Source organism: Primulina tabacum, chromosome 14 (assembly GCF_025594145.1).
Source record: "Primulina tabacum isolate GXHZ01 chromosome 14, ASM2559414v2, whole genome shotgun sequence".
Lineage (NCBI taxonomy): Eukaryota > Viridiplantae > Streptophyta > Magnoliopsida > Lamiales > Gesneriaceae > Primulina > Primulina tabacum.
The window spans coordinates 28,775,695-28,919,873 of NC_134563.1; the positions used below are offsets into that span (position 1 = coordinate 28,775,695).

Genomic DNA, 144,179 nt, shown 5'->3' on the forward strand with positions numbered 1-144,179 from the left:
ACATAGAGTTGGAGTGCTTAGAAGACTTCGATCGGAGGAAAATCAAAAACTTACAAATCATTCGATGGCCGGAGATAACACTCGATCCGCTTCCGCATATTGTTTATCATGTTTATAGTTGTGTAGAAATATGATTTTGTTGAAAAACTCTAACATTCTGAACTTAAATAATTCCTTATTGTAATCTGAGACATCTTGGCCAATATTCATATCATCGATCAACGTCAGCGGAGAACTTGTATAAAATCTTTTTGGGTTTCGGATGATTTTCGTGCTGCACACTCGACAGAGATATACATTAATTATTTTATAATGTATTTATATATATTTGTATCCTCATCCCGTTTGGCAGTACCAGTCGAGGAACTTGGGGACAGTTGGAGAAAAGTCAGTCAGTTAGTCACGTAGGCTACCGAACAAGCTAGATTTCAGGTTTTTGTGTTTAGCCTCGAGATGTATTCAAACAACTCGGAGGACAGCAAACCGGCATGCATGTTTTTTTACATTTTGTATGTATCAACAAACTTTGTTACAGTTGATGGACAACATAACAAAACTATTAATATATATATAGTTGTAAGCATAAAAAACCTTGAACTTTACTTCCGTATTTTATCCATGGAAAGATCATATAATGAAAATATCACATCAGAATATATACCTCATGACAGCTTAGTGATTAAGTAATTGTTTCATTATTTATAACAAATTAACATAACAGTTGTAAAATCAAATGTTGTTCCGAGATAAGATGTTTCAGAAATATTTTGAAATTTGACAAAAGACAAGAATCATTTAAGCCTATTAATTGTCGATTCCTGTTCCAACAAATGATGAAATTGAAATCGATTAGAAAACAAAACAAATAAAAAAGATCGAAATTTTGTTAAACGGCTTGAATGAAATCATGGTGGAATATAGATTCATTCAAAAGGGGTGTAGGAAAAAAAGATGGGTAGGGAAAAAAGTTAACGTGACAGCAAAAAAGCCATGGCGGTGTAGATTGGAAAAAAGAAAAGATATTTCATTATTAAAGAAAAGATGGTCAAATTGAACCTCGAAGACTCACTTCTTTATCGAAATTCCACCATTTTCACTTTATTTTATTTTTGAATCGTCAGGCCTTAAATTGTGAACTAAGTATCCCCTTTATTATAGTATAATAATAATAATAATAATAAGACAAATTTAAATAAATATATATATATATATAATAGAATAATGTATATTTGATAAAAACGAGAATTCGAACTGAGAGATCGTTTTTGGGAGTTTCTGGCAATGCAATTCAGGATATAAGACTGACACACACGAATGCAAGCCTATATTATTATACGTACATACATACATTAATATATATACATATATAATATATACATATATAATCGATTCAATTTCTAGCTGTATTTATGTCTCAATATATATATATATATATGTCTCAAGTTTTGATGATTTTTGAGATTTCGTAGATTTGAGATTCCCCTCGAATAAAACTTAAAAGCATTTGACTTATTACAGTGCCTTAACGTTCAAACTTCAAGTACAAAACATGAATATTCAAAAGAAATCACATTTTTTCCAACCACATAGTGACTGGTGGAGGGGTACGTAGGGTATGTGGGATATTACTGAAACTGAGGCATACATATATATATATATATATAAGTTTGATATCATGTCCATCAATCGTGCTCATCGCTGAGATGCCACTCACATTGTAGTATACAATTTTAATATATTTCATCAAATACAAAGTTTCACTTTAATTTTGAACACATAAGTATATATATCTTGTTGGGAAAAACTCATAAACCACAGAATTCATCATGTTAAATAATTAAGAATTTGACTGAAAACTTAAGCGGAAGCGTACCTGAAGCCATAAATCTGAATTTTTTGGAACGTGTCTTGATTTTCCAGATCTACGCGCTCTTTCCTTGAGAGAATTATTTAGTTTTCTCTTCTAAACTATTTTCTTAATAAGGAAGAGAATAGAAAACATGATAGAGCATGATATGGGGATCATGACCCATATATATAGATAATGTGTATCATTATCTTCTGATGTTTTTGTTTTAACTCATCATAAAAACAGAAATTACACTTATGTCTCTACACATTAAAGGCACACAACCTATTAGATACATTAAAACCCAATAACCTGAAACCTTAGTTGATCACTTTATTTTGGACTTAACTTAATATACAACCAACAACGCATAATTATTTACATATAAGCCCATATAAATAAAATTGATCCAACAAATTTTCACTTGGGCTATATGTGCAACCTTATAATTATGTTTGTGAAAATAACCTTATGAGGTCAAAATAGTTGTCATTCCGATATGTATCTATAACCAATCCGATCGATCAATCACATCAACATAGGATCAAAGCAGCCTTCATTACATTGAAGGTAGTTGGATCCATCAATGATCACATATGCCAACGCAACTAAATGACATGGATCATGAAGTGGATGTGTAGCATGAAAATTTCATGCAATGTGACCGTAGCATCCTTTATTCCAACAGGTCCTCTCTTAACTTTACTGGGATCAAACTTTCAATCATAATCATAGTGTAACTTAACTTGAAATTTATTTTTGCAGAAAATAAATTTACATAACTATAACTGAAAATGTCTACAACTGAAAAACATTTAAAATAACAAGCTCCAACTAAAACTGAATTTCCTCAATTGACATAACACCCATACTAGCAGTGTGCTCTTGAAAATGTTCGGATAGTAGTCCTTTAGTAAGCGTATTTGCAATCACGAAGTTTGTACTGATATGCCTAATTTTTTTTAACAACAGAAACTTGATGTCAATATGTTTTGACTTCGTCGAGCTCCTGTTGTTATTGGAATACATAACTACTGATTTATTATCACAATGTATTCTTAGTGGCCTTTCAATGCCATCAACAACGAGTAGTCTTGTGACAAAATTTTGCGGCAATATTCCATGATTGAATGCCTCATAACACGCTACAAAATCAGCTGTCATGGTGGAAGAGGCTATAAGTGACTATTTAGCACTCTTCCAGGAAATGGCACCTCCAGCAAGGAGATTGATGTAGCCCGATGTAGATTTCATACTATCTTACATCCAACAAAATTGGAGTCAGTATACCCAATGATCTCAAACTGATCCAACCTCCGATATATGAGCATGTAAATTTTTGTTCTCTTTAGGTACTGTAAAATCCTTTTGACTGCTTTCCAATGTTCCACTCCTAGGTTACTTAAAAATCGTCCCAAAATTCATGTCACGTACGCAATATCTGGACGTATACAAATCTGAGCATACATCAGACTCCCTACTACATATGCATAGAGAATATTCTGCATTTTCTTTTCCTCAAAATCATTTTTTGAGCATTGTTTGATACTAAATTTGTCTCTCTTAGCCACAGGGGTATCTGTTGGTTTACAATCTTGCCCATATCTCTTGAGAACTTTCTCGATATAGCCTTTCTGAGAATCCAAGAATACCTCGAGAACGATTCTGATATATCTGAATACCCAGTACAAAAGATGCATCACCAAGATCTTTCATCTCAAAATTCTTAGATAGAAATTTCTTGGTGTCATGCATCAATTCTATATCATTGCTAGCGATCAAAATGTCATCAACATATAAAACCAGAAAAATATGCATACTACCACTGAACTTTTGGTACACACAATCATCGACCAAATTCATCTCAAAACCAAACAAGATGATCACTTGATGAAATTTGAAATACCATTGTCGAGATGCCTTTTTGAGCCCATAGATGGATTTTTTTAATTTTCAAACCATATTATTTGTGTCTTTGGACATAAAATTTTCTGACCACCATATAATTTGTTCATCAAGTTCACCATTTAGAAACGCAGTTTTTACATCCAATTGATGAAGCTCAAGATTGAAATGCACCACCAAAGTCATTATAATCCTTAAAGAGTCTTTCGAAGAAACCAGAGAGAAAGAGAGAAAGTCTCTTCATAGTCAATGCCTTCTTTCTGTGTAAACCCTTTAGCGACAAGACGAGCCTTATATATTTTCATATTGCCTTTCGAATCCCTCTTGGTTAAATATTCATTTGCAACCGATGAGTTTCATACCTTTAGGCAATAGTATAAGATCCGATACGTCATTGTCCTTCATGGACTTTATCCCCTCATTCATGACATCATTTCACTTTTGAGAGTTAGAACTTTCCATGTCTTGACGGAAGTTAATAGGATCATCCTCCATCAGGCCAATGTCTGCCTCATGTTCTTGAACAAATTCAATGTAATCATATAGCATTGCATTTCTCCGCTCTCTGGTGGATCTCCTTAATGGCATAGGTTCTAGAAGTGCTTGATTTTGTTTATCTGAATGGAAGGATTTCTAATATTGTCTTCCTGTATTGTGTCTTTGTCAAAGTGAAGAATGTGGTCCTGATCAGTGTCCAAGACACTTGGGGGAATATTTACATATTCATCTTCAAAGACAATATTCCTTACTTTATCTCTCCCTGGAAACTCTTCATCCTCAAAGAATGGGGCATTTCCTGACTCAAAAATCGACTTACGTGTGGGATCATAAAACTTGTACCGCCTGAATCTTTCAGAGTATCAAATAAAATAACAGCTGACCATCCTTGAATCCAGTTTCTTTTCATTAGGCCTATAAGGCCTTGTCTTAGCTGGACATCCCCAAACGTGCAGATGCTTAAGACTAGGCTTTTTACTCGTCCAAAGTTCATAAGGGGTTTTGATCGCTGCCTTAGTTGGAACTCTGTAAGGATATACATTGCGGTCTTTAGTACTTCTCCCCAGAATGATTCTGGTAAGGTAGAATGACTGATCATACTCCTCATCATGTCCTTAAATGTTCTCTTTTGTCTTCCGGCAACACCATTCATAGTGGGCGAACCCGGCATAGTATACTGTGGGACGATATCACATTCCTCTAGGAATTTAGCAAAAAGTCCTGGACGTTGTTCACCCGAACCGTCATATATACCATAGTATTCATCACCATGGTCAGATCTAATGCTTTTAATCTTTAAACCAAGTTGATTTTCAACTTCAACTTTATAGATTTTTAACACATTCAATGACCGTGCCTTTTCATGAATGAGATAAATAAATTCATATCTTAAAAAATCGTATGTGAACATTATAAAAAATTGTTGACCTTTCCAAGAAGCCGAAGGGAATGGTTCACAAATATCAGTATGTACAAGTTCTAAGATGCCTGAACACCTGTTGGCTTTAAATCTCTTTTTGTTGGTTTGTTTTCCCTTTGTACTATTAACACAATTATTAAAATCTATGTAATCTAAAGGTTTGAGAATTTCATCTGACACAAGTCTCCTTATTCTCTTTTCAGATATATGACCCAATCTCTTATGTCATAACGCAACTGAATTCTCATTGATTAATTTTCTTTTAGTGTCTCTACTTGTTTGTAGGGATTTATTAAATGATGCAATAACATCCAAAGAATAAAGATTATCGTATCCTGATAAAGAACAAGAACCAACCAATTCGGAATCGAGAAACAAACTGAATAGTCCATTTCCAAAAGAACAAGAATAACCAAATTTGTACAATACAGAAATGGAAATAAAATTCCGTCTAAAAGACGATACAACAAATGTTTCATAAAGATCAAAATATATTCTTGTCTTTAACAATAACCTAAATTTTCCTATTGCCTCAACTTCAACTTTGTTGTCATCGCCAACGTAGATGAATCTTTCAGCATCACTTGGTTTTGGGCAATCCAGGCAACCCTGCAGGGACACACTGATGTGAGTTGTTGCACCAAAATCTATCCACCACATGTGCCTAGGCATTAAAGTTAAATTAACCTCAGAACAAATTATATTTAGAAACATACCTTTCTTAGCACGCCAAACGTGATAATTACTGCATTGCTTCTTCATATGCCTATCACTGCCACACAAAAAAAAAACCAGAACTTTGAGAATCACTTGGATTCTTCTGTTGTTTCATCGGAGGCTGTGTATCCCTAGCTTCTTTGTCCTTCCGTTTCTTTTCTTTATCTCCTTCATTGATGAGTCTTGATGTACGGACATAAAGCCACTTTAAATACAAGATCAAGACCATTAACGAAAAAGTGTGTGAAGATCAGAAAAAGAAGAGAAAAATAGGGCATGCCAACTGCTTAGTCTAGAAGCAAAATTCTCAGTGTGTGAGAACACTTTCGTGTTGTATTCATAGATCAGTTCTCACACACTCACACACCATCACTCACACATACATAAAATTGAGCGTACTGATAAGTTGAGTGAGTTTTGCGCAAAGACGTTAAACTTGTGTATGTAGTCGTTAACACATAGACGTTAAACAAGTGTTGGCTGGAAGGTTCTGTCTTCAGTCTAGGCTAGGAGTTCAGTTAGGCAATAGTGTAAGTCCTAAGCTGAGTGAGTTTGTACAAGTTGTTGTATAAATCAAAATCTTCTAGTGGATCCTATCCGAGGTAGTAAAAGGGCTGACGTAGAGCAGTTGAAGTCTCCGTACATCTATAAACATATCTTGTGTTTTTAACTGTTTAACTATTTTTTTAAAATTTATTTGATCAGTTCAGCAGATATAAGTTCAATTCTCACCTGTTTGCACCGATACAAGCCCAAACTGACCCCCCTTTACATCAGTTAATCAGTTCACAAAATTTAAAAGGCTTTCAAACTAGTTAGCTTTATTAACGAAGGATTACTTCGAGTATTTTTCGCTTGGTTTAAAAATCAAATTCAATCTACTTCATTGTTGTTTACATTCTTAAAATACGAGCTATTGAAGCTCATGTAGAATATTGTGTTTGAAGCACCCTCGCAGGTGTCAAAAACGATCCTTCAAAATAAAATTAATTTTCATAAAAGATGTCACTTTGGCGACATTTTATTTCAATTAGTATTTTTAAAAATACATATAACCTTATCATTATATGAAAAATTGAATATTTAACCTTAAACTGAATAAACCTGAATCGAAAAAAATTGTTTTTTTTTTTAATTTTTGAAATTTCATTACGGGTCGACCCAAATCCGTACGGCCCAACCCGGATCCGCACGGGTCGACCTTATGTATTTTTTAAACCCAAATTTTCAATTTCCTCAAAAATATTTTTGTCGAACAAAACTGGACGGAAAAGCGAAATCTTATATCAAATCTTTAAGAAATTTCAACCAACATTTTTTTCAGATCTGAAACCATATCAAATTATTTTCCAGATCGAAACCATATCAAAAAGTTTTAAACAAAATTTTTTTTCCAGATCTAGATCCAAATAATATCCAAAACTTTAAACAAATCTTAATAATTCAAGCATGAGTGGCTCTGATACCACTTGTTGGGGAAAACCCATAAACTGCAGAATCCATCATGTTAAATCATTAAGAATTTGACTGAAAACTTAAACGGAAGCGTACCTAAAGTCATAATTCTGAATTTTTCAGAACATGTCTTGATCTTTCAGATCTACGCGCTCTTTTCTTGAGAGAATCACTTAGTTTTCTCTTCTAAGAAAACTAAATGATTCTCTTAATGATGAAGAGAATAGGAAACGTAATAGAGCGTGATCTGGGGATCATGACCCCTATATAGATAATGTGTATCATTATCTTGTTATATTTTTGTTTTAGCTCATCATAAAAATAGAAATTATACTTATATATCTACACATTAAAGGCACAAAACCTATTAGATATATTAAAGGCCAATAACCCGAAATTGTAATTGATCACTTTATTTTGAACTTAACTTAACAGACAATCCATAATATATATATAATTATTCACATATAAATTATATAAATAAAATTGATCTAACGTATCTATCACCCAAGTACAATTTTTAAAAGAAAATTGATAACAAGTGGGCTCACTTTGAATGATTTAAAAATTAATGGAATATTCAATTTGTCTGGCAAAAATAGAAATATTTGTTCTTACTTATCCAATCATGATTCAATCCTGTGGGCTTTGAATTTTTGCCAACTCGGAATTTAATGTATATGTTTATAGCGTGATTTATCTGGTTGACTTAATATCCAGACTACTGTGTTCAGTCTAAATATTTACTCAATACACATTTACAAATAGCAGTTTGTGGATTTCCAGTTACCAAAATAATAATAATAATAATAATAATAATAATAATAATAATAATAAAAATAAAAGGGCTCTCTTCTCTTTGAATGCAATTTCCACAGTGTTCAAGCAATTCCCAACTCCAAAAAAATCCCTTAAAAGCAACTATGGCTGCAACAACTTTATTAAATCTCACATTAATATTTCCTCTTTTTATAGAAAAAAAATTAATTGGATGTTTCTTTTTTGTATACAATCTTAATTACAATCCCACTGTCTTTTTTTTTAATCTTTAATTTAGTATTTTTATGTGATTCCCCTCTGTTCAACAAGAGAGGCGAGTCAGGACAGGAGAATATATTTGCTTAGGAAAAAGAACCCACCTACCTCCCTCGTTTCTCTCCATTTTCGAGGCAGCTTTATTAATATATAAACAACGTCACTCCACACCAACATTTCTTACCACAACTTATATTGAGCTTGTCTTCCGATCCCAGCCTCGTGTTGCCAGTTTTTTTGCGTTTCATTTCGTAGGGTAAGTGTATATATTATTCACACACACACACACACACACATATATATATATATATGTGTGAATATATTATGAGCATCCATGCATGGGAAGCTAGCCAGCCATAAAAACTTCGGCCATGCAGTTTTGATATTGCCAAAGAAAGCATAATTGTGAGAGAGCATCGTGTTGATTGGTCACATGCAACTTGAATTTTTTTAAAAAATAAAATAAAATGATTGCTCCAATTTTATCAAATTTAAATTTCACGTTTGAGATAGAAAGGTGCTTCACTTCTTGTTCAATGAATTGCAATTTAGTTTAACTCGAACAATTAGATGAAAATAAAATAATTATTTATTCTTATATATGTTTTTACAAATATACTTATAGTTTGACGCTTGGAATTTTATGCATGTTAATTCAATTTTGATTACTATAAAAAATTCTCGACTCTAAAATGTGATTTTTGTTTTAGTAGAATATAATGCAATTATGGAATGAAAGGGATTTTGTTTTTGAACCACGTGATTGATTCTAGGAATAATGAACCGGCCCGGAGATTGGAACTGCAGATCATGCCACCATCTCAACTTCCAAAGGAGGGACTCCTGCCAGCGCTGCGGAGACCCGAGGCCGGGAGAAAGAGGTGATTATGGCGGCTTTGGTGGGAGAGGCGGGCAGTCATACGGGTTCACGGGACCCGACGTGAGGCCCGGCGACTGGTACTGCTCCGTTGGCAACTGCGGAGCTCACAACTTCGCCAGCCGCTCCAGCTGCTTCAAGTGTGGCGCGGTCAAGGATGAAGCCTCCGGAGGCGGCTTCGCTTTTGATGGAGACTATCCACGGCGTGGCTTCGGCTTTGGCGGCGGCGGAGGCGGCAGCCGGTCTGGTTGGAAATCTGGCGATTGGATGTGCACCAGGTACACTTTTTTTTGTTTACTTGATTAAACCTGCGTGTACCAAAAAAATAACAAACAAACAAATTCGAAGTATAATTATCTTATACCAAAGTTTTACTTTAATCTTTAAAAATTAATTTTAAAATTCATTAGAAAAACAGTTATTGAAAAATCATAGAGTGAAATGTTGCTAAATAATAATTATTTATATAATTGGGAATATATATATATATATATATATATAGGTTGGGTTGCAACGAGCACAACTTTGCGAATAGGATGGAATGCTTCAAGTGCAATGCTCCGAAGGAAGCCAGTAGCAAATCTTCGTTCTAAATGCATGCAAGATTCTCTATTTTTTGGGTAAATTAATTAGTTAATTATTAAATTAAATTTTTTTATTTCATTTCTATTTTTCTATATATTGGATACAATTTTCAGGTCCACATATTAAAGTTGAAAAGAGAGAATCGAAAACAAAAGAAGCGCATGCACGTTTTCGGCCTCCACGACAAGCGATTTTCAATTTTCTTTAGAATTTATATTTTTGTCATGTTCATTTTAGGGATCATTAATCAGTTTAAAATATGTTACCTAGGTTTTAATCTTAATTCCATTTGTGAGCTTAAGAATGTTAGATAGCCTTGTATTTCTTGTTTTTGTTTTCATTTATATTAATGTGTGCTAATTTATTTTTATTTTATTTTATGAGTATTAAGATAAAACGTTTGCAAAAATATAAATCATTTATATATATATATATATATATATATATATATATTTATATTTATATATATATATATATATATAGTGATAAAAAAAAGTAAAGCAATTATCGACGTATTTCACACCTACTCTTAACGCAAACAAATCACTACAAAAAAATTGCAACCAGCGACAGTTTTGAATTTCGTTGCTACAACATAAATCATTAAAAAATAAGCAATGGTTTTAAATTGTCGATAATTTTGCGACGGTTTTGGAAAGAACACGGTCATCAAACCGATTTATGTTTGCTTAATGTCTGGTTGATTTGTGATTTATCCTTAGGAGATGAATCGATTATATTTTAAACCGATTTATGTTAGCCATATGTTTTTCATAGCTTCTCTTTATTACTTATTTGAATTATTATTATTATTTTAAAAATTAATTCATCCAATAATTTTCAATTTCGAACATAAAACTTACATTAACAAGTCGTGACCGCTTATCAATGAATGATCTTTCTGTGTGTCTATGTGCGTGCATATAGAGCTCCCATGATGTAGGATCTTGCCCACGCCTGCTGACACTATATTGAATATTGAATAGCAATAACAATAACAATAACGATAACGATAACAATAACGATAATAATATTACTTACCATTGTAAGTTTGATTGTAACAATTACATACGATAAAAACATTGCTAATAAATAAGTTAGCTACCATAGTAGCTATAATAGTACACATACTATCGATATTTGTAGGACCAAATGCTTGCCGTTTTACCAAAAGTTATAGACGATGGTAATAGTGCAACTTAAAAGTTTTATATCATACAACAACTCAAGCACCACGTTTCTATTGTTATACCCAACAGAGATAATTATTGCACTCAACAATTTTTTTCTCAATAATTTCACTCCTTGCAATCAATGAGAATTGAACACGTTACCTTAACTCTGATACCAATTATTAGGAGCGAACGCTTGCCACTTTACCAAAAGTTAATGAAACTCAAATCTTGTAAATCGTACAGTAGCTCAAGCACCACGTTTCGATTGCTCTACCTAAAAGAGAAATTAACAATATTTCTCTCAATAATTGCAATCTTTGTAATAAATGAGAATCGAACCCCGTGACATTAGCTCTGATATCGATTGTAGGACCAAGCGTTTGTCGCTTTACCAAAAGTTATAGGTGGTAGTAATAGTGCAACTTAAATATTTTAACTGTACAACATCTCAAGTATCACGTTTCAAATTTTTATACCCAACAAAGACAATTATTGCATTTAATGATAATAATTTATAATAAAATATCTAAGTAAATGAAACACGATAATATTAATGTTATATATTTATATTTAAAAATAAGTTTTTATAAAAAATTGTTCAAAATATTATAATACTTAATATTAATATATACAATACTTAAAATTTAAATTAATAAAAATATTTATATAAATAATTATACATAGTTTGCTACATAGTAAATGTATTTATATAATTATTATCAATTAACATACATAAATAAATATACTATAGCATATGCATCTGTTTATATATATTAGTTACATATAACATAAAATAAACTATAGTACAAAAAATTAAATAATATGACATACAACAATTTCATATCAAAATCTATTGGTTAAAAATAAGACTGTGTATATATAAGACATGCAATTTATGCACTACATGTGTGCATCTAATATATAATTACAAATATATAATGTGCGCACAATTCTATACAAAATCTACCTATAACAGTAAATTATATTTCTATATAAAAAAAAAAAACACACACACACACACATGGAAATATATGAGGAAAAAAACTTGGTTTAAATGTGAACTTATTAACTTGAAGTCGTGAACCAGATCTGCATCATTAAACAAAAACAAAAATTAAAATAATTAAAATGCATGAAATTCGACAAAAAAGACAAAAACTCATCTATACCAGATGAGAAAGATGAAAATCAATGAAAAAATTAAAGAGGATATATAGGCCACTAGGGATGATTTTTAAAAAAACCATCACAAACGAAAGTCAGTTTTCAAATTTCAAAATATCGAAGAAATTTATGTTTGAAATAGAGACAAAATTTATACATAAATCTTCACTATGTATTTAAGTGCGACGATTTTATAAATTTTATCGCTAATTGTGGCAATAGAAATGTTCGGATGACGATGGTATTATCTCTAAATTAGCGACGATTTACATTAATATGTTGCTAATAAGATAACCGTAGACAAATTACGTCGCTAAAACAAATTTTTTTTTTTTTTTGAATGTTGATACACCTGATTTATATGGAAATCAACAATCACACATTGCATGTTCACTAGTACTAAGCATTTTGAAGGTAATATTAGTCAATACTCCATTCCTAGCATGATAAGAAGCTCTTTCGATCTAATATAATTTCTAAATTTGAGATAATATAAAAACAAATGATTACAAATATCCAAGTTAACATTGGATTCCCGAGCTTTTGAGTTCTTTTCATTGACCTCTTTAATGGGGCATGCTTAGGCAAAAGGATAAGTGGTCAAAAAGTAAACGCAAATTGATTCATGTCTATTACTACACTCCATTATCTAGCTTTTATGGAGATTCTTGTCTCGCTTTAAGATGGCTTTACATTCCCTCATGTGGTTTCTTGATACAAGTCAATTGAGGCCTAGGGAATAATTAAAAATAAATATCATCTCACTTGGACGGTACAACATATTGATACATTAAATATGATTTATTCAATGAGTGGAATATATAGATAGATAGATAGATAGATAGACTATGTGCCCAAGTAGTGTTGCTTGAGATTTATTGAATCTTATGTAAAAAAAAAAACAATCTTTATTTTAATAATATTTTACGATTTCATCCAATTATGACATTTAATTTATTTGTATACTCGTGCAAGCTGCATAGATAAAGTCCTTGAATATATTATAGGCACCATGAGGTCTGCCTCGCAACATAACACCATGAAACTCATTAGGAAGTGCACCGTAAATTCTAAACATGTTCCTAATCGAATCGACCGCCTAAAATAATGATAAATGCCGTTTGAGCTTGAGACTAGCATCTATGATGTAAAAGTCATGTTTAATTAGTAAGGAAATGGATATGTCCATTCATACATATGAGTGATCAGATGATGATGCGCTGAACAACCCTCCCTCAGGCTGTCCAATTGGTTATCACTTATCGAGTGGAATAGTCTGCGGTTCTGATTGTACACTATTAGTCCTTAGATCCTGGACAACGTAGAAGCTCTATATACTAGCATGCACTTTGATCCGTTTGCCGACTCTATTAAGGGTCATCATGTAACGAGGTTGAGTGTAGTTTCGAAATACGTAGAGCAAATAGATTGTAGTCGGAGATTCACCAATTTCCTATGGGTTAGGATATCATATGTGATCTGATGAGTTAATAATGCAATGAGTCTCTAGCCAAAACAAAACATGTGCTTAAGGGAAAGGTGTATTTTCTAGTTGCACATACCATGAAACTATTGTTACTCAAATTTACATCACATCTTTATTGTATTCATTTGCAACTCTCGATATACCAATAGTTGCAGATTCAACCAGGATATATGTAAGGCCCGAGAATTTTATCCTATTAATCTGAAATGATTTGGGGATAATTGATATGATTATAGACGGAAAGGATCGGACCGGGAAAGACGAGATAATGCATGAAAATGTACGAGGAACAGTAGCCCTCGCGCATATGCGCGAGCCTGTACAAGCGAAGTCCAGAGGACCTCGCGCATATGCGCGGAGATGAGTCGCGCATATGCGCGAGCTGGCGAGAAGCCGAGCACCGAGACCAGTAGGTCTCGCGCATATGCGCCGATGATGTCGCGCATATGCGCGAGACGTGTAATAGGCGGAATGAGCCACTCGTCCTCTTGCATGTACGAGGATGTATATATATATATACACGAATCCTTTCCCCTTCAGAAGAGAAGAATGGAGAAAAAGGTTTCTGAAAAAGGGTTGAAAATCCCTACGCCTTTTGTGAGAAATTCGTCTATCTGATTTTGAATCCGACTTTGGTATTGAGTTCCTATCGACGTAGGATACAACTGGACGTAAGTTTTGCTACGTTTTGATATGTTTTGAAATTATGGTATTGCCAGAATCTGATAGGATTCATATATGATGTTTTTGACATGTTAGACATTGTATAATCGAAACCGGACTGAAGAATAGATACCATATGGAATTGTTATGATTTTCAGAGTTGAGTTGATTGAGATTTGATATCAGAATTGAATTGTTATCAAATATGAGATGTTAGAATTGATATCTGACTGAGATGATATTGCTGGGTATATTGAGACTATGACGTTATATTGTTGAAACAGAATTTGATTGAATTCTGATTATATCCAGTATTGTTTGAGTGGTGTATTGATACCGTACCCTCGATATTGTTATTGTCAGATTGAGTATTGACAGGCTTTGTGTTCGAGACTTCGACAGAGTCAGAGTATCAGAAAGAAATGTATAAATTAATGCTGAGTTGGGATTGCACAACTCGAGTGAGGTTTGACTCGAGTTTCCCTAAATCACATACTTAGTTTATTGCATTGATATTTGTAATTGATGAGATTGATGTTTGTAGTCTATTGATTTATAGCCACTGCATGTATTGACTACTGATTGTTTAGTCACCGGCTGATTCGCCTAGTCACCGGCTGATTCGTCTGGTTATTGGCTGATTCGTCTAGTTATCGACTGATTCGTCTAAACTTTGGCTGATTCGCTTAATTACTGGCTGATTCGTCTAGTTATTGGCTGATTCGCTTAATTCTTGACTGATTCGTCAATTCTGTGACTGTTTCGCCCAGACACTGGATATATGAATTATATCGATGCCGTTTAGGGTTGATTCATTCCTATCGACTGAGATTCGATATAATTATCAATATCCAGACATTGGGATCCCTAGGTCAGAGTTGAGTCGAGTTTGAGACGACGCGTTGTTTGAGTCGAGTCTGTAATGACTAGTTGATTTACAGTTGTGATATCATACATGTTGTTGATTGGCTGCATGTGAATAATATTTGTTATATGCTTTTGTATATGTTTTTATATGATTGCATGTTTACATTGTTTATACTGGGATTTATTCTCACCGGAGTTATCCGGCTGTTGTCTTGTTTTGTACGTGTGCATGACAACAGGTGGGACATGTTCAGGGTTGAGAAGATGAATAGAGATCGTGATTAGAGTGGAGGCTCCGGACTTGGATTAGAGATAGGGTTAGACCCATGATATTAGCTGTTAAACCTTAGTTGAATAAATGTATGTGGTACAGGACTTGTACTTTTATACTGAGATGTATATACGTTTTATTTCACTACGTTCCGCATTTAAAAAAAATTTTGACCCTGTTTTATAATTGATTAATTAGTCCCAATGATGATTAAGAACATGATTAGCGTCCGGGTCCCCACAACAGGTGATATCAGAGCGATAGATCCTTTAGACTGAGATAGAAGCTAGTGAGCGGGGTAGATTGAGTTTTCTTTCCTTGCTTGTGATTGCTAGCATGATTTACTGCTTTATATAATACATGTGACTTGACTTATCTGATTTGATTGTGTAATATGTATTATTGGGAACGAATTTGAACCGATTCTCGATCAGCAGTAAGATGATCGGAGGAGGGAACTGAGGTGAAACAGGTTTATTGGATTGGGGTACTAATCCATTTGATTATCAGATATGCCTCCTCGAAGAATACCAGAACAGGGTAGCACATCGAATCCTCCAATGGATGTTACAGCAACTCCGATGGAAACGTTATTGAAAAGATTTCAGTCGTTTAAACCACCGACACTGAAGGGTACTGAGACATCAATTGAGTGTGAAAGTTGGTTAGATAACATTGAGATGCTGTTTGATTGACTGGAGTACAGTGATGAGCGTCGAATTAAATTGATTGGACACCAGTTGCAGGACATTGCCAAGAACTGGTGGGTTACGATGAAGAGGGCCTTGGAGCATCGAGGCACGACTATTACTTGGGATGTATTTAAAACTGAGTTTTATCAAAGATTTTTCCCAGTGTCGTACAGGAAAGACAAGGGGGCGGAATTTGCCAATTTGAGACAGGGTCAGCTGAACATTGAAGAATATGTGACCAAGTTCTCTACCTTATTGAAGTTTGCTCCACATGTGGCTGGAAATGACGAAGCCGTTGCTGATCAGTTCATCAATGGCTTGAATCCCGATATCTTTACATTGGTGAACACAGGGCGACCGAATAACTTTGCTGATGCCATGAATAGAGCAAAGGGCGCTGAAGCGGGCCTGATAAGGCAGAGAGGAGCTGCATTTGTTCCTCCAGTATCGAGACCACAGCAACCACTTCCCCGATTCGAGAGTGATAGTAGCAGTGGTGGAAAGAAAGATTTTCTGAAGGCTAGAGGAAAGCAGTTTAAGAAGTTTGGCGGCAGTTCTTCTAGCTCCAGTGGTTCCAAACAGAGTTATACCGGAGCTTACTGCGGAGATTGTGGAGGGAGACATTCCACTGAGCAATGCCAAGGAGTACTTGGTAGTTGCCACTTCTGCAAACAACATGGACATTTTGCCAGAGTGTGTCCACAGAAGGGTTCTCAAAGATTCCAGGGAGCCGAATCATCTGGATCAGCGGCACAGTGGAGTAGACGATCAGCTGCTGTTCCTTCATTTCAGCCAACACCATCTCAGTCACAGCAGAGGCCAGGAGGAAGCCAGACAGTTGGCCAGCCTCCTAGACAGCAGGCCAGAGTATTTGCTTTGACCGAGGAGCAGGCTCAGGAAGCACCAGATGATGATGTTGCAGGTAACTGTTCTTGATGTAGTTATCCTGCTTTTGTATTGATGAATACGGATGCTTCCCATACGTTTACTTTTGAACGATTTGCATTGAGTCATGCATTACCTGTTGAGTTTTTATCTACTGTAGGGTATCTCTTTACCGGTTAGGGAGAGTTTTTATATCAGTAAATTCTGTAAAATATAGTATACTACAGTAGGATGAGAATGAGATTGAGTTAGATCGTGTGGTAGCTTGTATTGTACTAGTGTTGTCTGGTTTTGAGACTGCATTATTGATATTGATATGCTGACCAAGTACAGAGCTACCCGAGATTAGTTCCAGAAGATGGTGAGAATCAGACCTGAGATGGCCAAGGGATGAATAGTGTACGATAAGGATTCTAGATTGAGAATTCCTTTGATAATTCGTACTATCTATAACTCGATTATTACAAAAAGGAACAGAGGGACTCCTTATGTATTCAGTTGATTTACTGAAGTTGAGTCTATCATTGGCTGATTTACCAATGATAAGAAAGTTAATAATGTTTCCCGATAAGAATTCTGATTCGATTTCAATCAGAGAGATTGATTTTAGCCTTGAATTGATATCAGAAACAGATTGCATCCTGATTGAGACAGATTGCATTCAGGGTGTGTTATATCTGAAGATGATGTATCTGTTGAATTTAGCAGAATTAAACCGTAATTAGTTGGCCGAGGTGGATATCAGTGTCAAAACATTTGCGGTTTATGAGTTTAGCAGATCAGTACCGATGAGTGATGTTTTGAATCTGATTGAAGCTTGCTGTTGTTTTGAATCCATGTTTGAATCAGGTAAATAATACTGTATTGTATATGAATAACCAATCTGTTGTTCCAGATGTTCCGAATTTAAAATGATAAATATTGCCAGACAGTGTGCAATAATTTATGCAGTATGCATTTTGATAGCTGAAAAGGTGTTGATAGTATGCTTGAATCTGCATATATTAGATGTACAGGATGATGTACAGATAAGATCAGACGATCAAGAGTTATGTCAGAAGAGTGATTAGATTGCATTGAATGCCAAAATTGACTATATCATACCATGATTTTCGGTTGATTTTGTATTTTTGGCAGAATATATTATAAACTCTTTCACCTACTGTCTATAGATTGATGGATAGTCGGAGCAAACTATCCGGATACTGGAAAATATCCAAGAACTGTAGTGCTGGATTTTAGCACTAGTTGACATGATTTATTGTCATTTATGAATTATCGTACAACAACAGCTATCAGACGAGTATTGAAATGACTTCTTTCGAAGCGTTGTACGGAATGAAATGTTAATTCCCTCTTTATTGGGATGATATCTCAGAGGTTCCTGAGATCGGACCTGGCATGATCAGAGATATGACTGAAAAAGTGAAGCTGATTCAGAAGAAAATGAAGGCAGCCCAAGACAGACAAGCCAAATATGCCAATGTCCGACGACGACCGTTGGTATTTGAGGCTGGTAACCGATTATTTTTGAAAATTTCACCTTTCAGATGAATTTTCAGATTTGGCAAGAAAGGGGAGTTGTCTCCACGATAGATTGTGGGCCGTATGAAATTTTTGAGAAGATAGGAGATTGTGCCTATCGACTCGCTTTAATCGTCTTCATTATATGGGATACAGGACGGTTTCATGTTGTTCTTGCGAAAATACCTGTCTGATGCTTCACATGTCATCCAACCCAATGAGGCCGAGTTGGATGAGACATTGAGTTATTTCGAAAAGCCGATTCAGGTTCTTGATCGGAAGGAAAAATAGCTTAGAACGAAGACTATTCCACTTGTGAAAGTGCGGTGGAGTTAACATGGCATTGAAAAAGCTACTTGGAAAACTGAGTCTGATATGAGACAGAGGTTCCCAGTTTTATGTCACTAAGGTGAGTGGTTTACTTAACTTCTTCTATATACCTTCTTATGATATGATTGATTGCCTGTGATTTCGAGGACGAAATCATATCTTAGGGGGGGAGAAATGTAAAGCCCGAGAATTTTATCCTATTAATCTGAAATGATTTGGGGATAATTGATATGATTATAGACGGAAAGGATCGGACCGGGAAAGACGAGATAATGCATGAAAATGTGCGAGGAACAGTAGCCCTCGCGCATATGCGCGGCACAGATCCGCGCATATGCGCGACATGGGCAGAGGACCTCGCGCATATGCGCGAAGTGAGTCGCGCATATGCGCGAGCATGTACAAGCGAAGTCCAGAGGACCTCGCGCATATGCGCGGAGATGAGTCGCGCATATGCGCGAGCTGGCGAGAAGCCGAGCACCGAGACCAGTAGGTCTCGCGCATATGCGCCGATGATGTCGCGCATATGCGCGAGACGTGTAATAGGCGGAATGAGCCACTCGTCCTCTTGCATGTACGAGGATGTATATATATATATACACGAATCCTTTCCCCTTCAGAAGAGAAGAATGGAGAAAAAGGTTTCTGAAAAAGGGTTGAAAATCCCTACGCCTTTTGTGAGAAATCCGTCTATCTGATTTTGAATCCGACTTTGGTATTGAGTTCCTATCGACGTAGGATACAACTGGACGTAAGTTTTGCTACGTTTTGATATGTTTTGAAATTATGGTATTGCCAGAATCTGATAGGATTCATATATGATGTTCTTGACATGTTAGACATTGTATAATCGAAACCGGACTGAAGAATAGATACCATATGGAATTGTTATGATTTTCAGAGTTGAGTTGATTGAGATTTGATATCAGAATTGAATTGTTATCAAATATGAGATGTTAGAATTGATATCTGACTGAGATGATATTGCTGGGTATATTGAGACTATGACGTTATATTGTTGAAACAGAATTTGATTGAATTCTGATTATATCCAGTATTGTTTGAGTGGTGTATTGATACCGTACCCTCGATATTGTTATTGTCAGATTGAGTATTGACAGGCTTTGAGTTCGAGACTTCGACAGAGTCAGAGTATCAGAAAGAAATGTAAAAATTAATGCTGAGTTGGGATTGCACAAATCGAGTGAGGTTTGACTCGAGTTTCCCTAAATCACATACTTAGTTTATTGCATTGATATTTGTAATTGATGAGATTGATGTTTGTAGTCTATTGATTTATAGCCACTGCATGTATTGACTACTGATTGTTTAGCCACCGGCTGATTCGCCTAGTCACCGGCTGATTCGTCTGGTTATTGGCTGATTCGTCTAGTTATCGACTGATTCGTCTAAACTTTGGCTGATTCGCTTAATTACTGGCTGATTCGTCTAGTTATTGGCTGATTCGCTTAATTCTTGACTGATTCGTCAATTCTGTGACTGTTTCGCCCAGACACTGGATATATGAATTATATCGATGCCGTTTAGGGTTGATTCATTCCTACCGACTGAGATTCGATATAATTATCAATATCCAGACATTGGGATCCCTAGGTCAGAGTTGAGTCGAGTCTGAGACGACGCGTTGTTTGAGTCGAGTCTGTAATGACTAGTTGATTTACAGTTGTGATATCATACATGTTGTTGATTGGCTGCATGTGAATAATATTTGTTATATGCTTTTGTATATGTTTTTATATGATTGCATGTTTACATTGTTTATACTGTGATTTATTCTCACCGGAGTTATCTGGCTGTTGTCTTGTTTTGTATGTGTGCATGACAACAGGTGGGACAGGTTCAAGGTTGAGAAGATGAAGAGAGATCGTGATTAGAGTGGAGGCTCCGGACTTGGATTAGAGATAGGGTTAGACCCATGATATTAGCTGTTAAACCTTAGTTGAATAAATGTGTGTGGTACAAGACTTGTACTTTTATACTGAGATGTATATACGTTTTATTTCACTACGTTCCGCATTAAAAAAAAATTTAGACCATGTTTTATAATTGATTAATTAGTCCCAATGATGATTAAGAACATGATTAGCGCCCGGGTCCCCACAATATATGAGTTGAAGGTGTCATAATATATGCTAACTATAGCTTAAGGTTCTTGCTGGCACTATCAGTGAAACTTAGGGGATCATGGGGTGATGTTACTAGACGCTCCTACTATTATCCGTTGGGTGTAATCAGACTTGAGTTCTGACATTTCTGATCAAAGGATCGATTAAAAGAATGTGGCTAATTAGGGTAAGCCCGAATAAGAATAAATGTTATTTTGAATCACGTGAAATTATGAAACCACAACTAACTATATCCCTGAACTATTAAGGGTTACACAAGTTCTATGTTCCCGTTGAGATAGTCAGGTTCAAAATGTTGAATATGGCGATTGTAGTTTGATAGAGATCAAACATCTTAAAAAGATGTTTTTATGGTGATTTCATATGATAGAAGATGTGGTTGTTAGCTTAATTGTCAATTAATTGAAGAGAGTGGAAACGTCTATTTTGGTGAAATAGTTCAAAAAACTGTCACCTACCAAAAATGGATCAGTTAAAATTTTGATGTTCGAAATTTTCAATTTTCATTATATGAACAATATTATAAATATTGTTACATCGGCGCTGTCTGATCTTTGATTAGGGTTATAATGAGTTCACAATCTTTTATTTAATAAATTTAGAATCTACTAATTAAATAAAAAAATATTAGTAACTTTATGTACATGATTCTCATGAAGTATTCTATAAGGTCTAGAATTAGTTTATTAATTAACAATTAATTAATAAATTAAATAATGATCATTTAATTTTACATATATGTCTTTACATATATATATATGTATATAGATGTATAAATATAAATATATATATATATATACAACATGTGAATTTTAATTAATTAATGAAAATAGGAATTCTAGTGAGATTAAGATTATGAATTCTAATATGAGCTAGATTTTTGTTGTGATCAGGAATCAAAGCTTATAAATATTTCATTGAGAGTCACATGAAATAACACGCGTTTTACACACAGATTTTGGCTGACAAAACTTTGTCCACCATAATTTTTCTTCTTCTCTTCCCTCACAAAATTCGGCCACCCAATTTTCACAAAGAAAATTCCGGCCACTTCTACGGCTACATTGCCGCCTGATTTCTGGAATGCATCCGATCCAAACTTAACGTCAAATTCGTGTAAGATTTCTACTGCAATCTACATGAGGAACAAAGTCTCCGATTGTATACTTGATTAGGCGATTAAAGGAGGGGGATACATTCATAGGGATTTATAAATAAGGACCAACTCCGCTAATCTCGCACTGGTTTGGTGTCCGACGTTAAGTACACAAATATAAACAAATCTAAACGCCTGTGAATGTTTTTAAACATACAACGCCCAATGAATGTTTTGAACATGAAAGCTAAAAATTTTAAACTTCCGCTGAGATATGAGAAAACGGTGCTCCAACAATATATAGATTACCTTTAAGGTTCAAACGATAAATTTTATACTACCCTTAGGATAATATTACAATAATTCATCTAAAGGTGCATATTTGATCTTCTAACATGTGAGATCCAATGAAAAAGCATGAATCACACATATATTAATAAATAATCATCTTTTGATACACTTTTAAGACAATGTCTTGAGAGTAATATCTCATTTTTCAAGCCCAAACAATCTTCTTTTTTTTAAAAGTAAACTCGTAATTTTATTGATTAAAATCATCCATTACAAGATTAACCAATTAAAAATAAAATTCAGCATTCATCCAAACAAAAGGTGAAGGCGAAAAACAAGTAAAACGAGCAATATTATGAGCAACATTATTCAACGGTCGACACATAAATGCATTCAGAGATCGCAGGTATATTTAAGCGCTCCCTGATGTCCGTCGGACAAAATCCAATATAGCCCAAACAGTCATTTTAGACGTACTTATTTTGTGCGAGTGCATGCATGTTATTATTTAATTTATTCCGTTAGTGGATTGGACAAGTTGTTCCTTGATAAAATTATTAATGATTAATTAATTGTAAATCACTCATTTTTAGAAGAGAATCTTATGAACAGATCTTGTATTGTACAATAAGGGAATTGAGAAAAGCTTTTCTTTTCTTTTGATAGATTTTTTTCAACATGTTGATAGCAATTTTTACAGGGGTTTCATGTTAGTTTAAATATGATATATTTAGTGATATGAAATAGACACTGTTTTCTATTTTGCAACTCGATCGATTAGGCTGAGGTCATTTTTTGATTCCCCCAACATAATTGACGGAAAAAAAATTGTGGGAAAAGAATCAAAGAGGAGATGAATTTGGGCAGAGAGTAAATAGATGTCAATTTATATTTAGTTCATTTGTTGAAAAAAGGTTCACTAGGTTATTTCTTTTCATTGTAACGGACCGTTTTGAGTTTAATATATATTGCCAATTTTGTCCATCTCTGGGCAGAGAAAGTATAATTTTAAGATCATTCTAACTTGAAAAATGGTTTTTTTTTTTTTAATTCGATCATCTGATTTTCAGTCAAATACATAAACAACGCCAGACATATTAATATCAAACGTCAATTCAATAACGTGTAATATCATATCAGTTTCATGACGATTATAGAGATTCATCTTGATTTATTGTGCTAAAGCCAAGTTTGACAAATGAGATAATCAAAATCATATCTAGACCTACTTACATGAAGCTATTTGAAATGTTCTTCTATAATTTTGGGCAGCTTAATTATTTTGTTCCACTAAATAACTTCTTTTTAACTTTAATGTCCTCTGTTTATATATATATGTGTGTGAGAGAGAGAGAGCACTTGCGTTCTCTCTCAGATGCTTGTTCGATTGAGAGAGTATATTAATTGTGCTAAATTTTATTTCCACACATTTCACCAAGTTAGTTTGAGTCTAATTAAATGAAGTGCGTGCTAAGATTAGTAAAGGACAAATATTGAGCTATAATAGCTCGGTTCTTGAAACACTGAGTATTGATAAATTAAATTGAGTTTGATTTAAAAAACCAAGCGGAAAATATTCAAAATAAACATTTACAAGATATGCCAGTTGAATGTATAAAAATATTTTGGTTGGAACATTTTATCAAACACTTTGTGTGTGATATTTTGGTAGTTGAAGTATACATAAAATTCTTCAACTATAACAACCAAAATAGCAAGAATAATTAAATGAAATAAAATAAAGAGACACAAATTTGTTTATATGGATGTTAGGAGATTAACGACTCCTACGTCATCCATTCTTCCACCAATAAATGTATCACTAGAAAATTTTGATTTATATAAATTCTTGTAAAAAATCATTTCGGATTAGGATTTATCAATTGCTTAATCAAAACTCCTAGCACACTTTCGATTGTAGAACACAATCTCACAATCAGCATAATTTTTATTATCTCTTATTTCAACAGTGCAAATACAATCTTTTACGTCTTTGTGTAAAGATTATCACTCAAATATTCTATCAATATCATCTTTCTTTTGTGTGAGTGATTTGTGTGTATGAGGATTTAATCATTTACTGTGTGTGTGTGTGTATATATATATGTATGTATCCTCACACTTGGGCTTACTCTCATTCTAGCTAATTTTCTTCATATAAGCTGCTCATGCTTTGAATCTCCTTCAAAAGTGTGCATTTGATTCAAGATGTTATATTTATATGCTCCATGAATGATTTATACATTAGATACAATAATATGACCGTTTTGGAAGGTTTTGGAAATTTTTTGAGATTAAAATGGTCAAATCTGTCTTGTTAGACGTTTTTCCCGAGCCCTAATGATTTTAAGCCTTGTTGCTAGTTATTCTCGTCAGCTAGGCTCGTTTCAGTTAGGCTAAGCCTTGATGATTTGATGTCCAAGTCTTACTGATTTCATCATGTGCAGAACCAACAACATTTTAGCAGTTTATTAGCTTCTTAAACTCCGATTCAGACTTCGACTTGTGAAGATTATTTTCAAATCATCGTCTTAGATTCACAAATTATATCGAATCGTTCCATTCCGATAACCAATCTGATCAGGCTGACAAAAATACCATAACCGTTTATGTCCAACTGATTAATGTTTTCATTACAATCAATTTTGGTCTTCCAACCATCATTTCGTTCAGATAACATTCGATTTAGTATAACTGAACAAAAATAAGACATATCAAATTGAGTATTCTAATAAATTGTTTTGTCAGCTGGTTATTTGTATTATCGAGCTATGAGATATCATTGATACACTGCAGCTCACCATTTTAAATCGAGCTAATAACATCACACTTAGTAAATTGTTATTGTCTCTGCAATAAAGTGTGATACGATTTTAAATATATAGCTGTAATTCGTGGGTTAATCAATTTTAATTATCGCTAAACTTCAATTCACTGGTGTCACTATGTCATTGCTAATAATAATTTCGTAAAGGCTGATGATTTGACTCTTCATTCGTATGAAACAATAACTCGAGTATCTTTAGTGAAAGCAGACTGCGAGCCTATCGGGGTAATCATTGTCTATCAAATAAAGAATGTTCAATATTTTCATTTTTAACTAAATAATATTAGCAAAAAAATCATTTAAATATATATTATTTGATTTTTTACTAATATTATTTAGTTAAAAAAATGAAAATGTTTAATTAAAATTTTTGGACATTCTTTACTTGAGAGACGATGATAAACATATATTATCATAAAATTTTAAATTTAATTGACTGAAATATATGGAAATCGACATGCTTGTTTATTGGAATTTTTGATAACAAGTAGGATTAAGTTACCCCAGGTAAAATCATAATTTTAAATTTAATTACTCGTATTTTTCTAAATTATCACTATTAATATTGATATTACGAATTTACTATGTAGACAAAGCTGGGCCAAATTTGTTTATTATAAAGTTCAGCTCCTGATTTTAAAATTTTTCTTAATAAATTTTAATCTTTTCTTGCTTAATATTGTGGAACTAACCCAATTTTTTTAATACTTCAGCCCACAGTTTTTTTATGGTCCCAAATATATATTAAATTATTTGAGCCTAATATTAAGGAAACTAATCGATTTTCTCTTTTCTTACGAATATGCAATTTCTTCTTATGTACTAAATATTTTAGAAGAATGATTTCCATAAAAAATTAGTATTAATTATTAAAATAAAATTCAAGAAATCGGATGATACTGAGATGACACTCACATATTTTTATGTACATCAATAGTACATATTTATGTGATTATCGATCAAACAACATTCACCTATTTGATGTAAAATTTTCCATGTTTCATTACATCCATATATATAATACGTGAGTACCTCGTAAATATTTTTTTGTAAAAGACTTTCATAATTCAAAATATTAATCGGTTAATGAATAGTAATCATTTTAAAATAAATAGATATATTTTAAAATGATATAATATATATATATATATATATATTATATATATATATATATATATATATATATATATATATATATATATATATATATTAAAGTCAGCTTGGCCCGCCAACTCTTTAATGTTAGCTTTTTTGCCATGTAAAAAGAAGCAATAACAAAGCGATCTTTTAATCCCACTAAAAACCACATAAAAACCTTTCCTAGTTTTCGCCATCATTGACCTTCACAGTAATTGAAAGAATTTTGTTTTAACGTTATAGTAAGGATTGTGTGAATTTTGTTTAAGATTATAGTAAGGATTGTGCGTATCAGATATAATTGTTATCTCGAATGTTGTAACATCTCGTGACAACATTCAGCAAAATAATATAACACACAAATAAATAACTTAATTAAAAATAACATAAAAGATAATTATATACAATTATACCTAAAGACAAAATAATCACTAGAAAAAAAAATTAAGTTTACAAAATCAATATTAATGAAGAAACAAAAAACTGTCTTACTTAACAAGTTAAGAAAATAAATTGCATAATAAAATATCAATAACAAAATAATTAAAACACAAGAATAGAAATCTGTGTGGCCTAAATTTAGACCAACAAAAACATTCTTCAATCAACAATTTGTACGAGTATTGTCTTCAAGTATCTTCAACATATAACGACAACACGGTGAAACAGTGAGCTTCATCTTTGCGAGCTCTATAGAAAATTCTCCCAAAATTTATATATTCTCTCTTTCTTATCTTGTATCTGGTCCATACATTGTGCATCAACTATTATTAAATATATAGAGACTTGTGGTTATTTGGATATGATTCCTTGAATAGATTCCTGTAAGATAAGAAAAACAGTCTTTCATTAAGACACTCTTTTAAATATTAGGGAACAAATATAGAGTTTAAAAAACTCAATATTCTAGAAAGGTGATGCTCTTAATGTACTATCTCATTTAAAAAGATTTTTCAAAAAAAAGAATTATGTATTGCAATAGAAGTCATGATTTCTTTCAATTTTTTTTATTTTTTTTCTTTATGAACTAAATAAGTACAAACAAGTTTACTATGTTAATGAAACTCTAAGCAACTCCATTTATTCCCCCTTAATTTGATCATGTTAGTTTGAATGTTGTTATCAGTGTTGATAACACAGGTGCATGAACATTTATCACTTGATACTAAATCAGAGCATGACATTAAAAGCAGCTTAACACCTAATGAATAAACAAGAATTTAAGAAACATAGAAGTATCTTAAAACTAAACAAATTCAGAGAATATAAAATAATATCACTGATCGCTATCAATGTTAGTAGCTTCTTCTTCAGTGTTATCACTTTCTTTTGTTCCTGATGGTCATGTTTCCAAAGTTTGTGCATCACTTCTATCTCTTTTTTTTGTCTAGAATGGACAAACAGATTCAAAAATAAGCGATATTCTACCACTTGGGCTTCATAATGAACCCTTAACTCTTTGGTCTGAACAATTTGTTTGAGGGAAATCTTCAGTAGATCACTTATGTCAGACAACTCCTCGTCAATGTCTCTTAAGAATAATTGAGACTCAAGGATCCCATAACTCAGTGAGAGAAAAGAATTTTGGATGATTTGAAACCTCCTCTGCAAATTGGAAGACTGTTTGGAAACCATTTTTCCAAAATTGAAGGAACTGTCAGTACCAATGGAAAACATGTGGCCTCTCACCACTGTAGAATTGGTTGAAGCAGTCCAATTGCGTATAGCAGTTTTGTGAAGAACTTAAAATATGTCATGTTGGCTGCAGAAAGACGTCTTGTATGCACTGGAAATTGAGTGAACAAGCCCCCAGTCAATACTGAAGTAACCTCATGAGTTTCCAGTTGAAGGCCTTCTTCTGCATCGGCAGGAGTATGGTAGAGGTTGTTAACGATTGCGGGACTGGAATTGTACAATTTATCACGAAAAAAAACTTTTCCAAACTTACTTGACCTCTCATCACCTACAATGTTTGAGAGATTGATGTAGAACTCGATAACGGACTTGCCACATTATGGGGTCATAGCATAAACTGTAGAAAATATATCACGAATTTTGAGGAAAACCACCAGAGTCTGCCTTGCAAAAGCATCGATATCCAAGTTCTTCTCATCAATGAACTCTCTGTTGGAGACCACTGAGCCACCAGAGTTTTTCAGTGTAGAACTTCTTAGAAAAGGCTTTTCTCAATTCATAGTCCTCATGATCAATATTGTCACCCTCAACATCTTCACTATGAATAACAGCAAGATCATTGTTGCGACTTTGATTGTTGCACTCCCAAGAGCAGGTTGTCAACAAGTAGTATAATTCGGTGAGTCCGAATATCGTATCCACAGGGAAGCTAAGGTAATTACAAGTCCACTACAATGTCTTTTTGTTTTTGTTTTTGTTTTTTTTTCTTTTAATGGTTTGAATATTTAATTGTTCAAATTTTAATTTAAGTAGTTGAGATTAAAGGATCCACTTTTGGTATTTTAATAAAGTTAACATGAATGAACATTATTGAAATCCACTTAATAAAATGGTTCCAATATATATTAAATAATCATATTTTTATTATGTTATATATTATTATCTTATAAATATATAATATATACCAAAACTTGTAAATGTTGTCAAGTATTTATTGTGCTATATATATATTTGTAAACACTAAATCAAGGTTCCCACTTTAAATAGTTGGTAAAACCAAACAAACATTTAAATGGTACAAAGAAATTAATATTATGATATTAATATATAATAAATCAAGACATCCACTTTAAATGGTTGGTAAAACCAAACTAGCATTTAAATGGTTCCAAGAAATTAATATTATGATATAATCATATAATAAATCAAGGCATCCACTTTAAATGGTTGGTAAAACCAAACAAACATTTAAATGGTACCAATAAATTAATATTATAATATATTCATATATAATAAATCAAGGCATCCACTTTAAATGGTTGGTAACAACCAAACTAACATTTAAATGGTTCCAAAAATTTAGTGTAACATATAGCAACAATAAATCAAAACTCCCACTTATAAGTAGGGTATAATAATACGTAAAGAAATAAATATAACATAAACAATAAATAATGATTAAATAATATAAAACATAGATCCTTACCTTTTAATAACCTTATTATCATGCCAAGAGTTTCATATTTTCATCTCAACTTTGGGAAGTTAGCTATTCATTATTCAAAGTGTAAAACTTTGAATATGAATTTCACATGCTAATTATATTTAAATGAAGAAATAAAGGAAAAACAAAGAGAGAAATATTGTGAACTCAAAGATTTGTTCATAAAATGAGGGATATCTCAATACATTACAATGCACCCTATTTATAGCCAAATTTGGGGAGACAACCACAAATAAAATATTATTTTTTTACACATAAGTCTTCATTGGTGTTCCAAGAAATTAATATTTTAATACACATCACTTTTGAAAATCTTCCCATCTGAATTTTCTTCTCCACATAAAATAAAACATGTAGATATCTGAGTTGTTTGAATTGTGGTATTTTTTTTTAACCATTTGACCAAGTAATTTGAGATATATGGTCAAAATACTAGAGCATGGTAAAACTGCCACTTTTTTGGTAACTTTAATTGTTGCTTAATTTGATCCCACTTGTGAGAAGATTTTTATCTCATGCTTGCCACCAATATTGTAGATATTAACATCAACTTTCTACAAGTCCAAAATCACCTTAATCCCATTTGCAACGCCAAGTTTATTCTTGTTTTATCAAACCTGTAAAAAATAGTAAAAACTTATAATTACACAACAACTTATATTTTATACAATTTATTATAAAACATATAATATTTAAACATTTAATAAAACAAAAACTATATATTTATATTATAAAACATTTAATTAATATACAATTTTTTATCTTTATCACACTCTCCAACCAGCTTATTGCTAGTCCCTTGCAATTTAAGCGTTAATAGCAACACAAAACATATTGATTAATTTAAATAGAAATGTAATCATAACTATCCAAGTGTTTAAATTAAATTTGAAAACTGTCAAAGTAATATCAAGATCATTATTCAGAAATTCCTACTAAGAGTCTCAACTCCATATCCTCACAGGTTAATAAGTATTTCAATTTATGGGAATGATTTCTCTCATGGAGTTGGAATACAGATAAATGCTCAGGAAAATGGTTTACAGAATGCAGACAGACAAACGAGCCAAACTAATCAAAAGATAGGAAATCCATAGATTCAAAATCCAGTTGTTCTTATTATATATTTTTTTCCTGATTTTTTTTACATCATGGAATCAGACTAAGTTTATGCTTCTTGACCACATATTTATTTAATTTGTACAATGTATTTCTCTCTTTCTTTCTTTTTTTTCCTTTTTTTATTTGTATTTTTATGAGAGATAAATGGGTCGCAGCATAAAACTTAGAAATTACATAAATCTTCACCATCTTTTTTTTTCAGGAAATATCAATTTTTTTTTCAAAATAAGAACACAAGATCTAAACAATAGATAGTCTCTCTGATGATCAATAAAGGCTCGCAAGCTGTTTTCTCAGTCCTCTCCACTCACTCACAAAATATGTGTGAGTTTAAAAATTTTAGGCACTCTTATCAGGTACATCTTGGGCCATATACTTTAATAACTGATTTTATCACAATGATTAATCATTCAAAAAGATTTCATAAATCATATTTTTATAGTGATCAAAATATTAAAATTGACTTTTTTTTTTCAAATAAAAATTTAAACATCCTTAGATAGATTATTACAATTTCTAATCTAAATCTTTCAAACATGTAATGTATGATATTTTTGCAAAAATTACTAAGATACAAACAATAAACATGTTTTTATTTTAAAATAATTTTACATGTTTTTATTTTAAAATAATTTTTTTTAATTATTTTTTTTTAATTTTTAAGTTTGTTCTCCCCCCAATCAGAATATGACATTGTCCCTAATGTCAAAATAACTATTAATAAAGAGTACATAATGAAAGAGATATCACCTGTAATTTTATTGAAGATAACAAACTGAAACAAACGCAAACCAATCCACGATTTTTGAATCAATGATCCAACTTTCTTTTCTTACTGCTTGATTGCGACCAATTGATATTTGTTATCATCGGATCAGGATTATGAACAAAAGATTCCAAATCATTAATTAATTGGTCGGCAGTCGAAGCACAGATGAGCATCCGTCGTGAATTTTCTTAAATGAAATTCTGTTCCACAGCTTTATCAAGAAATGTCAACAAACTGTCATAATAATTATTGATATTCAACAAGCCCACAGATTTATTATGGATATTAAGTTGTGCCCAAGAAACAGTGTGAAAAATTTCTTCTAATGTACCAAAACCATCTGGTAGTGCGATAAAAGCATCAGAATTTTCAATCATTTTGGTGATTCTTTCATACATAAAAGAAACTTTTAATTCCTCCCTAATCGTAACACCTGTAATATTTCCTTCAGCTAAAGCTGTAGGAATAATACCTAAAACCCTACTACCTCCAAGATGAGCAGATGTTGAAACAGATCTCATTAACCCAATATTACCTCCCCCATATACCAAGTGAATTTTTCTCTCAGCCAATATCTTTCCAAAATTATTCGCTACTTCTACAAATACTTCATTTTTTCCAGAACTCGACCCACAAAATACACAAATATTTTTCAATGTTTGTGCAGAGGATCCAACCATGTTTTTACTTTCTTTTTGGTCTGCGAAAATAGAGAAAAAGATGACAGATTTTATAGGGGTAATATATTATCATGACAAAACTATGGGTCATAGCTGTAAGCAGAATAATCAGAATAAACAGTAAAAATAATAATGACACACATGCATATAAACAGTAGTGTGATTGTGGCTCGCAATTTTCCTCTGGTTTTACGTCCAGAAACGGCTTCAACGCCTTCTACGAGTCGAGAATATGCTTCCCATCCGATTTTCTTATAAATTGGCAAACATGGTCTTTTTTAGTCGGATTCCCAAGACTATGACGCTCATCTTGAAATTGTTTCCATAAATGGAGAAGTTCAATTTGCACATGTCCACTAGAATGCGTTTTAAGAGTCAATAAGATGTTATCTAAAGACTCCTTACTCAGCCCATTCTTAATGAAACCAATTTTATCTTCTATGTTATCGGAAACACATCCCAAAGATCTGCATCGTTTGTCACAAGTCCATCTTGCACACTTATGACGAACCCCTAACCTTTTGGCCCTTCGTTTTTTCGCATAAGTGCTTTTTCCTAATCCAGACAAATACCGAATGAGCAATGATTGTGAAATTTCTCCTCCTAATCGGACCTTAGCTTCTATTACAAGACGAATATCTTCTGGGATTCCTTTTTGCATTAACAATCTCAATCTTTTACACCTACCTGCACAAATTTTTCTTAGAACATTTTCAGAAACAGAAGGAAAATATTTACAAATTTTTGAGAGATTTTCATCCATTTTGAAAAGAAAAGAAATGATTTTTTTTTTTATTTTTGTATCAGCAATTGTGGGAAACTGATTTAACCGACTATGAGAGTCACGGAGTACCGTTATCCGCCATTTAACCCGAAAAATAAAAATATTAAGGAAACCTGAAATAAAAACAAACAAAATTAAATGCAACATAAAAATTTAAGGATCAGAAAGGAAAATAAACTCTTCCTGAAAGATTTCATTTTCCAAAAATGGTTTAAGCGTTTGTCCATTCACTTTTAAAACATCACCATTTTTAGGATTTTCAATATCCACAGCTCCATAAGGATACACATGCTTTACAACATATGAGCCTGTCCATCTTGATCGTAATTTTCCTGGGAATATGTGAAGTCGAGAATTACAAAGAAAAACTTTTTTTACCAATCTCAAAAGAATTTCTAAGAATTGTTTTATCATGAAATGATTTGATTTTTGCTTTATAAATCCTTGAATTCTCATACGCATCATTTCTGAGTTCATCAAGTTCATTAAGTTGCAATTTGCGCAATTTGTTGCAATCATCCATGCTTGAATTAAAAGTTTGATCGCCCAATAAGCTTTATGTCCAATTCCACAGGCAAATGGCAATGTTTTCCGTAAACCAACCTATAGAGAGACATATTCAATGATGTTTTAAAAGTTGTTCGATATGCCCAAAGTGCATCATTAAGTCGCAGAGACCAATCTTTTCTATTTGAGTTAACAGTTTTTTCCAAAATTTTCTTTATCTCCCTATTAGCTAATTCAACTTGTCCATTTGTTTGAGGATGATAAGGAGTAGTTACTTTGTGAGTAATACAATATTTTTTCATTAATGAAGCAAATGATTTATTCACAAAGTGAGTTCCCCCATCACTTATCATGGCTCGAGGAATTCCAAATCTACTAAAAATATTTTCTTTCAAAAATTTGATGACGATTTTATGATCATTTGTTCGACATGGAATTGCCTCTATCCATTTGGAAACATAATCAACTGCAACTAAAATATACAAGTATCCAAACGACGGTGAAGAAGGTCCCATAAAATCAATTCCCCAACAGTCAAAGATTTCAATTTCAATGATAGGATTCAAAGGCATCATGTTTTTTTTTTTGAAATCGCACCCAATTTTTGACAATTTTCACAGATCTTGCAGATTTCGTGGGTGTCTTTAAACAAAGTGGGCCAATAAAATCCACCCTGCAAGATTTTTGCAGCCGTTTTCTTTGAAGAAAAATGTCCTCCGCATGCTTCTGAATGACAAAATTTAATGACACTACTTACCTCATTGTCGGGTATGCAACGTCAAAAAATTTGATCTGGACAATACTTGAACAGATACGGATCATCCCAATAAAAGTTTTTTACCTCATTCAAAAATTTTCTTTTATCTTGGGAACTCCATTGCGGTGGCATTTTTCCCGTCACAAGAAAATTTACTATGTTAGCAAACCAAGGTGTAGTAGTAACTGAAAATAGATGTTCATCAGGAAAATTATCGTTAATTGGTGTCATTTCACAAGATGATCATGTTACTAGTCTCGATAAATGATCGGCTACGACATTCTCGGTTCCTTTTTTATCTTTGATCACAATGTCAAATTCTTGGAGGAACAAAATCCATCGTATCAGTCGCATCCTGTTTGGTCAACAAATATCTAATAGCAGAATGATCAGTAAATACAATAGTCGTTGATCCAATCAAATAAGAACGAAATTTATCTAATGCAAATATTACAGCAAGTAGTTCTTTTTCAGTTGTGGAGTAATTCATTTGAGCATTGTTTAAAGTTCTACTTGCATAATATATCACGTAAGGCTTATCGTTTCTTCTTTGACCCAGTACTGCACCTACTGCATAATCACTCGCATCGCACATGATTTCAAATGGTACAGACCAATCAGGAGGTTGCATGATAGGAGCTTATTTTAAATGTCGAATGATTTTATCAAAAGCATTTTGACAGTCTTGAGTCCACTCAAATGCAGTGTCTTTTGTTAAGAGGTCACAAATGAGTTTAGAGATTGAACTAAAGTCCTTTATAAACCTCCTATAAAATCCAGCATGTCCCAAAAATGAGCGAATTTCTTTAATGGTTTTTGGAGGGGGTAAATTGGCAATGACATCAACTTTGGCTTTATCAACTTCAATTCCATGAGATGACACGACATGTCCCAAAACAATCCCAGAAGTAATCATGTAATGACATTTTTCCCAATTTAAAATAAGACCTTTTTCCTCGCATCTTTTTAAAACTTTTTCCAAATTTTCAAGACATTTATCAAATGTATTCCCAAAAACAGTTAAATCATCCATGAAAATCTCCAAACAATTTTCAACCATGTCGCTAAAAATGCTTAGCATACATCTTTGAAATGTTGCTGGGCATTGCATAATCCAAACGACATCTTTCTAAATGCAAATGTTCCAAAAAGACATGTGAATGTAGTTTTATCTTGATCTTCGAGTGCAATGAGAATTTGATAATAACCTGAATATCCATCAAGAAAACAGTAGTATGGATGACCTGCTACTCTTTCTAAAATTTGATCCAAAAATGGTAATGGAAAATGATCTTTTCTAGTGGCGTCATTTAATTTTCTATAATCAATACACATCCACCAACTAGATGGGACTCGACTTGTTAACAATTCACATTTTTCATTTTTTATCACTGTGATGCCTGATTTTTTTGGAACTACATGTGTTGGGCTTACCCACTTACTATCAGAAATAGGGTAGATAATCCCAACATCAAGTAGTTTGAGAAATTCAGTTTTCACAACATCTTTCATGTGTGGATTTAATCACCTTTGGGGTTGTTGAGATGTTTTTGCATTTTCTTCTAAGTGAATTTTGTGAGTGCAAATTAGTGGATTAATGCCCTTGAGATCTTTTAGTGTCCAACCAATTGCATTTTTATGTCTTTTAAGCATATCAACTAATTTACCTTCTTGATCACTTGCTAGTTTGGAAGAAATTACCACCGGATATGTTTCATCTTCTCCAAGAAATGCATACTTCAATTCTTCTGGCAACGGTTTTAACTCCAATATGGGTGGTTCGTCTTTGTTCTCATATTTTGCCTCAAATTCTTTCTCTGATCCTGGTAACGAGTGATACCTGATAAAATCATCAAGATCAATTTCAATATTTTCTTTAACAGTTTCAATTGAACAAATATCTAATTGATCACGAGTACTCCTTTCTTGAATGTTTTCTTTCACAAGAGTTTCAATAAGATTTTCATCTTCACTTTCATCTCCTTTGTCACGTGGTTGCTTACAAAGATTAAAAACATTGAGCTCCAAGGTCATGTTACCAAATGACAACTTCATTATTTCATTCCTGCAATTTATAAGAGCATTAGAAGTTGCTAAAAATGGACGACCTAGAATTACAAGAATTGCATTACAAGCTTCGATAGGTTGTGTATCTAAGACTATGAAATCGACAGGATATACAAAGTTATCAACTTGGACCAACACGTCTTCTACCATACCTCTTGGCACTTTAACAGATCTATCGGCAAGTAAAAGTGTTACCGAAGTAGATTTTAACTCGCCTAGATTGAGTTCTTGATAAACTGAATATCCAAGTAAATTCACACTAGCTCCAAGATCAAGCAATACTTTTTTAATCTTTCGTTCTCCAATAATACATGAAATAGTAGGACAACCAGGGTCTTTGTATTTCAAAGTGTTATTATTTTTAATGATTGCATTTACTTGTTCGGCAAAAAATGATTTCTTTTTCACATTTAATTTTCTTTTCACAGTGCACAAGTCTTTCAAAAATTTGGCATATGATGGTACCTGTTTTATTGCATCTAATAAAGGAATATTAACTTTTACTTGTTTAAAAATCTCATATATATCAGAATTCAAATTTGATTTTTTTTGTATTTTTCAATGCATGAGGGAATGGTGGTGACACTGTCTGTTGAACCTCCTCTTCGCAAGTTATGGGTTCCACATCCTTACCTTTTGGAGTTGATTTATCATCATCTTCACAAGGTTCAGGAATGGATTTTTCCACAACCTTACCACTTCGAAGGGTAATAACAGATTTTACCTGATCCATCGGTTGAGTTCCAGAAGTTCCAGTTTGTGAATGATGATCCTTGGGATTAGGCTGTGGTTGTGAAGGAAATTTACCTTTTTCATGAACATTGAGTGCAGATGCAAATTTAGCAATAGTATCTTTCAAATCTGTCATGATTTGAGCAGTTTGAGTATTGATAGACTCTTGCTTTGCAATGAAAGAATTCACTAAATCTTCCAAATTTCTTTTAGGTGGAGGAACATATGGTGCATAATTTTGAAAATTTTGTTGAGTTTGAAAATGTGGTTGCGGAAATTGTGTACCATTATCATTCCTCCAACTAAAATTTGGATGATTTTGCCAACATGGATTGTAATTTTGAGAAAATTGTTCAAAATTTGGCCTTTTGAAATTGTTCAAAACATTGACTTGTTCATGGAGACATTCTTTAAAAGAGGACAAAGTGGGACAATCTTTTGTAGATTGATTACTTGTATCACAGATGTGACATGCAATTTCTTGAATAGCTTTTAATTGACCATTTTTTTTCAATTCAAGTGCCTCAACTTTTCTTGCCAAAGAGGTAAATCTAGCTTGGAGATCATGTTCATCTTTGAGGGTGTACATACCTCCACCAGATGTGGGAGATTGAATCTTGTTTGATGGTTCGATTGTACCTATAGTGTCCCAATTTTGAGCATTTTCAGCTAATGAATCGAGATACTCAATTGCCTCATTTGGATCTTTATCTTCAAATGTTCCATTACACATAAATTCAACCATTTGCCTATCTTCAGGTGTTAAGCCTTCATAAAATTGAGAAACAACTCTCAAAATTTCAAAATCATGATGTGGACAAAGATTAAGCAATTCTTTGTTTCTATCCCAACACTGATAAAAAGTTTCTCCTTGTTTTTGAGTGAAAGTGATGATTTGCCTTTTGAAAGAATTTGTTCTATGAGATGGAAAAAACTTTTTCAAAAATTGTTGTTGCAATTCATCCCAAGTTCGAATGGATCCCGATCTAAGATTTTGTAGCCAAGTTTTAGCTTTATCTTTTAAAGAAAAAGGAAAAAGCTTAAGTCGAATGATGTTCATGCTACAATTTAGATCATTATATGTGTTGCACACTTCTTCAAACTCTCGTAAATTCATGTATGGATTTTCAGAATCTAAGCCATGAAAATTGGGTAAAAGTTGGATAATACCAGGCTTAAAATTGAAATGAGATGCATCAGAGGGAAAAACTAGGCATGAAGGTACACTAGCACGTGTAGGATTCATGTGATCTCTAAGTGTTCTTCGTCTATCATGATCATGTTGAGATTGAATTTCATCTTCATTTTTTTGGATGGGTTCTTCCGCCATGTTTTGTAAAAATAAAGGGTTATTTCGAATGAGTCGACTACTAAGTGTACGTGACCAAATGCTCATGCAAATGCAAATGCAAAAGAATAAAAACACACAAAAGCAATAAAAATTCAAATAAAAAAAAATAAACTATAAACAAAATTAAATAGACTTGAAATTAAATTATACTTCCCCGGCAACGGCGCCAAAAACTTGTTGCGACTTTGATTGTTGCACTCCCAAGAGCAGGTTGTCAACAAGTAGTATAATTCGGTGAGTCCGAATATCGTATCCACAGGGAAGCTAAGGTAATTACAAGTTCACTACAATGTCTTTTTGTTTTTGTTTTTGTTTTTTTTTTCTTTTAATGGTTTGAATCTTTAATTGTTAATTTTTAATTGTTCAAATTTTAATTTAAGTAGTTGAGATTAAAGGATCCACTCTTGGTATTTTAATAAAGTTAACATTAATTAACATTATTGAAATCCACTTAATAAAATGGTTCCAATATATATTAAATAATCATATTTTTTATTATGTCATATATTATTATCTTATAAATATATAATATATACCAAAACTTGTAAATGTTATCAAGTATTTATTGTGGTATATATATATTTGTAAACACTAAATCAAGGTTCCCACTTTAAATGGTTGGTAAAATCAAACAAACATTTAAATGGTACCAAGAAATTAATATTATGATATTAATATATAATAAATCAAGGCATCCACTTTAAATGGTTGGTAAAACCAAACTAACATTTAAATGGTTCCAAAAAATTAATATTATGATATAATCATATAATAAATCAAGACATCCACTTTAAATGGTTGGTAAAACCAAACAAACATTTAAATGGTACCAAGAAATTAATATTATGATATATTCATATATAATAAATCAAGGCATCCACTTTAAATGGTTGGTAACACCAAACTAACATTTAAATGGTTCCAAAAATTTAGTGTAACATATAGCAACAATAAATCAAAACTCCCACTTATAAATATGATATAATAATATGTAAAGAAATAAATATAACATAAACAATAAATAATGATTAAATAATATAAAACATAGATTCTTACCTTTTAATAACCTTATTATCATGCCAAGAGTTTCACCTTTTCATCTCAACTTTGGGAAGTTAGCTACTCATTATTCAAAGTGTAAAACTTTGAATATGAATTTCACATGCTAATTATATTTAAATGAAGAAATAAAGGAAAAACAAAGAGATAAATATTATGAACTCAAAGATTTGTTCATAAAATGAGGGATATCTCAATACATTACAATGCACCCCTATTTATAGCCAAATTTGGGGAGACAACCACAAATAAAATATTATTTTTTTACACATAAGTCTTCATTGGTGTTCCAAGAAATTAATATTTTAATAAACATCACTTTTGAAAATCTTCCCATCTGAATTTTCTTCTCCACATAAAATAAAACATGTAGATATCTGAGTTGTTTGAATTGTGGTATTTTTTTTTAACCATTTGACCAAGTAATTTGAGATATATGGTTAAAATACTAGAGTATGGTAAAACTGCCACTTCTTTGGTAACTTTAATTGTTGCTTAATTTGATCCCACTTGTGAGAAGATTTTTATCTCATGCTTGCCACCAATATTGTAGATATTAACATCAACTTTCTACAGGTCCAAAATCATCTTAATCTCATTTGCAACGCCAAGTTTATTCTTGTTTTATCAAACCTGTAAAAAATAATAAAAACTTATAATTACACAACAACTTATATTTTATACAATTTATTATAAAACATATAATATTTAAACATTTAATAAAACAAAAACTATATATTTATATTATAAAACATTTAATTAATATACAATTTTTTATCTTTATCAATCATCGTCCTCACTGGATTGCTGAGAGTCAGAGTTGGCGGTGGATGATGAACTGTAGAAAGGCTCAACCCTATTGTCTGCGAATTCCTGCTGCTTTTCTGCATCTTATTCATATTTAGATTTTCAGGAGCATGCACAGTGGTAGTGCGATTGTCTTTCTTCAGGTTTACCAGAAATTGAGCAAAAAAGATCTCTTCCTCATCAGTAGTTGTGTATCCTTTAATGATCACAGTTTCATCTTCGGAACTAGAGCTTGAGTTCTTTTCAGTAAGGCTTTTTCTTTAGAAATTACATTGCATTTTATCTCGTGATCAATTCAAAATTTGCATCCTCGTAATCATCTCCCGAGGAGAAATGAAGGATAAAAGGAGTAGAGGAGGATTATACTTTACTCTTAAGCTTCTTAGATGGAACCAAGTCAAGATCATAACATGCTTATCTATTGGACCTGCATAGTGGAGGAGGAAAACGAAATCCTGATTTAGCATATTGAAACCGGGCAGATTTTCTAGGTCAATTGCATTTCATCGTTCACCAAGGGCTACTTACTCCAGGGGCACTGGATCTTTGTCCTCTATGCAATCAAGGAAAATGGCTGAGATGAGGTCGGCGAAGGGCTTTGTCAGATGGTGTTGGCACACCATGTGGAACACCTGTTCTCCCAGCCATTTCACTTCGAATATCATTAGGGTCAAAACTCTTTCCTGCCATTGTTAAAAGTATTAAGAGAGTTGGTAATATCAGAGAATATAGCAGAGAAAATCAAACGGATATAGGAAAACAATTCAAAGAGCATATACACTTAAAGATTATCATATCAAGGGAAGATATAGAGTAAACAAGGTATTCGTTGAAATGATACGAATTGGAAGATAAACAACAACCCTTCATTTCCTAATTGGTCGTGAAGAAATTACCAACGGTGACAAAAGTTAACGGGTATATTTATGAATTTTTAGGAAAAATATTGGCACAATAAAAGAAATAATCCAACGTAATTTATTTCCAAAATAAATTTTAGATTTAAAATTCACATCGTCTTAACTCAACTAAACCATCAGAAATCATAAATATTTGATTTTTTGTAAAATAGGATTTTGCACCATGTGTTGCGTGTTGAACATTTATAACCTCATGAGCAGAAAATATTCACAAACCTAGTGTGTGTGTGTGTGTGTGTGTGTCTATATATATATATATAAATATATGATCTAATTATGCCTAAAAACATATTGGAACACAATAAAATATGATAAATTGCATGTGATGTGTTCACTTGTGAGGTGTTTCGACCGATGTTGGCAACATCTCCTGACAACACACTCAATCATGAAATTTTTTAATTTTTTTCCTTTCATAAGTAGTAGCTTCCAGACTAGAAGAACGATCTTCATTGTACCTCTCTAGATAGTTTTTTTCTCTTTTCCTCCACATTTTGAAATAAATGAGATAGCTCACATACTAGAAGAAGATTTTCATTGGACCTCTAGATAGTTTTTTCCATTTTCTTTTATATACATTTTTTTCTTCTTATTCTAGTTTCTCCAAGTCACTTTTCCCTTGGGACAAGATCATGGAATATACAAACATCTCTCAACTACTTTGTGACCAAAACAGAGTATTCACCACAACCAAGTTCTTGATAGAAATTTTGAGAGCAACTGAAAGCACATCAAGAAATTAGTCGGCACAGTACAAACATCATATATGAAAAAATGAATGAAAAGTGCACAATCTATAATGTCCTAAAATGCACATTGATGTTAGGTGTTGTCCTAGATGTTATAACATCCAATCCAACATTCGCGAGTTGTCAGAATGCACACATGCTTAGAGATTTTCTGAGATCGAAAAATCTCTCGAAATCTAATGCTTTTGTGAATATTTCCCGCCAATGATTATTAGTCCCAACAAATTCCATACGGACCAATCATTTTTGTACTAAATATCGAATAAAATAATATATGATGTCAATATGTTTTGTGCGAGAATGTTGTACATTAATTTTTGAGATGTTAATTGCGCTTGAATTATCACACTACACAATGTGAGTCTCACTCTTATGGTCATAGTCTTCTACCATTTGATTCATCCATTGAAGTTGAGAGCAACAACTTCCAACTGGTCACATATTCAGATTCCGCAGTTGAGAATGATACACAATTTTGCTTCCTACTATACAAGAAAACTAAGTTATTTCCAATGTAGAAACACCCACTCGTAGTACTCTTTCTTAATCTAAATACTCAACCCAATTGGCATCACTAAATCCTAATATATTGATTGGTTTCTTATTGTACCACAATCTCACATCCAAAGTGTCTGTTATGTATCGTAACATACGTTTCATAGCTTTTAAGTACTTGATTTTGAGATTTGATTGGTACTTTGTACACAAACATACACTAAATATGACATCTGGACGACTTTCAATCAAATATAGGAGACTGTCAATGATGTTGCGATACAAGTTGTTGTCAACACCTTCAGCAACACGTCTTTGTATAGTTTATCACTAGACCTCATGTGAGTTTTCATGCGTTTAGTATTATGATTGCATAATTTTTTCACAAGATTCATTGTATACTTGCTTTGACATAAAAATATCATCATGAATTTGCTCGATTTTTAATCCAAGAAATAAACTTAAATCTCCTACCATATTCATTTCGAAAGTCGAAGTGAGGTATTCACAAAATTATTTACATGTTTTTGTGATGAAACACAAAACATAATGTCATCCACATAGATTTGACAAATAATTATATCACCTTTAGACCTATGAATAAAGATAGTTTGTCAACCTCACCTTTTTTGAAGACAATTTTGAGTAGGTATTCAGTTAACCTACCATACCATACATGTGGAACTTGCTTCAATCCATAGAGTGATTCCTTTAACTTGTAAACATGGTCCAAGTGTTGTGGATCTTCAAAGCCCTTTGGTTGTCTCACATTGAATTCCTCACTTAAGATAGCATATAGAAACACACTTTTCGCATCCTTTTGATAGAGTTTAATTTTCATATGACATGCAATAGCAAGCAACGATCGGACTGACTCAATGCGGAATACATGAGAAAAGGTCTAATTGAAATCAACATTTGTACCTATGTATATCATTGAGCAACGAATTATAAGGTAAGCTTTCAAGCCTTTTTACTAGAAAGTAAAAGGCGCAGTGAGCTGTAATTGTGAAAAGATTGGGATATCTGGCCAAATAAGATGATAGCTCTGTATATTTGTTCCCATGGTTTGATCATTTCCAGTAAAATGTGGCACGTTCGAATTCTGATTGCTTTTATGCGACATCAGGCTCGTAGAGAAAGCTGAATGAGATGTGGTAGATCGAGGCTTCCCTTGGCCACTAAGCGATAGATTTGAGATAAATAGCTTTAGCCGATCTGATCTGCAACTAACTTTTACTTTGAAACAGAGTAATCAACCGCCTTACCAGCGGGAAGAGTATTATGTTGACAAGAGAAAAGACGCTTTCTCAGGGCGGGGAGACAAGCTATTTTACGGAATAAAGGAAGGACTCGAGAGAGTGATAAGAAAGTAGAGACCCTTTCCTTATTCTTAACAATGTTTCTTGACTCATTCGTTTTGTTTTTAAAAATCCATTTGGTTCCAATGAAGTAACCGTGTTAATGAGGTGGAACTAAGTACCACATATCATTTCACACAAATTGTTCAAGCTTATCATGCTTTGCGTTGATCAAAAACTCATCTTTTAAATTTTCATTAATTTTTCGACTCAAGATTAGAAATGAAACAAGAGTGTATTACCCGAAAGTATACAAAACTCATACATACTAGTCCAATCATCTTTTGATAGTTAACTTTTTCCTCCTTCGAGTTTGTCCCCAGGTACATCTCCAATTATCTTTGATGATGGATGACTCTTTTTTTATTTTGCTACAAATATATTTTTCATCATTGTTCATACCATCATCACTTTGTTGATCCTACTTGAATTCTTTTGATCTCAGAGGTATTGTTGTGCTAGGTTGTAGGACCGAGCACTTGCCGCTTTACCAAAAGTTATAGCTAGTAGTAATAGTACAACTCAAATCTTTTAAACCGCACAGCAGCTCAAGCACCATGATTCGATCGCTCTACCAAGCAGGGATAATTATTGCACCCAACAATCTCCCTCCCAATAATTGCACTCCTTGCAATAAATGGGAATCGAACACGTGACATTGGCTCTGATACCAATTTTAGGACTGAGCGCTTTCCGCTTTACCAAAAGCTATAGCTAATAGTAATGGTGCAACTCAAATCTTTTAAACTGCACAGCAGCTCAAGCACCACGATTCGATCGCTCTACCAAGCAGGGACAATTATTGCGCCCAACATAAGTGTTAAAACATCTAGCACAACACCTACATTATCCGGTGGTATGGATACTTCCAGCAATTCTTTTGTATCATCTTGAACTATTTTCCTTTTGATATCTGCATAATCATCAAATACAACATTAATAGATTCCATAACTTTCCTAGTTCTTAAATTAAATATTTGATAAGCATGAATATTTATAGAGTATCCAAGTAAGAAGCACTTATTCTTATTGGAATCAAACTTGGCTAGTTGATCTCTATAATTTAAAACATAGCATATGCATTCAAAAACATAAAAAATTGAATATTTGGTCTCTTTCTCGTGATTATCTCATAGGATGTCATATTAGTAACATTTCTCAAATATACGTCATTTGAAATATGACATGCAGTGTTTAAGGCCTCAGTCCAAAATTGTTTTGAGATATTTTTTGAACTCACCATCACCCTAGCCATCTTTATCTTTTGCAAGGTATGATTTTTTCGTTCGAATAAACTATTTTGTTGGAGAGTCTTTGGGGCAGAGAACTCATAAGTTATACCCTTCTTATAATACAATGATGAAAACAGAGAGTTCTCGAAGTCCTTACCATGGTCGATTTTGATTTTGCTTACCTTCAAGTTCTGCAGGTTAGTAATCTTTACGAATAAACTTTTAAAAGAAAAAAATGTATTTTTTTCCCCAAGAAAGCTTACTCATTTGAACCATGGAAAATCATCGACAAAAATAAAAGAACACTTTTTACGTCCATATCTTACCACTTCCATTGGACCCATGAGATATGTAATAGCTCAAGGCAGCATGTTGTGCCGAAGTGTTGGAATGCGGGGTGTGACACCCGAGTTTGCTTCTTCTTTTGACAAGCTCGACAAACAAATGGTACTCCTGAGGATAAATTGAACATACCTCATACAACATCATGCTTACTAAGGTTCTTCAATGTAGTTTGCATGCTCCAACTTTTAATATCATAGATCAAGTTCACTTGTTTTTATATGTTCGCAGGTAAGTTCTTCTCCTTGCTATCATTACACAAGTGTTAGCCTTATCAAAAACTTCACAATTATTTTAATCAAACTTAACATTCAAATCATCATCACACAATTGATCAATGCTTATTACGTTTGAATTAAGTCCCTCGACATGAAGCACCTTGTCAAGTTTGGAAATCCTTATATATTCAGTGTTCTTTTTCTAATTATCCTTCTTTTCAACACCCCATAGGTCACTCTTCAACTCTTTCGTTCAACATAGTTTTTTAGATATTCTATTGAACCTATCATGTGACACGAGCTTTCATTATCAAAGTGCCAGAGACCTACAATGTTAGTTCTTATAGAAGTATAAATAACATGACATTTAATTTCAGCCTTATTTACCCAAATTTTATTCACTGAAGTTTGTTTGTTAGAGGTTGTTGCCGTAGATGTTGGGAAACTTTGGCAACATCCCGCCATTGTTTTAATCTATGGGTCAGGCTCCTTACCCAAGGATCCCTCCCTTGCCTTCCTTGCTCGATTGTCTTCCCAGTACATGTAGTCTTGTTTGAGCTTAAAATATTGTGGTTTGATATGACCAGGTTTGAGACTATAATAACAAATAAAATGGGGTCTCTTTTGCTTCGGCTTCTGAGTGGAGACTTGCTTCTTTGATGGGAAGACTTTGGCCATAGGAGTGACTGTAGTAGGTGTACTTGATGTGTTACTGCTTTTGATCACAAATACAGTTGGTTTTGATGATTCTCAAACTTAAAACGCATGATTGTTGAAAACTAGACTAGCCTTATCATCCTTTTCCATCATCAATATAGAGTCAAGCTTGGTTGTGCTTGTATTGAACTTAGTAAGAGTTTGAGTTGTTGTTTCAAGTTCGCCCTTGATCTTGCACAATTCCAAATATTTTTTTGCTTAGGATTATCTCAAGTTTGGCCACATCACCCTTTCTCTCAGTATTTTTCTTTGAGAGAGTCGTGTTCAATTTATTTTTTATGATCCAGTCAACATACAACTCCTCATACAATTTTTGTATGCTTTCTAGGGTGATTTCCTCATCATCAACTTCCATATCTTCCTAATCACTTGAATTTCCATCAAGTCCGTCGCTAAATTTAGCGATGGTTTTTCATAATGTCCGTCGCTATGTTTTTCATTAAATTAAAAAAAATTACTTTTAATAATTTAATAAATCTAAAAAAACTTACAATCAGACTATGCTAACAATATTTATGATCTTTACTAACATTTAAAAATTTACCAAAAATTGAAACGAAAAAATTTACCCTAAATCGAAACTAAAATAGTTTGAGAGAGAAAAATTTTAAGTGTTGTAAAGTGGTGTGGAGGAAAATAGACTGAAAACACGGATATTTACTGACAATTTGCGATGATTTTTGATGAAACTATCGCTAATGATAAACATTCGCTATTAGCGATGGTTTAAGCAGACACCGTCGCTATTAGCAACAGTTGTGTATTAATCCGTCGCAATTAGCGACCGTTAAGCAAAAAATGTCGTGATTAGCGACGGTTTAATAAAACACCGTCGCTAGTAACTTTAGCAAAACCGTCGCTAAATTTAGGAATTGCGACGGTGTTTTGTTGAAACCGTCGCTAATTTAGGAATTGCGACGGTTTTGAAACCGTGGCTAAATTTAGCGACAGTTTAGCAAAACTGTCGCTAAATATAACAAATCGTTGTTGTTTTTCCAAAAAACACGCTAATATAAAACCGTTGTCGATTGTCCAAAAAAACGCGGTAATAGACAACGGTATATAGAACCATTGTCTTTGACTCTAAAAAACCGCTCAAAGACAACAGTTTTTTAAAAACTGTTGTCTTTAACCCCAAAAAAGACAACAGTTTTCTAAAAACTGTTGTCTTTTGCTTAAAAAAATGCACATACGACAACGGTTTTCATTAAAATCGTTGTTAAAAAGTCTATGACAACGGTTTTAGTGAAAAATCATTATCGTAGGTGCGTTGTTGATTGTGTTTTTTCTTGTAGTGTTCCAAGAGCTATAACATTGAAGCAGACTGAATACTGAGTGATGTACCGGCCATGTTTTGCAACACAAGATACAACACCCAGTGGATTGACTTGCAACCAATATATTTTTTCCAAGAGTGTAGTCAGGAAAGTGTGACTTTATTCTTTATTGGATTCTTGCTCTTCATCTGATTTCTCATTGCTTAAGAAGACTTTCAATCCTTTATTTTTGTGAAATCCGTTCGCACATTCATTCGCATAATGTTCAAAATCAGTGCACTCTCTACATTGCACAGAATCAAACCTCTTAGGATTAGATTGATTCTTATCTTCATTCCTCTGTCGAAATTGTTCTTCGGTGGATGAAAAACTTTAAGATTTTTTGCGAGCTGTTAGACTTGGCAACTTAGATTGTTGTCCAATTTTATTTTTTTTAAATCTCTAATCATTTTCAAATAATCTCAAAACTTATTTTTGATTAATGAGATAGAGACTTCAAAAAGGTCCGACTCATTGACTTCTTGTGACAATTGAAGAATATTGTTGTAAGAATCATTAGAAACTTGGAAAACAATAGTCTTGATATTGAAGCACTCCGGAAGTGATCGTCATACTTTTCTGACCAATATTTCATTTGAAATTGGATCACCAAGGTTGAACGAATCATTGGCTATCTCTGTCAAGCGACGATCATACTCGGTGATTTTCTCAATTTCTTCTATCCTAGAACTTTCAAATTTAGATGTTAGCATTCTTAAATTCGTTTTTTGGACACTTTCAGATCTTTCACAATAGTTTTGAAGGATTTCTCATGCATCCTTAGCAAAAACGCAGTTAGTGATCAGAGTGAACATGTTTATATCAAATAATGTGAAGATGCCATTTAGTGCCTTTAAATTATAGTTCAAAATTCTAACTTCATCAGTTGTCCATTCACTTTTTGGTTTGATCATACTGTCACCATCTTCATCAACTCTTTTTGATGGAGTCTAACTCGTTACCATGCTCGGTCATCTATGGCCTTGATATATAATCTTATTTTGACTTCCCAAAAAAGCATAGTTAGATCCATCCAAGACAGGTGGTCGTAGTGCAGTGTTGGCAAGTGACACGTCCATTAAATTTTACCTGTTAAACAAAAATAACCATAATATTACATAGTAAAGTCTAGAACTGGCTATGATACCAAGTGAAAGAATTTTGTTTAACATTATAGTAAGTATTGTGTGTATCGGATATAAGAGTTGTCTCATATGTTGTAATGCTTGACAACATGCAAAAAAATAATATAACGCACAAATAAAAAACTTAATTAAAAATAGTACAATGATTAATAATGTCGCATGGCAAAATAATCACTAGAAAAGCAATTGAGTTTACAAAGTCAATTCTAGTGAAGAAATTAAAAAATATCTTCTTTAACAATTTAAGGAAATAAATTGCATCCTAAATATCAATAACAAAAATAATCAAAACACGAAAATGCAAATCTATGTGACCGAAATTCGGAGCAACAAAAAAATTCTTCAATCAACACTTTGTACGAGTGTTGTTTTCAGTTGTCTTCAACACATCATGACAACACAGTGAAACAACAATATTTCGTCTTTGCAAGTTCTTCAGAAAATTCTCACCAGATTTAAATATTCTCTCTTTTTTCCTCTTGTATCTCTCTCTTGCATTGTGCACCAACTATTCTTCAAAATATAGAGACTTGTGTTGATTATGAAACAAACTCTTTTTAATATTATAGATCAAATCTAGAATTTAAGAAACTCAATATTCTAGAAAGACAAATCTCTTAATATACAATCTCATTTAAAAAAATAATAATAATTTTAAGATATTGTATCTTGTAATGCAAGTCATGTATAAAAAATTTATAGTATATTTTACTCTAATGAAAGGACATGTTTCATAAATTTTAAAGCAATCTGACATTTAAATTCATAAATTAATTTTAAAAAAATGCAAAATTATTCAAATTTTTTATAGCAGTTTCAACATCGAATTCATTGCTCTTCAAGCTCTTGTATTTATAAGTCTATATTTCAACACATGTGTAATCAAGGACGTAGCCGTAAACTTTTTATCTTGTGGAATTATTTGTTTCAATTTTTTGTGACCAGAAAACACCCAAATAGGGCGTGAGGCATTGCTCATTATTTCATCATTATCTCGCCCTTTCCGACAAAGCAAATTATGTTAGAGCAGATGTCTTGCAAGCCAACGGTTGACCAAGAAATTTATTGACTCAAGTGAAATCTTTATTTTAATACAATTAAAATTTTTATGGTTTCATTTTACTTTATCTGTATACTCATGCAATCAGCATAGATAAAGTTCTTGATTATACTTGAATACAAATTAATCGTAATTCGATCTTGAAATTCATTTGCAAACACTGTATATTCTAAATTCGTTCCTAGTTGATCCAGTCATCTAAAATAAGGATAAATGCAGCTTGAGCTTGAGACTAGCATCTATGATGTTGTGTACTGTGTTTCATGGTAAAGACATAAAGATGTCCAATCATGCAGATGGGTAATCATACGATGATTGTACCGAACAACCCTCCTTCGGACTTTCCAAGTGGTCAGCATTCATCGAGAGAAAAAGTCTGTGGTTGTGATTGTACATGATTAGCCCTTACGACTCGGGACAACACTGAGTCTCTAGATACTAGGATTGTGCTTTGACTCGTTTACCGACTCCGCGGGGGTCACAAGGTGGCGAGGTAGGGTGCAATTGCGAAATATGTGGAAGCCAGTGTATTGTAGTCGGGGATTCACCGCTCACCTACGGGTATGAATATCCTATGTGATCTAACGAAATAGTAGTGCATGAAATCTCTGGACAGAGTGTGAGATGTACATTAGGGAAATAGTTCTCTAGTTGTGCATATGATAACACTATGAATATTTCATTATTGTATCACACAGCTATCGAATTAATATGCAACCCTCGATGAACCAATGATTGCAGATTCGATCGGGATATATGAGATGAAGGGACCGTGTTGTACGTTAATCATAACCGAATGGTTCTTGCAGGCACTATAAGTAATACCTAGGGAATCATGGGGAAATGCTACTAGACGCTCTTACCATGATTCGATGGGTTTGATCAGAAAATAGTTTCTGACATTCTCATGATCAAATGTTGGTGCATGAAATGTGGGCTAATTGGGGTAATTCCCAATAAAGGAAATTGTCCTGAATCACAAAGAGTTGTGAACCCACGGCTAGCTGTATCCCTGAATCATTGAGGATCACACAAGCACTGATTTACTTGTTCCCGTTGAGATAATGAATTCAATGAGTTGAATTTATAAGAAATAAGTTTGATCTGATCAATCGATAAGCTTATAAATAAATTTATAAAAGCTTCTAGAAATTTTGAGAGATTGACTGCTAAAGACAGTCAAAGGAAGTGCACTGCCTTATTTGGACATTGGTGATCTCGAAACTAAAGTTTACATCATAATAACGAACAATTTGAAATTTTCACATCGATGATATTTGATAACCGATCGGATTTATGATGAGATTAATGTAATGAGAGCATGGATCATGGGCTTGTAAGAGTATAAGCTCATTATGCTAATTTATTAAAGTTCAAATGAGCTTTAATAATCAAATTATATTTTAATTGAGTTAAAATATAGCTCATTAAGTTTCTATAATATATGATATTGATTTGTGTAATATGAAAATATTCATACCATAATTTTATAAAATTTGCACACAAAGCAAAATAATATTAATGCGTGATATTCTCAAATATATATGTATTAAAAATTAGATTGGCTATGATATGACATGAATTTAGAATCTTTAATTAAATTAATTAATTATATTAATTTAGTAAATTAAGGATTAGAAATAAATATAATGATTTTGATTCTTATTTGTATATAGGCATCCGAAAGGTTATTTTTTTAGAAAGAGATTTTCGGCTCTTCCCAAGATCAAAGTGTGCTGCTCTCGAAACCTTTTTTTTTTTTTTTCAAGAAAAATTAGGCTTGTCTTAATTAATAGTATTGAGTCGATTTTTTCTTTGTGTTCTATCTCTAAGCAAAATATCTTCTAATTTTCTAATGTAAGTTAGAAGATGAACAAGTAATCCGGTAGTGGAACTGATTCGGAGATCGAAGAAAGTTCGTGGAGATTTACAACAAGAACTACGTCCGTTAATACTGGATTAGTTGGAGCCGAGTGAATTATTCACTAAAGTATATCTTCTGAGATCCTATGTATGTTTATGTTTAATTTAAACCATACGAATGTCCAAAATAATATTTTGAATATCAAAATAAAATTTTAAAAATTCCGCTGCGCTTTGAACACGAGAAAAACGATTACCCAACAAATTATTTTCACAAAATATTATACCCAATATTTTAAAAAATAAATAAAAGAGTAGAAAATAATTAACAATCCAAATTAAAAACATAACACAACAAAAATACCCTTCAATCTTCATTTTATTTTAAACTCCACTCAAAATTATCTCCAATAATATCTCATCACTTGTATTGTTTTTTTTATATATCACCATATCTTTAATCAATATCGTCCTAGTTCTTGAATTTTTTATATAAAAATAAATTTAATGTAATTTTATAAAATTATAGAACAGTATAATAGATTTGGATATTTGGTGGAATTCTTTTGGTTTCGGATGATCTTAATTGAGAAGAAGAAGAAGAGCGGTTGTTGACTATTTGTCTGAGCTAAATGATTTGCGAATTGTGGCAAATTTAGGGTATGATCAAATGATTGAAATAGACTTCACCAAAAACGATTTTTATTTATTGTGTCCACCACTCAATATATGTAGTAATAGATATTATTAAAATAAAAAATGAATTATTGTTAATTATTTAACTGATACATGTTGAGTTAGAAATTAGAGGAGAAAACTGTTATGGCCTTGCACCAAATTGATATTTAGCACCCAACATCAAAAGAGGGGATTTATTTTTAGATGCCAACAGCAAATGTAACATTAAAAAGTCGGCCATATTATTTCAGGAGTAGGTCTCTCGTCTGACATTCTAACGGTTTTTATTTGTGAAACAAGTCAATTATGCTCATATTTATAATAAAAAGTAATATTTTTAACATAAAAAAAAATATTTTTCATGGACGACTTAAATAAGATCTCCGTCGTATAATACTGACCCGTTTCTCACTAGAGTTTTTGTGTTATTTCAAATATTCAGATCATGAACAATTTTGAAAATAAGTATCATTAATTTTTGCCGATGTTTATAGCTCATCTGTTGGTACCAAGATCTTAGTTTTTGGTATCGAGTTCGAAGTTCAATTATAACAATTTGTCCATATTAAAAAAAATAAGAAGCAGCTATACGCAAAATTATGCAAGGCACACAAGTACTAGGCCATGCCAGATAAGGAAAACTAGCAAATGCATGTATTTGGATATTCCGATTTCTCTCTTTAGATCAAATTCCTTTCTGTGATCTGTCATTAATAATATAACCCTGTTCGAATGAGTATATTATTACGATGAAAAACATCAGCATACAACGAAAATAATGATGAATACAGTGGATTCAAATCCACAAGTCACAAACACTGGAATCAAGATCTCACGACTCATTTCTACACGTACATGTATTCACCTCCACGTATGGCATTTGCAGCGCCTTTCCTCTCTTCTTCGGCTTCTTTTTCCCTCTCCTTCCAGCTTTCGTATGCATGATCATCTGTCTTCAGTTCATGCCGACATATTGGACAAGAATTATGTTCATCCTATCATGTCGAAAAATTTCAAGAGTAAGCTCGAAGTTAACTTCTTCAAAGTCAGATATTGAACAATTCCCTGAATTATGTTCATACTATCATGCAAAAAATTTCAACAAACTTGATTGAAATTTAGTCTCTTAGAGGTCGGGATATCAAGGATATAATTGAATACTTCATAGACAAGTTGTTCATTCTATAGAGTCGAAGGTTTCTAAGAAAACATTGAACCGTGGAGAAGCCAGATATTTAGTGGGACATTTAAGGGATGATGATATAATTTTAATTCATATAAAAATATATAAAAAAAAAATATAGTCTAAGAGGAAATTTAAAAGGAGGGGATGACTGCCCCTTTTAGCCCCTCTCATCTGGTACCACCAATACATGGATAAGTCAATCTCAAGTATACTTTCTTCAACTAAGACATCACACTGATAGATAATAGCAACGAGTGACAAAAGATACCAGCCATGGTTTGAGACAAGGAGGATGGAACATGTGCTTGCAGGGTAATTCTTGCATCTGATCTTCAACAACCAAATTTTCTTGGCAAATGGAACATGCAGCATCTTTACCAAGTTTGTTCAAGTTTTCTTCTGTAACTTTAGTAACTGGAAGCTTAGCCACAACTTCCTTGCTGGCAGGTGGGACTCTAGGGCCACCAGAATCGATGTCTAGGATCTTGAACCAAATGAAAATAAGTGAAAAATCATAAGATATGCTGAGTTAACCAAAGAACGTTGTTGTTTTTTTTTTTTTTGCAATTCTTAGTTGGTAACAGATTTTATACACCCTGCCTTGAAGAATCCAGCTTGAAATTGTTTAACAAGCAACAAATCTTTCATCTAGTCTAGACAAATTGTAGCGCAATTTGCTGAATGCTATAAATTCTCGTCTGCCCTAAGTCGCAACAACTAAAAAAACAAAGGATCGGTTGATATACAGAAGCTATTTCTATAAAAACAACTTATTAATCTTTCAATGGTTATTCTTAAAAAGAAAGAGGCAGTTTTAATATTTGAAAACAATAATGAAAAACAGCCATTTTATTCTAAAAATTGAAGCGCACGCAGATGCCCAGAAACGACAATTCTGAATTCTCGGAAACTGTTTTTAAGCACTTCATTTAAATAAGTTATCCATCAAAACGTCACCTTTTTTTCCCAAAAAAGGGCTTTTCTTCTGAGGGAAAAAAAGGAGATGTGAGTCAGAGTGTCAAGACTAATTCTCAATCCTAATGGAATCAAAGAAACTCATTGGGAACAAAAGATTAGCCTAAATGCGAAATACAAAATCTAACTAATTATGCCAAACTGGTATGGGTAACAGTTATTAGTCATAAGAAAAACAAAACAACGAACAATCTGATTCTTTTGCTGACATCTCCTTAAAATCTGATTTTTCGGTAGGAAAATATATTGGTAGACGAAAGATAAATGGCGAAAGATACCTCTGGGATAATATTATCCAGCCTATCGGCCAGCTCCTGGAGTATGTTGACAGCACCTTCTGTGGTGTTACTACTGCCCAATTGCCCAGAAGATTCACCATGCAACAAGGTAGTAGCTGCGGTAAGCAAATTCGATTGCACTAACCAATCAGGCTGTGGAGGCTCGGGATCTACAGTGAGATGCCCTTCAAAGAGATAACCTGAATCAAGCATTAAAAATTAAATTAACATTCCCTTGAAAAACAATGCACCATAAGAATAAAGCATTTAAAGAGTCTGAAATTTTATTGAATGACTGCACAAAACCACGGTCATAAAGATTATGTAGAACTGAGCCTTTCCAGTACGCAAAAAAAAAAAAAACTATAAATGATATTAATAATGCAGCTCAAATATTTTAAATCATGCACCCACACTCAATGTTTCAATCATTTTATTTTATAGGCAGCAGTCATATAAATCATTTATGCAATTTTCCCCACTCAACAAATTTCTACAATAATTTTCTCCAACTAGAAACACATGGTAATTGAAACCATGAAAACCAATTCCTAGGATCATTAGACGTTCAGTCTTATAAGTTATATGTAATAAATACTTATAACACACCACAACACATTTATAATTATCGGGAAAATGAGATCTTGAAACCTCTATTAATTCTATTTTGTGTATCTCTTAGTTCTTCAGATCCGTTCTGTATTTCACCCAATTGCTCTCGTGCCTGAGTGATGCAACTCTGCAAGTGTTTCTGCTTGGAGTCATCCTTGACCATCTGCTCAGCCTCCTGGAAAAGCCTAAGCCCAGCATTCCAAAATCCAGGGGACGTGTATCTCGCCTTCAAAATAGTCCCAACTCGGCATAGTACTGAATAGAACTGCAAATGAAAAATAAAACAAGTTGATTCCTAGAGAAATGGATACTAATGTTAACTATCAGCATCCAAAAAAGGAATCTAAATGGATAATACACATAAAAACAACTCTGCAAATGAAGGATTGAACGTTTGACACTTTATTAAATGCAATGTCTGATGAAGATAATTGTGTAATTCAAATCCCTTTAAATCATACAGCATCCCCCATAACCATATTATTTTTCACTTTTTCAGTGGGTACAATTGTTACTTCCAATAAGTTCCCACCTAAAACTGCACCAATTAAAAATTACTGAATCGAATAACTCGCGGCTTAGAAGCCAATAATAGGACCAAACACATGTAGTTTTAGTCATACCTTATGCAAATAAAATCCCTCGAATCTTTTTAAATGGCAAAGCAACCCCACAAACCATTGTTGCTCCCAAAAATAAAATTTTAATCTACAAATGAATCTCTTCTAAACGTATACATAAACATTACATTTTGAATAAGGAATTCCAAAGAAATTATGTAAATTATAAATTTAAACTCACGCCGCCACAACATTCATACATGTAAACGAAGATGAAGTCGTCTCATGTTAAACAGCGTGAATTCTTTCCCATCATATCATCAATACAAAAACGAGAATTATGTGACTAGTGAACCCAAACCAAAAATGGGCAAGGAGAAAAAAAAAAGACGAAAAATAAAAAAACAGTTCATCCCAATACAACCCAGATGAAGTCAATTCCATAGAACATCTCACAAACACTGGCATATTCAGGGAAACTTTTCATCAACCAGCCATCAAACTCACGAGAGAGAAAACCTTTAATTAATTTTTTTTTTAAAAAATCGAATTTAGGGAAGAAAAAAACATACCAATTCTTGCAGAGAAGGTGAAGCAGATGAATAACGCTGTTGAAGGAGAGATCTGATGTTGGAAACAGATTCCTCGAACATCTGCTTCTTGGCAAGCTGTTTCTGCAGCTCCTGCAGCCTCGATTTCACGCCTTCCTCTTGCTCCATATTCTGTCAAGTTTTTGAAATAAATTTGGATATGTTGGATTTATATGATACGGAAGTCATTGAATGAAGCTGGCTTCTTTAGCAAGTAAAATCATTATTCGGATGGAGAACTTAATTTCAAATAAAGTATTTAATATTTTTTAGCTAAATAATAAAGATTATACGTATATAAACCTTTAAAAACAATTAAAAATATTTTTTATGTTATGACTTGTATATTCAAAATCATCATCTTTACAAAAAAAATTAAATTTTTTTGTAATGTTATGACTTGTATACCCCAAATCATCATTTTATTCAAAGTTGAGTTCAATTGATTTATCATGCGGAGGCGGCAACCCAAATTTGCATGTAATCTTTGGTTTCGATTATAATGTCATTAAGTTCGTGTTTAGACTGATGGATTTAAAATTCATAGATTTCACACATATTTTTGTTGTTTAGATAAGTAAAACTATAAACTTCAAGTTCAATACTTACGTGTTTATATAGTATTTCATATTAGACAAAAAGTTGTGTGAGACGGTCTCATGGATCGTATTTTGTGAAACGAATATCTTATTTTGATCATTCAATGAAAAAGTATAATTTTTTATTGTGAATATCGATAGGATTGACCCGTCTCATATATAAAGTCTCGTGAGACCGTCTCACAAGAGACCTACTCTTCATATTAATCTAAATGGATAATCAATTACATCCAATAATTATGTTAATTGAAATTCATTATAATTTATATTACTGCGTAAATAAATAACGCGTGAATTTAAAATTTCATATATTGTTTCATTATCAACAATAAAACTAATCGAAATATGTGGATTTCAAATTCACCTCAAATGCATCCTAAAATTTTATTTCACGAATTTTTTCGAAAGCGAGCCTTGTGATCATCAATAATCACGGAAGATGCTGATGACTTCGTCGTGGGTTGATATCACAATTATGTGATTGTAACTGAAAGGAATATTTTATTCCTAATCAATTAAGATTCGATTTTTATTTTGCATTTCTAGACTAATTTGAAAGATTTGTTTCCTTAGATATAGATAATCTTATTTTTGGGAATTATTCAATGTAAGTTGGGAACTTATCTATAAGATATAATGTACTAGCTTTGAATTGAGTTTTTATTCCTATTAAACTCTGATTTTCCTTGTTTATAGGCGACGTGTATCTATGGAGATTGAGGAAAAAGAAGAAATATATATGTGATCGAATAGTGATAAAATGAGGGAAGAGAACGACGGGAGAAGAGTTGCTTATGGTTACTGGAGTTTTACTGAATCTGATAAAATTCGGTATTGAAGCTTCGCGTAAAGAGTTTGGGTGATTGACTCACATCGTGATCGTGTTGTTGTCTAGTGTTGACAACACTCGAAGAACAACACTGACACAGAGTGTTGATCGAAGAGTGATTCTGTTTGGCTTTATGCAACACGTTCTGTTTTTATGCATCTAGTTTTTAGTATTGATTTATTTTGATGTATTTTGCTTTCTGTGAGTGTCAAGAAATTTAGATTTGTTAGCCTCACTAGTATTGGTTTATTAAAACATGTTACATAATTTTCTAGTGATTTTTCTTGCCATGAGGCATCGCACAAGTATTTCGTACTTGTGCTTGATTTAAATAAATGATGTTCATTTATTAAACTTCACGTGTGTGTTAAATATTAATTTTCGCTGCAGTGTTGTGTGTTGGTGTTGACAACACCGAGCACAACACCAAATTCTAATATACTAGTTTACAATTATTTCCTGTAAATTTATGAGCAACAACCCTTTCAGCAACTATAATCAGGTATATGATGATGTTGTTTACATAATTACATCTTAAGATTATTATACAGGACATCCTAATAAAACGAATTCTGCCTTATTTGAATCCGTTCTAAATCCCATAGCCAATGGACCCGAGAGGATTTGTCTAAACAAAAATTGAGAATTAAAAATTATTGGTATTACTCCATATTTTCCTTTAGATTTTGTTAACGTCAAATCCAAGATTCATGCTTAAGTGAAGATTAGATAAGAAAGTTATCCTTGCTTTTTAAAATTCTTCTATAAATTCAGAATAATGAAACCTAATTTCATCTCAATACTCAACCGGCCTTCAAATAATTGAAACCTTTTTTTCTTTACTTTTTTTCTCAATTGTAAACCTTATGCCTCTCTTCTCTTGGAAAATCTGATGAAAACTTTAAGGTATAGTTTGGTACATGAGATAAGAGAGAGATTAATAAATAATCTTCCTTATCCCATGTTTGGTACCTTTTTAGTCACGGGCTCGTGATAAATAATTTTATATAGGGATAAAATATCCCTTTTATGAGATGTGATAATTTTAATCTAATGATAAAAACACCACAAATAACTTAATTGCCCTTAATATATAAAAATTCTAAACCCTATTGTTCTCTCATTTCACTTGTAAGTAGAAATTAAAATAAAAATAAATGTTTTTATTTATTTTTATATATTATATAATATGATAATTATATAAATGAACTCGAGATAATTATATAAATTATCTGTATAAATCTCAATAAAATTATTAGTATCACTCGATTAACCTTAAAATTTTATATTTGAATTGACTCACAAAATTAAAGGCTCAATTATCATATTATATAATAAATAAAATTAGGTAAAAAAAAATAAATCATGCAAGCATTGTCGGCGCATGAACATATAAGAAATATGTACTCAGGTAACAACATTGAAATTATAAAATTTATTATGATAAGGTTAATTTTGTCATTACAATCTAATATATAAATTCAATCACTCCTATTAAAATCATACCAAACATTAAATATAATATCCTACAACTTATTTATCATTAACTTATCATTATATTATATATCACATGTTTATCCTATTATGTGTTCCAAACTATGCCTAAATGTACAGTGAAAGAGGTAACCCTATTTATCAATTTGTTAAAACATTTGTTTCTTTGTGGCAAATGTTTGCTTTGAACTATGAGATTCATATCAATTAGGTTTTGATGGTAGTGAGAGAGCCATCCAAACGAAATCGTAGTTGTCAAAAAAAGACCAACTGTCGAGCCGACTTGCAACCCACCATGACTAGTTGAACGAGCTTACTTGCAACATGAAGAAAAAAAGAAACATTGCTTCTATTTTATTTATTTTTATAAATAAAATGGAACATTATTGGTCCGACAAGCGTTGGACGTTACATGAGATTAATAATAAAAAAAATGATCCTTTAATAGAACATAACAGAATTGACACGTGGTCTAATAACAAGTAGAACACGTTTTTGGTTTTACCCAAAAAAATAACAAATAGTTGCCAACACGTTGTTAACCAGCGTGAAAGTGCGACTTGTCCAAGGAAGTCTTTTTGGAAATGTACGAAGTATATAACCTCGTTTCGTGAACGTCCCATTAGAAGAATATTCTTTTTCCACCTAATGTATGTTCAATTTTCTTGATGAAACTTTTAGATTTGCCTGAGAAATCTTTGTTAAAAGCATATCGAAGTTCTTTTCCCGTATTCAGTTCTTTACCTTTTTCACAGGTTTGTTCCGTTTTTTTTCCTTTTTGTTACGTTTTGCTTTAATCCGTACATAGTTTGATTGTTTGGATGATGAAATGGCATGCTTCATCGTGAACCATTCCAAGATTTTTCTATTGTTCAAGATTGCGATGTATTAGAGCGGGAATGGCGGTTCATTGTTAAGGTTTCCTGGTGGGATTTTGCATTCTTCTAGTATTTGTGAATTGATCCAAGAATATTGATCAATGCGACAGAGTTGTGCTTTTAATTTGCTTGTCTAGGTTGAGTTTTTTTTTATGTTGTTTTTAATTCGAGAGTAATTAAAATTTTATTCAACCTTCAACTTTGTAGTTCTCTTTGTAATCTGAAAAGGTACTCTTAAGATTTGTTTTTCTAACCTTAGAAATATAATCTAACGTATGGTACGAATTCTTTTAGGGTTAGTTGTTTTGCTAATCTTGTTGCAACATTTGATCTTGAATTTTGATCTTTTTGGTTTCTGGGATTTTTTTAGTCCGAGTTGTTGTAGGCATTTCTTATTTTCTCCATCGAATAATCTACTTTTGCATTTTTTGTTTGAAATTACTAAATATTCTGTTAGTTCTCGTATGAAATTAAGCAGGTTTCAATATGTTTGTGGTGTAGCTAAACTATACGAAGAGATAGTTGTCACACGGTTTCCTTCATTGTGTAAAAAATCAAGTGGTGGTTGCCTTGGATATGAGGAACAACTTTTTGTTCTTCATTGACCAGGATGGCGGGTCATCTGACATTTTTTCGACGAACCTCCTTATGCCACATGGTTCAAGGTGTCATTGGCTCTCTCATATTGCTTCATTCGTTGACAGTTCAAGATGTCTTTATCTACATGGAAGTGTTGTTCTTCAAGAGGCTTTTAATTGTATGTCAAAATTTTCTGGTGCTCTAGTGTTATGGCTTGCGACAGGGTCGAATACCAGCAATTCCAAACTACAGGGTGATCATATTGGTTCCAATTCCAGCAATAGTAAATCTTATACACATGTAAAGCATATTTCTTCAGTAAGACGGGAATTAACGGGATTTTGGTGGAAGGCGAGGTCTAGAAGGAAAACTTCCATTTTCAGAAAGATATCGAGTTTTACCCTGAAGCAATTGTATAGAGAAACTGAACGGATTCAGTCATTTCCATTGATTTCATTAGCTGCCATGTTGGTACCACCATTCACAAACGTGTAGGTGCAGTTGTTTTATCTTCTTTATTAACGATTATTGCGGTACATTCTTTTGCTTCTTTCATATTTGGTTTTTTATTTTACCTCTTCATTTTGTTTTTCTCAGCGCTACAAATGCACTAGCTTTTCCACTAGAAACAAGCTCTATGGAGACACTGACGACTATAGATCAAAAGCCCTGTGAGATTGAAATTGGAGGATGCGGACCCTTCAATGATCTTTATCTCCAGAGTTTAGCTTTTTCTAAGAATGCAGTTGAGCCCAGAACAGGCATCGAATTCCCCACCATGTTGGACAGCAGAATGAATGGAGAAAGGGATTCCAATTTCAATCCAGAGGTATGTACATCATATCTAAATCTTTTGGCCAAAGGTTTCAGTTTTCTTGCTTCTATTTTCTAATTTAGTAGTTGGCTATGACTCTAACAAGAGATGCAGTGCAGTGCATCAATTATTTGTGATCTAAAATAACTTTGATACTCTTTCCCTATATGGGGTAGTGCAATAAAAAAATATAAGAACTTGTGAGTGCGGCATATAAATTTTACTTTTTCGAATAATAAAAAACAAATGGAAATGTTTTCTCCTAAGTAAGATGGTTTTAATTTTACTTTTTCGAATGCATGATAATCACAAACAAATGGAAATGTTTTTTCCTAATTAAGATGGTTTTTACCCTTATGATTTTTATCTGCCAATCCTAATGCTGACTAGATGGAAAGAGCAGTATGCTTAATTTAATATTAAGCCATCCTTTCACATTTGCCTTTGGATTTCTGTTATGGTTAATGCTTGCTGACAATGTTGCCTAATTTTCAGGTCCTTGTTGGAACTGGATCTAGAATCATGACAATCATCAGAATTAAATCCCTAAATATATATGCATTTGGCTTTTGTAAGTGCTTGACCAGCTTTTGTAACCTTTAAAAATATTTTATTGCATCAAGTTCCTATGTTACTAGCTCATAGTGCCTCTCCCAACAGATGTTCATCCGTTTGACATTTGTGAGAAATTGGGGCCAAAGTATGCTTGCATTCCAGAATATGAGTTGAACAAGCGCCGGGATTTTTATCAGGATCTTCTTAGGTTTGTCGTAACTTTTACTGAATTATCTTATGATTTTTTTACCCGCACACACATACTGTGACTCGATTCTAGAAACCAAGTCCTATCAACCTGATTGTCCAAACATTTGACTAATTAATTGGCATGCACTGAATTGTTGTATGATTGAGGAGATGAGGTGCCTCTGCCTTTGACAAACTGTTTGTGAATTGAATGTTTCTTGGAACACTTCTCGTCAATATTTGGGCGATGTGCTGCAGGGAAGATATCAACATGACACTTAGACTTGTCGTCAGTTGCAATGGAATCAAAATCAATGCTGTGAAAGAGTAAGTTATGCGTTGCTCAAGCATTCTCATTTAAAAGATAATGATACTTGGATTGGCTGTGGGTAACATTTATTAGCTCTAAAACATCCTCGAATGGAGAAACTTTACTATTTTTTCAATTTTCTGATATTCTCCCTATACATCTGAAAACAGCTATAAAGAGATTTGCCTGTGGAGAAATGTTATATTCTAAAAAATGCCCACTTATGAAGTCTCAAGGGGCAAAACTTACGTGATTGCATCAACACTGGTTTAAAGAGAATGAGAGAAGACATATATGCATATGTAACTATAACCTACAAATGTTTCTGATTCATTTTTTCCAATTCTTTTTTGTTAGTGCTTTTGAAAAGTCTCTCCGAGCTCGATTGACAAAAGTAAGTACTTTTAGACTTTTACCTGTTATCTGTTGTAGCGTTTCCTCAAATTATTGGGACTGACATTTTTGTTTACTGATTTAGACAAACCCTAACGCTGACTTTCGTTGCATAGATGCCTTCGGTTCATTATTTTCACAAGACATTCCCTTAAACATGGTAAAGATCAAAATTTGATCTTTTAGTTTCTTATCTTATGCTCCATTCAGAGATACATTTCTGATTACATTCAAAATATTCAGGGAACAATAATTGATTTCAGGCGTACAGCTGATGGACATATAATTACTGAAGGTAAGAGGCAATAAGAACTGCAATGTTCTGCTATACTTGTAGTGGCCATCTTGCCCAACCTTTTGTGTTTTGGCGAATGCGATACAATTAATTAAGACCTTAAAATATAGAAGAAACAGTCTTCCAATTTTACGCGTAATCTCTTTTTTGTTTGTGCAGTTGGAGGAAATCACATTGGAGCAGTCCAAAGCAAAGATTTGTGCAGTAAGTCGAACTCCGCTATCTCTACTTTCTTGTTTATCATTATTTTACAGTCCGATATATTTCTTGTTACAGGGGCTTTTTTCGATATGTACATCGGCGATATACCGGTGTGCAAGCAAACAAAAGAAGAGATAGGGAAAAACGTGGCCAATATGATGAGGAAATGCTGAAGCAACTTTCTTAGGAACACTTTATTGATACATTGGTGCTCCCACTTGTAGAGATCTGTTCCATATAAATGCTATAGCAGAAGTTGGACTGGTGGTTTGAATATTTGACAAATCCCCAGACTATTACATCCGAGGTGTTTACTGTTTAATGTATTTTCCTATAAATGATTTTTTTTTAGGTAGACCAATGTTCTGGGAGCATGTCTTAAGTATATTTATAATATTATTTTCTGTGTATTTTTGCTTAAATTAAAAGTTTTTTGTGCTTCTGGTTGTTTTTAAGACATGTGCGTGAGTTGTACGTGGAACATGTATTATTAGAAAAGAAGGAAAAAATTCAAGTGGATCAATCCGTATGAAATTATGTTGTTTTAAAAAAGAAAAAATTTGTATGAGACGGTCTCACGAGTCATATTTTTTGTGAGACGGATTTCTTATTTGGGTCATCCATGAAAAAATATTATTTTTTACGCTAAGAGTATTACTTTTTATTGTGAATATCGGTAAAATTGACCCGTCTCACAGATAAAATTCGTGACACCGTCTCACAAGAGATCTACTCTTCTCTGTACTACTTGATCATTTTCTCTACCAGTAGGTGTTGTTCCCCCTTTTGATCGTATTTGAACTTCTAATTTCAATGATACAGAATATTATCATGTGGATACTTTGTCTACTTCACTTCGATTAAATCAACGGTAGACATCGAATATAATACTATGACATGCATCGTCATAGCATACATGCCCTGTACGTGAATTTGACAACGTTTAACATGGACTACTGAAAACCATAATGACAACCAACATACAAGAACAAGAGGTTTTCGACCATAAGAAATGTAGACAGCCAAAATCACATTCAGTTGCAGAAACATAAAATACAAAAAAAAAAAAAACCCAAAGATATTAAATAAGTTTACATAACATTCCTAATAATAACAATAAATAGATATATAAATGTTTAAATATCTTAGTTTATGTAACGTCTTAATGTCAACGTACGTAAACCAAATGTATGTAAACGATTTAAATTGCTTATTTGCTTTGTTTAATTGGTTTTAAATACTTATGATATGATCGATTAGGGGAATCATCGTTGAGCTACTACAGTTCGGTTTTTGAAATATTGAACTCCGATAAATTAAATCGAGTTTGGTTTTCAAACCAAGCGAAAGACACTTGAAATAATTTTTCGTAGAAATCGATTAAACATTTGGTAAAGCATTTAAAATATATGTAAGTTGAATTAGTAAAAAATAATTTGGTTGAAGCATTTTATCAAACATTTGCTATGCAATAATTTTGTATTTGAAGAACACATAAAATGCTTCAACAATGCATCCTTAAAATAATGAAAATGATAAGTAAATGCAATAAACAAATAGACACGAATTTGTTTATGGATGTTCGAAGACTTCAAATGCTCCTACGTCACCCCTTCTTCCCCTTGGGAATGATTCACTAGAACACTTTGATTTATACAACTACTTGTATAAACCCATTCAGCTAAGACTTACGCTACTGCCTAACTGAACTCCTAGCACTCAAGATTGTAGGCAGCACCTCACAATCAGCATATTGTTTAATGTCTCATATGCAAAGACTACAAACACAATGCTTTACATCTTTGTGTAAAGACTCATTCAACTAATATTTGAAGTTCAACTCTCTTATATATGTGTGAGTGATTGTGTTTGAAGAATTTATCATTTACAGTGTACATCTCAAATGTATCCTCACACAAGGACTTGTGCTCTCAACTAGCTGATTTCTTCATGCTAACTGCTCATGCTTTGAATCCCATTCAAAAGCTCTTGTTTGATCTTCTAGATGTTGTATTTATATGCCCCAACAATGATATATACGTTACACAAGAATATGACCGTTTGGAAAGTTTCTGTACTGTTTCTGAGATTGCAACGGTCAAATTCACCTTGTTGGAATTTTTCCCAACTGGTCAACTCAACTGGTAGTTCAGCTCAACTGGTCAGCAGCTGGTTCAGTTCAGTTGGTCAGTTGTTGGTTCGGTTCAGTTTAGCTAGTCAGCAGCTGGTTCAGTTCAGTTCAGCTAGTATGCTGAAATCAGCCTAGCTGATTTCAGTTTGTGAAAAACCAGTAACTTCATCATCATTTATCAGCATCTTAAGCTTCGATTCGGACTTTGACTTCTGAAGATAATTTGTAGATCTTTGTCTTAACTTTCCAACGCATACTGAATCGATTAATTCTAATAAACGAGTTGAGAGATATGGCCAAAGTACCGCAACTGCTCATTCCTAACTGATTGCTGTTTTCATGCAATCGGTTCGGTAATTGAGCGATCAGTTAGACCTTGATAACATCCAAATTTGTCCAATTGACATGAAATACGACTTGTTCCAAATTGAGTTTTCTAATCAGATAAGTTAGCGGATTATCATTTGGATCATCCAGTTTAGAGGTATGATCAAAATACCGAAGCTTGCCAGAAATTTAGTTTATGTAGAATTCAGTTTCAGCTTGCTTCTTGTTTTAATAACTTCACACTTGAGTAAATATGTTAGAAACACAACAAGTTTTGTAACATCAAAATCAAGATTGCGAACATGAAATATTTCAACAACTTACATGATGCATATTATATGAGTAAAGGCCCAATTGAATGAGTAAATAATTATATGATATGATTTCATGTGAATTGAAGATATTATCGAAATATTCAATAATAGACTGGGGAAAGGAGACCGGGAACGACCAAGATAAAATAAATATTTTTCAATAAATATTTTCAAGGTTTATTAATATGATTAAATATTATTAAATTTTTCTAAAAATGGTAGAGTTCAAATTATTTTACGAGACGAGCTTGATTTTATCCGGGAAGCCGGTTTTGGGCAAACGAAGAACTTTTAAAAGATCAAAATATTATTTCTGAAAATTAATTTTTATAAACTTTTATTTTTCAATTAGATCGATGTTATTGGGTCTAATTTACCTAAGATTACTAGGCCTAATTGCTTCTAAAAACAAAGGCCCAAAATCTAAGCTCATTAACATGGAAATTTTAAATCTATAAAATAGAAATCCTAGAGTTTTTCTAAGCACATTCAGCCGAAAATTCACACACACCACACACACAAGAATTTGAAACCTTGAGGAGGAGAAAATAAGGATTCTTTGTCGCTCGTTCGTCCTTCTTCGCTCCCCACGCTAATATCGTATATTCGAGTATTTTAAAACGCAAAGGAGCGTTTCTAAATTACTTTGATGCATCATTTAAACCATATTATGCTTTTTTTTTATTATTTTTGCATGAAAAATATTGAAGCATGAACCGTTTAATGATTGAACAAATATTTTCAAAGTTTCGATGATTTTACGTTTGTTTGAAAAACGTTTGAATTTCAAGGACATGCTGGCAGTAGAATGTGTTTAAAGGCTAGGAAAAGAGTCGTTAAGAGACAACACGAAGGCTGTAATCGAGTTGGATAAGGATGGAAGAGACCTAGGGTTTGCTAGGGTTTATTGGGCTCGCATGACTTCAAGGCCACAGCTAGGAGGGGTGATGCACCAAGGCTCGGCCATGGCTGGTCAGGGGCTCGGTGTGGGAGGTGACTTGTGCTAGGAAGAGTCATAGCATGGCTAGGACTCAATAGCAACGGGTAGGGATGAGTCCTTCACCGCAAGTAGGGATGGCAACTTTCCCCGCGGGTTTGGGGCCCCGCGGGGAAAACCCGAAATGGGGATGGAGATCCCCGATTTTTTCGGGTTCGGATTCGGGTTCGGGGATTTTTTTAAATCTCCGATGTAATTTGAGACGGGTATGAGATTACTATCCCCATCCCCAAAATCCCCGAATCCGTCCCGAGAATAATATCAATAATAAAATAATAGTATTATTAATATTAATAATATAATAATAATATATATTTTTTAAATATTAATAATCTTATTATTATTAATATTGGTATTGATATTAATATGAATATTATCTCTAATAATAATAGATAATAATAAGTTTTGGTTTGAGAAAATCTCTGAATTCGTTATCGTCTTGCAATATTAATATTTTTGAAACGGGGATGGAGGCGGGGATGGGAAGTTGATCCCCGAAGTTTCGGGTTTGGGGATTCCCCGAACCCGAAAAAACGGGGATTGGGACGGGTATGGGGGTGGGGATGGAATTCGGAGATGGGGATGGGAAAGGCAAACCCGCCCCCGCCCCGGCCCATTGTCATCCCTAACCGCAAGGGCTCTTCCCATGCACGCATAGGTGCGACTTTAGAGGGAACGGTTCGTGTCTTGGTTGGGGTGGTCTAGGCTTGTCCAGTAGGGTCTAAGGCCGAGGCGGCTTGGTCCAAGATGGCTTGATGATAGTAGGAGAGACTCGCGCTGCTAAGGAGTTGATCGCGCATGGGCTCTTGCGTGGGCTAGGTATGCTGGTCCAGAAGGGTTCGACGAGGGTCTAGAAAGGTCAGGGCTTGGTCTGGGCGAAGGTGGCTTGGCCATGGTTCGATGGATTTGGGTCGTGGCTCGATGGGGGCGAGTTAGGGTTCAAATTTTCGAGTTTAATGGGAAAAGGTTCGAACCATGGTCCATGGGGGTCGGTTCTGGTTCACGAGGGTTGTTTAGGTATGAAAAGTTTTTTGTTTAAAGTTTCGAAAGAAAATATTTAAATTTGAATTAATTCGAGAATTAAATGCTTCACGAATTAGTAATTAAATAATTAAATCGAAATCATCGAGTTTACGTTAAATAAAATATTAGAATTCAAATTTAAGTTTAAATAATTATTTGGGCTAGTCTTGAGTAAATAAAAGTGAGAGAAGGTCTAAATCGAGAAATTTTAAGTCCAAGGGCAAAACAGTCATTTTACATCTGGGTAATACGAAAAGGGTTTGCAGTGTCCCGAGGGATCATAATTCATGCTAAATGATATTTAAAACATTTATGATGAAAATACGAGATTTTATGATTTATGGTAAAACTGTGAAATTTTTATTGTTAAATGCTATTTTTCAAATGTGGAAAGAACACGGCATTTTATGATTAAAAAGAAAAATATTTTGAATGATGTGAATTGACTCTAACATAAAGGATATGATATATGATTTTGGGAATATCGTGAGGGAGAAGGCCTCAGAGCGAGCCCGTTTACAGGAAAAAACCCCAGATAGAGCCCAACAATCGTATTTCCATTTTACGTCGGCGTCTAGTGCCTGTCCCCATGCACAATGGTGAGCTAAGACTGATCAGTTGACCAGAGGATAAAGCTAGTCACTTTCAAGGATCAAACTTCACCCAAAATGATAAACAATTGAAAGCTTTACGATTTGATGATTTATGATTTATTCATGCTTACAAGTTTATTTTTAAAAAAGTATGATTTTAATGCATGTGCATGTATATATATTATTTGCTACTCTTGTTTAGAACGTGTTGAGTCATTAGACTCATTAGGTTTGAATGGTGCAGGTGATGATGATATTGAGGAAGGTGCTGACGCTTGAGTGGATCGAGTCCGGCAATACACTTCCGAGGGACTTTATTTTCCGCATTAGCTTGATAGTCAAAGTTTTAAGGATTTTGTTAATGATTTAATTAGAGATTTTTATGATTTATTTTGAAGTTAGTTTGATAATGTTAAATGTTGAACTTGAATGTTGTTAATTCACGATTTAGGGATTTTTATGCACTTGAGATTTTAAATGTTAAATTATTTTGATTTATGGAAATGCTAAGTTATTTTAAATGGTGAATTTCGAAAGTATGTATGAAAAAAATAGAATTTAAAGTTTAAAATTAAAGGACGTTTCAGTTTACAATTAACCAACGTAAGCCATATGAGACACAATTGAATTATAGAAACAACAGCATTTTCCTTCAAAAGAAGTAGAGAAGATGGCAAGTCAAATTTGATACTTTGGCCAACGACTGCAACTTTCTTTCTTCCAACTGAAATATCAGTTTCATGAGAAAAGCTCCAGATAACTTGTTTCCTCACTAAAAAAAAAATTTAAATTCTCTTTTAGAATTAACTTTTTGTACCATCAAGTATTGTGCAGGAAGTTCGAGATAGATGTTTCTTTACAAAAAAAAAAAAAAAAAAAAAAAAAAAAGATGTTTCTTCTACTTCAAACTCATCTTCTCATGCTATCAAGCATTGTACAGGTATATATGAATGTGTATATCCGTATAATGCATCAATAGTTCCCCTTTTAAGGTGCAAGGGACAAACAAAGAACCGAGCAAAGGGGCCTAAAAAATTCTGTGTAGATGTTAGGTTAGGTATAATTACAAGCCTAAATAGTTTTTTTTTTTAAAATATAATCAACGACTAACCAACTTAAACAAAAGACCCAAAAATATCTTTGGGCTTTTTTTAAAACCCTAGAATATTAAATGTGGTTCAAATTTTGTCAAAGACGCCAAAGGGACAAACGATAAAAAAAGAATGTATGATTTATTTCTCTATAAATAATGTTTTGTTATGATATTTGATTATAATATTTTTATTTTCAATATTATATGTTAATATATATTTTAGACTGTATTTTACATTTTTTAAATTAACTACTAACAAAATAATTAATCGGGGCCCAACTTTTTAAATTCCTTTTGGGCCTGAAATTTGTCTAAAAGTGTGGCGGTGAATTTGTCCATTTTATCGCAACGTATCAATATTCGAACGACGTGAAGAAATTACATTTAGTTTAAAAAATTATTTTATTTATACTTTTATATCTATAATAATGACATACCAAAAAATCACAATAGAAAAATATCATGTAATAAAAAAAATACAGAAATAAAAACAAATCAGTATGCCTATGCACCAACAATGAAACATCTACTACATAAAATACTACTAGAATTTTTTTTTTTAACTCATTTTCGAAAATTATATCTTTATGAATATATGCGATAAAAGCTGAAAATTTCGTATTTTAAAAATAAGTATTCAACTATTAGTAAAAGCACTGCAGTTAAAAAAAATATGACGAACGTCAAATCTTAGACTGTCGAGCAAAATAATTCAAAAGCGAAGCATGCAAAATCTTAACAACCATCAACATATAAAATGAAAGCGTATGAGAAAAATATCCAATGCAATCCTATCTCATAAACATGATGCCTATGCTCACCTGCAACATTCACACCTAGTGAGTCTAAAGACTCAACATACCTGTAACGTTAGAGCAAGTACATATACGTAGTAGACAATAGTGAAAAGTATCCTAGTAAAAATACATTTCATGATCTTTAAAGCCTAAAAGTAAACATAATAAAGCATACGTGTCAAAGCATATCTCAACATATCATCATATACGTGTTCATCTCTTTTAATTGAATTTCATTCATTAGTTGTAACTTTTCGTATCAGCTCTATCGTATCAGTTTTATTCGATGCATCCATCTACGTATAACTGTAGTACCCGGCAGCGGGGACATCAGCGACAGTATTACCTATCCACTGAGCCTTCGCCTTACAGCTCATCGTATACATATTAGTCACAACCAACTTCCATCCTTCAAATCATGTCATCATATTCATCACTTATCAAAATCATGCATATGCGTAATTTTCCTTAAAATAAAGCATGCAACGTATTTTTCATAATTTCATAAAAGGTCATATATATGATAATATAAACTTTTAAAACATGTCAAAATCGTGTTTAGGGCGCTGTTAGGACTAACCCAGGTGCAAAATGACCATTTTGCCCCTGAAAACTCTAATTTACCATTTTACCCCTGGATCTCAGAATTTCGACTCGAATACAACCAAACTCCTTAAAACACCTAAAAACATAATAATAAGCATTTCTTAGACGTAAACTCGAGCATGTTTCACACTTATACGATTCGTTTTAAAACTTGGACGGGGATCCCGATTTTAACTCGAATCAACTCGAAATTTAACCAAATCTTTTCCAACTTAAACCATGACCCAACCGTGCCCTACCAGACCCTAAACCACTTAGACCAGACCACTTAAGACCCTCGACCAGCCCCGGAAAGTTGCAGGAATTTTCTGCTCTAGCCAACTACAAAACCCTAGCGCCTCAAACCATGAACCTTTGACCTTAGCCCACACGAAGCCGGACCAGCTTCGAACCAGCATACCCTAGGACCATGAACAAGCCGAGAGCCCCTTCTTTGACCAACCTAACCATGCACTCAGCCCCCAAGCTCGCAAACGTGCGGTTTCATCAAACAAGTGCAGCCCGAGTCAAAGCACTCTTCCCTCGCGATCTGTCGCCTAGCCCACATGCGGCTTGCTCGAGCTATCCCAGGACATGTCTCAGACCCATCAGAGCCTGGACCACAGCCTGGAACCACCCTTGTGTCGCTGCAACCCGAACTAAACCCATATAGCCATTGCATGCTCTACACGGCCCAAACACTCAACCTGAAACCAGCCATGTTTCGATCGGTTCTCAGCCCTAGGTATCCATGCTCTGCACGTGATACAGCCCCTACAACACTACATCTAGCAGCCCCATTGCAAAAAAGCAAAGAAAACGTGAGATATATGAACATACATATTTCATGACAAACCGAAGTCAAAAACGTTTTAACATGCAAGGACCAAGCAATCTTCATACACGACACACATATCATCATATATGCAACATGAATGATGAGAAAAAGAAGATACATGGCGTGCCTTAACGTTTACGTGCTCGAAAACTCGAAGGTATTCGCATAGGACTTGCACTGGAGAGGTGGGGAAGAAGCTTTCTTGAAAACTATGGAGGAAATCGAGAATGGCTGCTGGTTTTTCTTCGAAAATAGGCTGCTGAAGGAGGGGAGGGGCGACCGTGCATAATGAGTAGGGTTAGGATTTGATGGTGTAGGGTTTAAGTAGATAACTCATGCATAAATGGACCCTAATAAGAATTAAATGAATTTTAAAAAAAAGGTTTTGGGCCCACTAAACACTAAAATTAACTTATCAAGCCCAAATACACTCTCGAAAAATATTTCGTTTTGGTACGTTTTTGAAAATATTGTCCGAACCCTCAAAAAATCCTCCATATCGATAAAATTTGTGTACCGGTTTAAAATACGGTCCGACGAGTAAAAATACTCAACCAAAGCACATTTTCGAAATTCTCCCTTAAATACATCTTATATTAAATAATTATTCAATAAAAATATTTTTCATGATTATCCCTGGTTTCCGTTACTCATTCGAGCGCGAAATGCAACTTAAAATCTTAATGCATGAAATTAAACAACCAATGAAATAAACACCTAATCATGTAATAATCATGCAATAAAATGCATAAAAATCATTAAACACATATTTTAAATTAAACCCTAGATTGCATACAGTCGGGTTACGTAGTTCGAATTTCCTAGACCTTACAAACAAACTCAGAAAGTATCATAAACATTAAAGTTCACATTTGATCAATTCATAGACTTTGGCGACTAATTATGCCTTAGCTATGTCATCTGGCAGGTCCTAAGCAACGAGCCTGATTCTAACATTATTATGTGTACTCTTTTTCGTATTCACATTCTTTTGAAAAGTCTTATTATCCAGTAACAAGAACCGCTAAATCAAGCACTTGAAATCATCTAAAACCAAGAACTATAACACATAAATATCTAATTTTTGAAATAATATTGTTTTATGCTACCATGAAATAACATAGATTATAAGTTTATAGGTCACAAGGATTTATAACTAATAGGAAAAAATCTTTTCACTTGTGTTATAATTATGTGCAAGATGAAAGATAGGGTTGTTTTAATACTATTTTAAATTTTCCTGTTGAAGATGGGAGAGCATACCTGCAACCAAACAAATTAAATAATAAACATTTGAAATGCAAATAAAAATATTAATTTAGACAAAAACTTATTAGAGACGATTTATTAACACAAAATAAATTACAAATCTAAATCGTCGTAGATCATGCACATTCAATTTCAAATGTTGCGTATATTAAAGACATATTATAAACACAAAAGCAATTTCAAACACCAAATTAGATATTCAAAATATTATTGTGGAGCTAAGGAATTATTCTTTTCATATGAAATCATATTATCATTGTATGAAATCAACAAATCTAAAATAAACAAATCAATCATATTAGTAAATTGAGTTTTTTCATCATATACAAAACCAAATACATAACCCACTTAGAGATTATTATTTATTAATTATTAAAGTTAACTTTAATACCTCACATATATTAGTTTTCATTCTTAATTAATGGAAAAAAAAATAAAAATAATTGTACGAATAGGCATTTTGTCAAAATATAAATATCAATTATTCTCTTCCTATCTTCGTAATTATTCTTCTTATTATTATAATAAATTACAAATTCTCAAGAATTTTGAATAATTAAAATATGTATTAAAACTTCCAACTATAATAGTAATTAATTTAGGTAAAAATCATAAACATTCTCGAGAATTATTTATTTCCAATTAAAACATAAATTCTAATCTTTAATATATATCCATTGAAAAATTAGAATAATAATAACATATAATTCATGAAAATGAAAAAGGAAACATGTATTTACATTAATCATGATTTTTTTTTTAAAATGTCATTTTTGATTTTTCTATAAAAAAAATAAATCATTAACTTGTTAATCTTGAACTGCAAGTGCTTTAGGTAATTTTCTACAAATTAAAAAATTTTCTTATCGTTACCACGTGAATTTTGAAAAATAATGTGGACAATCACAAGCTGGCAACTGAATTTAAATGATGGAATTTCTTTGAAAGAAAACGAGCTATGCATTCTTTGTTCCCAATTGTTAAGGAATTCAATTCAAATTTCAGGACACAATCCACCAAGATATAACTCAAGGAATGTAAGTAATTTGCATGCTAATATTCTCTCATTGTCCTTACATATTTTTTCGTTTTTTGGTGTATTTCAAATCCATCTCAATTACAATTACATTTAGCTAAATTAATAAATGATGGATGAGAAATTCAACTAATATAAATTCATCCAAACGATCAAATTAATATGGAATGAGGAATAAACTTCATTCAAAAGTCAACTTAGCTCTTCAGAACTGATGGACATACATCAATGTATGCATAAAGCAACAACCTGACAAGTGAACTTCCAAACTATAGAAACTCCACCTCTTCTAGACTGTGACCCCAATGTCAACAATAGTCTTTACATACAAAAAGAAACGAAAGATCCATGTAATACAAAAGCAAATGAAACGCAAAGAAAGCCGGCTTCAATTGCCCAAACATGTAACCATAAAGCACCTCTGTAGAGCATGTTACAGTAATGACAGTGAAGATGCAAAGAATACAACAAAAAGGCATCGTTGCTAAGATATTGAATTCATTTATGTACATAGCTCAATGAAAAGCTTTAGAAAGATTCACCTGATCCTTGGAGTAAATTTACTACCTATTCCTTTGTACAATCACAGGATATCCTAACCTAAATGTGATTTGAGTAATCTCATGGCATCGATCAACATGTAACACTTCTTCCATCATCTTAAACCCTGCCAATTCTAAAAAAAAACTATCCTTGTCTTAGGCAACTCAACATTCCAAGCAAACAGGGATAAGAACCAAGATAAATGCATGGTACCTCCAGTGTCCACAGCTGGACACATGATCAACAAGCCATACCATCAAAAGGAAGTGGGATAATATTTTACTTCAGAGTCTGCTGCGGTAATTTGGCTGAAGGATATTCTGAAAGGAACTCTGGAAGCTCAATATCTGAAGGATCTATTGCCGGAATTGCCATGTGTACATCTTCAGTGGAGAATGGAATGCTGCAGAGAAACGAAAAGGAAAGCAGCAACACATAAGGAAACTCTATCAACAGTTTAAATACACGATTTATTGTAATACACAGCTATAGCACCATTTATGCAAAGAGGACAAAATTTAAACAAAATGCAGGATTTTCATTATTGAAATTCGTTCAACCAAGCAAACCAAGCAGCTGGTGCAAAAGTTGGATATAGAAGAGTTAATAGCAGAACAAGTTATGCACCATATAATTCATGAGGTTAACCATAATTTCATATAATATGCAATTTTTCACTAATATCTAACACAGCAGCAAGTTGTTACCTAAGATCGCCATCCAATAAAAAGGAATTTGATGACAAACTCTGTGAATCCTTATTTACAATCTCCCTCATCTGGGACACAATGTGAGAACCGAAAATTTCTTCAAACTTGTTAATTAATCATGTGTAGGGAGATTGAAGAGCTTAGGATCTTGGATTATGGTATTAAGTGAGAAATATATTGGAAATCCTTGTATTGGAGATTTTATTATTGAAAATCTTAATTATCAAGTCAACAATATTCATATTAAGGCATGCAATTTCGAAAATTTGGAAGAGAGTCTTGCAAGATTTGTGTATCATACAAATTAAAAGAATTAAGGCATGATTTTGCTAGGAATTTTCGAAAATCCAACCATATTACATGCCAATTTATTGTGATGGTTAGATACTTAATTAGTTGGAAGCAAATCATCCAAGATTGCTCAAAATCCTTCCCACCTAGCAACCTAATTTTCGAACAAAGGGAGGACAAGGAAATCAAGGGATAAATCTCACCACTTAGGTAGCTGAATTTCGAAATTAAGCAAGGAGATTTGGAGTCAATATTGTAAGATTGAGGCAATTTTTAGCATGATTTAGATGCCATACTTAGTCTCATACTCCTCCCCTATAAATACCACATTAAAGCCTAGCATTCCCTACACAAGATTTTCGAAATTTCCCTTGCTGAAATTCTCGAAATTCAGCAGCTCCCCTAGCCGAAGCTCTGCCCGAAAATTGTCCCGAAGTTAGCCTAAAAATCGAGCCGAAGCGCTGCCCGGACGAGGAGCGAGAAGCGACCTAAATCCAAAAGCCAAGCACCCACGTTTTTTTAGCATTCAAACACTGTAAGTGGGCTTGTTTTTAAACTTAAAATTTCGGTTTGTGCATACATGTTTTTCGATTTTTTTTTATAAAAGAACAGTAATAAAAAATCGGTCGAGCACCGTCTCCCGAGTCCCGTCTATACGTTTTTATGAAATTTTGGTACGTTATGTTTGACACTGTGAGGACTCCCTGAAAATGGGTGGAATTCCAACATATGGCCCTTAACGGTGGGATAGAACCGTTTTATGGCCTCGCCCCCTTAGAGGATTAAAACTTAGGGACCGACGTCAGTAAACCGTTAAAGGTGAAAAATCGCAGTGTCGTTATGTTATGATATAATGTTACGATTATGAAAAGCATGGTGTATGTATACGTTATTTTCGAAAATTTTGGAAAATTTTTATGTTGTGTTCGATATCCCCGCTTGCTGAGTATTTCCCAAAATACTCACCCCCCTCACAACCTGTCACAGAGAAATCCGAGGAGGAAATCGAGGAGGAGGAATCGGACCATTTTTGGGGCTGGCGAATTGCGAGACTTCAAGATTTTAGATTAGGTTGAACTTTTAATTTAGTTTTACGTTTCCGCAATCAAACTCTGGCGTTTTTGAGATTTCGCTATTGTAAAGACAATGGTTATTTCTTTGAGATTATGATGTATAAACTGGTTTCGGTGTACACTATACTACAAAGGCTTGTTGTTTCGATTGTGTGATTATTAAACGCCGGTGTCAATCCCGAGTCTAGGGGCGTGACATTTAAGTGGTATCAGAGCCGCCAGGTTCATAATCCGGCTGGGAAAAATGAGAAAAATTTTTACAAAAAAAAAAATTTCGGTGGGATTTTTGAGTAAGGCCGATGCTATCCCCTCCGAAAAGGCCCAAAGAGCGATTTTCACCACTTCGTCGTGATGTAGGGGTCGAAATCGCGAAATTCATTCGTTTAGGCCTCCGAAACGTCGTTTTTGCCGTTTAGGAAATATTCGTAGATCCTATAACTTCTCATAGGAAATTTCGAATTCGATTCCGTCGATTGTTCTGGAATCCTCTCGACATATGCTTCGAACCCATATGTCTAATTCCAAAATTTCCATTTTTGGAAAAAAAAATATTTACGTAATTTTCGAAAATTTCATATATATTGCATACTGTCCATTATTCTACATTGTCTCTTTCTGATTATGAGCATTTCCATTTTTGATTTCAGGAAATGGCTCCATCTACTACCTATCGACCCCACACCCGTGCCCAAGCTGCTATTCGTTTGAAGGAGCTTGCCCTTCACTATCAGTCCCGTCAGATTCAGCGACTTAGAGCCAGACTGAGTGAGAGGAAGAGGGAGGTCAAGACTTTAGCAGCCGAGAAAGAAGAGATTCGTGTCCGCCTTAACCAGTCTATCTATCAGGGTGAGCTAGTTAGAGGTGATAACATGGACCTAAGAGATGTCATAGAACATTGCAAGTCTCAACATGGAAAGTTACGAGAAGATACGGAGCGTTACCGCAAGGAGCTGGAGGAAGAGAAACAGCAGAATGCCAAAGGTAAGAGGAGACTGGAGAATTCAGGTGAGGCCATGAACAGCCTTGCGTATGTGAACCAACGTCTGACTCAGCAAGTTGAAGCACTGAAGGACCAAATCAAGCAGAAGAAACAGTACCATCTGCAGTATCAGCAGCATTGGAATGACGAGATGGACGTGGCTGATGCGGAGATACAGGGACATAAGGCACAGGTGGCGCAGCTCATGGAAGAGAACGCCCAGCTCACCCATATGGTGGAGATACTGCAAGAGGAAGAGCCAGAGAAGGAACCGGAAGAGGAGGAGCCGATAGAGATAGATGAGCCTATAGCAGCAGTTGGCGACGGAGAGATAGATGACTAGGCTGTCTTAGTGACCTTGCTTTATTACTAGGAGTTATTTTATCCTTATTGCTATGTTATTCAGCACGATATGTTTTCATTCAGTACTATTTGTTTCCATTCAGTTGTTCCTCAATGTTCAAAATTAATAAAGTTATATTTATTTACTTATCTCAGTTGTTCCGGCATAACTTATTTATTCAATCATGTCGTTATGCTCCGCAAACTCTTAGAAACGTTTAAAAATTGTAGGAAATGACCGGTAGACCTCTAAGTCAAAATCGCAACCCTCGCTACGCTAACAACAACAATGCCAACGAAGGCGATAATGGACCGCCATTTGGGTTCAGTCTTAACCAAGCAGACCTGATCGTGGCAACAACACTGCAAGGGTTAGTGAACCCAAACGCCAATCAACCACCACCACCTCCATCACAGCATGGAATCAAGTTCCATTATGAATCACTGCGCAAGAACAGGTGCCCAACTTTCGGTGGCGCTGCAGACCCTGAAGTTAGCCAGAGTTGGCTGAAAAGTGTGGAGACTCAGCTACGACTGTTGGAAGTCCCCGAGGCACTGAAAGTGGATGTGATAGTACCTTTCCTGGAGGATAAAGCGGGCAAGTGGTGGGAAGCAATCTCGCCAGCCATGACAGCTGCAGGACCAATCACGTGGCAGTGATTTAGAGAAGCCTTCCTGAAACAGTATTATCCAGCCGAGGTCAGACTGCAGAAACTGAGTGAGTTTGAAAACTTCATTCAAGCTCCGGATATGTCAGTCGTGGAATACACCTCCCAGTTCAATGATGGTCGGATGAAGCCTTGAAATTGCATCGTTTCAAGAAGGGATTGAACAGTAGAATCCACTCGGCTTTGGCAGTCTATCAGCCAACGAATTTTTCAGACCTGATGGGCGGCAGCTATCCGAGCTGAAACTGATATCCAGCGCAGGGAGAAGGAATTTAAGAACAAAAGGCCTATGAGTAGTCAATCCCCACATAACAGCTAGACTTTCAAGAGGCCTAACCAGTCTGGTGGACCATCAAAAGGGCCTTCACCTGCCACAAACTACCAAGCTATTAAGCCTTGCCCAACGTGCCATTTACGACACCTGGGAGAGTGTCATAGAGTGAGCGGTGTGTGCTTTGGATGCGGGAAACCAGGACACTGTATGGCAGAATGTCCAGACGCCACCAACAGAACTGGGCCGGGTAAAGCAGACGGGTCAAACTCAGGAGTGAATACCAACAAGCCACGGGAGAACAAACCGAATGCCAGGGTGTTTGCCATAACGCAAGAGGAAGCAGACGACGCGAACGATGTCGTGTCAGGTACCATATTTATTTAGCAAGTGCCTGCTTATGTGTTATTTGACTGCGGTGCTACCCATTCTTTTATGTCTAAGAGATTTGCTAAGAAGTTAGGATGTAAGCCCGAGAAACTAAATGAGCCCTTTCGAATAGCCACACCTACAAGTAGGGCCATTGAAACTCAACAAAATTTATAGAGATTGTAAGATTAGTATCAGTACTCAGACTTTTAGCGCCGACTTGATACAGTTGATCATGGTCGATTTCGACATCATCTTAGGGATGGATTGGTTAGCCAAGAACAATGCAATGGTAGATTGTAAAGGGAAGAAAGTCAAACTCATCACTCCGAATCAGGAGGAAGTCGTGTACCAAGGTAGATCCAAGAAACGGAAATCATTGCTTTCCGCATCTCAAGCTTGGAGAGCCTTGAAATCCGGAGAAGACATCTACCTAGCAGTGGTCAGTGAAATAAAAGATGAAGTCGAGCTGAAACTGGAGGACATCCCGATAGTGAGAAAGTTCCCAGATGTTTTTCCAGATGAACTCTCGGGGACGGTCCCGAACCGCGAAGTGGAGTTCGAGATCAATCTGGTTCCCGATGCTGCACCAATCTCTAAAGTACCTTACAGAATGGCACCAGCCAAACTCAAGGAGCTAAAAGAACAACTCCAAGAATTCCTAGATAAGAGGCAAATTCGACCGAGTGTGTCCCCATGGGGAGCTCCAGTACTCTTCGTGAAGAAGAAAGACGGAATTATGAGATTGTGCATCGATTATAGAGAACTGAACAAGATCACAATCAAGAACAAATACCCTCTACCTCGGATAGACGATTTGTTTGATCAGCTTAAAGGAGCCGCCGTCTTTTCTAAACTGGATATGAGGACAGGATACCACCAGTTGAAAGTTAAGCTGAAGATATCCCAAAACAGCCTTTCGAACCAGATATGGACATTATGAATTCACAGTGATGCCTTTTGGTCATATTAACGCACCGGCAGCATTCACGGACCTGATGAACAGAGTATTCAAGCCATTCTTGGATCAGTTTATAGTGGTATTCATCGACGACATCCTCGTCTATTTCCCCGATAAGATGAGCCACGAAGAGCACCTTCACCTTGCTCTGCAAACTTTAAGAGAGAATAAGCTATATGCCAAGTTTAGCAAGTGTGAATTCTGGCTAAGGAATGTGTCATTTCTAGGACACGTGATATCGAAAGAAAGAGTGTCAGTGGATCCAAGGAAAGTAGATGCAATTACAGAGTGGCCAAAACCGAAGAACGCCACCGACATCAGAAGCTTTTGATTCCAATTTATTGTTTTGGGAATCATAATATTACTTTTATTAATATCAGTAATAAAGAGAGTAGTTTCACCTCTTTTAGAACTAATTTGATTAGTATTAATTCTAAAATTAGAGATTGTCGAATTCATAACTTTATAACAAATTCTATATAATAAAACAACATTTTCTGTACCATCTATCATATCGAAGCCTTCAGTTTTTATATTTAATGTGAGGGCTTTCATGATATTTGGATCAGAAAGGGAGATCGGAAAATTAGGGAAACAACTAAAATTTATAGGTCCTTCACATAATGAAGACTCTACAATTCCTAATAAGGAATCTTCAAATTTGTTATGCCTTTGATCCCGTACTAGGATTAAAGCCGAAGTATTTAAACCTAATCTGATGAGTGGTTTTAAGCCTACTTGAATCATACCCAGATGCATAAATCTATAAGATTTCATATGAATATTTATGAGATTTTGAGATAACAGACTAAAAGAATCATAACCTCCTTTTAGAGGAATAGCTTCTTCAATAGTTTTTATAATATAGTCAGATTTAAAATTAAATCCTTTAGATCTATATATCTTCGTATTAGAAGATACTGGTAATTTCCAGTTTTGAATATTTTTCTCGAAATTTTCGGAAATAATTAATTCTTTATTTTTAGTATTACTACTTGAAGATTTATTCTTGTTAAAAGATCGTATTATTTTATCCATTCAGGAATTTAGTAGATACGGTCAAGGATTTACCCCATTATGGAACCCGACTTGTAGAGCTACAGTCTTCCTTAATAAGATAAAAGAATATGATATTTTACAAGAATAAAACAACTTTATTGAAGATTTTCTTCAGATAAAATGGCTCTGATACCACTATTACAACAACAAAAATCACAAAAAACCTTAATAAAGGTAATCTTCAGCTTTACGCAGCAAGCTGTGAGCTCTGCTTCTCGAATGCCTTTAAGGTAATGTTGGATCTCTCCAAATGTGGATAAACAAACCACTGTTTATAAACAGGATTTATCTCTGGATCTTTTAATCGATTTTCAAGTTCTTCAATTTGAGTTTTGATTAATTTAATTTTCTTTTTTAAGATTTTCAAATAATTTGCAGATGGCATGATATAATCAAATGGAGGATCATAAATATAATCATATGACATAAACTTACATAAATCTTGATGAATTGATGAAACTAGAAACTGAAGTACTTGGAGAAAACTTCGGAACTCTTATTATCAGAGAGAGTAGTAGAGAATATTTTGGTGTGTGGATCACAAAGGGAGTCCACTCCTTAAATAAAGCAATTCCACTACTAGCTACAGTACAATCACGAATAAAAACTTGCCACATAAAAGTAAAAATTACAAACTTTAATAATACACAACAATAATGCATGACTTTTAGTCGAGACATAGTTCACAAAGCTCGTGACTTCCAGCTCACACATCCACCGTCTCATGCATTCAATAATGCAAATATGTCTTCACCCTCGTATGGGTCCTGAGCATCTTGTAGATCATCTTGATCGGTCATCTGTGTATCGTCTTCCATTTTTTCCTTTCCTTTTGAGGAGGTTGATTCTTGAGTGGATAAATTTGATTTTTCACCAAAAACTTCTGTAAACATAGAAGTAATGGTATCCTTGTCCAAATGTTGAAAAAGTTCTTTTAACAATATGGTTTGTGTTGGGGTGTCATGATTCAAATTCTTCATAGTTTCTCTGTCAACTCCCAAAGCTATTACTCCCTGTCGATCATAAACTTTGCCTTCTGCAAAGAAGTCTTCTTTTCCCCACCATTTTATAAGAATTTTCCTAATTAATACAGTAGGGGCAAATTTAATTTCAAACTTTTATGAATTGATGAATATCATCTAATTGGAATTTCATCCACCAAGAGTGTTTTCTTTGAGAATTCTCATATAATATAATTGTATCCCAAGCCATGATATAATCATGATAATTAAACATATTAGGCATTGCCTGAAAAGTATTTAATTGTCTGGCTTGACTAAGGGGTAAACCCCAATTAGCCGCTGGGATAATCTTTTTTATTATCATTTTAGAAAATGCATAATCGCGATTTCGATCCATATGTTGAATTTCAACTGATCCAGTTTCTACTAAAATTGTTTCAAAGTAGTCTCTGGTTTTTTGCCCAATATGGGTTGTAAATCTTTAATTAAATAGCTTTGAGCTATATGGATAGGTGATAGACCTTTAAGGTCTTTATCAACAGGACAATAGTTAGGGCATCCTGAAATTAAATAGGGATATTTTAATTCTTCTTTTGATCCCTTTAAGGCAAATATGACATTATTATAATGATGTATTTCATATGCAGTAAAATCTTCTGCGAATTCTTTAATTGGATCAAATTTTTCTTCTTCTGTGGTAGCCATATTAGACTGATGAATAGTGGCACCTCTTTTAAAAGGTGGTTTATTCATCGGCTTCTTCCCGGTGGCTAGTCTTTTTAAGACTGTCTTCCAAGGCTGATCCCTGCAAGAATTCTCTAGTTAGAAAGTCTGGTAAAGAATTAGATTTTCCAGATATATGTTCAATGTCAAAATCAAAACAAGCTAATATGGCTTGCCATCTAGCAAATATTTGTTTAGATGCTATAACTTTAACATCTTTTAAAGAATATCTTTGGCAGATTTGCAATCAACTCTTAATAAAAATTTCTTATTTAAGAGATCACTTTCGAATTTCGTAATATATTTAACAATTGAAAGAATTTCTTTCTTTATTGTAGAATAATTTTTCTGTGTATTATTCCAGGTTCCAGAAGTATATCTGACAAGAATTTCTTTAGATGTATTATCTATTTTTTGTTTAAGTATTCCTCCATATCCAATATCAGAGGCGTCTGTTTCAACTATTTTAAATGCTTCAGGATTAGCAATAGATAAACAAGGGAGTTCTTTAACTCTTTCTTTTATTTTTTGTATTGCCAAAGTATGACTATTAGTCCATGGTTGAGGATTTTTCTTTAACCTTTGAAATAATAATTTACAATCTTGTGCGAGATCTTTATAAAAATCTCCTATATAGTTAAGACTTCCAAGAAATCTCTGTAGTTGATTTACATCAGTGATTTTATCTGGAAATTTATCAGCAAAAACAATTGCTCTTTCAATAGGAATCATTATTCCATTTTCTATATAATGTCCTAAAAATTTTATCTTAGTTTGAAAAAGTTTTACTTTTTTTTGATTTACCGTTAATCCAGCTTTTTTAGTAACTTGAATAAAAATATTAAGATGTTTAAAATGCTGATCAATATTATCAGAATAAATAAAAACATCATCTATGTAAACTATGATATAATCAATATATGAATTATAAATTTCATTCATTATATTTTGAAATTCCATTGGAGCATTTTTTAATCCAAATGACATTACATTCTATTCATAATGTCCAAATGGTACAGTAAAAGCTGTTTTGTATTTATATTCTTCTTTTAAAAGAATTTGATAAAATCCTGATTTTAAATCGAATGAAGAGAATATTTTTCCTTTAAATAATATATTTAATAGATCTCTTTTATTTGGTAATGGATGTTTTATCCATTTTAATGCTTTATTAAGCGGTTTATAATTAATAACAAGTCTAGGAGCTCCTCTTTCTATTTCAGCTGCATTTTCTACATAGAAAGCTGGATAACTCCAAGGACTATTACTTGGTCTAATTAGTTCTTTTTTAAGGAGACTATCAATTTCTTCTTTGCAATAATTTAAAAGTTTAGGCCCCATTGCAATAGGCCTGACTTTTGTAGGAATTTTATCCTCAAAAAATTCATCTGTATAAGGAAGACTAACTTGATGTTTTTTCCTATTCCAAAAGGCATTAGGAACATCTGCACATATCTCTTTAGATATGGTTTCTGAAATAATTTTTATTTTTTCTTGGATTTTATCAGAATTTATTTTTTCTTTAATATTTTTAAAAAGAACTTCATCTCTTAATGAAGTAACAAAATTTTCTTTATTAGTCACAATTTTTTGCAAAATATTGATAGATTTTGAAACTGGTATTGTTGTAAATGGGAAAAATAAATCATTTCCTTTGATGTTGGTATATAACCCTTTTTCATTAATTTTATTAATGGGAAACAACATTTGGAAAAATGGTGTTCCTAAAATAACAGGAGTACATGTATTTTTAATAATAATAAAAGTACTATTTAAACAAACTCCAGAATTACATATTGCCACATCGGACAATTTGTAATTTACTATGAGAGGTTGCTTATTAGTAGCTGTTATGAACTGAGTGGTCTTTTTATAATATTTAGAAGGAACAATTCCTTCACTGATTCAATTTACATCAGCTCCTGTATCTAATAATGCTTCAATCGTAATTTTAAATTTTTTATTAATAATTAATATTACTTTTGAGTACCATTTTTGAGAAATAATCTGATCAATTTTATTGATCCAAATCATTTGATTTATTTCATTATTATTGTCATATTTGGATAAAATTTCTTCTTCTTCTTCATCAGAAGTGAAATCTTTTTCCCAAATATGATTATTATTAATACTAAGAGTATTTACTCTTTCTTTTAAATATTTGATCTCAGATTTTATCTGATCTATTTCTCCTTTTAATTCGGATATTGTAGGTTCTTTTTCTTTTTGTTTAGCCTTTTCTAATATTTTATTATAAGAATATAATTCATTTTCTTGTATAGTATTTTGTACAAGTTTAATTGGCTTATGATTTGCCATATTTAAATAATGTTCTATAGCTTTTCTTTTTTCTATAGGGTCTTTTATTTGCTCTATAAGATCTAAAATGAAAGTTTCTTCATTTGATATAACATTTATCTCTAATCCCATAAAATTTATGAGACATGTATCACAATCACAATCTGGTTCACAGATTTTTTCTTCTGATATTTCAAAATCATTATCTGAGCTATTGTTAGAATATTCCGAGAATTCATTATCAATAATATTGATATAAAAATCTTTTTGTTTTAGATTTTCTTCGTTATTAAGAAGAATATTTATTAATGATTCTTTTAAATAATTATTTATATTAAGATTATTAATCTTTTTCTTGACATAACACTTATTAGCCTTATGTCCAATTTTTCCACATTTCCAGCATACTGGAACTTTAGTAGAATCATTTTTTATAGGTTTTTTAAATCTTTTCTTTGAATATTTTTTAGATTTTTCTTTATCTTTTAGATAATGTTTCTTTCTTTTAAAAGGAAATCTTTTTCTTTTCTTATCTCTTTTAGGATATTGTATTGGTTGAAAGCCTATTTGCTCACAAAAATCACCAATAATATTTCGATTTTCTTCTTTTTGCATATCAAGCTGCCTTTTTAGCCTGATATCATTACAAAGAGTTATTTCTTCTGCAGTTATTTCTGCAGATAAATCTCCATAAGTAAGAATACTCCAATCTATAGAGTTTGTTGGAGATTTAGATTTTAATCTATATTTAACTCTTTCAGCAAAAAAGAACTGGAAGTCCAGAAATAAATTTTTCTTTCCAGAAATTTGCATTGCAATCATTTCTAGTTAAGACCTTTGTCATAAACACATCTTTATACCATCTAAATTCAGATAGTGTTGAACATCTCAAATTCATTAATTGTTCTTGAGATCTATCTAATTAAAGTTCATTAGCTCCAATAAAATTAGATAGAATGGTATAAATCAGTTTATTAACTGCATCAGACTCTTCTCGTCCATTAAGATCAATTATAGAAGAGTTAATAATTTTATTTTTTGCTTCTTTTGAGAGATAAAAATCCCACCAACCTTGAAGTTGGCCAGTAAAACCAGTAATAATGGCTTGATCAATTTGCCTATCATTATTACCTTTTATTTTTGCGGCAGAAGAGTATATTAACATTTGTTTAATAACAGTTTTAATCTGATATTCAGATTTACCATCTATGTTCCATTTAGTAATAGCCTCACCGTTAAATTGAACATAATCTTTCTTTTCTTCAATTTGAAGATCAATAGGTGTTGCCTTTTTATAAAAAGGTTTTACAATTGATACTTTATGCATTTAATTAATCTGCATTTCATTTTCAGAAGAACTTGAAGAATTTTCAAGTTGTTCATCTTTGGTAATAACCGAAATAGAACCCTTTTCTTTTATATTTATTTTTTGTAATCTGTCTATTAGACCTTCCATAAAATTTTCGTCTTTTTTAGAACTTAAAAGAAATTTTTCTTGTTTAAGATTAGGAGGAGGTTTTATCATCAAAATTTTTGAACTTTCTCCACAAGAAATTTCTTGTTTAGATTTAGATAAAATCTCTTCTATTCTTGTAGTTTGATTTCTTAAATAATGTAAAGTTAAATTGGTAAAATTATTTTGCTGAATTATATGGTCAAAATTACCATTTCCTAACTCGGATTTTATAGGAGCAGCAAATATTTTTTTGTTGCCCTTTTTAATTTGTAGAGTAGTAAATGGAGGATGAATCTCAAAGGATTCTTCTCCTGTTTCATGAACATATAATTTATATGTTGATTCAAGAGTATTTATAAAAGACCCATCTTTAAAATTTGGAAATATTTTATTTCTAGCTGGAAAATATAATTTTTCCATCCATTTGAAGAAATCCAAATTTAATTTAGTTTCTTCAACCTATTCTGTATATCTTGAAAAATATAGATTTTGTTGTTTTGAATTTAAACAACTTAAAAACCATTTTTTCTTATTTAGATTTTTAATCTTTTCTAAACTTTTTTGAATAGAATTGTTATTATTAATAACCATATTATAACCCATATCAGAAAAAGTAGAAGAATCTGATTTTCTATTATTAACAGAATAACTTCTTTGAAAACGAGAAGTGCTAGATTCAGGAAGATCAACCTTATATTCTAGTTGAGATATATTATCCTTAGTCTTTTGAAGACCAGATATACTGAATTTTTCAAAATCAGATATAGAAGAAGTAGAATTTCTACTTTCTTCTGGGAGTTTAATTCTTAAATGTCTTTGGGATGAGAATTTTATTTCAACATCACCATCTACATATTGAACTATACTTTCTAGTTTTCTAGATTCTTCTTTAATAGTAGTAGCAATATTCTTCATCTTCCAGATTTCTGGTAAAGTGAATTGATTCTAATTTATTGTTTTGGGAATCATAATATTACTTTTATTAATATCAGTAATAAAGAGAGTAGTTTCACCTCTTTTAGAACTAATTTGATTAGTATTAATTCTAAAATTAGAGATTGTCGAATTCATAACTTTATAACAAATTCTATATAATAAAACAACATTTTCTGTACCATCTATCATATCGAATCCTTCAGTTTTTATATTTAATGTGAGGGCTTTCATGATATTTGGATCAGAAAGGGAGATCGAAAATTAGGAAAACACCTAAAATTTATAGGTCCTTCACATAATGAAGACTCTACAATTCCTAATAAGGAATCTTCAAATTTGTTATGCCTTTGATCCCGTACTAGGATTAAAGCCGAAGTATTTAAACCTAATCTGGTGAGTGGTTTTAAGCCTACTTGAATCATACCCAGATGCATAAATCTATAAGATTTCATATGAATATTTATGAGATTTTGAGATAACAGACTAAAAGAATCATAACCTCCTTTTAGAGGAATAGCTTCTTCAATAGTTTTTATAATATAGTCAGATTTAAAATTAAATCCTTTAGATCTATATATCTTCGTATTAGAAGATACTGGTAATTTCCAGTTTTGAATATTTTTCTCGAAATTTTCGGAAATAATTAATTCTTTATTTTTAGTATTACTACTTGAAGATTTATTCTTGTTAAAAGATCGTATTATTTTATCAATTCAGGAATTTAGTAGATACGGTCAAGGATTTACCCCATTATGGAACCCGACTTGTAGAGCTACAGTCTTCCTTAATAAGATAAAAGAATATGATATTTTACAAGAATAAAACAACTTTTTGAAGATTTTCTTCAGATAAAATGGCTCTGATACCACTATTACAACAACAAAAATCACAAAAAACCTTAATAAAGGTAATCTTCAGCTTTACGCAGCAAGCTGTGAGCTCTGCTTCTCGAATGCCTTTAAGGTAATGTTGGATCTCTCCAAATGTGGATAAACAAACCACTGTTTATAAACAGGATTTATCTTTGGATCTTTTAATCGATTTTCAAGTTCTTCAATTTGAGTTTTGATTAATTTAATTTTCTTTTTTAAGATTTTCAAATAATTTGCAGACGGCATGATATAATCAAATGGAGGATCATAAATATAATCATATGACATAAACTTACATAAATCTTGATGAATTGATGAAACTAGAAACTGAAGTACTTGGAGAAAACTTCGGAACTCTTATTATCAGAGAGAGTAGTAGAGAATATTTTGGTGTGTGGATCACAAAGGGAGTCCACTCCTTAAATAGAGCAATTCCACTACTAGCTACAGTACAATCACGAATAAAAACTTGCCACATAAAAGTAAAAATTACAAACTTTAATAAAACACAACAATAATGCATGACTTTTAGTCGAGACATAGTTCACAAAGCTCGTGACTTCCAGCTCACACATCCACCGTCTCATGCATTCAATAATGCAAATATGTCTTCACCCTCGTATGGGTCCTGAGCATCTTGTAGATCATCTTGATCGGTCATCTGTGTATCGTCTTCTATTTTTTCCTTTCCTTTTAAGAAGGTTGATTCTTGAGTGGATAAATTTGATTTTTCACCAAAAACTTCTGTAAACATAGAAGTAATGGTATCCTTGTCCAAATGTTGAAAAAGTTCTTTTAACAATGTGGTTTGTGTTGGGGTGTCATGATTCAAATTCTTCATAGTTTCTCTGTCAACTCCCAAAGCTATTACTCCCTGTCGATCATAAATTTTGCCTTCTGCAAAGAAGTCTTCTTTTCCCCACCATTTTATAAGAATTTTCCTAATTAATACAGTAGGGGCAAATTTAATTTCAAACTTTTCTTTAGCCAGGTCTTGCAGTCCATATTCCCATCGAATAATCCAGGGAACATTATCCTCAACCATGGACTAATAGTCATACTTTGGCAATACAAAAAATAAAAGAAAGAGTTAAAGAACTCCCTTGTTTATCTATTGCTAATCCTGAAGCATTTAAAATAGCTGAAACAGACGCCTCTGATATTGGATATGGAGGAATACTTAAACAAAAAATAGATAATACATCTAAAGAAATTCTTGTCAGATATACTTCTGGAACCTGGAATAATACACAGAAAAATTATTCTACAATAAAGAAAGAAATTCTTTCAATTGTTAAATGTATTACGAAATTCGAAAGTGATCTCTTAAATAAGAAATTTTTATTAAGAGTTGATTGCAAATCTGCCAAAGATATTCTTTTAAAAGATGTTAAAGTTATAGCATCTAAACAAATATTTGCTAGATGGCAAGCCATATTAGCTTGTTTTGATTTTGACATTGAACATATATCTGGAAAATCTAATTTTTTACCAGACTTTCTAACTAGAGAATTCTTGCAGGGATCAGCCTTAGAAGACAGTCTTAAAAAGACCAGCCACCGGGAAGAAGCCGATGAATAAACCACCTTTTAAAAGAGATGCCACTATTCCTCAGTCTAATATGGCTACAACAGAAGAAGAAAAATTTGATCCAATTAAAGAATTCGCAGAAGATCCTACTGCATATGAAATACATTATTATAATAATGTCATATTTGCCTTAAAGGGATCAAAAGAAGAATTAAAATATCCCTATTTAATTTCGGGATGCCTTAACTGTTGTCCTGTTGATAAAGACCTTAAAGGTCTATCACCTATCCATATAGCTCAAAGCTATTTAATTAAAGATTTACAACCCATATTGGGCAGAAAAACCAGAGACTACTTTGAAACAATTTTAATATAAACTGGATCAGTTGAAATTCAACATATGGATCGAAATCGCGATTATGCATTTTCTAAAATGATAATAAAAAAGATTATCCCAGCGGCTAATTGGGGTTTACCCCTTAGTCAAGCCAGACAATTAAATACTTTTCAGGCAATGCCTAATATGTTTAATTATCATGATTATATCATGGCTTGGGATACAATTGTATTATATGAGAATTCTCAAAGAAAACACTCTTGGTGGATGAAATTCCAATTAGATGATATTCATCAATTCATACCCACATGGTTCAAAACTTTTTTCTTTTCATGGGGGGTAATGCCCTCGATCCTTCCAAGAAATGTTAAGAACATATGGATTAAGTTCCAAAATGCCAATACCCAGTTCGATGGTTTAACAGCCATAATTCAATTTGCCATTAATTATAATGTTCCATGGATTATTCGATGGGAATATGGACTGCAAGACCTGGCTAAAGAAAAGTTTGAAATTAAATTTGCCCCTACTGTATTAATTAGGAAAATTCTTATAAAATGGTGGGGAAAAGAAGACTTCTTTGCAGAAGGCAAAGTTTATGATCGACAGGGAGTAATAGCTTTGGGAGTTGACAGAGAAACTATGAAGAATTTGAATCATGACACCCCAACACAAACCATATTGTTAAAAGAACTTTTTCAACATTTGGACAAGGATACCATTACTTCTATGTTTACAGAAGTTTTTGGTGAAAAATCAAATTTATCCACTCAAGAATCAACCTCCTCAAAAGGAAAGGAAAAAATGGAAGACGATACACAGATGACCGATCAAGATGATCTACAAGATGCTCAGGACCCATACGAGGGTGAAGACATATTTGCATTATTGAATGCATGAGACGGTGGATGTGTGAGCTGGAAGTCACGAGCTTTGTGAACTATGTCTCGACTAAAAGTCATGCATTATTGTTGTGTATTATTAAAGTTTGTAATTTTTACTTTTATGTGGCAAGTTTTTATAAGTGATTGTACTGTAGCTAGTAGTGGAATTGCTCTATTTAAGGAGTGGACTCCCTTTGTGATCCACACACCAAAATATTCTATACTACTCTCTCTGATAATAAGAGTTCCGAAGTTTTCTCCAAGTACTTCAGTTTCTAGTTTCATCATTTCATCAAGATTTATGTCAGTTTATGTCATATGATTATATTTATGATCCTCCATTTGATTATATCATGCCGTCTGCAAATTATTTGAAAATCTTAAAAAAGAAAATTAAATTAATCAAAACTCAAATTGAAGAACTTGAAAATCGATTAAAAGATCCAGAGATAAATCCTGTTTATAAACAGTGGTTTGTTTATCCACATTTGGAGAGATCCAACATTACCTTAAAGGCATTCGAGAAACTCGCATCCACGACAGTGTTGATCCTGCTCGTGGAGAATAAAGATTTCACTATTTACAGTGACGCCTCTAAGGACGGTCTAGGATGCATACTAATGCAAGAAGGAAGAGTGATCGCCTACGCGTCAAGGCAGTTGAAACCGCACGAGCAGAACTACCCTACTCATGATCTGGAACTAGCAGCGGTTGTCTTCGCCTTAAAGATTTGGAGACATTACCTCTATGGTTCCAAATGTGAAATCTTCATAGACCATCAGAGCCTCAGGTACCTGTTCACCCAAAAATAACTTAATATGAGGCAAAGGCGATGGATCGAACTTCTGAAGGACTATGACTTGACCATAAGCTACCATCCGGGTAAAGCAAACAAAGTGGCTGATGCGCTAAGTCGGAAGGGCCCAGGCAAGGTAACTCTAGCTTCTCTCTCGGCTCAGCCATGTCTGCAGGAGACCGTCAAGTTAAACCAAGATAGAGACCAGGTACTGACTAAACTAAAGAAGCAAGTCAGAGAAGGGAAGTCTCAGGATCATCAGATTGATGACAAGGGGATTCTATGGATGAAAGAAAGACTGTGTGTGCCCGACAGTGATAACCTTCGGCAAGAGATAACGACAGAGGCGCATAAGTCAAAATTCTCAGTCCATCCAGGCAGTACGAAAATGTACAGGGACCTCAAGAATAGTTTCTGGTGGAATGGCATGAAAAGAGATGTAGCTGAATTCGTCTCCAGATGTCAGGTATGCCAGCAGGTCAAAGCAGAACACCAGCGACCTGGAGGATTATTGCAACCTCTGGAAATTCCCGAATGGAAGTGGGAGCATATTTCCATGGACTTTGTGGTATGGTTGCCAAAGTCTAGGCTGAGCCACGACGGTATATGGGTGATCGTGGACAGACTCACGAAGACCGCACACTTCCTACCCGTCCGCATGAATTACAATCTCGACAAGTTGGCTTCACTATACATGGACAACATTGTGAGACTGCATGGAGTGCCAGTGAGCATCCTATCTGATAGAGATCCGAGGTTCGTTTCGCGATTTTGGAAGAGCTTTCAAGAGGCCATGGGAACAAAAGTGACCCTTAGTACGGCCTATCATCCTCAGATCGTTGGGCAAACTGAGAGAACCATACAGACATTAGAAGATATGCTGCGAGCGTGCGCCCTTGAAATCAGCAGCAACTGTAGCACTCATTTACCCTTAATTGAGTTTGCGTACAACAACAGCTACCACAGCAGCATTGGAATGGCTCCATACGAAGCCCTTTATGGAAGGAAATGTCGGTCACCACTTTACTGGGATGAAGTGGGAGAGAAAGCCGTGGTGGGACCCAAGCTAGTACAGATGACAGTGAATAAGGTTAAAATTGTCCGAGAAAAGCTCAAGACAGCTCAAGATCGACAGAAAAGCTAGGCAGATCTTAAAAGAAAGCCCGTAGAGTTCACCGTGGGCGAGAAGGCTTATGTGAAAGTCTCGCCTATGAGAGGGGTTGTCCGATTCAGTAAGGCAGGGAAACTGAATCCTCGGTATGTTGGACCCTTCGAAATCCTGGAAAAAGTAAGCAAAACGTTTCCACGTGTCCCAACTAAGAAGGTACATTCCATACCCAAGTCACGTGTTGGAGGTAGAACCACTTTTAATTGAAGGAAACTTGGGAGAATAACTGAAATACGAAGAAGTCCCCATTAGAATCGTGGACACCAAGGAACAAGTCCTTAGACGACGTATTATTCCCTACGTCAAGGTACAGTGGTCCAACCACACAGAGCGAGAAGCAAGTTGGGAAGTTGAAGAAAAGATGCGAAAGGAATATCCCTACCTACTTGGAGACCAAGCCAACTCCAGTTTCGAGGACGAAACTTCTCTTAAGGAGGGAGGGATGTGAGAACCGAAAATTTCTTCAAACTTGTTAATTAATCATGTGTAGGGAGATTGAAGAGCTTAGGATCTTGGATTATGGTATTAAGTGAGAAATATATTGGAAATCCTTGTATTGGAGATTTTATTATTGAAAATCTTAATTATCAAGTCAACAATATTCATATTAAGGCATGCAATTTCGAAAATTTGGAAGGGAGTCTTGCAAGATTTGAGTATCATACAAATTAAAAGAATTAAGACATGATTTTGCTAGGAATTTTCGAAAATCCAACCATATTACATGCCAATTTATTGTGATGGTTAGATACTTGATTAGTTGGAAGCAAATCATCCAAGATTGCTCAAAATCCTTCCCACCTAGCAACCTAATTTTCGAACCAAGGGAGGACAAGGAAATCAAGGGATAAATCTCACCACATAGGTAGCTGAATTTCGAAAATAAGCAAGGAGATTTGGAGTCAATATTGTAAGATTGAGGCAATTTTTAGCATGATTTAGATGCCATACTTAGTCCCATACTCCTCCCCTACAAATACCACATCAAAGCCTAGCATTATTCCCTACACAAGATTTTCGAAATTTCCTTTGCTGAAATTCTCGAAATTCAGCAGCTCCCCTAGCCGAAGCTCTGCCCGAAAATCGTCCCGAAGTTAGCCTAAAAATCGAGCCGAAGCGCTGCCCGGACGTGGAGCGAGAAGCGACCTAAATCCCGAAGCCAAGCACCCACGTTTTTTTTAGCATTCAAACACTGTAAGTGGGCTTGTTTTTAAACTTAAAATTTCGGTTTGTTCATACATGTTTTTCGGTTTTTTTTTTATAAAAGAACAGTAATAAAAATTCGGTCGAGCACCGTCTCCTGTCTATACGTTTTTATGAAATTTTGGTACGTTATGTTTGGCACTGTGAGGACTCCCTGAAAATGGGTGGAATTCCAACATATGGCCCTTAACGGTGGGATAGAACCGTTTTATGGCCTCGCCCCCTTAGAAGATTAAAACTTAGGGACTGACGTCAGTAAACCGTTAAAAGGTGAAAAATCGCAGTGTCGTTATGTTATGATATGATGTTACGGTTATGAAAAGCATAATGTATGTATACGTTATTTTCGAAAATTTTGGAAAATTTTTATGTTGTGTTCGATATCCCCGCTTGCTGAGTATTTCCCAAAATACTCACCCCCCTTACAACCTGTCCCAGAGAAATCCGAGGAGGAAATCGAGGAGGAGGAATCGGACCATTTTTGGGGCTGGTGAATTGAGAGACTTCAAGATTTTAGATTAGGTTGAACTTTTAATTTAGTTTTACGTTTCCGCAATCAAACTCTGTCGTTTTTGAGATTTCGTTATTGTAAAGACAATAGTTATTTCTTTGAAATTATGATTTATAAACTGGTTTCGGTTTACACTATACTACAAAGGCTTGTTGTTTCGATTGTGTGATTGTTAAACAACGCCAGTGTCAATCCCGAGTCTCGGGGCGTGACACACAACCTGCCAAACAAAAACAAGGATAAAGATGTTATTTTAATCACAATCCAGCAAAGTATTCAACTGCCACTAAGCAATTGGCTAAACCATTTGCCTCAGCTGACACACTTTGAGTCCCATATTTATCATCCCAGTACATTGTACTTATTCGATAGATTTGCCTAACAGTTAGCTTCTGCAAAAATTATTCAGTACCGAATAATGATGAGACAAACTGATGACATTCTGCATACCAAGAGAATTAATTGAAAGGTGCATAACTGTAAATGTAACTGTTTAACAAAGGTTATACCGGGCAGAGATCCTGTTTTATCTCATCTAAAGATTTTTTCCTCTTTTGATCTATTACCTAGCTGGATAGTCAGAACTATAAATATTGTGTAACTGCGCATGAAAAGATTCAATAGGATAAAAGAAGAATAAAGCAGCATTTGATGTACCAGAAATCCAACAGCTTGTCTAATGTAATTTAGCTCACGCCAAGAGGTTCCTGCAAACTGAAGATGAAAATGCTTAAGAATGCCCAATCTGTACAGGAAAACGCAAGCAAACTAAAAATAACTACAAAATACCTCCTCTGTAACATTAACTATCCATTTTTCTAATTCAGCCAAACCAGATTTGACATATTCACCATTGGAAAATGTGCAGCATTCTCGCCGAAGTAGAAGACTGCAAATAAGTTGAGTTATATCATCTGATTAGTATGAAGTAATATTTAAGTACTTGAAATCATAAATCATACCTATTAAACAATTGTATATTGATGGAGAACACTTGTGTAGTGAGCTTCCGGATGAAAAAAGTGGGAACCTGAAATTCAAGGAGTCAGTCCATTAACAAACTTAAAAACCAAATACAGTAGATAACGGAATATCATGGATACAGAAAAGTAAGCTGACATGATTTCCACGTAAACGGCCCATAAGTGAATCCAGGAATTTGATGATGCTGTCCCACTCACTACTTGGCGATTGCTGAGGAACTCCAGAGGGGGCCCTAGATAATTTTCCACCATGGACTCGTTGAATTTTTGGCGCCTTTGCAACAGACCAAGGAGTATTAGGCATATGAGTTTAGAACAAAAAGATTATCAAACTATCTGCAGTGAGTTTCAAGAACATTTCAAGAACGAGAGCTGGCCTGAGATGGTTAGACACCCAATTTAGACCCAACAATGTACATAAGAAATAGTATCACGAAAATGAAACAATACTCTGCCTATTCTCCATCGGGGGAAGCTTTTCAAATAAAGAAAAGGGTATGAACTCAGAGCTGTAAGTTACGTATTATCTACCTGACCTGACTAACCCCACATTTTCCAGAACAAGCCCTGGTCATACTAGCATCTAGTGAAACCCAGTAAGCAAAGTAAATGCAGTAGGAACTTGATCATTTGAAATTGTATAACGAAATTTTGATAATAGTAGTGATCAACAATATTCCAGATATGCCATGCATACTGGCGCCAGAGTATCTCCACAACCAGAAAAGAAAGCAAAATGATGCCAAAACATCGTAAGGATACAAGAATATTTCTTTATTTTTATATAAGGAAAAGAAAACAAATATATTTAGGATTAAGCAGAAGACAAGCGCACCAATGGGAACACAAAAACAAGGTCGTACAGAGGATATATCATTCTTTAGGCCTATCGATTCGAAAAGATGCGAACCAAACAGCTAAGCATTGTTGGGGAAAACCCATAAACCGTAGAATCCATCATGTTAAATCATCAAGAATTTGAGTGAAAACTTAAGCGAAAGCGTACCTGAAGCCATAATCCTGAATTCTTCAGAACGTGTCTTGATCTTCCAGATCTACGCGCTCTTTCCTTGAGAGAATCCTTTAGTTTCTCTTTAGAACTATTTTCTTAATGGGGGAGAGAATAGTGAAAGTGATAACGCGAGATCTGGGGACCATGACCTATATTTATAGATAATGTTTATCAATATCTTCTGATATTTCTGTTTTAGCCCATCATAAAAACAGAAATTACACTTATGTCTCTACACATTAAAGGCCCACAATCCATTAGATACATTAAAGCCCAATAACCCGAAACATTAATTGATCACTTTATTTTGGGCTTAACTTAATAGACAATCCACAAAACATAATTTATTCACATATAAGCTCATATAAATAAATTGATCCAACAATCTCCCACTTGGGCTATATGTGCAACTTTATAATTATGTTTGTGAAAATAACCTTATGAGCTCAAAATTGTTGTCATTCCGAAATGTATTTATAACCAATCCGGTCCATCAATCACATCAACATAGGATCAAAGCAGTCTTCACTACACTCAAGGTAACTAGACCCATCAATGGTCACATATGCCAACACAACTGAATGACATGGATCATGAAGTGGATGTGTAGCATGGAAATTTCATGCAATGTGACCGTAACATACCTATTTCCAACTGGTCCTCCCTTTAACCTTATCGAGATCAAACTTTAAATCATAATCAGAGTGTGACTTAACTTGAAATTTATTTCTGCAGAAAATAAATTTACATAACTGTAACTGAAAATGTCTACAACTGAAAAGCATTTAAAATAGCAAACTCCCACTAAAACTGGATTTCCTCAATTGACATAACACCCATACTAACAGTGTGCTCATGAAACTGTTTGGGTGGTAGTCCCTTAGTAAGCGGATCCGCAACCATGGAGTTTGTACCGATATGCTCAATAGACAACTTTCCACTCTGAATTCTTTCTTTAACAACCAGATACTTGATGTCAATATGTTTTGACTTCGTCGAGCTCCTGTTATTGGAATACATAACTGCTGATTTATTGTCACAATGTAATTTTAGGGGCTTTTCAATGCCATCAACAATGCGCAGTCCCGTGACAAAATTTTGCAGCCATATTCCATGATTGGATGACTCATAACACGCTACAAACTCAGCTGCCATGGTGGAAGAAGCTATAAGTGACTGTTTAGCACTCTTCCAGGAAATGGCACCTCCAGCAAGGAGATAGATGTAGCCCGACGTAGATTTCATACTATCTTGGCATCCAGCAAAATCGAAGTCAGTATACCCAATGATCTCAAGCTGATCCAACCCCCGATATATGAGCATGTAATCTTTTGTTCTCTGTAGGTACCGTAAAACCCTTTTGACTGCTTTCCAATGTTCCACTCCTGGATTACTTAAATATCGTCCCAACATTCCTGTCACGTACGCAATATCTGGACGTGTACAAACCTGAGCATACATCAGACTCCCCACTGCAGATGCATAGGGAACCTTCTGCATTTTTTTTCCTCAAAATCATTTTTTGGGCATTGTTTGAGACTAAATTTGTCTCCCTTAGCCACAGGGGTATCTGTTGGTTTACAATCTTGCATCCCGTATCGCTTGAGGACTTTCTCGATATAACCTTTCTGAGATAATCCAAGAATACCCCGAGAATGATCCCGATGTATCTGAATACCCAGTACAAAAGATGCATCACCAAGATCTTTCATCTCAAAATTCTTAGCTAGAAATCTCTTGGTTTCATGCAACAACTCTATATCGTTGCTAGCGAGTAGAATGTCATCAACATATAAAGCCAGAAAAATATGCTTACTCCCACTGAACTTATGGTACACACAATCATCGAACAAATTCATCTCAAAACCAAACGAGATGATCACTTGATGAAATTTGAAATACCATTGTCGAGATGTCTGCTTGAGCCCATAGATAGATTTCTTTAATTTGCAAACCATATTATTTGTGTCTTTGGACACAAAATTTTCAGGCTGCACCATATAAATCGTTTCATCAATGTCACCATTTAGAAACGCAGTCTTTACATCCATCTGATGAAGCTCAAGATCGAAATGCGCCACCAAAGCCATTATAATCCTTAAAGAGTCTTTCGAATAAACCGGAGAGAAAGTCTCTTTATAATCAATGCCTTCTTTCTGTGTAAAGCCTTTAGCGACAAGACGAGCCTTATATCTTTCCACATTGCCTTTCGAATCCCTCTTGGTTTTAAATATCCATTTGCAACCAATGGGCTTCGTACCTTTAGGCAATGGGACAAGATCCCATACGTCATTGTCCTTCATGGACTTTATCTCCTCATTCATAGCATCATTCCACTTTTGAGAGTTAAAACTTTCCATGGCTTGACGGAAGTTAATAGGATCATCCTCCATCAATCCAATGTCTGCCTCATGTTCTTGAAGAAATACAATGTAATCATCTGGCAATGCATTTCTCCGCTCTCTAGTGGATCTCCTTAATGGCATAGGTTCTGGAGGTGCTTGAGTTTGTTAATCTGGAATGGGAGGATCTCTAATATTGTCTTCCTGTATTGTGTCTTGGTCAAAGTGAGGAATATGATCCTGATCAATGTCCAAGACACCTGTGGGAATATTTACATATTCCTCTTCAAAGACAATATCCCTTACTTCATCTCCTCATGCAAACTCAACATCCTCAAAGAACCGGGCATTTCCTGACTCAAAAATCGACTTACTCGTGGGATCATAAAACTTGTACCCCCTAGATCTTTCAGAGTATCCAATAAAATAACAACTAACCGTCCTTGAGTCCAGTTTCTTTTCATTAGGCTTGTAAGGCCTTGCCTCAGCTGGACATCCCCAAACGTGCAGATGCTTAAGACTGGGCTTTTTACCCGTCCAAAGTTCATAAGGGGTTTTGGTCGCTGCCTTAGTTGGAACCCTGTTAAGGATATATGCTGCGGTCTTTAGTGCTTCTCCCCAGAGTGATTCTGGTAAGGTAGAATGACTGATCATACTCCTCACCATGTCCTTAAGCGTTCTGTTTCGTCTTTCAGCAACACCATTCATAGTGGGCGAACCCGGCATAGTGTACTGTGGGACGATACCGCATTCCTCCAGGAATCTAGCAAAAGGTCCTGGACGTTGTTCACCTGAACCGTCATATCTACCATAGTATTCACCACCACGGTCAGATCTAACGCTTTTAATCTTTAAGCCAAGTTGATTTTCAACTTCAGCTTTATAGTTTTTGAACACATCCAATGACTGTGACTTTTCATGAATGAGATAAATGAAGCCATATCTTGAAAAATCGTCTGTAAACGTTATAAAATATTGTTGACCATTCCAAGAAGCCGAAGGGAATGGTCCACAAATATCAGTATGTATAAGTTCTAAGACGCCTGAACACCTGTTGGCTTCAAATCTCCTTTTGTTGGTTTGTTATCCCTTTATACAATTAACACAATATTAAAATCTGTGTAATCTAAAGGTTCGAGAATTTCGTCTGACACGAGTCTCCTTATTATCTTTTCAGAGATATGACCCAATCTTTTGTGCAATAACGCAGCTGAATTCTCACTGGTTAATTTTTTTTAGTGCCTCTACTTGTTTGCAAGGATTCATTAAATAAAGCAATAACATCCAAAGAATAAAGATTATCGTATCCTGATAAAGAACCAGAACCAACCAATTTTGAATCGAGAAACAAACTGAATATTCCATTTCCAAAAGAACAAGAATAACCAAATTTGTCCAATGCAGAAATGGAAATCAAATTCCGTCTAAAAGACGGCACAACAAATGTTTCATAAAGATCCAAATATATTCTAGTCTTTAACAATAATCTAAATTTTTCTATTGCCTCAACTTCAACTTTGTTGCCGTCACCAACATAGATGAATCTTTCAGCATCACTTGGTTTTCGGCAATCCAGGCAACCCTGCACAGACACACTGATGTGAGTTGTTACACCAGAATCTATCCACCACGTGTGTCTAGGCACTGAAGTTAAATTAACCTCAGAACAAACCATATTCAGAAGCATACCTTTCTTAGCACGCCAAGCGTGATAATTACTGCACTGTTTCTTCATATGCCCATCACTGCCACAGAAAAAACAACCAGAACTTTGAGAATCACTAGGATTCTTCTGTTGTTTCTTCGGAGACTGTGTATCCGCAGCTTCTTTATCCTTCCTTTTCTTTCCTTTAACCTTCGAGGTAGAGGCATAATGAGCACTTTCTGTCTTGTCTTGCTGCAACCTTTCCCTCTTCCTGGACACAGTGCGAGATGAGCTCATTCAGAGACCAAGTCTCTTTCTGATAGTTATAGCTCACCTTGAACTGGTTAAACTGAGGAGGAAGAGATATCAAAACCAGATACACCAGCAAGTCCTCAGAGAGGTCAAGCTTCAGTGCTTTCAACCTTGAAGCAAGATGAGACATTTCCATAATGTACTCCCTGATGTTGCCCTTACCTCTGTACCTCATTGAAACGAGGCTTGCCAAAAGTGTACCAATTTCAGACTTTTCACTTTTAGCAAACCTCTTTTCGAGGTCTTGAAGGAAAACCTTAGCAGTAGCAATGTCGCTAGACATTGTGGCCCTGAATGTTTCTGGAATGGCCCTCTTCATGATCATCATACACATGCGATTCGATCTCTCCCACCTTTCAAACTCCCTCTTTTCATCAGAGGTACTCTTATCCGTAATGACGGGAGGAGAGTCAATCCTTATCGCAAGGTCTAAATCCATGACTCCGAGAACTATCAATAAATTGTCTTGCCACGATTTAAAATTCGAGCCATTTAACATAGGAATAGAATTTATGTTGGAATGAATATTTGCAGGAGTCAAATCTGAACAGAGAACAAAAACAAAACATACATGCTCAACCAAATATTCAAATAAAATAATCAATAAATTCAAATAATGTAAACCCCATCAACAGAATATCGTGCACTCCATTAATGTTTCATCTTTGGACAAAAGATTAACTTGTAAGTGATATCCTGGTGCAGCAGTCAAACACTGAAGTAAATATCATGTCAAATAACAACCTTCCTTTGGGCCGATTTATTATTCACATGAAAAACCGAACAACTATCACATGTTTACCGCCACAACTGCATATGTAATTATATTAAATATTAACCTTCCTTTGGGCCGATCAATATTCATATAAATCACATGTACCTAAAATCCTTTTGTATTTCAAAATAAAATTAATTTCCATAAAAGAGGTCACTTTGGCAACATTTTATTTCAATTAATCAATTTTAAAAATACATATAACCTTATCATTATTTGAATTAATGAATATTTAACCTTAACCGAATAAACTGAACCGAAAAAAAAAATTTTAAATTTTCGGAAATTCCGTACGGGTCGGGTCGACCCGGTTCCGTACGACCCGACCCGAATCCGTACCTTTTTTTTTAATCCGAATTTTCGATTTTCCTCTAAAATATTTTGTTGAACAAAACTATAAGAAAAATCGAAATCTTATACCAAATTTTTTTTAAAATTTACGACCAAATCTTTTTACCAGAACTGAAACTTTAAAAGATTTGATTTTCAGCCAAAATATTTTCCAGATCTGAAACCATATCAAAAAATTTTCAATTTCCAGATCTGAAACCATATCAAAATATTTTCAGATCTGAAAACATATCAATATATTTTCCAGATCTGGAGCCATATCAAAAAGTTTTTCAGATCTAAAACCATAACAGAAAAGTTTTAAACAAAATTTTTTTTCCAGATCTGGATCCAAATAAGATGCAAAACATTAAACAAATCTCAATGATTCAAACATGAATGGCTCAGATACCACTTGTTGGGGAAAACCCATAAACCGTAGAATCCATCAAGTTAAATCATCAAGAATTTGACTGAAAACTTAAGCGGAAGCGTACCTGAAGCCATAATCCTGAATTCTTTTGGACGTGTCTTGATCTTCCAGATCTACGCGCTCTTTTTTTGAGAGAATCCTTTAGTTTCTCTTCAGAACTATTTTCTTAATGAGGGAGAGAATAGTGAAAGTGATAACGCGAGATCTGGGGACCATGACCCATATTTATAGATAATATTTATCAATATCTTCTGATATTTCTGTTTTAGCCCATCATAAAAACAGAAATTACACTTATGTCTCTACACATTAAAGGCCCACAACCCATTAGATACATTAAAGCCCAATAACCCGAAACATTAATTGATCACTTTATTTTGGGCTTAACTTAATAGACAACCCACAACACATAATTATTCACATATAAACCCATATAAACAAATTGATCCAACAAGCATATCAAAGAAATACAGGTAAACAAGCCACCTGAATACATTGTCCCAGTAGTGGAGATATTTCTTTCTTCAAATTATCCCGGATCAACCCAAAATTTTTTTCTGCACAAGCAGTTAATTGTTGTTTGAATAGTAGTGCTGGATATTTTGCTTCCATGTGTGATAAGCCATCATCTGATCCAAGATACTTACGAGAAGGCTTTGGATCCTGAGAAACAATAACCAGGACATCAAATTTGTCGTAGTTCAGTGAAGGGAATTTTTGCATACAAGGGAGAAAAACTGAATGTTCTTACAAAATATACTAGCAACCAAAAAGCGTGCATTGAGTACCGTCCATACAAAATGGCACCTGATGATTGATGCCTCATAGTTGTATAGGATTTTACAGTAAATAATTTATTTGGACACTCTTCTTTATCATGGTTGATGACAAATGTAGATTAAGACATCCTTACTCAAACAAGAGCTCGTTAACACTACAAGGTTGCATGCAGTGGATCTAATCCCGCCAATCAAACAACCATGTTTCAGAGGCGAAATAGAGTCAACTTGAATGCGAGATCGCTCGTCTGGCTTTATCAGCAGATAAAAGATGAGCAAAGCCTTAAACTTTGACAATGTCATCAAGACATCTTCAGTCCACCCAACTTACATATTTTTTTGATATTTAATCATCAGAAAACTTACTTGCATCACTCTCCCATTCACCCCTGATCGCTGAGAAGAGGTAGTCAGGAACCCATTTGGGCGCTGGTTTCTTGGGAGAAGACATAAAAGTGCTGATGCATTAGATAACCAGTAAGGAAGAGTTGCATCCTCATTACCCTCCTAAAAGAAAAACCACACAAGTAAGAACGTGTAAAACAATTGCAGTTTTCACCATAATCATAAAGACACTAATTCTATCCCTTACGACCGCCACATAGCTACTGTCAAATGAACTTGCGTAATCCTATGTGTAACCATGAAACTGAGTTAATTTATCATTTGAATATTTTAAAGTCTTAAATCATATTCCCTGTATTTTTACTCGAAAGTTTTTATTGTATAAATAATGCCAAAAATAAATTTAATAAAAATAAATAAATATTTTGACTATATCCCCAAAATTCGACATTAAAAAGGACAGCGGGAGTGAATTACAGAATAAACTCCATATTCTTGCTAGAAGCTCTTACTCACCAAAGCAATTCATCAACCAGATTCAACAGATTATGGCAACCATTAAAACAGAAATAAAAATACAAATACCATATATTAAATGGACTTGGACAAGATTTAAAATTCATATCATCAATAAGATATAAATAAATAACCTTCACAACATTGTTGATGATCTCAATAACAAAATCAAAGTAAACAATTTTCTCAGATTCAAAGGCATGCCAATGAAGAAGACATCTATAGATGACACAAGCAGCTGTTGGTTTTCCATCTTTGAAACCCAAATTCTCCTTAATGCAGCGTGATAGAATTTCAAAGTTAACCTGCAACAGTATCAAAACATGAAGTGGGATACACACAACCATTTTTATCTTGGCACAAATACAAGGTTTCTGGGTAACTAAATCACATCCACTTTTAAGCCATTTAACTGCCAAAAACAAACCTAAATGCCTAATCACCCAAACAAAATTCAAATGAGACAAAACCTGATTATTTCCAGCGACCAACTTTGTTCGACGAGAATCAGACAATCCTTGTGACAGCGGTGCTATTAACTTGGAAGGTGTGGGTGATTCCTACGGCAGAAAGGAAAAGGAAAAAACATACAAGCAGTCATTTAATAGAGCTACCAAACTGAGCAGTCATTTGATGGAAACACCAAAATTACATATGAAGACTTCTGATCTGAAGAAGAAAGAACAAGCGCACCAACGAATTTCTGTTTCAAAAGGGAAAGAAACCAATAATTACAAGAGTAATTATAAATTGAGAGGAGCAGGAGATCCAAATATATTTCGGACTCAAAAGGCAAAACACTCATTAGTTATGAGCTAATCATTATGTGGCAGTTTTCTCTGAAGCCAAGCTTACAAGCCAGATTATATGCTAAGTTACATAGTTCTGCACTCAACAAGTCACACACGTCTTTCATAAACTTAACACTAGATGATGGAAACAAGGACTGCTTACATCAAAGAAAGGCTTGACAAATCCAGGTCGTTTACTCCTTGGAGACAGATTCAAGGTCTTCTGACGTAGGATATGATTTTCATTCTCCAGATTCAAGAGCTTCTCTTCCATACTGATGCAAAAGAATGGCAGTGGTCACAACTAAGCATATGCAAAAAATATCACAATTTTCTGGTGTCATTGGGCTAACAACAAAGTAGATGTACTATTTCTATAATTTTTCCATGTTTAGAGTGAGGTGGTGTATTGACAACCCAACTTACAGTCATAAAATACCTTTGCAAATTATGTTGAAGTTGCAGACATGTCTTTTCAACTTGGTCCAACTTCGCTAGAGTTTTATCGCCATCTTCTTTAGCCTTGGCCAGTTCTTGCTCCAAAGATGAGTTTTTCTCTTCCAATGCATTCAAGGAAGTCTGCAAAAGTAGATTATTGAAGTTCATGAGTAATCTAGTGAATAAATTATAACAAGTTCTCATGTTATTATCTCAATGCTTGGGTAACAATGGGTAGCAGCATGGTGCGGAGACATTGCAAAAATATTAAAGAGCTAACCAGAAAGACTATATAAAGTAGAGATAAAGTCAGATAACAAAGTAAAAGGGATTCAGAGACCATTAACAAAACAAAATGCTAAAAGCGAAGAATGTGAGAAAACTGACAATGGACAAAGGAATTAGGTCATGAAAACGGATTTCACCACTATTTGAAGTATGCCGATAAATATAGTATTTCGGAGTTAAAACTTTTAAGTATGCATAGTCTCACAGGAAATACAAAATGAAAAAAATGCAAATATTACAAACACTTTTAAAGATTTCAATTTATCTACATCAAAATTATATCCTAGATCAGCAGCATCGGTAGAAGAACTAAAAGACATTATCCCAAACAGAAGAAAATAAAAACATCTTAACATAAAAAACAAAAAAAAAAGTGAAAATGCTTAAATAAAATTACCACAGAGAGATAAAAAAATCTTCAACAGAAGAAGGCGAGATAATCAAATTACAATCAATCCAAACACTGACAGTAGCTCATGCAACATTACCTTTAAAAGGGTATTTTCACTCCTCAGTTCAGACAAAGAAATTAATTCTTTTTCCAATGCTGATTTTTCCTTGGCTGATAAGTCAAGCTGCCTCCCTAACAATATGTTCTTATTGCACTCATTAACAGTTGCAAGTTTGGCTGCATCAAGTTCAAGCCTAAGTGATTCCAAAATCTTTTGAAGTTTTGAAATTTCCAATAATTTAGATTCTTCGTTGGAAACCTGCACTCCAAATCAGCGAAAAAAGGCTTCACACATTAAAATTTCTTTTCAAAGGCATTAGAAGACCAAGAAGTCATTCAATTGTGCATGTTTATTGGGCATGTTTTATATAGTGATCATTCATATTATATATGACAAACAAAGCAAACACATGACACAAAATAACAAAGGTGAATACACTCCCAAATTCATTTTATTCACCACAAACTTGAAATTTGTAACAAGAATACTTCTAATAAGATAAATAATCATCAGAACATATAGGCCAAGAAGTTTGGGATGTATGAAAGATACCATAGATGTCCGATAGTCATATATGATTGAAGGATGGAGATATCCATCTAAATGGAAAGTAAATCTTCTTGGTTTTTTTGGGTAAAACACAATAAGAGCTAAAATTAATCCACCAATTTTATATCACCAAGACAAGAGTTTTAATCACTGTGGTCACATGCCACGTGCTACAATTATATAAGGAAGAAAAGGCAGTTAGAACTTAATACTGTTAGCTGGGGAAAAAATCACAGATCTCAATTCTACCACAAATAATTTAACCAGGTCAAGTTTGAAAATTTTGGTAACCCGATGAAAAATATAAGCAAATCGCGAGAAACCAACCGATGTATAGCAGGACAACAAAATGCAATGGATAAGAACAAAATGTTATCATTGGTTTTCTTAATTCCTTCTATAAATACTCCAACAATTAGTATCCGCAATTTTTTCTCCAGATTCCATCGCCAAGTGAGATCCTCCAATTGCTTTTCGAGCTTACTCTTTTGCTAGCCGCAAGGCACCAGCCTCATTAGCCTCCTGTAAAAGAAATGAAGAAGGCTAATTGCGTAGAAAGTACAAATATGTCCAGTTTGATACATCAATAGAATAACATCGAAATATGACCGAGCAACGGTGGACAAAGTGTGGGTTGGTTGACCACGCTTTGTCGACCAATCGTGTGTTTGTCGACCAATGTTTGGTCGACCAAGCATTGGTTGGTCGACCAATCGTGGGTTTGTCGACCAAGAAGCTTTGGTAGAGGAAGAAGCTATGGTCGACCAAGCGTGGTTTGGTCGACCCACTCTTAGTCGACCAACGCTTCTTGGTCGACCAACGTTTGGTCCACCAAGCGTGGGTTGGTCGACCAAGCAACCAAACGTGGGTTGGTCGACCAACACACTTCTTCTCTTGCTCGACCAAGCGTGGGTTGGTCGACCAACGCTTGCTGGTTCAATGTAACATTAATTTTTATTCTAATATATTTGTATTTGTGACAGGTATATTTGCCGAGAAAACTAGGCAGGGATGCAATTTTTCGCTGCAAGCTGATTCTCGAATCAAGATATAAAGAGGTTTCGGAGAAGATTGTTCACTACCTCAACAACAACGAGAGAACCCTTTTTTTGGAGCCGTCTCCTTTTGGTAATTTGGTTAGGTATCATAGAGATATAAATATTTCTAGTCAAATTATGTGGTATTTGATGAGTAATCAGATAGTTGACACGGGTAGTGATGAGTTTTGGATGGTGGTGTGCAAGAGGCCGGTTAGATTTTCTTTGTTAGAGTGTTGTTTAATAACCGGCCTCGATTGCGATACAGAGCCTGTAGATGTACCAGAGGGAGGTGTCTTTGGCTCCAGACACTTTGGCGGTAAGTCTGAGATTATTTTGAGTGAATTGGAGGCAAAGATGAGTGTTCAAGTGCAGAATGAGGCTGGTGTAGACGTGGAGAAGTTAAAGATGGCTAGTCTTTACTTCTGTTGTTTTGTGTTCGGTGAGGGGACTAGGAAAAAAACGAATAAGATCGACCCTAAATACCTGAGGCTTATAGATGATTTGGATAGGTTTAACAGCTATCCGTGGGGTAGAGTAGCCTTTCGTGATGCGGTCCGATGTTTGAATAAGGACCTTTTAGGGCGATATAATTACCTCACCGATGCACAGGGTCGGAAAGAAGTTGATGGCAGCTTCCTTGTCGGTGGTTTTGTGCTGCCTCTGCAGGTATATTAATTTTTGAATGTTAAAACTGGATTTGTTATCTTTATTTCTACTAATAACATTGTTCTAAATTTATGTTACAGATCCTCGCTTATGAATATTATCCGAGCGTGGCACAAAAGTTTGCGAGGAAAAGAGATGTGGACGGTTTGATGTTGCCCAGGATGTTTCAATGGGTGACTAACACGTGGCCGTCAAACCGTGCCCCAACTGCTGTTGATGTCACTGCAGCCTTTGGTGATTCTGCTATAGATGTAAGTAATATGAATTGATTTGATATAATAAATGTGTACTTACTTTTTAATTAATCTGATACGTTATTAATTAAATGTAGGATTGTCTTGGATGTTTGACTCCTACTCCCGAGGAGCTCGTTTCAACGTATTATACGACCGGAGATTTTGTTGATTCTGCGCCTGATGCGGTCACCACTCGGGTACTCGAGCTCTGGAGGCAGGGTCAGACAGTCATATGTAGCGAGCACCCTCTGGAGTCTCCCTCAGTCCAGCACATGCATTCCGCACATTCACCTCCCTCTGTCCAGAACACACCTCCTGCACATGCATCTCCTGACGTTTCCGGCACCCGTCCTGGTGATCTCAATAGATCCAGCTCTAGCACCAGTTCTCCTATGCGTACGGGTCCTAGAGTCCACTTTGGACTCAATCCTTCCCGCCGCCCATCACCTTTGGAGCATCGTTTCGAGCGGCGATTGACTGTGTTGGAGGATTCTGTTACGTCAATGCATGTTAAGATGTCAGCAGAATTTATTGAGATCAGAGCGTCTATCAGGAGCATAAATCAAGCTCTAGTTGACTTGAAATCGAGTTTCAATCTTGGTCTCGATGAGTTGAGATTGAGTTTGACTGAACAGATTAGAGCTGGTTTTGCTGAGATGAGGTCTAACATGCCAGTGCAGCAGGACAGAGATTATAGCATAGCATATACCAGAGGGCGGAAGAGGAAAGCGTCCGAGGCAGATTTTGGTGAGTTAATTTTATTAATTATATTTATGTTTATGTAATATAATGATTTAGTACAATTCTCATAATTATTTTAATTTGTTTAATGTACGCTATTAGGGTTGGATGATAATCTGGCCAGGGAAATTGACAGTACTAGCCAAACACTACATATATTTGAGCCTAACCTTCCGGTCATTATAGAGGAGTCCTCAGAAGGTGAGTTAATGCACTTTTTTGATTTGATATTTTTGTATAGTATATTAAACAACAATCTTTTTATTTTTAGATATTCAAGTTACTCCGGATTCGCGTAAGTCAGGTGGCGAGGCGACCACGTCGAGAGGTTATTACACTAAACCTTGTCTATTCATATTTGCATTAAATTTCTTATTATTTTAATTTGTTGAATGTACGCTGTTAGGTGTGGCTGATAATATGGGTAAGGAAATTGGCAGTAGTAGCCAAACCCAACAGATATTTGAGTCTAACCTTCAAAGCATTCTAGAGGAGTCCACAGGAGGTGAGGTAATGCACATTTTTTATATTTATATTTATGTATAGTATATTAAACAATATACTTTATGTTTTTAGATATTCAAGTGACTCCAGATGCGCGTATGCCAGGAGGCGAGGCGACCACGTCGAGAGGTTATTAAACTATACCTTGTTTATTGTTCATATTTGCATTAAAGTTGTTACAATTGATCATTTTATAGATGACGGTGTGAGGCCACTTGCGGAGACCGTGACACTGAAGGTAAACAACTCGCTTGCACGAGTTAGGGCATCGATGCTCGACCGTTCACCTAGTAGGATTCGAGGTTTTACGCCGAATATGAGAAGTCTTTCTACGGACCCATGGCGATCGCAAACTTGCGTGTCACTTTCTCTGTAAGCTTTTAAATAAATCTTTTATAAAGTTTAAATTTGTAGAGGATTTCTTTTAAAACATTGAAAATCTTTTGTTATGTTGAATTCAGCACTTCGGCGAAGCTCTCCGTGGATTGGTTGAGATGCAGATCCGACATCCTGAAATGATGTCGGCAGATGATTCGTTAATGGACGGACATTTCTACGGTGATCTCAGTTTTGGCCGAAGATAAAGATATCGATTTCAAAATAAATCTAGCACGGATTGTGAGCAAAGTCAAAGGTAGTGATCCAGAATGGCCGTGTCTCTCGTGGGAAAAGGCATGAAGAATTCTCATCCCTGTCTACAGATCGGGGCTGTTTTTTGCTAAAACTCGTGACAGGGGTGAATAAGTGCATTATATATGACTTGCTGCGAAGGCACGATCCCAAATTCAAAGATCTGAATAAAGAAATAGAGCCTATACTTTAAACGCTGCTCGTCTGCTATCCATTGTTGGGAACAACCCACACCCCGAGAGGCCATGGAATATAAAACTACATGATGAATTCCGTGCCAAGATTATACAGTACGTTATTCCGTCTGCTATTTCATGATGAATCATAATCTCAAAACTATCCTAATTTCACAATTATGTTACATATTTTCGACAATTATTAATATCTATTTTTTAAAAAACAAAACTAATGGTCGACCATGAGGGTGATGGTCGACCATGAGCTTGATGGTCGACCAGAGTCTGGTCGACCATCAAGCTCATGGTCGACCATCACCCTCATGGTCGACCGATAGTTTGATGGTCGATCAAAGAAAAATAGTGGTCGACCAGCAAGCTAATGGTCGACCATGAGCTTGAACGTCGACCAAAATAAACTTATGGTCTACCAATCAAGCTAATGGTCGACCATTAGGCTCATGGTCGAACAAAAATAAAACTTTGGTTGACCCTCAAGCTATCTCTTTCTGAATTCACCGATCGAATGAATTCTGTTTTGTTTTCTTCTGCCAACTCTTTTCTCTAACAAAGGAGGCAACACCAATGAAAAATTAATGTTGCGTGGCCATTCATTTTCTTCCAGAACGGGATACACAGTCTCTGAGTAAGCCATGCACCATGACATTGTAGAATAGTACTCTGAACACATATCGTATAAATCAATCTTCGCTAACCAACTAGCTGCGATGGCATGAGCACATGAGATTCTATCAATATCAAAAACTCGACATGTGCATCTTTTTTATTCGAGTTCCACTATGGCCGAATGTCCACGACTCCTAACATCAAACTCCAGACGTCCTAATTCAAAAACTTGCATTCCTTGGGCATCTGTGAACCTGCTACGAAGAATCCCCTCGATCGTAGGGGTCAAGTTAGTGTTACTTGCAATTGATGCGTGGCGATATCGAGCAAACCAAGATGGCCAGTTTCTGCAAAGAATCCAAGAGTGCAATGATTGGCAGCTTTCTTTCTTCAAGTAGTCTAGCATTGATCGACTCAACCCCGTTTGTCGTCATAATATTGTAACGGGTCTTCGGACAATACGCTCGAGTCCATCTATCAAATGAGTCTCTCTCGACCAAATATTGCACTGCCTCAGGATATCTATTTCTAAAATCATTGTATGCAATATCAAACTCGAAAGTTTTATAAATTTTAGCAATGTGCAAAAACATTTCGGTTGCACCCTTCTTTTTGCATCTAGTCTTCATGTTTTGGGATAAATGCCACGCACAATGACCATGATGCGCATTTCTATAGACAGTAGAAACCGCATTAATGATCCCCTGATGCCTGTCAGAAATTATCACCAATTCATCCTCGTCAGGTGCTACTTCTAACAACTTCGTTAAAAACTAACTCCACGAAGAAGTACACTCGACATCTACGATTCCCCACGCCAAATGATATTGGTGATAATTTCCATCTTGTGCCGATGCCACCAGTAAAACACCATTATACTTGCCCTTCAACCACGTACCATCAATTGATACAACTTTTCGCATACTTCGATATCATCTAACGCATGCACCAAAAGCAAGAAACATATACTTGAATCGATTTTCCTCGTCGACAAATATGTCTGTTTTGCTTCCTCGATTCATCTGCTCAACCATGTGCAAATAACAACTCAATTTAGTAAAACTCTGCGTAGGATCACCTTTCAACATATTGTCTGCTAGTTCTTTCCTTTTCCAAGCCTTGTAGTATGATATATCAGCATTCATACTATTGCGCATCATCGCCATCACCGCTTTTGGTACCATTGGCACTGGATGACCTTGGAAATTATCCACTAACATATCACGAACAACAGCAGAACTCGCTCCACGGATTCTCTTTCGTCTCCCAGTCAAACCACATGTATGTGTATTGCAATATGTTCTAACGGAGAATGCACGTGAATCATTCTTAATCAAAGAGGTCCAGATTCTCCACTTACAATCAGACACTACACATTTTACGACGTACACCTTTTGGCTACTTTTAACCGTCTCAAATTCAAATCAAGCTTCCAAACTTATTCTAATTAGCTCTTTTTTCACCGCTTCTCGGTTTGGAAACTCTTGACCAACAAACAAGTTTGAACCATCCGTGAATGAAAACGTGTCATTATCAATATCCACATCCGCATCCAAATTTGCGTCATTGCTTTGAACCAAATTTGCCTCGACCTCAATTGCATCATTACGTGCTTTGTCATATAACTCGTCTGTGTTACTACGATCCACATGCAGGGCATCCGCATTATGCGCTTCGTCGAATGTGTTACTACGATCCACATGCATGGCATCCACATTATGCGCTTCGTCGAAAAAATCACTGCTATTATTACGATCCACAGAAACAATATTCAAGTGAAAATAATCATCAAAATGACTCTGTTCGTTAATATTGCAATTGTTTTCATCAATACCATATCCGTTCACATTATCAAAAGAATCAAAAGAAGCAACACATTCAATTTCAACTTGAAGCACTGGCCTACTTCTCGGACAACCAAGATACATATATGCTTTCAAATCATGGTCATTCTTTATATAAATTGGTTGAATGTTGCACGGCAAATCTAGAAGATAACTCAACCTCAAGTTGGCAGTGTCTTCTACTTTCCCAGCTCTATATATTTCACTTTTTAAATTTTCAAAATAACAAATATCATCATCCACTGGAATAGCAACAAACTTTGCATTGGCCTCTGGATTCCATTTATAAACCAGCCCCTCTGTCACTTCCCATTTCCCATCAAAATGAACAACAATAACGGTTGGCATATCTAAAAAGTGCACAAACAAATATGATAATTATAATGAGCAAAATGATTTAATAAAAAAAAAAATTACACACATGGTCGACCAAAAATTAGTTGGTCGACCAAGAAATTATGTCGGGTCGACCAAGATGATCATGGTCGACCCGGCAAACACAACAACTTGGTCGACCATTAAGAGTGTGGTCGACCATGAAAAAATTTTCTTTGGTGGACCGGGAAGCTTTTTGATCGACCAACTTAATTTTGGTTGGAAAATATTCTTCATTTTAATTTTGGTCAATTTTGGTCGACGAAAAAAACAATGAACCACACAAATTATTCATCTTAATTTTGGTCGATAGCTGCATGAAATGAAGAAAACAATGAACTGGTTCAAAGAAAATGGAGCAAACTTACTGTATTTTTCAAATAGAGACGAATTGGTCTTCAAATACAGAAGAATGGGGCAACATATGCGGGAGTAGATTTAGATCTGGATCTGAGGAATGAGCGCAACAACACCTGAGCAACAACAGTGTCAATTTCGATTTAATGTATCGCGGAAGAGGTAGATGGGGTAGATGAGTTCTTTAAATTTGGGAAGCTGATAATTGGGAAAAATGTGCGTCGAATGAGAAGAAAGAGAAGACAGCAATTAATTTAAAAAGTTATAAGGTTAATTAAGGTTTAATTTACTAATCAAAAGTCAACACCTTCTTTTTTTTAAAAAAAATTCAGACTCCTTGTTTTTTAAATCCTTCCTGTCTTAATCCTATTTTTTTAATTGCCCCGACACCGGACATAGTTTAGCTGCAAATAAATCTATCCATTTTGCCAATTCAAGAACCAACTAATCAAAAGTGACACAAGGATCCATAAAAGAAATGGATGGTTACACTAAGTCGGAGAAAACAGTGAAAATTAATGTTTCACCAATACATACTTCGCATGTGACATATTTTATATTGGACAATATGCCATATCAAATCATGTTATTGTGTTATACAAGAATGTATAAAATGAGTAAGACACACGTTAAATCCAACTGACTGAATCCTTCCCTTAATTGATTTGAATCAGCAATACAAAAATATTAGAATTTTTAAAAACATGAAATACTTCATATTTTACCAACTTAAATACTTATTATCTAGCTTGAACCTAAAAAAAGGTTAAAAGTGATTATAGATCAAGAATGACGACATCCTACCACCTTCTATACCACATGACAAAATTAAAGATGCGTACTTCAAAAAAAAAAAACCAAAATTCTTCAGAACCTGTCAGACAAAACAATGTTCTCACCTTTTTAAGCTTCCTCAGTTGTCTTTTTTGCCAACTTTTGCCTCCAAAGAAATGTAATATGTAAAATGTATCCAAAAACCTTACTTTGTTTACTTCACTGGTAGGACTACTTCTGTGTTCTAAAATTATCCATATGCTTGAACAAGAAATATTTAAAAAACCCACAAGAAAATAGTTACATAATTTTGTTGGTCCCACGTGCGGAATTTGAGATAATAAAACCCGAAAATAAAGAATAAACTGGACACCGAGATTTACGTGGAAAACCCCTAAAAATTATTAGGGTAAAAACCACGGGCAAGATGAAAAGAATTCCACTATAATATTTTGTGGTGTACAACTCAATCACTGTGTTTCCAAAGAGAACACGCACTCTCTTAATACAAGAGAACAAACACATCACAAATATTATAGAACTAAGCACTTAAATGCTATAAGATGAGAGAAAACTCGAAGAATGGATGATTTCAGAATGAAGGGGGGAGCTCTATATATAGAGCCCCTTGACCGTGTGAAAACTCGTATAAAAACACATTTTCTCCTCTGAAAATTTACGCGAAATTTCCGCTGCTTTGCATAGCCAACCACACGTTTTTCTTTTTAGCAAATTCAGCCAATTCTCCCGACATGCAATAAATGCTATGCTCCTGCCGACATTTCTCCCACTTGGAGATTTGATTGAAAATCAAACACATCTCCACACATCCTTTCAATATCGCCATTCCCTGCTGCTTACGGTTTCGCTAGACCACTTGATGATCTACACCACTCAAACTTATCAGTGTTCACTGGCTTGGTCAAAAAATCAGCTATGTCATCTTTGGTATGGATTTTCTGCATATCCACGCTTCCTTCTTCTACTACTTCCCGCACAAAGTAAAATTGGACTCTAATGTGTTTATTTTTGGAATGAAAGGCTGGATTTCTTGCAATGTGCAAGGCACTTTGACTGCCACAAAACAAAGAAACATTTTCTTGTTTGTGCTCGATCTCCTCCAATAACCTTTTGATCCATATTGCCTCATTGCAAGCTTGAGTAGCTGCCATGTATTCTGCCTCTGTTGTAGCCAATGCCACAACTGTCTGCAGTTTTGAAACCCAGTTTACAGCTCCTCTTGCAAGTGTAAACACATAACCAGTAGTTGATTTTCTCTTATCAGGATCACCTGCATAATCTGAATCGACATAGCCCCTGAGTGTAAAATCTGATCCTCCATAACATAATGCAGCAGCATTCGAGGTACCGTTGATGTATCTAAGGATCCTCTTAACAGTGCTCCAATGCTCTCGCCCAGGATTCGCCATATACCGACTAACTGCTCTCACTGCTTGAGCAATGTCCGGTCTTGTACATATCATGGCGAACATCAAACTTCCCACTGCTGATGCATATGGAACTCGAGACATCTCGATCCTCTCTGCTTCACTGCTAGGATACATCTCGGAGAATTACTTGAAGTTAACAAGAAGATGGGTCGATATTGACTTATTATATTGCATGTTGAAGCGTTACAAGACTTTCTTCAAATAATTTTTCTGGGAAAGCCAAATCTTTCTATTACTTCTGTCTCGATGAACTTGCATCCCTAGAATCTTGTTTGCTGGTCCCAAGTTCTTCATATCAAATTCCCTAGCCAACTGTGACTTCAATCATTGGACATGATCTTTGCTGGGACCTGCTACCAACATGTCGTCCACATACAACAACAAAATGATATAATCATCACCAGACCTCTTGAAATACGTACAAGGGTCTGCACTCAGTCTGTTGTATCCAAAGCTCATGATATAGGAATCAAATCTCATGTACCAACACCTCGGCGCCTGTTTGAGACCGTACAAAGATGTCTTCAACCTGCAAACCAAGTTCTCTTTGCTTATTTCCGCAAAACCTTCTGGCTGGAGTATATAGATTTCTTCTTCAAGATCTCCATGAAGAAATGCCGTTTTCACATCTAGCTGTTCTAGATGTAGGTCAAACACCGCACACAATGCCAACACTAATCTGACTATTGTAAGCCGAACCACAGGAGAAAATATCTCATTGAAGTCAATGTCATCTTTCTGAGCATACCCTTTTACCACCAATCTAGCACGATATCGCTTCACTTGGTTATTGTCATCACGCTTGATCTTATAGACCCATCTGTTTCCAATGGCTTTCATCCTTTGTGGTAGTGTAACAAGATCTCAAGTTTTATTCCTGTCTAATGCCTCCAATTCTTCTTGCATTGCTATCATCCACAAGGATACATCCGAGCTTTGAGTAGCCTCGTGGAAACTCAAAGGCTCACCATCCTCTGATAATAGACAATATGCAATATTGCTTTCAGTGACATAATCTGAAAGCCAAACTGGTGGTCTTCTGTCTCGAGTTGATTGCCTCACATTAGAAACCTCAGACTCAACATGTTCTTGTTATTCGTGCTCTGGTACTGCTTCACAAGAAACTTGACCTTCGTCCGTCTTATTTTCCACCTGAAATATAGTAGTTTCTGAATTCAATGTGCCTTTCTCTCCCTTTACTTTAACTTCCTCGAAGATAACATCTCTGCTGATGACAAGCTTGTGAACAGTAGGATCCCACAGGCGAAACCCCTTTACTCCATCAGCATATCCCAAGAAGATACATTTTCTGGATTTCAAATCCAACTTCGATCTTTCTTGCTCATTGTACAGAACGTACACAGGACTTTCAAATGTATGCAAATGAGAATAATCTGTCGGCATTCCGGTCCACATCTCCATCGGAGTCTTCAGATCAATCGCCACTGAAGGAGAACAGTTGATAATATAACAAGCGGTTTTGACTGCTTCTGCCCAAAATGACTTTTCTAGACCTGCAGTCCTCAACATAGCTCTTGTTCTGTCCAACAAGGTTCTGTTCAACAAGGTTCTGTTCATCCGCTCCGTCACTCCATTCTGTTGAGGTGTGTGAACCGTCGTAAACTGTCTTTTGATGCCCTCATGTTGACAATATGCATCAAATTCGTCACTGGTATATTCTCCTCCATTTTCAGTCCTCAGACACTTGATTTTCTTTTCAGAATCAAGTTCAACCCGCGCTTTGAAATCTTTGAAGACTTGGAAAACATCTTATTTCTTCTTGATTGGATACACCCAACATCTCCTAGAGAAATCATCAATGAACGAGACAAAGTATCTCGCTCCTCCTAGGGATACAACCGGTGCTTGCCAAACATCCGAATGAATCAGCTCCAATATGATTTTGCTTTTGGCAATAGAAGTACCAAAATTTAATCTGTGTTGTTTACTGGTAACACAATGCTCACAAAAGGGTAGTGACACTTTGTAAGTCTCGGCAGCAGCTTCCATTCTGAGAGAATTTTCAACCCCCGTTCTGACATATGCCAGAGCTTTTTATGCCATAACACTGTTAATTCTTCTCCTGAACCAATTGATGCAACAGCTAGTTTTGCCTCTTTGTGTGTTTCTCCCAAAAGTACATACAGATTTGCAGCAACTTTTTCCGCCTTGATAACCACAAGTGCACCCTTCACAAATTTCATGATCCCATTCTCGATACGAGTTTTGCACCCTATGTCATCCAATTGCCCCAAGGACAAAATATTTTTCGTCAGTCCTTTCACATGTCGTACTTCATGTATGGTGCGAATAATGCCATCAAACATTTTAATTTTGACAGTACCGACCCCACCGATTTCCAAGGCATGATCATTTCCCATGAATACATATCCTCCTGAGACTATTTCATAATGATCAAACCATTCTCTCCGAGACGTCATATGCCACGTCGCTCCTAAATCTATTATCCATTTGTCACAAAATTTGTGTCTGCCTTCTGCAACAGTTGCTGCTTCGCTGAATAATATTTCATCACCGACTGAAGTACTTGCCACATTTCTTTGAGCACTTTTCTCGATACTTGTACACTCTTTCTTGAAGTGCCCTTTACCGCCACATTTAAAGCAGTAAATATTTTTCTTCTTACTTCTCGACTTTGATCTACCTCGTCTTTGACTCCCACTGGAGTCACAGTCCATGAATCTTTCTCTTATCATCGGTAAAGCATCTGATTGCTTCGAAGTTACCAACCTGTCTTCCTTATTCTTGTGCAGGCTTTCTTCTCCGAGAACCTCAGTTAAGACATCGTCGAACTTTAGAAAGCCCATAAGAATATTGTTGGTAATGTTGATGATAAGTTGGTCATATGAATTTAGCAGACTTTGAAGTAGAAGCTCCGCAAGTTCATTTTCCCATATTTTATGCCCCATGGAAGTGAGTTGGGTAAATAGAGTATTTAGTGTATTGGTATGGTCGGTCATCGATGATGATTCCGTCATCCGAAGAGTATAAAGCCTTCTCTTTAGGAAAATCATATTGTGTAGTGACTTGACCTCGTACATCTTTGTCAGAGTATCCCAGATAACTTTGGCTGTTTTTATCTCAGAGATACTTGACAGTACTTCATCTGCAATAGCCAAGTGTAAATTGGCAACAACATTATCATTCATCTCATTCCACTTTCCATCGTCCGTAATTTCCACCGGTCTATCTCCAATAGCTGTCAAGCAATTCTCTTTTCTTCAAATTGATTGTATCTTTATTTTCCACAGCATAAAATTGTTTCCTTTGAACTTTGCTATCTCGTACCTGCCCGCCATTATGTCTACAACAATTTTGTAGACTGGACAAAATAATCCCGCCTTAATAAAAAATCTCAAAAAATCTTTTCTGATGTGGAAGATCAGTCTAGGCTGCAACCACAGAGCATACTCAAAATTTTAAGAAATTTTAAACCAAGGCTCTGATAGCACTTGTTGGTCCCACGTGCGGAATTTGAGATAATAAAACCGGAAAATAAAGAATAAACTGGACACCGAAATTTATGTGGAAAACCTCTAAAAATTATTAGGGTAAAAACAACGGGCAAGATGAAAAGAATTCCACTACAATATTTTGTGGTGTACAACTCACTCACTGTGTTTTCAAAGAGAACACGCACTCTCTTAATACAGGAGAACAAACACTTCACAAATATTATAGAACTAGGAACTTAAATGCTATAAGATGAGAGAAAACTCGAAGAAGGGATGATTTCAGAATGAAGGGGTGAGCTCTATTTATAGAGCCCCCTGACCGTGTGAAAACACGTATAAAAACGCGTTTTCTACTCTGAAAATTTACGCGAAATTTCCGCTGCTTTGCATAGCCAACCACACGTTTTTCTTTTCAGCAAATTCAGCCAATTCACCCGACATGCAATAAATGCTATGCTCCTACCGACAAATTCAAACAAAATAAGGCAAAAATATGAGACTTTTTGAAACCTCTTTTATCAATAAAATTGCAAAGCCTGTTGCAACATAAAACAAACCAATGCAAAACAGCTTCAAGCAAGCCAGAGTCGTAAATATGATTCCTCAAATATTTAATGTTCCATGGCCAAGCATGATTGTTAACGGAGAATCAGAAAGTCCCAGAAGATTTTCCACCACAACACATTACAAATAAATTCTGAACCTGTATATCAAGATCTAAGAGAAAATTCCAAACTCAAATGGCGGAACACAATAATGTTACCTGGATAACAGTGGCAGCTTTGTGTTACTTCCAATAAAGAAACTTCTGGCGGGATAAGAAACCACGGATGCTAGATTGTATGAGTAGAGAGGCTGCACGGAGTTGCATATATTTATGCTTTGAAAACCAGCATTTGAAATATTTCTGTGTCACAATGGCAGCTGTTATCTCCCTCATGAAAGCAAACCTATTTCGATCTAGATACCTTGCAAAAGAATGGTAAAACCATAAATTGAAAAGCACCAAGTGATCAAACTAGAAATTCAAATTTTCACCAAATAATAAAACATTACTTCCAAGCCCACGTGATCATGAAATTGCTAAGGTAGAAGGGAAATGTTTCACAGATAGGTGTCTCTTGATGATGCTACTACCTACATAACTCACAGAATAGAAAGTTCTGTATTATTATAACAAACGTTATTTTATTAATGATATGATAACAAATTACATCAGTGGACTAGCGGTCCACTACATCATGAAGTACATATGACGAATATTGTTTTAATGATACACAAAAGCTCAATCTCGCAATATATCTAATATCGAGACATTCTTGAAGTCATCATGAGTGCCGATCTACATAGCTACTGTGATCTTGATTTTTTCCCAACAATGTTCTCTATTTTCTTCCTTGTCATAAAAAATTGTTCTATTTCTTTCCAGCCATACTATCCAGGATATGCAATGAACCATGACTTCCAAAAAATTCTTCCCCTCTTGCTAGTTTGCCTTCCTAAATCCGTAGAAAATAAATCCCCTGTTGACTTCGGCATCACCCAAACCAACCCAAGCTCTTGCAAAGCTGTAGCCCACAATCCGGTCGTGAATGGACAATGGATGATCATATGATCCCGAGGAATCCAGTTATTATATTCTCAGATTTTATGTTATCTACAAGGAATCCAGTTATTTTATGATTCACTTGCGTAATCTATTATCTACAAAGAGTTCAGTTATTCGATCTTAAATCACTTGGTTTTGTCAAACGCCATAAATGGGGAAATTGTTGGTAACTAGATTCTGGAGTTTGACAAAACATGAATCAATCGATTAACAAAATATGAATCAACTGATACGCGCAAGCAAATTCGGCAACTGAACTTATCAACTGAAATCAGCTGATACAATGATACAGAGTAAACTGATCAGTTGGAACTGATCAGTTAAAACATTCAGCTGAATGCCTCAAAGTCTCTCAACTGAAGATGTCTCGGGAAAGAACAAAGAAGACATAACAGATTACAAGAGCACCGCACAACAACCAAGACTACTTAAAACAACGCATTCCGGACAAAGCAATTAAGACGCCGAATTACAATGAATGAAGCAAACAATATCGAAGGAATAATCAAGTGGAAACCAACGGATACAAAGATTCAAATTTATCTCAAGATTACCGTTGGAAAAGAAGAGTATAAATATGGCAGAAGAAAAAGAAGAAAACATATATCATTCAAAACTTGCTATTACTCTGTCAAAATCTCAGCTCACTCTTATTTGATTTATTCGTAGCAATCAAGGCTACAAGTTGAGCAAACTAGCACTCTGTAATATTTGTTAATTCAATAGTGCTAAGATCAGTTACGCACAGAGATCATTTTGTAATACTAAGAGTTTCAGTTTAGGCAGTGGGTAAGTCCTAACTGAAGTGGGTCTGTACAAGTGTTGTATTGGATCAAAGTCTTTTAGTGGAAATCCTATCCTTGTGATAGAAGGGGTGACGTAGGAGTAATTAAATTCTCCGAACATCCAGAAACAATCCTTGTGTATTTTATTTCAGTTCTGTATTCTATCTGTCAGTCAGTTACCTTCCGCAACTACCTCAGTTTAACTGATTGATATTGACCAACAAGATTCCGAGAATCAGTTTGTCACCAAACTGAACTCAAAAATTCGAAAAGACCAATATTAATTGAGAGTGTTTATTCAACCCCCCCTTCTAAACACACTTGACACGTCAATCGATCCTATCAAGTGGTATCAGAGCGGTTGAATCTTGTTCTTGAATACTTCTGATCTATAAATCTGTTAGCATGACTTCATTCAATAAAATTCCTATGTTCTCAAGAGAAGATTTCGATGACTGGAAAATAAGAATGCAGGCTCACTTAGCTGCACAAGATGATGGCATGTGGTATCATAACAGACGGACCCATGGAGATTCTAAAAGCAAATACAGCAATTGCCATAACTGAAGGGCACCACAGAGAATTCAAAAGCCCAGAGAAGAGTGGACAACTGAGGACAAAAGAAAAGCCAATCTTGACAATGTGGCCAAAGATACTCTATACAAAACACTGGACAAAGCAACATTCAACAAAATAAAGATGTGCAAAACAGCAAAAGAAATTTGGGAAAAGTTGATTCAGTTATATGAAGGAAATGACCAAACAAAAGAAAATAAACTCTCTGTTGCTGTTCAGAAATTTGAAAATATCAAAATGAAGGTTGGAGAATCAATGAATGAGTATGATGAAAGGGTGAGCAGTATTGTAAATGAATTAAATGCACTCGGAAAGGTGTATACTAACAAAGAGGTTGCACTAAAAGTGATGAGAGGTCTTCCAAAGGAATGGGATGTAATAACTATGGCTATGAGAGAATCTAAAGACTTGAACCAGATCGAACTTCATGAACTATTTGCTGATTTAAAGGCTTATGAATTTGAATTGCAGAGCAGAGAAGGAGAACCATTTACTCCTACAGCTACAACTGCTCTAGCAGCTGTAAGAACTGAATCAACCAGTTCAGTTGAGAAATCTGCCGATCAGTTAAGCAATAATGATATGTCATTATTCATCAAAAAGTTTGGGAGATTCATGAGAAAGAACCAAGGAAACCTTCAGAAGCAATACCAGAGAAACAATTCCAAAGAAGAAATAAATGCTTGCTACAATTGTGGCAAAGCAGGTCATTATATTGCTGACTGTCCTAAACCTAAAAAGGACAGTCAAGGATCAACTGATAGAAGAAAGAAATCATATGAGCATAAGAGAAGATCCAGAGATGATAAAAAAAACCTACAAAAAGAAACATGAGGTTCTATTAGCTGAAGAGAACAAATCCAAATGGGCAGAAACTGATAGTGACGAATCAGAACCAGAAAGCTCATATAGCTCAAGTGATGAAGAGGAAGTCAAATGTCTAATGGCCAATGATACTGAAGCAGAATCTACAAGTCAACAGGTATTTGATTTTAGTTCAACTGATTTTACACGAGAAGAACTCATTTTAACATTGCATGAAATGGTAAATGAGTACCAGAAACTTGCATCATCATTCGAGGAAATAAAGTCAAAGCAAAATGATCCCATGGACAATAAAACCAAAACTGATGAATCAATTGATGGGTTGAGTCTAAAAAGGGAAATTGCTGAGTTAAAAGCAGAGAGAAAAAAGATCAGTCACTGATCCAGAAATTGATCCTTGAAAATTCAAAACAGACTGAACTCATTCAATCTTGGAATAAGTCGTCTACCGCACTGAATGAGATGCAGAATTCACAAAAATCAGTTTCTGATAAAACTGGTTTAGGGTTCAATAATCAAGGAGAAACGTTTTCAAATGATACTCAACCAAAGCTGACAATGAACAAAGGGAAGTACATTCACTTTGTCAAATCAGCAGTGGTACAAAAACAAATTGAGCCCTGTAAACTGATTGAACAACCTACTGAGAAGTTGAACAAGGCTAGAAGATATGGGATTGGCTATAGCCAAAAGCTTTCAACTGATTCACAAAGCGGGTCATCAAAAAGATTTCACAAAAACTATTCGAATATCTATGTCAATTACTATAACTGCAAGCCAGTTCAGAAGAGATACAGATTGAACAATCAGTTGAATACGACTAAAACACATACTGTATCAACTGTACACTACTCACCAAGCACACAAAAGCCGAGAAAAACCATTTGGAATACAGCTACTGGAAAGTCAGTTAGACTAATCCAAGTATGGGTTCCAAAGGGACTAATAAGTTCTGGACCAAAAGAGATACGGGTACCAAATCATATTATGTGTGTGCTTGCATGTAACAAGTACAGATAAAAATTCAATATGGTATTTGGACAGCGGTTGCTCACGACATATGACAGGAGATGCAAGTATGCTATCTCAACTGACCAAATATAGTGGTCCAAACATCAGTTTCGGAGATAATTCCAAAGGTAAAACCGTGGGTAAGGGTAAGCTTATCCATGGTAACTTTACTATTAAAGATGTTTTATTAGTAGAGAATCTGAAGTATAACTTGATTAGCATCAGTCAGTTATGCGACAATGGATTCTCGGTACAATTTGATAAAAACTCATGCTCAGTTAAAACATCAACTGATGAAATCATACTAACTGGCAAACGATGTGGAAACACATATAAAGTCAGTTGGAATGAACAGCCTCATGCACCAGTCTGCTTTATTGCTTCAAAATCATCTCAAAACTGGTTGTGGCATAAAAGGTTAAATCATTTAAACTTTAAATCCATTGCCTATCTGAGTAAACATGAACTTGTAACTGGTTTGCCCAAAATAAATTTTTCAAAAGAAAAACTTTGCTCAGCATGTCAGTATGGAAAACAAGTACGATCTTCTTTCAAAAACAAGGGCTGTAAGTCTTCATCCCGATGCTTAGAACTATTGCACATGGATCTCTTCGGTCCAATACCAGTCATGAGCTTAGGGGGAATGAAATACACCTTGGTGGTCATAGATGATTTTTCAAGATTTACTTGGGTTATCTTTCTCAAATCCAAAGACCATACGGCTGCACAACTGATTAAACTCTTTAAAAGACTTTTAAATGAAAAATCAGTTGGGATTGATCGAATCAGATCTGATCGAGGAACTGAATTCATCAATCAAACACTTTCAAGCTTTCTAGAAAATGCTGGAATCAAGCATGAGCTCTCAGCAGCAAGAACTCCTCAGCAAAACGGTGCAGCTGAGAGAAGAAATCGAACCCTTAAAGAAGCTGCTAGAACAATGCTTGCTGATTCTGGTATTTCTCAAAGATTTTGGGCAGAGGCAGTAAACACTGCATGTTATACTCAGAACAGATCAATGATTAATAAGAATCATATGAAAACACCATATGAGATCTGGCATGGAAGAAAAAGTATAATAACTTATTTCAAAATATTCGACTGTAGATGTTTTATTCATGATAATGGTAAAAATTACTTAAAAGCATTCGATGCCAAATCTGCAGAAGGAATTTTCCTTGGATATTCATCAGTTAGTATAGCTTATAGAGTCTTTAATAAGAAAACTTTAAATGTTGAAGAATCTGCGCATGTTGATTTTGATGAAACTGCACTAACTGATAAGCCAACTAATCAAGTTGAGCTAGCTGATCGATTTTCAGATATCAGTTTGGAAGATGATGACAAAGATGAAAATCATAATAATCAAAACATCATTCAAACACCAGAACCAGAGATATTGGATCAATTAAATGAGCAGGAAGTCAATGCTGACAATCAGTTATTAAAGAAAAATGATAATATTCAAATATCAGCTGACGAGGCATCAACTGAAGCTGAAAACTGCATTCAGTTACCAACTGAAGAAGTTGCAGATGCAACAAATGCTGAGTACAGATGGAAAAAATCACATCCACCAGAATTGGTAATAGGAAATCCATCTGATCCAGTAAGAACTCGCAATCAAATGTTAAATTTATTTATTCATTCAGCCTTTGTCTCACAAATGGAACCAAAGAAAACTGATGAAGCTCTTGCTGATCCTAACTGGGTAAATGCTATGCAAGAAGAGCTGAATCAGTTCACTCACAATAATGTCTGGAACTTAGTTCCAAGACCAACTTCAAAAACCATTATAGGTACAAAATGGGTGTACATGAATAAACTAAACGAGGACGGTTCAGTTATACGCAACAAAGCAAGACTAGTAGCACAAGGATATAGGCAAGAAGAAAGAATTGACTACGATGAGACGTATGCTCCAGTTGCAAGATTGGAAGCAATCAGAATATTTCTTGCTTATGCATCTCACAAAAACTTCAAAGTTTACCAGATGGATGTGAAGAGTGCATTCCTAAACGGTCAGTTACAAGAAGAAGTGTATGTTGAACAACCTCCAGGTTTTGTAAATCACAAACTTCCTGATCATGTATATTATTTGAACAAAGCATTATATGGTCTTAAACAAGCTCCCAGGGCTTGGTACGAAACTCTTTCAAAATTCCTAACTGATCATGACTTTACAGTCGGATCAGTTGATAAGACCTTGTTCAAATTTATTAAAAATAATCATATTCTATTAGTTCAAATTTATGTTGATGATATAATATTTGGGTCAACTAACCCCAAATTGTGCGAAAAGTTTGCTAAGTTAATGCAGGAAAAGTTTGAAATGAGCATGATGGGTGGACTGACATTTTTTCTTGGACTGCAAGTGAAGCAACTGGAAACTGGTATATTCATTAGTCAAACAAAATATACAAAGGAGTTGCTACAGAAATTTGGTATGGAATCATGCTCAGCTGCAACTACTCCCATGAGCACATCAGTTAAACTAGATACTGACGAAGGGGGAATATAAGTAGAGGCGACATTATATAGAGGATTAATAGGTTCATTGTTGTACCTAACAGCCAGTCGACCTGATATTGTTTTTGCTGTCTGTATGTGTGCCAGATTTCAAGCAAATTCTAAGCAATCACATTTCTCAGCTGCTAAAAGAATTCTGAGATATCTTAAGGACACGCAAAATGTTGGGCTATGGTATTCCAAAGACTCCACCTTCAATTTAGTTGGATATTCAGACGCAGATTATGCAGGATGTAAGCTTGATCGCAAAAGTACAAGTGGATCTTGTCAGTTTTTAGGAGACAGACTGATCTCTTGGTTCAGCAAGAAGCAGACATCCATAGCTACCTCAACAACAGAAGCAGAATATCTTGCTGCTGGTAGCTGCTGTGCACAACTGATCTGGATTCAGCAACAACTGAAGGATTATGGAGTAACGTCAACTGAATCGCCCATATTTTGTGATAATACCAGCACAATTGCCATCACTTATAATCCAGTTCTTCACTCAAGGACCAAGCATATAGATGTCAGGCATCACTTCATTAGGGATCATGCGTTAAAGAAGGATATTCGACTAGAATATATTTCAACTGAACAGCAAGCAGCTGACATCTTCACAAAACCATTTCCCGAGGCAAAGTTTTCTCACTTTCGAAATATTCTTGGTTTAATTGATTTATCTTAGAAATTATTAGTAATATTGCTTCACTAACAAAATTATATGCAGAAAATAAGAACACAACAAATTGAAAATAACACTTCATTAAGAATACCAACGTTCCCATTTTACAGAAGATATCATGGAATCAACTGAATCTAGCCACGCCCTAACCCAATCGTTTAACTCATAAATTCGAACTCTAGCAAAAGCCCTAGATTTCGAAATCTTATCAACAACATGCCACTCCTTCCATAGCATCGTCTCCAAAAGACATTTGTCTTCAACCAAATCCCTAACATGCCTCACTTCAAAACGTTCAAGGTATTTCAGTGCTCTTGCCTCCTGAGCACGAGTAGGAATAGCACCACTGTCACTCACCCTCTTCAACTCATGAATCTTTTCCCATGTTAACATCACCTTCTGAAAAACATATATCTCCATCTTTCTCTTGATATCTTTTAAACGAGGGGTTGACTGCTCAGTAACATGAACATGAGTGCTGCTGCATGCATCAGAATCAGACATATTGAAATATTTTTGAACTGATATTGCATCACATTTTTATCACTATTATCTTATTTATAGGAAAATGATGTTGGAGAAGCTGAAGAGTCTCAAGTAAATCAATGCGTCTTTCACATTTACCAAGGACTTTAAGTTATCAGTTGTTCATTGTCAACTGACACCAGTTTGAATTCTATTAATAGTTGTTTAAATAGTCCCAGTTCATGATCAACTTATGACAGTTAGTCTTTCATCAGTTCATTTGTTTACATATCACAGCTGATGAAATATATCATTTGCAGAAAAACAGAGTTAAAACCAGATAAATATTTCATTACTTATAAATGTTGGTCTGAATTACATCATCATACTTCTCCTCCACAACAATTATCCAAAATTTCAGCCAAACAGATAGAGAAGAAAGATCAGTCATGAGAAAGCTGTGAGAATGAGCTATGCGCCTCAGGATCTTCAATTCCTTGCGGAGCATCAGCTGATACATGTGACCATCCTTGAAGATGTCCACCCACACAGCAATATTCAAGTGCTTTCGCACTTGATTCAGTTCTGCCACCAATTCAGGAGTGGTGGCCTCCCCAGAGTTGTATAAGAGCTCAAGCTCCTGCAATCGCTCCCAGTAATGCAGACTTTCATAGAAGACTTTGTCTTCTATCTCAGCCTTCCTGGCCTCCACAGAAAAGGGAGAAAGACTTGAGTCACTCGTATCAGACATTTTTTTTTGAATATTTTGGATGATATGTCTAAAACTAATTGAGCCATTTCTATTTATAGCAGAATATCAAGAAAGCTGAAGAGTCGTCAACGTTTCAGCAAAACCAATAACCTCTCTGACTCTTAAAATTATTTTGTAGCACTACTTTAATATGCACCAATTTAGGGGGAATGTCAGTTTTTTTAAGAAGTTAACTGAGAAGACAATCGTTTGTGAATTCTCAACTGACTTGAATCAGTTTCCCAACTGATCGTTCAGCTTGAAAATTTTACAAATCTTCTCACATAAGTTAACCAATTAAAAACTTATTATATTCCAAAACAAATGAGGTGACTAAATTTTTATGACGTGGCATATTTTAAAACCGCTCATTATTATATACACACGATTACAGCACACGTGCACACATTTTTATTCAAATTTTAGAACTTATTCTCTTCAATTTGCAGATCACTACACTTTCCGAAATGGCAAACCAGATCCCAGCCCATATCTTGAATGCGATGGTCATCGATTTTAATTCGGTTCTATCAACCCAAGAAGCAGACGTTAAGAATGTATTTCTAAAGCTTGAGTCGGCAGGTCTCAGGATGTTCTTGGGACAATCTTCTCAGAAGATATACCTCAAGGAGGTAAATGAATTCTATCGGAAGGGATTTATCACTACTAATGACACTATCTCTGTGACTATCAATGATCAGTTGCTACTCCTTTCTGAAGAAGCTTTCGGAGAAATCTTCTCTTTGCCAACTGATGGTTATGTTAGTTTTTCTGAAGTAAAAACTCATGACATTGAAGAAATGCAGTCTCGACTATCTGCTGATGGACGGAAAATCAAAGTTTCCGATCCAAAGAAGGAACTGAAACCAGAAATTCAGTTGTTAGCTGATATCGTGGCAAAGGGAATATTAGCAAAATCCGGTTCTTATGCTGCTCTTACACTCGAAAAATTCCAGGTAATGACCATAATCATGGGTAAAAAGAAAGCAAATTGGAGATATATTCTTTTTAACATCTTGAAGAATATGCTCAAGTCATCCAAACAGTCATGTGGCTTCGCCATCCAAATCAATTATCTGTTAAAACTGAAGGGTTTGGTAGCTGAAAATGCTGAAACATCATCAAAATTCAAGGTATTTACTGCCAAAAATATCTTGCCATCAAAAACCAAAATAGAAGTTGAGCCATCACCAGTCAAGAAGGCCAAAACAGCAAAAAGGAAACTGATTCTCAGTTAATCAGATTCAGAGAAAACTCCTTCCCCTAAGCTTGTCAAGAGACCAAGGACTCAAAGAACCAAACCAATAACCACAGTGGAAGTCATTCCACCTGAGAAAATTATTCAATCAGCTGCTCAACAGCCCATTCAGGCTATCCCTTTGCAAGTAGTCTCACCTGATGATTCAGTTACCAAAGCAAAGACACCAGCTAAGGTAAGAGCTCCCTTGACTCTTGTAAATCGCCCTACCATCCTGCCTAGAGACAGATCTAAAGGTGTAATATTAAGGGAACCAGTGCATTCCACACATTCTGGAATGGATCTTCCTCACATTCTCTCAACTGACAAAGGAAAAGGCAAGCTGGTTGAAGAACCCCGGCCATCCAATGTCATTCAAACACACATTGACCTTGTTTGGGAATAGGTCAATGAATTTGCCACATCACAATTAAAATTGTTTGATTGTTGGAAAAGTTTCAGAACAGAAATCTTTGCCAAAGAACTGAAGCATAGATCTAAACTGAAAAAGTTCATCAAGCTAGAAGCAATTGTTCTTGAAGAAATCCAGAACATACAGTACAATATGCAGCAGATGCTCGCTGAAATCAAGAAAATTCAATTTGAACAACTGTCTCATATTGTCAAATTAGATTCTTCAACTGAATTTGACTCGGCGAAACTAAACGCTCTTCAAGCCAACATGGACTCTCTTAGCCGAACTGTGCATGAAATAAAGAAGGGGCTAGTTAACTCACTCTTTACAACTCAGGATGTAATCAGTCAGAGAGTTGAGCGACTGGAAACCTCTGTTTCAAATAAAATAGAATTGCTATAGACCTCCCTCAGAACTATTGCCTCAAGTATCTCATCAGATGTAAAACTTCTTTCCATTGACGTTCGAAAGTTATCAGACAAAATGGAGTTGTTTGACAAAAAGGGGGAAGAACAGCAGCTGAAGAAGAATTAATCAGATTATTAGAATCAACTGATAAAATATTCTCAGATTTTATGTTATCTACAAGGAATCCAGTTATTATATTCTCAGATTTTATGTTATCTACAAGGAATCCAGTTATTTTATGATTCACTTGCGTAATCTATTATCTACAAAGAGTTCAGTTATTCGATCTTAAATCACTTGGTTTTGTCAAACGCCATAAATGGGGAAATTGTTGGTAACTAGATTCTGGAGTTTGACAAAACATGAATCAATCGATTAACAAAATATGAATCAACTGATACGCGCAAGCAAATTCGGCAACTGAACTTATCAACTGAAATCAGCTGATACAATGATACAGAGTAAACTGATCAGTTGGAACTGATCAGTTAAAACATTCAGCTGAATGCCTCAAAGTCTCTCAACTGAATATGTCTCGGGAAAGAACAAAGAAGACATAACAGATTACAAGAGCACCGCACAACAACCAAGACTACTTAAAACAACGCATTCCGGACAAAGCAATTAAGACGCCGAATTACAATGAATGAAGCAAACAATATCGAAGGAATAATCAAGTGGAAACCAACGGATACAAAGATTCAAATTTATCTCAAGATTACCGTTGGAAAAGAAGAGTATAAATATGGCAGAAGAAAAAGAAGAAAACATATATCATTCAAAACTTGCTATTACTCTGTCAAAATCTCAGCTCACTCTTATTTGATTTATTCGTAGCAATCAAGGCTACAAGTTGAGCAAACTAGCACTCTGTAATATTTGTTAATTCAATAGTGCTAAGATCAGTTACGCACAGAGATCATTTTGTAATACTAAGAGTTTCAGTTTAGGCAGTGGGTAAGTCCTAACTGAAGTGGGTCTGTACAAGTGTTGTATTGGATCAAAGTCTTTTAGTGGAAATCCTATCCTTGTGATAGAAGGGGTGACGTAGGAGTAATTAAATTCTCCGAACATCCAAAAACAATCCTTGTGTATTTTATTTCAGTTCTGTATTCTATCTGTCAGTCAGTTATCTTCCGCAACTACCTTAGTTTAACTGATTGATATTGACCAACAAGATTCCGAGAATCAGTTTGTCACCAAACTGAACTCAAAAATTCGAAAAGGCCAATATTAATTGAGAGTGTTTATTCAACCCCCCCTTCTAAACACTCTTGACACGTCAATCGATCCTATCACCCTTTTTCATCAAAACAAAATCTAGGAATTCCCAATTCACATTGTCATAAGTTTTTTCGAAATCCACCTTAAACACACATCATTTCTTCTTCTTCCTCCTTCCCTCTTCGAGTAGTTCATTTGCTATAAGGCCACAATCGAGTATTTGTCTTCCCTCAACGAAAGAATTCTGAGATTCTGATATTGTCTCTGATATCACATTCCTGATCCTCGCAGTTAAGACTTTTGCTATTATTTAATACAAGCTTGTTGTAAGGCTTATCGGTCTGAAATCTTTCACTTTGGTAGATTTTTTTTTTTCGAATCAAACAAATATATGTTTCATTGGTTAGACCATTTATGATTCTGGTGCGAAAGAAATCCTCGAAAACCTTCATTAAATCTTTCTTGACTATATCCCAACATTCACACAGAGTCGATTAGACCCCTCCTACTTTTCATAAATATCAACATCATCCGGAATGTTGCTTTCAGTAATAGCATATGGTTATCTTTCTGTTTAGCATAGTCAATATCCATCCACCCAGTTGAAGAAAAATTCTTTCTTTTCATATTTTATAGTTATCACAATTTAGTTTAAGAATGTTACATTTTATATCAGAAAAACTTGCAGGTTTCATAACTGCATAAAAATATAATGTGATTATTATTTTAAAATTTTTGAGGTAATATCATGTTTTACCAATGTAAATCATGTTATAAAAATCCAGTGGCATAAAATTTTCATGTTAGCTAAATTTAATTCAATAAAAAAATTATGTGACTTTATGATAAAAATATCTATATATATTTTCTCGAGGGTAAATTAAAAAATATATAAGTTTGATATTTTAACCTAATTAGTTATATAAATATAACAAAAATATTTATGAGGTAAAATTTATTTGTTTATATAATTAATTACAATTGATGTCTATTATGTGATCCAAATTTACTTAATACATAATTTTCATAATTAAGGATGTTGTGACTATTTCTCAATTATTTAAAATTATACAGTTCAATGTAAAAAAATTGAATGTAATTAATGATTTATATAATAATTATTTAGTGATACAATCAACATTTTCCAATGGTGCTCCCAGGAAAAATAGGTAAGGCTAAAGATCTTTAAATACCTAACTCCTAGAAAGAGCAACATTCCTCAGGGAGACCAATGGCAAGTCAAAAAAACTTTAAACTGATCTATGAAGACCTCCATTAGATTATGTTTTCATATGTTACCTTATAATTATTATTTAACTTAATTATTCACTTTTATGTGAATCTTTATAACCAAAAACTTTTCATTAAACTACTTTACGTTAACATTGTTTTGACACATTCTTTTAAAATTATAAACATTTTTATATAATTTAATATGAACATAATGTTAATTTTAATGTTCTGAAATCTCACATTAATAGCATAAAAACTATTTATGATTTTAATTTAAGTGTATTAATATTATTTCACTTACTATTGTATGTATATACATAAACAATAAATTATACATAAAAAACAGAATAAATATTTTTATACACAAATTAAATTACATAGAAAATTTAAAATTATTTTTAATGTGTATAAATTAGTTAACCAAATGTTATATATTATACATACAACTTAATAGTACATTATTTAATTAATTATTTTTTAAAAAAATTAAAAAATAAAAATTGAATTTATTTACCGACAATTGTCTTCAATTATCGTGGGCCTTCAATTTTAACAATTCAACATATCACACGTGATTGCCTTGGAATTATTTGAATACATGACTTTAAATTCACTTTCAGAATTTACAAGCATTTTTCTTCGACTTCTAAATATTTTGCTCTCAAAAAAAGAGCAAAATATTTGCTCATTTTATTTTCAAATTCAGAAATTTTATTTAATTTTCAAGGTTTCGAGGAATAACTTGAAAATGCAACCGAATACAAAACTCTCCTATTAGTTATATTCAGAAGAAATTACCAGGTGAATTTCTTAATATTATTATGTCTGAACTTCAAACTTCAAGTTTCTTACGCAAAACTTCCATAAATAAATTTTTCCAAAAGTTCATGATATCCAATTTTTAGGAAATGAAAACAAATATTTTCAAGACAAAGTATCACAGCTCTGATACAAAATGTTACATTTTTCTCAACAAAATCACGTTTCTACACATCTATGAATATGATGGACAATACGCGGAAACAGATCGAGTATTATCTCCGGCCATCAAATAATTTATCATAATTTTGTTTTCCTCCTATTGAAACTTTCCAAGCACTCCAACTCTAATCGTAAATGGTGTATTTTTGTTTTTATGATGTGTGTGCTTAGGAATATCAAGCACTGCTATTTATAAACATTTCTCATACTATCAATGAGTTGATTGGGAGCTCGAGAGTAAAAAAAAAGCGCAAACGCATCACAATTTTCTAAAGTTGGGGCGGCGCATGTATCGTTTCACATACCATTTCTTACACATTTATTATTTTTTTGATATACGCCATTTTTTTTCTAACACCGTCTCCTTTATTTTCCAGATATCACAGAATTAATGGAAGGCTTAAGTACGAAAATGGTTAAGTTAAAATGAAAAAAAAAAATCGCACTTGAATGGAGCAAGCAGCTATTTGGAGAACGGGTCACAGGTTCTCAGCACATGATCAGAGGCTCGTAGCCATAGTCTTGGCGATTCTTGCAGTAGTCTCTCCCATGTACATCGATAAAAGATCGTTAATCGAGCCCGAGTCGGATGAACAACCTTTCAGCTTCTTTTCTTACCTCCCTCTGCTGCTGCTGGTTTTGATCACTGCCATTGTTGTTTCAGGCTACTTGGAGCGTGGATGCCCCATGTTCGATCCGTATTGGATCCATCATGCCGGTGGTTATTCTATGGGAATTATCATTGTCTTGATAATTCTAGCTTTAATTTTGAAGTGAGCGGATAAAGATCGTAGTCCTTTTTACTTGAGGTGAAAGTTGAAACAAGTTTCAATCTCCATTAACTGCTGGTACACATGTTCCTAAAGCTTAAAATAGTTTCACATATTTTATTTTTGTACTGATTCATATATAATACACGGAAATATTTTAAAAAATATCTATAAACTTTAATTATATGAAAAAATGTTTCATATTTTCCATAACATAACACGATTTTGTTAGAGTAGATGCCCTGTAAGCCAGCTGTTGGCTAGGAAATTTATTGACTCAAGTATAATAAATAATATTTATCTTAATATAATTTAACTTTTTATGGTTTCATTTTACTTTAACTATATGTCCATGCAATCAGCATAGATAAATTACTTTATTATACTTTAATACAAATGAATCGTAATTCGATCTTGAAACTAATTTGTAAACACTTTATATTCTAAATTCGTTCCTAGTCGATTCAGCCGCCTAAAACAAAGATAAAGGTCACTTGAGATTGAGACTAACATCTGTGATGTTGTGTACCATTTTTCATGGTAAGGGCATATAGATGTCCAATCATGCAGATGGGTAATCATACGATGATTGTACCAAACAACCCTCCCTCAGACTTTCCAAGTGGTTATCATTCATCGAGAGGAAAAGTATGTGGTTGTGATTGTACATGATTAGTCTTTACGACTCGGGACAACACTGAGGCTCTACATACTAGGATTGTGTTTTGACTCGTTTACCAACTCCGCGGGGGTCACAAGGTGGCGATGTTGGGTACAGTTGTGAAATGTGTCGGAGCCAGTGCATTGTAGTTTGGAATTCATCGCTCACCTACGGGTGTGTATATACTATGTGATCTAACGAAATAATAGTGTATGAAATCTCTGGCCAGAATGTGGTATGTACATTAATGAAGGAGTTCTCTAGTTGTGCATGCAATGAGACTATGAATATTTCAAGATTGTATCACATAGCTATCGAATTAATATGCAACCCTCGATGAACCATTGGTTGCAGATTCGATCGTGATATATGAGATGAAGGGACCGTACTGTACGTTAATCATAACCGACTGGTTCTTGCAGGCACTATCAGTGATACCTAGGGAATCATGGGGACGATTCTACTAGACGCTCTTACCATGATTTGATGGGTTTAATCAGAAAATGGTTTCTGACATTCTCATGATCAAATGTTGGTACATGGAATGTGGGAAAATTAGGGTAAGCCCGAATAAAAAAATTTTTCTGAATCACAAAGAGTTGTGAAGCCACGGCTAGATGTATCCCTGAATTATTGAGGGTCACACAAGCACTAGTTTACTTGTTTCATTTGAGATAATAAATTCAATGAGTTGAATTTATAAGAAATAAATTTGATATGATCAATCGATAAGCTTATAAATAAATATTATAAAAGCTTATAAAAATTTTGAGAGCATGAATGCTAAAACAGTCAGAAGGAGTACACCTGCCTTATTTAAACATTGGTGATCTCGAAATTAAAATGTGCATCATAATAATAAATAAGTTGACATTGTCACATCAATGATATTTGATCAGCGATCGGGAATATGATGAGATTAATGTAATGGGAGCATGGATGATGGGCTTGTAAGAGTACAAGTCCATCATGCTAATTTATTAAAGTTCAAATGGGCTTTAATAATCAGATTATATTTTAATTGAGTTAAAATATAGCTCATTAAGTTTTTATAAAATATGCTATTGATTTATGTAATATGAAAATATTCATGATACCATAATTTCAAAAACTTGCACACAAAGCAAAATAATATTGATGCATGATATTATAAAAAATATGTGCATTATTCGAGATTGACCATGATATGGGATGCATTTTTTTGGAATTTTTTAATTAACTTAATTAATTAGATTAATTAAGTAAAGAAATGCATTAGAAAATAATTATAAAGATTTTTTATTCTTATTTTACAAAAGTAATCCGAAAGTTTTTCTTACACAATACTTCCAGCTCTTCCCAATATCAAAGTGTGTAGGCTCTCAAAATTTCTTTCTTTTTGCAGAGAAATTCGGCTTGTCCTAATAATAATATTGAGTTGATTTCTTCTTCGTGTTCTATCTCTACGAGTATTATCTTCTAATTTTCTAGTGCAAGTTATAAGAGGAATAAGTAATCCGGCCGTGAACCTGATTTGAAGATTAAATAAGGAGATTTGAAGAAAGTTCGTAGGGATTTTCAACAAGAGTTATATCCGCTAACACCGGAATAGTTGGAGCCGAGTGAATTAATTCACTGAAGTTATATTACCAACTCCCTATGAATGGTTATGTTCGATTTAAACCATACGAGTGTCAAAATATTTTGAATCTCAAAATAAAATTTTAAAACTTCCGTTGCGTTTGGGCACGAGAAAAACGGTATCCCAACAGATATGTCGCCTCGACTGATTTCCCATGATAGTCGTCCATGTGTTATACAAATTCAGATGACACTTAATGCTTATAAAAAAATGTGTAAGAAACTCAAGAAACTGATATTGAAATTAATATACAAGTCATATCAATCTTGTGTATAAATAAAACCAAAGGCCCTTATGAGGCCATGTCCAATGGCCGACGAAGCAGCGCGTTGTAGAGCCTCTTGTTCTTGTTCTTGATGATATTCCTAATTGGAAATTCAAGATCATAGTTGTCGAAATTGAATGAAAGAAAATCGTGATCCTCAAACTCGAGCATGATGCTCTTTCCTTTTCCCTTACCATCCCTACAACTTGACTCGTCGTTTTTACAAATATAAAATTGAAATAATTAGGAAAATAAATAAATGATTTACAATAAATCAATAATCGATACTTGATATTTTGAGAATTGAGAGATAATTGTGTGAAAAAAAAAGAAAGAGTATGGGTATTTATAATAAAAATTTGGCCAAAAAAAGTTCAATGATCGACTGTTGCACAATAGCCACATCATCATCGACGACACAAAATCGTGGCCGTCCATTTCAAATTTAATAAAAATAAATGAAAATTATTAAATGGTCGACCCGACGGTTCAAACCCGCCCGGTCGATCAACGAGCCCTTGATTTTGACTGTTGACCTCCAATGGCCATGTGAGTTGTTGATCGTGGCCGTACAATTTTTTTAAAAAACAAAAATAACCGACCCGCTAGGTTGAACGGGTCCAACCCATCAGGTATTTAACCTTAAAACTGTAATCAAACCACCTTGGGTAAGTTACGGTCACGATTTTGGGTCAAACCCGTTGACCCGGTTTAACAGATCATGACCATAAGCCCGGTCTGTTTAGGGTACAAGTAAAACCAGAACCGTGGTCAGGTCTACTCATTTATTATGTCTCAAAATATTTACATCAAGAGAATAACAAAACATTTCCCTATGGAGAAAAAATCACATTCTTAAAAAAGAATTATGCCCTAAGACAGATGAAGAGAAAGAACGCATGTCTAAAGTACCATATAAAAGTGTGGTAGGAAGTTGTGTACTCGACCAGACCTATCATTTGTTGTGAGAATGGTGAGCATATATCAAAGTAACCCTGGTTCGGTCACTAGATGGTTGTGAAGAGAATAATTGATATCTGAAGGGAACAACTTATGTAAGGACCGTGTATCGTATTATCGTAAATCCCATGTTGATTATCGATAATTATGAAATTGTCATGTGATTATGTATATGATGTATATCAAGACAATGAAAGTGAGAAAATAAGTATTGGATATGAACTGATATTGTAAGAGCTCGAGTGGAAAAGCCGGACGCCAATAAGTACAAAACCAATATTTTTTAAACAGAACATCTGGCGCCTGAGCGGTAGAAAATGACCGCCTGAGCGCCAGTGTACCAAAAGTTGGGAAATTGTACAGAACATGTGGCGCCCGAGCGGTAGAAAATGACCGCCCGAGCGCCAGTGTAGCACAAAATTGTGCTCGGACAGAACATGCCACGCCCGAGTGGTAGTTTCTGACCGCCCGAGCGCGGTGTAAGTCACACTCGGGGACAAAATGTCTCGCGCTCGGGCGCGAAAATTCTACCGCCCGACCGCAATAGCGGTGAGGATAAGAGTAACTTTTTTCCTCTTTTCTTCTTCATTTTTATTCGATAACTTCGAGAGAAAAGTTGGAAATTCGATTTCTTTCGTCCGAATCTACTTCGAAACGTTGTCCAAACGCGAAACAAATTATAGATTCGGAATCTTCGCGTTGAGAGCTTCCTGTTGAGGTAAATTTCTTGCAGTTCCAGCAGCTCTAAATATCAAAGTGCTGGAATAGCATGTATTTGAAGTTGAAATTCCTATATGTAGTAGAATAACCGACAATAAACTCATATTCGAAGTCGGAATTGAATTATGATATGATTTGGATTTGATATGAATTTTTGAAGTTTCAAATGATATTTGAAACTCATATTAATGATTTTGGATTATGTTATTGATTGGAATGAGTATGTTATTGATGTAGATAAAGTATTATACCAATATCTTCAGGCTACATCAACTGGAAACGAAGAATTGAGGTATGTTGCGACCGGGTAACATACGACAGGTATCTGTATTATATGATATATGTTGGATTGGTTTGATTGATTGGAATAAGGATGCATGTCTATATGCCTTATTTGTTGAGTTTATGTGGCATACATGACATTGTGATTTGAATATCGATGTATAAAATAAATTTTTTGTTAACACACATCGTTTGATGCATACATCGATATATGACATGCACGTTGAGCTATGATCCTTGGATACCCTGATATGATTTGATTGGATTCTGGGGTTTGTGAACACAATGCTATGTTTGGTATTACATGACCCTTAAAACATAGACATTTGTGGCTCTGACGATTGATTGAGATTTGGGATTTGATGGCGCTTTGTCGACGCTATCATACGAGTATCCCTCATTGAGGCCGGTGTGCCAGCTCGAGCATTGATTTGATAGCGATTCGTTTGATTCTGACATGTGCTCAGTGGATGGGCATTTGACCTGATACCTCCACGACATACATGCATTGCATACCATATATCATTGTTTAGATATCTGTGGTATATATGATGGTTGTTCCATTCGGAGCTTTGCTCACCCCCAAGGGGGGCTGTTGTTGTCTTTGTGTGTGGACAATGGCAGGTACTCCAGGATATCAGGAGACCGGAGATGGTACTTCTGGAGGGAGTCACAGTTTGAGTTGAGGTTTATATTTTGTTCCCAGTATATATATATATGTATTTATATACCGGGGCATGTCCCGAGGATATGAGTTGTTTGTTTATGATTGGTTTTGATTAGGTGTGGGCATGTTTATGATGTGAGATTAAATACTATTTTTAGTATTTAAATTATAAAATAAATATTTTGGGCTCATGGTAAAGAAATTTTAAATTCGTTTTCCGCTATAATTAGTTAACCCTAATCAAAGTGCATTGTAATAACGTTAGGAGCTAAAGGCCCCACACAGAATGGTATCAGAGCATAGCTGGGAATGCTCGATTAAGTTTTGTGTACACTTGAATAGGCACAAATGAATTGTGCGCTTGTGTTTGATCTATTTGTATTACTTGCTCTTACTTGGTTTGATTCGAGTAAGTATTTGATGAGATTGATGATATGAGATGATGGTATTATGAAATTGATATGGATTTGTGATATTCATCTTTTGATTGTAGATGGATCCCACAAATGAAACTGCGAGTAGCAGCACTGAGAGAATAGTTGGGAAATTTGAAGGATTGTCCATGGATGTAGTGATGGCTCGATTCCAGGATTTGAAACCACCGAGGTTCTTTGGCACTGAGAGTGCTGAAAGAGCAGAGGCCTGTTTGAAGGATATTGAGCATTTGTTTAATATTGTCGAATATTCCAAGGCTTGGAGACTGAAACTTGCTCTCTATCAGTTGAAAGACCGAGCTAAATCTTGGTGGGAAGCCGCTGAGATTTGATTGAAAGAGGCCGGGATTGAAGTCACATGGGATGTCTTCAAGGCCCAGTTTTTGGAGCAGTATTCCCCTCCATCCTATTATACTGCTCAGGAGAATGAATTTAATAATCTGCAGCAGGGAACGATTACTGTTGCAAAATATGCTTCGAAATTTTCTACTCTGTTGAAGTTTGCACCTCACGTAGCTGGGAATGCGAAGGCAAAATATAACAGGTTTGTGAATGGATTGCATCTTGCTATATATACTTATGTTGTTTCTGGATTGCCTACCAGCTACGCAGAGGCAGTTGAACGAGCCAAGGCAGCCGAGGCTGGAATTAGGCGAGGAGGATCCACAGTATACTCCTTTACCTCCAGTGTCAGCTCAGCAGCCTACTTTGCGGCCGAGAGGTAAAAAGTTCAAGAAGACTGGTACTGTTTCTTCGTCTTCTTCGAGTTCGAGTGGATCCCAGAGAGGGAGTCCTGTTATTGCCCCTTATTGTAGTCATTGTAGAGGAAAACATACTATCGAACAATGTCGAGGTATGTTTGGTACTTGTTATCAGTGTGGGCAGGAAGGCCATTTCTCTCGAGTATGTCCGAACAGGGGTACGACTTCTTCCCAACCCCAGCCAGGATTTAGAGGTGGCCCTAGTATGATGAGACCTGCTGTTCCTGCTCCATCCTTTCAACAGTCGAGTGTCCCACGATATCGAGGACCGGGTGGTCAGAGTGCCCAAGTTCCTCCTCAAGTGAGAGTGTACGCCATGACCGAGGATCAGGCGAGAGAAGCTGCTGGTGGCGTGATTGCATGTATTTGCATGCTTTGCGATTATCCTGCACGTGTTTTATTTGATACAGGAGCATCTCATTCATTCATATCTCATGCATTTGTTGCATCTCACGATATTGAGTGTACCCCGTTGTATGATACTTTGTCGATAGCCACGCCAGCAGGGAAGATTATTTTGTCTGAGAAAGTTGTGCATAATTGTGTATTGATATATGAGGATAATGTGGTATTTCTGAATTTGATTGTCCTCCCGATGCACGACTTTGATTGTATTGTTGGCATGAATATCTTGATGACAAATCGATCTACTGTTGATTGTTGTCATGGAGTGGTTCGATTTCGACCGATTGATGGACCCAAGTGGAATTTTTATGGCAAGAGTTCCCAAGCCAAAATTCCATTGGTATCTTCCTTGGAAATGTCTCGACTTTTGACTAGCGGAGATGAAGGTTATCTTATCTACGCTATTGATATCTCTAAGAAGGAGCCTTCCTTATCTGAGATTTCTGTTGCGAAAGAATTCCCAGATGTATTTCCCGATGAGATTCCTGATTTTCCTCCTCATCGAGAAGTTGAGTTTAGTATTGATCTTGTGCCGGGGACTGCGCGTATTTCTAAAGCTCCCTATCTCATGGCACCTCTGGAATTGAAAGAATTGAAAGAACAATTACAGGATCTTCTCGATAAGGGATATATATTCGACCGAGTATATCACCTTGGGGAGCTCCAGTTTTATTTGTTCGAAAGAAAGATGGTACTATGTGAATGTGTATCGACTATAGGCAACTGAATCGGGCTACTGTGAAAAACAAGTACCCACTTCCTCGTATTGATGACTTATTTGATCAGCTTCAGGGTACTTCTGTATACTCGAAAATTGATCTTCGTTCTGGGTATCATCAAGTACGAGTTCGAGACGAAGATGTGCCCAAAACTGCTTTCGTACGAGGTATGGCCATTATGAATTTTTGGTTATGCCTTTTGGTCTCATGAATGCTCCTGCTGTCTCTATGGATATAATGAATCGTGTCTTTCAAGATTTCTTGACCGATTCATTATTGTCTTTATTGATGATATTCTTGTATATTCGAAATCGAAAAATGAGCATGTTGAACATTTGAGACAGGTACTTCAAACTATTCGTATTAGTCATTTATATGCCAAATTGTCCAAATGCGAATTTTGGATGGACAAGGTGGTATTTTTAAGCCACATCATTTCGAGACATGGCATATCTGTTGATCCTGCGAAGGTCGAAGCTGTATTGAATTGGCCGAGACCTACGAATGTTCCTGAGATCCGAAGCTTCATGGGTTTAGCTGGATATTATCGTCGCTTTATTGAAGGATTTTCGAAAATAGCTAAACCTATTATTCAACTGACACAGAAGAATCAACGATTCATTTGGTCAGATGAATGTGAAGCTAGTTTTCTTGAATTGAAGACGAGATTGACCACAGCACCTGTGCTTACTATTCTCTCAGGTACCGGAGGATTTGTGGTATGTACAGATGCGTCTGGTAAAAGTTTGGGCTGTGTTCTGATGCAA

At 34.6% G+C, this 144,179-nt stretch overlaps 5 protein-coding genes and 1 long non-coding RNA gene across 8 annotated transcripts; 4 read left to right on the forward strand and 2 right to left on the reverse strand.

The window, feature by feature from the left end:
• The first annotated feature begins 8,449 nt into the window (after nucleotides 1-8,449).
• LOC142524669 (RNA-binding protein involved in heterochromatin assembly dri1-like) lies at nucleotides 8,450-10,161 on the forward strand. Its single transcript, XM_075628724.1, has 4 exons — nucleotides 8,450-8,634; nucleotides 9,152-9,533; nucleotides 9,758-9,875; nucleotides 9,954-10,161. Exons 2-3 carry the CDS (start codon nucleotides 9,157-9,159, stop codon nucleotides 9,846-9,848), a joined length of 468 nt encoding a protein of 155 aa, XP_075484839.1. The 5' UTR covers nucleotides 8,450-8,634; nucleotides 9,152-9,156; the 3' UTR covers nucleotides 9,849-9,875; nucleotides 9,954-10,161.
• A 42,761-nt stretch (nucleotides 10,162-52,922) lies between these two features.
• Nucleotides 52,923-56,694, reverse strand: LOC142525429 (E3 ubiquitin-protein ligase AIP2-like). The gene is made up of 5 exons (XM_075629721.1): nucleotides 56,449-56,694; nucleotides 55,356-55,581; nucleotides 54,705-54,904; nucleotides 53,720-53,935; nucleotides 52,923-53,260 (listed from the first exon to the last, which is right to left on the reverse strand). The coding sequence occupies exons 1-5, from the start codon at nucleotides 56,593-56,595 to the stop codon at nucleotides 53,111-53,113; spliced, it is 939 nt and encodes a 312-aa protein (XP_075485836.1). The 5' UTR covers nucleotides 56,596-56,694; the 3' UTR covers nucleotides 52,923-53,110.
• Nucleotides 56,695-59,993: 3,299 nt separating this feature from the next.
• On the forward strand, nucleotides 59,994-64,040 carry LOC142525057 (fatty-acid-binding protein 2-like). Of its 3 annotated transcripts, none has more exons than XM_075629231.1 (10): nucleotides 59,994-61,336; nucleotides 61,443-61,674; nucleotides 62,155-62,230; nucleotides 62,320-62,422; nucleotides 62,662-62,730; nucleotides 63,071-63,107; nucleotides 63,192-63,266; nucleotides 63,350-63,401; nucleotides 63,561-63,605; nucleotides 63,678-64,040. In XM_075629231.1, exons 1-10 carry the CDS (start codon nucleotides 60,843-60,845, stop codon nucleotides 63,773-63,775), a joined length of 1,281 nt encoding a protein of 426 aa, XP_075485346.1. In that variant the 5' UTR covers nucleotides 59,994-60,842; the 3' UTR covers nucleotides 63,776-64,040. The 3 variants fall into 3 exon arrangements, with proteins under 3 accessions (XP_075485346.1, XP_075485345.1, XP_075485344.1); XM_075629230.1 differs by having other exon boundaries at nucleotides 59,994-60,143; nucleotides 60,745-61,336; nucleotides 63,561-64,040; XM_075629229.1 differs by having other exon boundaries at nucleotides 59,994-60,143; nucleotides 60,768-61,336; nucleotides 63,561-64,040.
• Nucleotides 64,041-75,010: 10,970 nt separating this feature from the next.
• Nucleotides 75,011-115,685, reverse strand: LOC142524597 (myosin-15-like). Its single transcript, XM_075628631.1, has 18 exons — nucleotides 115,633-115,685; nucleotides 107,865-108,059; nucleotides 107,025-107,246; nucleotides 106,250-106,389; nucleotides 105,974-106,085; nucleotides 105,672-105,722; nucleotides 105,490-105,579; nucleotides 105,154-105,324; nucleotides 104,525-104,665; nucleotides 103,866-104,042; nucleotides 96,667-96,804; nucleotides 96,510-96,577; nucleotides 96,337-96,436; nucleotides 96,205-96,261; nucleotides 96,057-96,113; nucleotides 95,858-95,939; nucleotides 75,856-75,937; nucleotides 75,011-75,551 (listed from the first exon to the last, which is right to left on the reverse strand). Exons 5-18 carry the CDS (start codon nucleotides 106,082-106,084, stop codon nucleotides 75,428-75,430), a joined length of 1,449 nt encoding a protein of 482 aa, XP_075484746.1. The 5' UTR covers nucleotide 106,085; nucleotides 106,250-106,389; nucleotides 107,025-107,246; nucleotides 107,865-108,059; nucleotides 115,633-115,685; the 3' UTR covers nucleotides 75,011-75,427.
• Nucleotides 108,216-110,139, forward strand: LOC142523910 (uncharacterized). Its single transcript, XM_075627643.1, has 5 exons — nucleotides 108,216-108,401; nucleotides 108,521-109,243; nucleotides 109,324-109,494; nucleotides 109,575-109,996; nucleotides 110,115-110,139. The coding sequence occupies exons 1-5, from the start codon at nucleotides 108,216-108,218 to the stop codon at nucleotides 110,137-110,139; spliced, it is 1,527 nt and encodes a 508-aa protein (XP_075483758.1).
• LOC142523664 (uncharacterized) lies at nucleotides 110,326-110,983 on the forward strand. The gene is made up of 3 exons (XR_012814812.1): nucleotides 110,326-110,421; nucleotides 110,492-110,548; nucleotides 110,627-110,983. It is a non-coding gene; the product is annotated as an uncharacterized LOC142523664 (long non-coding RNA).
• Nucleotides 115,686-144,179: the final 28,494 nt, after the last annotated feature.

What these genes read in the sequence shown, in the direction of transcription:
- LOC142524669 (XM_075628724.1), top strand. Translation starts at nt 9,157, where the DNA reads ATGAACCGGCCCGGAGATTGGAACTGCAGATCATGCCACCATCTCAAC. An exon ending in GGCGATTGGATGTGCACCAG is followed by an intron (nt 9,534 to 9,757) that starts GTACACTTTTTT and finishes ATATATATATAG; the next exon opens with GTTGGGTTGCAACGAGCACA.
- LOC142525429 (XM_075629721.1), bottom strand. Translation starts at nt 56,595, where the DNA reads ATGGAGCAAGAGGAAGGCGTGAAATCGAGGCTGCAGGAGCTGCAGAAA. An exon ending in CACCTTCTCTGCAAGAATTG is followed by an intron (nt 55,582 to 56,448) that starts GTATGTTTTTTT and finishes TTTCATTTGCAG; the next exon opens with TTCTATTCAGTACTATGCCG. An exon ending in ACAAAATAGAATTAATAGAG is followed by an intron (nt 54,905 to 55,355) that starts GTTTCAAGATCT and finishes TGCTTGATTCAG; the next exon opens with GTTATCTCTTTGAAGGGCAT.
- LOC142525057 (XM_075629230.1), top strand. Translation starts at nt 60,843, where the DNA reads ATGAGGAACAACTTTTTGTTCTTCATTGACCAGGATGGCGGGTCATCT. An exon ending in TATATATGCATTTGGCTTTT is followed by an intron (nt 62,231 to 62,319) that starts GTAAGTGCTTGA and finishes CTCTCCCAACAG; the next exon opens with ATGTTCATCCGTTTGACATT. An exon ending in AAAATCAATGCTGTGAAAGA is followed by an intron (nt 62,731 to 63,070) that starts GTAAGTTATGCG and finishes CTTTTTTGTTAG; the next exon opens with TGCTTTTGAAAAGTCTCTCC.
- LOC142524597 (XM_075628631.1), bottom strand. Translation starts at nt 106,084, where the DNA reads ATGGAAGAGAAGCTCTTGAATCTGGAGAATGAAAATCATATCCTACGT. An exon ending in TTGTCAAGCCTTTCTTTGAT is followed by an intron (nt 105,723 to 105,973) that starts GTAAGCAGTCCT and finishes CTTTTGAAACAG; the next exon opens with AAATTCGTTGGTGCGCTTGT. An exon ending in TCATCAACAATGTTGTGAAG is followed by an intron (nt 104,666 to 105,153) that starts GTTATTTATTTA and finishes TTTTTCTTTTAG; the next exon opens with GAGGGTAATGAGGATGCAAC.
- LOC142523910 (XM_075627643.1), top strand. Translation starts at nt 108,216, where the DNA reads ATGTTTGGTCGACCAAGCATTGGTTGGTCGACCAATCGTGGGTTTGTC. An exon ending in TTGGTGATTCTGCTATAGAT is followed by an intron (nt 109,495 to 109,574) that starts GTAAGTAATATG and finishes AATTAAATGTAG; the next exon opens with GATTGTCTTGGATGTTTGAC. An exon ending in ACGTCAATGCATGTTAAGAT is followed by an intron (nt 109,997 to 110,114) that starts GTCAGCAGAATT and finishes TTGACTGAACAG; the next exon opens with ATTAGAGCTGGTTTTGCTGA.